Below are 122,295 nucleotides of genomic sequence, written 5' to 3'. Positions count from 1 at the left end.
GGCTCGTTACCTAGCCTTACTAGGAAGCCTAATGTGGCATATTTCTTCTTTAGTTTGAAGTGGGTGATTCTTAGAGCATCTTCAATGCTAGTTCTTAGTTCTTAGCACTATTTATGTGGGCACGTACTGTCACATGTGCTTGAGCAACTCTTTGTAGATTTTGCTCCAACCAAGAGTTATTAGTTCTTACTTCTTAGTTTTTAGCACTATTCATCCGGCCACACAATACTATTATGGCTTAATTACACTTTTGGTCCCCCAACTATTACCTTCCTGCAAAAATCGTACCCAAACTTTAAAATTAGCAAAAAACGTCCTCCAACTATACATGTCGTTGCACTTTTAGTCTGTCGTTTGCCTTTCGTGAGAAGCTGATGTGGCTCCCTCACACGTGTCTCATGTGACTTTCTTCAGGGAGCTTGATGACTGGACAAGTCACATGCTTCTCACGTGACTCTAAAAGGGGGTAATGGTGAAGAAGACGATGGAGGAGGGAGATGACCGTTGGAGCATTTTAGAGTCACGTGAGAAGCATGTGACTTGTCCAGTCATCAAGTTCTCTGAAGGAAGTCACGTGAGACACGCGTGAGGGAGCCACATCAGCTTCTCATGTTAGTTTTCTCACGGAAGGCTAACGGCAGACCAAAAGTGCAACGACATGTATTGTTGGAGGACTTTTTTTGCTAATTTTGAAGTTTGGGGACGATTTTCGTAGGAAGGCAATAGTTGGGGGACCAAAAGTGCAATTAAGCCTACTATTATATTAATATTTTGAGTAAAATACACTCACCCCCCTCAAGTTTTGTCAGAATGACACTCCACCCCATTCTTCTTTTAAATCTACACTCCACCCCACTTACATCTAACAAGTTAACACCATCTAAAAAGATGCTAACGGAATATTCTTTTCCTCATAATAATAATTAAAAACTAATAAGTAAAATAATGAAATCATTTTTTTATTTTTTATTTAGAGTAACAAAACTTTTCAACAAAGGAACTTCAAATTAACTTATAGTTCATTCGTTAAAAAAGTGAAAAAAAATTATTTTTGTTATAGTTTAAATTAAGGGTGAAAGTATGGAATAGTCCTAAACTTTTCAGATTTTGAGAATAAATATGACTAACTATAAATTAATCTTCAAATTATGAATATTGTCATTATTATATTAGACTCTTTTGTTAATCAGAGTTAACTCAAGAATCGTTAATGATCTTCATAAACTATAATTCATGTATGGGAGAATGTTCAAACAAAAAAATAGTAACCTTTGGGAGAATGAAAAAAAAAATACTCTAGTGTCTAATAGGGTCAGTAAATTTTTTTTTTCTTCGGGATATCTTCTTTATTATAGTAACAAAAAAATACTCTAGTGTCTTCCTCCGCTGGTACTGGTTTGGACACGGGGCAGTGGAAAAAATTCTGGAAAACGGCTTCGCTACCTCGCGTGAAGGAAGTGGCGTGGAGGGTCTGTGTGGGAGCTATTCCTCCGCGCTCATGCCTTTGTCGTCGGGGGATGGATGTGGACGCAAGCTGTTCAGTTTGTGGGCATGATGAGGAGTCAATTGATCATCTATTTCTCCACTGTCCAGTTGCTAGGGGATGCTGGTTCATCAAGTTGGGTTTTCGGGTGGAGCAAGGAATGACTTTTATGGATTTCATGAGATTGGTGCTGCAACGTAATGAATCTTGGTTAGTGGCTGATGTTCAAACTATTTTATATTGCTTGTGGGAGGCACGTAAAAAGATGCTTTATGAGAATATTATTTCTGGGTGTGCTTCCATTCTAGGTCGGGTTTGCATGTTGGATGCTAAGCCTACACGTGATGTTCATGATAACGTGAGGGAGAACAATGAAGCTAGGGGATGGTCACGGCCTGCTGCTGGGATAATAAAGGTAAATATTGATGCTTCTTTGGGAAGGGAAAAGCTAGCTGGCTTTGGGATGGTGGCAAGGGATGAGGTGGGTGAAATTTTGGCTGCTGCTTCTTTGTATCCGACGGTTGCCATGACGGCAACGGTGGCTGAAGCGCTTTGTTTGAGGTGGGCTTTGGAGCTATCTTCTCAGTTGGGATGACGGGTACAGGTGGAGACAGATTGCTTGCAATTGTACTACGCTTGGAAGAAAGGGGTGGGAAGGTCCATTTTATTTTCTATTATTCATGATTGTATGAGTCTTTTGGGATCTTTTGATTTTGTTGATTTATCTTTTGTCCGTAGACAGGGTAATAGTTGTGCTGATTTTATGGCCCGGAATGCCTCTACCCTCTCCAATGTTGTTTGGATTGAGGAGGGTCATCTAGGTTTGTTTAGCCTGCTTCAGGCGGATGTTTTGGCTTCTATGTCAGTTATGACTTAATAATATTTGGTGCCACGTTCAAAAAAAAAAACTTTGAGATTCAGTGCATCCATTGCTGTAAAATATAACTTATTTAGAGCAAGATACTACAAAATCATATATTCATAAAATAGTACAAAAGTATTTTCATTATAAATTAATTTGAAATTTCTTTATATTTATTGATAATTTTTTTACAGTATTTAAATTCTCTAAATAAACACATAAAAATAATTTTTATTTTAATTATTATTAAATTTTTAAAATAATTAGTTGAGTTAAAAAGAGAATAATTTTTTTTCTAAATAAGTTAAATTTTTTAACGAATGAAGTTTACCATTTTATAAATATTTTTACTATAAGTTAATTTGAAGTTCTTTATATTTATTGCTGAAAAGTTTTGTTACTCTAAATAAAAAATTAAAAAATAATTTTGTTATTTTACTTTTTAGTTTTTAATTATTACTCTCTCTGTTCCTATTTATAAGTCACAAAAAACTAATTCTCTTAGATTAAGAAAAGTAGTTAGTAATAATAAATTTGTAAAGGAAATGATTAGCTTTCCTAGACTACCCTTATTTGCTTTCCTATGATTTTCTCTCTCCAAGTTAATATTCCAAAAGTTCATCATCTCTTTCATATTAAATATGAGGGTGAATTTGGAAAAAAATATTTAATGCTTCCTAGATATTAGAAAGTGACTTATATTTAGGAATAATTTTTTTTCAAAAAATGTAACTTATAATAAGGAACGGAGGGAGTATTATTATTCTTATGAGGAAAACAATATTCCGCTAGCATATTTTTGATGGTGTTAACTTGTTAGAGGGAGGTGGGGTGGAGTGTAGATTTAATACAAGAATGAGGTGGAGTGTCATTCTGGCAAACCTTAAGGCGGGTGAGTGCATTTTACTCTAATATTTTTTATTTTCATATAATTTTGATTTAAATTTAAATGTTAATTCAATACTTAAATTAAATGAATGAGAGATAAAAAATTAATTTTTTATGCTAAGAACTCAAAAAGTAAAACTTCTTATATAAGAACCTAGTTCTTGTTTTTAAAAACTAAGAACTTCACGTCATCTCCTCCAGTGGTTAAGAACTCAGTTCCTTGTTCTTATCTTAAAAATAAGAACTAAGAACCTTGCATTGAAGATGCTCTTAGGGTATTGCGAAGAAGAAAGAGTGTCACCTAGATAAAAACATAGCCTAATTCACTCTTTTTCCACCCCTAGATAAAAACCTCACACATCATTAAATTCAGAATGCATTTCATTAAAAATTTTATGCAAGGACAATACCAATAATTCTCTATATACTTCAGAGACTAAAAATATATTAAAGCCCATACGAAAATCCTAATAAAATTTAGGCTTAAAAGCATTTCTTGCCTCTGATGTTTCATGTTTGTGCAACTGACACCCCCCATCTATTTTCTTCTATGTTTGTACCCTCAATGATACTAAAAAGTGTAGCGAGTACCTCTCCGTCAGTTTGCCGTTAAAAAATTAACGGAAGGGGCTGATGTGACTTTATTTTTTATTTTTTAGACTTGACATGTGGAAAATAGTTTGAAATTGGAAAAATGGGTGAGTGAGATTCGAACCCAGACCTTTTGAGTGGCAAAACCAACACTTAACCAATTGAACTACATGAGAAATTGTTATATTTAGCAACACATTGTTATTTATATCATTTACTCTCTATAAACCTATACCCAGATCATCATCAATTTCATATCTACCCAGACAACAATCAAACCCATAAATTTTTCAATTCTTCTCCTCCATTCTACAACAATTATCTTCTCATCACAACTCAAAAAGAGGGAGAACAAACCCATAAGCGCATTCAATAAAATCTACCCAGATGCAAGCAACTCCAAGGCAAATCCCTTATCCTCGTCACTGTTCTCCCACTCTCTCCACCTACTTGCACGAAGCAAGCGGCCATCATTCCCGTGAGGAAGCTAATCGATTTTTGCATCTCGTCATGCGTGTTTCAGTTTTCGCATCTCGTCGTTGTCAGTTTCTGTTTGTGCTTCTCGTCGTGCATGCTTCTGTTCTGGTAACCCTCTCGCGATAAAGGAAAGTTAAAATTGTGTTCAAGCTTCTGTTTCTGTTCATGGGAGTGGAACTCGGATCAGTTTCGAATCTGGGTCATGCTCAAATCTGAAAGGTTTGGATTTTTCTTCTTCTTCTGGGGTCTTCTAGTTTGACCTTCAACGAATTGGGGGTGTGGCAGAATTGATTTAATCATCAGATTGGGGAAATTGTTGGATAGAAATAAGGGGTTTTATTAGGGACTTTAAAAATTGCTACTGTGATCAAATTAAAAAAATTGCTCTCATCCCTTTTAGTTTTTAAAGATACTTGATTTTCAGGACAGTGGTTGATGTTCAATGTTGGTAAAATTAAACTTTAATAATTGATTTGGGTGAGAGGGGATGTGGTGGTAGGGCTTCAATGGTGTTGAGTTTTTGATTTTGAAGGTTGGGTTGGGAGGAAGAAGATGAAGGTTGAGGGAGGAGGAGAAGAAGATAAAGGTTAGGTTGTTTAATTTTGTTTTATGTTAAATTCTGTGTTCTGATGGAGAAGGAGAAGGAAGGAGAAGAGGATATGAAATTGATGATGATGAAGGAGATGATATAAATTAAATGTTTTTGCAGTATATATTAATTATGTATGTAGCTCAACTGGTTAAGTGTTGCTTTTGCCACATAAAGTTCGAATCTCACTCACCCTTTTTTTCCAATTTCAAACCTAATTTCCACGTGGCAGTTCCAAAAAATGGAGGGGGTACTCGCTGCACTTTTTTAGTATCATTGAGGGTACAAACATATACAAAAATAGATAGGGGTGTCTGTTGCACAAACGCAAAACATCAGAGCAAGAAATGCTTTTAAGCCTAAAATTTAAAAGATAACACACTGAAAAAAAAAAAAAAAGTGTAGTTAAGAAAACAATTAAACGCCTGCTTTATATGCACGCTGTGGTTTACAACTGCAGTGAAGAAGATCAAAGACTCACACACAGTCTCTCTCTTGGTTTTCCCTCGCCAATTTTAAATCATCTCAAAAGCACAACAAAAAGCTAAAGTCATTCAACAAAATCAAAAACAATTCCACTCGAGAAAAGGAAAAGCAAACCGCCACAAACAAACAAACCATGATGAACAAGTTTTTCAGCCGCGGCAGGGACAATGCCGCCGACACCTCACCGCCCTATACGGCGGCGACGTCGTCCGCTTCGTCTCCGGTCACAGGCCCCGCGAGGCCTATACGCCTTGTCTACTGCGATGAGAAGGGGAAGTTCCGGATGGATCCCGAAGCCGTCGCGACGCTGCAGCTTGTTAAGGAACCCATCGGGGTTGTTTCCGTCTGCGGTCGTGCTCGCCAGGGGAAGAGCTATATCTTGAACCAGGTCAGTGATTTTCTCGTTTTCCGTTTTGGAATTGAAATTTTATCGTTTTTTTTTCGAGTTTTAGGGTTTTGGGTTTCAGTGTCGCCTTTGGGAATTAGGGTTTTATTTTGACTTGGATGGTTCTTTAGTGGGATTACAGTAGAATGCGTTCGTTTTTATGTTAAATTTCACTCCTTGTGACTATCATGTGCTTAGTTTTGATTCATGTTGGGATAAAAATCGTTTTTTTCCTCCTCTTTGGAAGTTTTCTCGTTAAGATTTTGAGAACACAATATGAACTATTCCAGCCCTGGTTGTTATCTGGTCTGGGACCGTTAGACCACCGGGGTAGTGGCTCCGTGATTCTTAGCGTGTCTGCTGTTGTGCTTGTTCATTTAGAACCAGTGTTGTCAAATCACGATCGTGGACCATTGCGGGGAGCCAAAAATTCGCTAAATAGCGGCGAATAGCGCGCTATAGTGGGCAATAGCGGCGTCGCGATTAGCCAAAAATGCGCTACGCTCGCCGCTACAGCCGCTATTTGATAACACTGTTTAGAACAACGCGTTTCTGGATTATTATTTCCTTTTGGAACTCGTTTAAATTGGGTTGAGAAATGCTTGGCTAAATGAATTGTTTACTTGACTGGGAACATTTTTGAGGTGTAAGTTATTTTTGAATTGTTGGCACTATCCCCGCCGGTCTTATATTAAGATAACTAACTGAAATTTTGTTATTATTGCAGCTCTTAGGAAAGAGTAGTGGATTTCAAGTAGCATCAACACATCGGCCATGTACCAAAGGGCTTTGGTTGTGGAGTACACCTTTGAAGAGGACTGCTCTGGACGGAACTGAGTACAGTCTCCTGCTATTAGACAGTGAAGGAATAGATGCCTATGATCAAACGGTCAGCTTTTCAGTTTTCTAAGTTTTCAGATATATGCTTATTTTCTTGTGTTTATGTAGGTTGTCCATTTGTCAGGATTGGTTTGTTGTCTTACTCTGCAAATTTTTCTACTATACAGGGAACATACAGCACCCAGATATTCTCACTGGCTGTCCTTTTGTCTAGCATGTTCGTTTATAATCAGGTTGGCTCCTATTAGGACCTATATTTTCGTAGTCATAAATGCTTGTGTTATTACTTGAAGTTGTTCTTGACATCTTTGGTTTAACATTTCATGATCACTTTGGGGTCTGTTATACAGCATAGAAATTTATTCTCTCTTCTTCCTTCTTTTCTGTATTTCTTGCTGAAATTTGAATGCTGATGTTGTTTCACTTCCAGATGGGTGGTATTGATGAGGCTGCCCTTGATCGTCTTTCTCTTGTCACCCAAATGACAAAGCACATTCGTGTTAGAGCATCTGGAGGAAAGAGTTCTGCATCTGAACTAGGACAGTTTTCCCCAATTTTTGTTTGGCTCTTACGGGTAGGTTTTGAACCATCTCAAATGTTGGGAAATAAGAAATAAAAGTCATGATATTGGAGTTTGATGGTACCTTAGTGGCTTAGCATACTTTGTGTAGTTTGTAATGTCATTCTTATCTTTATTTATCAATCTTCATGGCTGGCAGGACTTCTATTTGGACCTAACAGAAGATAACAGAAAAATAACACCCCGTGACTATTTGGAACTTGCTTTGAGGCCTGTCCAAGGGAGTGGGAGAGATATAGCTGCTAAAAATGAGGTAACTTTCTAATTCCTATTTTAGTTCTTGAGGAAGCAGTTGAGGTATATCATAAGTCTTAGAATATTTGATTCTTATTATGTTACGACTTAGGAGTATTGTTAGGTTAGTAGTCTTATTGGGCTCGGCTTGTACTAGTTGTTTACTTGATCTTTCTTGTATGGCTTGTGCTATCTTCGCTGAATTAATTCTTTAATTCAACAGTGAAGCTCATGAACGTCCTCGATACAAACATAAAGTTCTGGCAGATGACCTAGGATGATTTGATAAATAATGCAAGGGAAAAGCCTTAGAATAAAATAACTAATATTCATATTGTTTTAGTGAAAATGCAAGTTGTGTTGTTTTTCACATAGCAGGCTCTTTTATGGGTTATAGCAAAACATGACTGACAAATGAATTAGTATCCTCTACAGTAGCACACTACTTCTACTATAGTTACCTTACAATTGCTTAAATTTACCTAGTAAAATATCTGAAAATTGTCTCTTCTCCAGTACAAAATCATAAAAAGAGTAGTTATAGTTGGTCCCCTCCTACTCTGCATCAGTTCCCCCTTATTGAAAAAAAGTTGTTCCTTAAGTTTTGGGTTGGTGTTAGGAACCCAGGGAAGAGAATTTGAAATTTATTCACACAATCGAGGGAAATTAATAATTTATTGAATACTGAGAATAAGAAAAAAAATTCTCCTCTAAAGTTTTCCCCTTTCACACAAACTATAATTTTCTGATATGAGTCCTTCTATCCTTATCCCCCCTATTTATCTGACTGATATCACCTCTAACTAACTGATAAGAACCTTGGGAGAACCACACCACAAAAGCTAGCTGTTGTAGTTGGAGAGCCCAAGGCCTTATAAACCCCACATTGGAATCCCATACTTCCAATGTGGGACCCAAGTCCCATACCTTGCAATTGGGTCCTAACGCTAACTAACTACCTTGAAAGAGGAGTGCTACTAAGTACCAACACTCACTCTAACGCTCTTTTCAATACTCTTCATTGTATTGGTTAAAATTCATGTGGGTCCTACTAAATTGGAACTGGGACCGACATTTTTAGTGGACCGTACATGAATTTCAACCAATATAAGGGAGTGTGTTAAAATGAGTGTTGCTAGCATTTTTCTTTTTGAAAATACATTACTCAAAATTTTATAGCACATTAGAAATTGGAAAATGTTAACTTTATTTTCTGTGTGGAGTTGCTAATTTTCTGGCAATATCAATATATAGATTCGGGATTCTATTCGGGCTTTATTCCCAGATAGGGAATGCTTCACCCTTGTGCGACCTTTGAACAACGAAAATGATCTGCAGCGACTGGACCAGATATCGGTGGGTAAATTATCAATTACCATATCTTTTGCAGTCAATTTGTTGTTGCTATAAGGTTTTGATATTTTGATTTAAATATGCAGATGGACAAATTAAGACCTGAATTTCGAGCTGGCCTTGATGCTTTGACCAAGTTTGTTTTTGAGAGAACAAGACCAAAGCAAGTTGGAGCGACTATGATGACAGGGCCTGTATTGGTTGGTATTACTGAATCTTATCTGGATGCTATCAACCATGGTGCTGTGCCCTCAATTTCTTCCTCATGGCAGGTTAGTGTTATGTGAGGGAGGAACTTGTTTAGCATATGATATATCTCAAGTAAATAATTCTTTAGTATTATAAACAGGTTTAAGGTTTTGGTTTGGCCACATGGCAATAAAATCCTATATATCTCAGGTTTAGAATTCTTTATTGTCTCGTTACATAATATAATTTTTAACCATTCATTGTCCTATTTTCCACTTTATCTAGACCGTAAATTGTCCTTGAATTTGATCTATCAAGGAATTAAGATGATTGATGTAGCTTTGACATGAATGGAAATATTCATGTACGGCGGTGTTTTCTAGTAGAAGATATCTTAATTTTTGATCTATAACAACTATACCTTTTCGCGCTAGGTGGGGTCGGTTTACAACTATTGGCATAATGCTCTGTCTCATACAACAATCTGTAATTAATAGAAATTTTTCCTCATCAATTGATCTTGTGAATCACATTCTACTTTGATGCCCCTTTTTATGAAGTATTACTCATTATTCTTTTCGTGTCTGTTGAAGTTGTTTATACCTACAAAAATATCATTGTTTTTCTTACCTAATTTATTTTATCTATTAATAGAAGAGACATGGTATTGTGTGGTGTTAGAGATAGTGTGGTTATCTCATACATGTAACATGGACTGCTGTTGGGATTCAGTTAGTTAGTTGTTACTTGTTACTACCTCCGGTCCTATTTATAAGTGCCAAAAAACTACCTCACAGTTTAAGAAAAGAAGTTAAAGTAGTTAAATGTAATGAATTTGTTCTAAATTAATGTTAAACTTCCAAAATTACCCTTGTCATATTATGTGTAAGTGGCATTGGGAAGTGTAATTGGTGTTGATAATTGTGATGAGAGAAAATGTAACTAATGAGTACACATTTTACTAGTTCAAAATTATTAAGGGCAATAGTGTCAAAATAATTAATGTGGCACAAGCATCAATTTGGTTCTTATAAAAAGGACTGAGATAAACACCTCATTCGGTTCTTATAAATAGGACACGGAGGTATTACAACTTATTACTTCCTAGCTTCACTCAGAAGCTTTGGCTCAATCTATACAATCCTCCCGATGTAATAACTTACATTCATAATGACAGAATCTCTGTTAACATTTCAGTTTATTTTTCTGTGTATAGCTTCATATCATTCCGAAGTTTTCCGGCCTTGAACCTTGTGTTTCATTCCGACAGATTTCATGTTTTCATTTCCACAGTTTTTCCGGTCTTACCGCTGCTGTGGTCCCTCTCTGGCAGGTTTCTTTCCTTTTTCTGGCCACCACCGCCGTTTTCCGATCACCACCGCTTCCCTCCGATGTCTTTTCTGGTCAACGAACCCGTTGTTGTAATCGTCATCCCCAGATCGGAAACCCCTCAAGTACGGCAGCAAACCGCCACCCATTTATATGTGGTCAGGTTTACGCGCCCTATGGCCACCAGAGCGTGGCGGTGCACGAGTGCTCCGCTACGGTGGCCGTTGACTACATCTAGCTCATTTCCACCTTCTCCTTCTAGATCATCTCCTGTTTGGCACTTTTAAGGTTCGAGGTGTTCTAGATCTGAGATTCAAGCTTCGGTTTTGCTGTAAGCTGTTTCTATCTTCGGCAGCCGCTCCTCGAGTTAATTATATTTGTTATTTGTTACAAGCTGTGCATATGACATATATGCTTCAGCTTGAAGGGGAGTGTTAGATATCTTGTAAACAAATAAGATATCTTTTATTTATGGTTATTAGGTAACCTAATCATGTAATTAGGGAAGTGATCATGTAAACAGGGAAATAGAATATTTATAGGATATTTTGTAATTTTGGTGCCTTTATGGTGCCTATTATAAATAATGACCCCCTTGTGTAGTTAAGACAGTCGGATTAAATCTAATATTGCCTCTCGGTTTCTCCTAATTTTACAATTATCATAACTGTAAGTCGATGTTCTTGACTTTTGTTTGCTCATTGCTGGTATTTTTGTTGTTGGCTTTCAGAGTGTTGAAGAAGCTGAGTGCCGTAGGGCATATGATTCTGCTACTGAAGTTTATATGTCTTCTTTTGACCGTTCAATTCCACCTGAGGAGGTGAGTGGTATATCTGCATGAAGTAATTGTTGATTTTATATTTCTTTTCCTTTTTTCCCTAATTGCAATGGTTGCAGGTTGCTTTGAGGGAAGCACATGAACAAGCAGTTCAAAAGTCAACGGCTGCATTTAATGCTAGTGCTGTAGGAGTTGGTTCAGCTAGGAAGAAATATGAGGGCCTTCTTCAGAAATTCTTGAAAAAGGCTTTTGAGGTATTATATAATTGAAATTGTGAGTTGGATTAACTTATGAAACCTATAGTAAATTTTATAAGCATGTTGTTGTGAATGTAATCATTTGTTGGAACAGATATCTTGTTCTTTTTTGTGGTTGGGGTGGTAGGGGTCGGTTGGTGGCAGTCTCGGTAGTCATATTACATGCAATTTAATTTTACTTTTATTTTGAGTTATGTGTTTACTTGTGATGCCATTTGCTTATGATGATTGAAAATTGACCGTCTTCAGTAGGCACTAGGCAGCAGACAAAATACTAAGGATTTTGTACAATATTTGTCTGCTGTGATTTCTACTTTTATTGATGTGTTTGATTCTCTAGTCTCTATTCTAGAACTGGGTAGCTTTTCTCATTATCGGGCTAATTATTATGTCAAAGGAGGGTTTCTGCCGGTCCATGACTTCATATTCCAAACCAAATGTGGTTGGTTGCCTCTTTATAACTTTGATGGTTGATATTGTTTTGCACTTCAAGTGGAATATGCCATATGAGATGAATGAAGTGTTATTTTGCTGTACACACCATTATTATGCGTTTTATTCTGTTCCTGGCAGATTTGGAAGTTATGAGGCCAATATTCTATCCATATTTCTATGAGTTCAATATACTTGACCAGATTTGTATAGATTTACTCTTTTTTTTTTTTTTTAATTCCAGCAAATATCTTGCAGTGCTTGCATTAACAATTCATTGTTGAATAAAATATATTTTAGAACAATCCTAATTTTGCCATGGTGCGTAAACCTGTTATTGAATTTATGTAGAGTTCTGAACCATGAACTCTTGATTTAAAAAAAAAAAAATACCAAAACGAACAATAGTCAGTTTGTGTTTATTTAAGTCAATTCAGGGTGCGTTTGAGTAAGCATCTTAAAATTATCATATAGGAACTTGTATCATAAACATATTCAACAGAAGTTGATTTTTATTAGTTTATCAAAAAAGCTTATTTGCTTAACCTCATAAAAGCTCAGAGGTGATTCATAAGCTATTTTTATATGTTTAATCAAACACCTATTAAATGCTTATGTCTTAAGATCAGCTAATATGAGCTCCAGAAAAGTTATTTCAAATGCCACCTTGGTCATTAGACTCAAGTAGTTTTTATCTTCCTCAGTAAAGTTTTTTGTGTATGCCTTTTTTGGTTTGGTGGTATGGGGCAATGCAGTGTATGTCATGTTATTGTTTATTGGTCTACAGGATTATAAGAAGAATGCATTCATGGAGGCAGATCTGCAGTGCTCAAAGGCCATACAGTCTATGGAAAAGAGGCTGAGGGCAGCGTGTAATGCCTCTGATGCAAAGATTGATAATGTTGCAAAGGTGATTGTTGAACACCAATAAAGCCTCTACTTCCTCTCTTTCCTTTTTTTTTGGTTTGGGGGAATATCATTAGAAGATAACTTGGCTGAAGTAATTTCCACTCAAAATTACTGTTGAATCTGATAAAATATTTCTTGTGTCTTATTCATTGATAAACTTGTACAATATATATAGATGTTAAAAGATATCAAAACTATATCTATCTAAATCTAAAAGATATAATCTAAAAGATACTAATCTATAATAGAAACTTATATTTGAACCATATCTCTATTTCTAAACTAAATCTTAATAATAATATTCAACACTCCCCCTCAAGCTGGAGCATAAATATCTAATGCATCCAGCTTGTTACATATGTATTGTATCCTAGGACCTCGTAAAGACTTAGTTAACATATCTGCAAGTTGATCCCTAGATTGAACATAGGAAGTCTTGATGACACCTGAGAGGATCTTCTCTCTGATAAAATGGCAGTCAACCTCTATATGTTTGGTCCTCTCATGAAAAATTGGATTCGAGGAAAGATACAAAGCTGATTGGTTATCACAAGCAAGCTCCATAGGACCTAACTCACAAAACTTTAACTCCTGAAGCAAGTGCTTTAACCAGAGCAATTCGCACGTAGCGTTAGCCATAGCACGATACTCTGCTTCTGTACTAGACCTTGCTACTACTGTTTGTTTCTTGCTTTTCCAGGAAATTAGATTTCCTCCAATAAGAACACAATAACCTGTAGTGGATCTTCTATCACTAACATCCCCTGCCCAGTCTGCATCAGCATATGCAAGGACATCAGTATGACCCTTGTCTGTATAGACAAGCCCCTTTCCAGGTGATCCTTTAATGTATTTTAGGATCCGAATGACTGCATTCCAATGACTATCACATGGTGAATTAAGAAACTGACTCACAACGCTAACTGGGAAGGCAATGTCAGGTCTAGTCATTGTAAGATAATTCAACTTCCCAACTAACCTATATCTCCCTGGATCAGGATATGGCTCCCCCTAATTAGGAAGAAGCTTCACATTGGGTTCCATAGGTGTGTCAACAGGTTTACAATCAAGCATTCCAGTTTCCTCTAGAATATCAAGAACATATTTCCTTTGAGAAATAGCAATACCTACCTTTGATTGTGCCACCTCAATCCCAAGAAAGTATCGTAACTGACCAAGATCTTTAGTTTGAAAGTTCTTGAACAAGTGTTGTTTCAGCTCCTCAATACCCTTTTGATCATCACCTGTAATGACAATATCGTCCACATACACCACAAGATAAATTGATTGATTGGATGATGAGCGTTTAAGAAACACAGAATGATCGGCTTCACAACGAATCATGCCAAACTCTTGAATGACTTTGCTAAACTTCCCAAACCAAGCTCGAGGTGACTGCTTCAAACCATATAGAGATTTCTTCAACCGGCAAACCTTACCTAACTCCCCCTGAGCAACAAACCCAGGTGGTTGCTCCATATAAATCTCCTCCTCCAAATCACCATGTAAGAAAGCATTTCTAATATCAAGTTGATACAACGGCCAATGGCGAATGGCAGCAATTGCTATAAATAAACGAACAGATGCCATCTTAGCAACGGGAGAGAAAGTATCACCATAATCCAGACCATAGATCTGAGTGTACCCTTTAGCAACAAGTCGGGCCTTTAAGCGGTCCACTTGTCCATCAGGGCCAACCTTAATGGTAAAGACCCATCGACATCCAACTGTAGATTTACCATGAGGAAGTGGAAGAAGTGTCCACGTATGATTGGCCTCCAAGGCAGTCATCTCATCAATCATAGCTTGTCTCCATCCAGGATGAGAAAGTGCTTCTTGAACAGTTTTAGGTACAGTAACAGAAGACAAGGCAGACACAAAGGAACAATAGGAAGGTGATATTCTGTGATAACTGAGAAAGTTATAAATAGGATGAGGATTAAGGGTGGAACGATTACCTTTACGAAGAGCAATAGGTTGATCATCAAGAGAATCAGGGAGGACCGCAGCAGGAGGAGATGTTGGAGTTGGAGCTGAATCACAAGTCTCAACTGTAGAAGAAGGCCCTGATGTGTTTGATCGTCGTCGCTCTTAAGTAATACCAAAACGTCGTGAGTCAATGAGTGGCACAAGTAATACCGGGGAATGAATAACAGGGTCAATAAAGTCCGGCGAAGCCACGTCGGATGCTGAGTCAAAGAATGGTTTATCCTCAAAGAATGTAACATCCGCACTCACATAGAAGCGGTGTGTAGTGGGTGAGTAACACCGGTATCCTTTCTGACAGCGAGAGTACCCAAGAAATATACATTTAATAGCTCGTGCAGTCATCTTGTCACATCCAGGGGAAAGATTATGAACAAAGCAGGTAGAGCCAAACACCCGGGGAGGAACAGCATAAAGAGTGGCTTGAGGATGCAAAATACTGTGAGGGGCCTTATTACCAAAAACAACAGATGGCATGCGATTGATTAAATAACATGCTGTAAGAATAGCATCACTCCAAAACTTCAATGGTACTTTAGCAGTTATTAATAAAGTTCGAGCTGTGTCTACCAAATGACGATGCTTACGTTCAGCCACACCATTTTGTTGTGGTGTATGAGGGCAACTGGACTGATGAATGATGCCATGAGATGCCATGAATGAAGTAAACTGCGCAGAAAAATATTCTTTTGCATTATCGCTGCGTAAAGCTCGAAGAGTCTTGCCAAATTGATTCTTAATCTCAAAACAAAAGGTCTTAAAAACTTCAAATAACTCAGAACGATCTTTCATTAAAAATAACCAAGTACATCTTGAAAAGTCATCAATAAAGGTAACATAATACTTAAATCCTAAAACTGACGTAACACGACTTGGACCCCATACATCAGAATGAACGAGGTCAAACGGTGATACTGCAGGACGACTAATACTAGATGGAAAGGATGCCCTAACATGTTTTCCAAGTTGACATGACTCACACTCCAATGTCTTCAAATGAGAAAGTTTCGGAACCATTTGCTTCAACCTTTCAAGACTTGGGTGACCCAACCGACGATGTAAAAGATCAGGAGACTCAAAGACTGCGCATAGTGTTGATAGATGAGGCTGCATGTAATAGAGACCACGTGATTCATATCCAACTCCAATCGTCTTCCCTGTACTCCGGTCCTGTATAAGAAAAGAATCAGAAACAAAGGTTATCGAACAATTCAAACTACGAGTAAGTCGACTTATGGAAATTAAATTAAAAGGGGAACCGGGTACAAATAAGACTGAATCTAAGGACAAAGAGGAAAGGGGTGAAGCTTGACCAATGCTCATGACTTGTGCTTTAGATCCATCAGCAAGAGTAACACTATGAGGTGCTTTAGGAGGTGTCAAATTATTGAAAAGGGAAGGATTACCAGCCGTATGATCAGAAGCACCGGAATCTAAAATCCACGATCCTGCAGATTGAGAGAAACAAAGGGTAGAATTACTAGCATGCGCTACGGTGGCTGAGGAAGAGGATTGTTGAGCTGCCTTAAGTTGAAGAAATTCCTTGTATTCACTAGGAGAAAGACGATGTTCCTCAGATTCGAGCTTTTGTTCAGTAGCATGTACCGAAGATTGAGCAACAGTGGCAGTTTTGTTAGGAAACCCAACTATGTGGTAGCAACGATCCTGAGTGTGGCCGTCCCTATCGCAATAGGAACAATGAAGATTGCCTCTTCCTCTACCACGACCTCCATCTCTACCTCCATCTCTGCCTCCACGACCTCGACCTCGACCCCGACCTCGACCAAAGGAGTTAGAGGCCAAAACAGATGACTCAGAAGCTGTGTGAGAATCAATCTCTGGTGGCGGAACCCTAATCAAACGACCAATAAGCTCGGCAACAGTAGGGATACCAGGATTTGTCAAAGTTTGATTCCGAATAGATTCATAGTCTTTATGGAGGCCATGGAGAACAAGTACCATGAGCAGATTATCAATTTTCTTTTTCATTTCCTTTACATCATCCTTTTCCAACATCAGTTTGACTTCATCACAAAGAGATTGAGCCTTCTTCAGATAGGATGGCAGATCAGTATCTGTCATATGAAGAGATGATATACCTTGAGCTGTCTCATAAAGCCTCTGAACATCATTAGCATAAAAGGTTTCAGCTGTCTTCCAGATGTCGTAACAAGTTTTGTAAGTGCGAAAGTGAAGCATCAAACTCGGTTCAATCGACTGCCATAACAAGGATACAAGCTGAGCATCAACTTTCTTCCAATCGTCTCTTTTAGTAGCATCAATGTCAGAAACCTTGGAAGAAAGATGGTCAGATAATCCCTGACCAACAAACCAAATGTCAACAGCATCACGCCAACTCAAATAGTTCTTCCCATCAAGCTTTTCCGAGGTAATTTTAGGAGATCCGGAAAAAGCGTAAGACACCAAACTCTTCTTCTCTTCAGCCATGAGGAAAAGAGGAATAAAATACCAAAAAGACAAAGCACCAATAAACAAAATTGGGCAAACGATGAGAGACGTCAAAGAGGACGTCTAAACAGGGTCAAAACAGAGCACCTAAACCAAACCAAACCAAACAGGTGCAAAATAGAGCACCTAAAAGAAACCAAACCTGACTAACGATGAGAGACGGCACAAAGAACGTCCAAACAGGGTCAAAACAGAAGACCCACAAACCAAAAGTGGCCAAAACGGAAAGAAAAAGGCCGGCCAGTCACAACCGTGGCAGAACGGCGCCGGAAAACTGGCTGTAAGGCCGCGCGTGGATCCCACGCGCCGGTGAACCTGCGGAAGTGTGGCGGCGTGTGAAGGCGCGTGGAGGTCTGTTTGGCGGCGGTACTCCGGCAGATGGTGGATCGGCGGCCTCTGGCTTGATTCCGGGTGGCTGTGTCGTCACTTGACAAGCTTGAAAAATATGGGTCAGCAGCACTTGCGGCTGTAACCCAGAACCAGAAAAAAAAGAACGCTCAAGGGAAAACTAGGGCTCTAGATACCATGTTGAATCTGATAAAATATTTCTTGTGTCTTATTCATTGATAAACTTGTACAATATATATAGATGTTAAAAGATATCAAAACTATATCTATCTAAATCTAAAAGATATAATCTAAAAGATACTAATCTATAATAGAAACTTATATTTGAACCATATCTCTATTTCTAAACTAAATCTTAATAATAATATTCAACAATTACTTCCCTCAAACCCATTATGAAAAACAAATCCTTCTTCTCCTTGCCTCTCTTTTATCCTGTTATCATAGGAATGATACATCTCAAGATTTGCTCAGAAGATGCCCGCCCAAACATCAATTAGGAACTCTTTTGCAGGCTGCTGGATACCATTTCTCCTTTGTTTGGAATCCTCAGTAATTTATAATAATTATTTTCCAGTCATCATTAACAAGCTGAAATGAAATAGCTTTAGCGTGCAATAAATCTTGTTTGGATCGTCAAGCAGACACTCTATGTCTAAAATGGGCTAGCTTTGCTAAAATTTCATCTTGTCAGACATGCTAGAAATAAGTTTGTTCAACATGATAGTGGTAGCCAGTAGAAATTTGCCACGTTAAGCGTTGCTCTCTTCTTAATATCTCATTATGGATAATTCATAATTTGAAATAATTCTACATTTTGTGAAAATCAAGGTTGCCTTATTGAAATGACAATCTGGTTGCATAATTTATCTTTGATGCAGGTTCTTGATGCTCTTTTATCCGAATATGAAAAATCAATTCAAGGTCCAGGGAAGTGGCAAAGAGTTGCTGTCTTCTTGCAACAAAGGTTCGTTGACTGTTCTTGTGTTTCTTTGGGGGTTCTTTTTGTGATTATTTTTTCTTAAAAAAACATGTTGCTGTCAATAGTTTTGAAGGCCCTGTGCTCGACCTTACCAAGAGGCTATTGCAAAAAGTTGAATCAGAAAAGAGTTCTCTTGCTTTACAATATCGGTTGATTGAAGATAGGATTGCCCTACTGAACAAGCGGCTTGAAGCCAGTGAAGGCGAAAAATCCGAATACATTAAAAGATTTGAGGATGCCATGAATGATAAGAAAAAACTAACTGACGAATATATGAATCGCATTACTGAGTTGCAAGGCAATCGTCGCTCACTGGATGAGAGGTATTCTAGTTTATTAAAAACATTGGACTCTACCAAGCAAGACTCCATGGATTGGAAGAGGAAATATGAACAGGTTTTATCGAGGCAGAAAGCTGAGGAAGATCAAGCAAGTTCCGAAATAGCAGCCCTAAGGTCCCGGAGTGGTGCTGCTGAAGCAAGGTTGGCTGCAGCAAAGGAACAAGCTCAGTCGGCCCAAGAGGAGGCTGAGGAGTGGAAGCGAAAGTATGATATTGCCATGAGAGAGGCAAAAATTGCTCTTGAGAAGGCAGCTAATTCGCAGGAGCGTAAAATTATGGAGAATCAATTGAGAGAAGATGCTTTAAGAGAAGAATTTTCTGGAACTTTGGCTGAAAAAGTGAGCTCTCCCACCTGATATTTCTGTCTATTTCTTTCGCAGATCTTTACCTTAGTATGCTATTACATAAGTATTCATCATATGGACTGTGAACTTGGAATCTGATTTACTGCTCCTTGTTAACTTTGCAGGATGACGAAATTAAAGAGAAAACCGCCAAAATTGAGCATGCTGAGAAGTGTTTAACAACTCTGAAATTAGAGTTGAAGGTGGGTTCTTGTCTCTTGACTAGTCTTTGTCTCGTAGAGCAATATTTATCCAGGGCTCTCAATAAGGCAATATTTATGCGTGTATAATTAATTCTGTTATTTATCTTGCCTATATCTTCTTATTTTATTCATATTTTAATAATCATGGTCATGCAAGAGGAGAGAGGCCAGAGCTAATGCAGTACACAGTTTCTTGCTTTGTGTTCTTTTCTTTTCATGATTTCTTGTCTTATTGCACCTTAGCTTATCTGGAAGTTGTAGATGGTTCTTAAGAATTCTCCACTCAATTATTTGTAGTGCTTGGAGGGTCTATTCCTCGTTGAGGGAATAATTTACCACCTTAAGATGGATTTTTTTTTCTTACATGTCTTGCCAATTTAAATTCTCCAACTTTTTTTTTTGTGAATGTGTCTATCTGCCCTTTTGGGACTAAATGTGGTGTCTAACCGTGCAGGCTGCTGAGTCAAAGATAAGGAGCTATGATACAGAAATATCGTCACTGAGGATTGAAATTAAAGAGTTGACTGACAAGTTAAAGTCTGAAAATGCTAAGGCCCAGTCATATGAGAGGGAAGCAATGGTATTTCAGCAGGAGAAGAGCCATCTGGAGCAGAAGTACCAATCTGACTTCAAAAGATTTGGGGAGGTCCAGGAAAGGTGTACAACTGCTGAAAAAGAAGCTGCAAGAGCTACTGAAATGGCTGATAGAGCACGGGCTGAAGCAGTCATTTCTCAGAAGGAGAAGAGCGAGATGCAGAGACTGGCAATGGAAAGACTGACACAGATTGAGAGGGCTGAGAGGAGAATTGAAAGTTTGGGTAGGGAGAAAGATAACCTAGAAGGTGAGTTGCAGAGAGCAAAGGATTCAGAGAAGGATGCACTTGACCGAGCTATGAAACTAGAGGAAAAGGTGAAACAGAGGGAGAAGGATTTAGAATCACTTTTGGATAAGGATAAAACACACCGACGAAATAATGCACAGATTCTTGAACAACTTCTGGAAACAGAACGTGAAGCACATACACAGGCAAATAACCGGGCTGAGGCTCTCTCGCTGCAGCTACAGTCTGCACAAGCCAACATTGACTCTCTCCATCAAGAGTTGACTAAATATCGTCTGAATGATAGTAAGCTAAAAACTGCTTCTGGTGTTGGTAAGCGTATGAGGGTAGATGACGACCTTGGTGCAGAATCTGTACAAGACATGGATATGAGCCCCAGAATTTTAAGGGGAACTAAAAGAGCTAGGAGTACATCCTCTCCTCTTAAACACTCGCAGCCAGAAGATGGTGGTTCCATCTTTGAGGGTGCAAATGATGATCATAGTCAGCAAACAAATGAGGAGGATTATAAGAAGTTCACTGTACAGAAGCTTAAGCAAGAGCTGACAAAGCATAACTACGGTGATCAGCTGCTTCGATTGAAGAATCCTAACAAGAAGGATATCATTGCTCTGTATGAGAAATGTGTTCTTCAGAAGTCATAATGTGTTCTTCATGGATTCACTCCCTCTTGGTCTTGTCTAATTCTCATTTGTGCCTTGGGTGCTGACTTATAGACTAGACATATTGTGTGAATTTAACTTTTCTTTGAGTGAGTGATTTTACGTATTGGGTGTGTTTACTTGGTTTGCTAGCTATGATTATCGGCCATAGAGAATTTTAAAGGCCTTATCATTATTAATTGATTGCTTGAGTTGAGTAGGGTGGGTGTATTTAATATTTCTGTATAGTTTTTCTTGTGTCCTACTTCTTTGTTTTGGTTCAGATTTAAAATAACTTAGTGAATTTCGCTTCTTTTCACAGATATCGTTACAGTTTCGGGGCTCGTATAGGAATTTTCTCTTTCTTATCTCAGCAGTTTACCTTACATGAGCTACACACTCTCCATTCATTGGAGTTTTGTTGCCTTACCTACATTGAAGTTATTGGCACAAACAAGTTCCAATTGTCCAGGAAGCTGTTGTTGTCCCTTCTAACAAATTTACTTTCTTGGCAATCAATTTTGTGTTCCGAACCTTCCAAAAATCTAGTTTGCTTACGAGTTAGGCCAACACCACCTAGTTGGTGTGCACTATGTATTTAGTAACACTTGGATATCTAATGTTAATAATAAATTAGAATTGAGTTGCACTTTGATTTTATCATCTCTAACTTACCACTTAAACCGACTCCAATTGTATTTACATCTAGAAGAGCTATATGTTAAACTTAATACCAGAATAGCAAACTTTTTAGTTTCGTACATCCATCTGCATAGAAGTCTCACCATTCTGCATGAAACATAGTCTTCATATTACTACTAGCAATATTTATTCCAAAAATGTATCTAGCTTAATGAAATTCAAGAAGTTGGATGTGAATCTTATTCTCTGTATGACATCACCCAAAAACATCCTCATACAATTGTATAACCCTATTTTAACCCCAATGCTACCATTTCTAAAATTAGGACCTTTTGGGGCTAGCTCTTCCACACAAAACTCAAACCCGAAAGATTGATGAAGCGAAATCCAACAAGTATCATTTAAATCAACTACTCATTATTGGAACAAAAGAAATATATAAAACAATGTTGAGAACCAAGAGAGGAAATATCCACACTTGTGGAAACACAACCATAAGTAGAAAAATAAATATATGATAGATAAATAAATATCTCACAAATTTAACATGGTTCGATACACCTTACCTAATTCACATCTCAACAAAATATTTTATTACTTAATGCAATTTAGGAAAAGAATTGGAAATCCTCACAAGGTCAGAATTGCAAACTTTCACAAAGCCACACAACTACTGAGCCCAAGATACCCAAATAATGGCGTTGTTGTGGTGAATAAAACTCAACTAACTCTCCATATTTATAACAACTCTCCACCTTTTTTTCTTCTTCAGACTACTCTGATGTGTTGTGGGATTTGGATGAGTATACATTTTCTCTACTTTTTTCTTGACACGATGTGAGAGTTGGATGATACTCATAATATACAGTAAATTGGTAGTAGAGAATATTATGCACTTCTTAATAGATTACAAAACGTCAAAAGAATCATCGTAGCCAAGATAACACGCATAGCCACCACCTGTGAAATTCGTCCCTTGTCCTGCCTTATCACTACCCCTTCAATAATAGGGTAGTTGATAGTGATGATAAAAACTGCAAGGAAAATCTGAATGAACATTTTGTCCCAATCACCCACCAAAACCACTCTGTAAACTCCTCCAACAAAGCAAATTATGTTGACAGTGAGAATGGCAAGCATTGGAACCATGAAGATATTTGATGCTCGGAAATCATATTTATCCATTTGGTATAGTAGAGTTTGTTCATCATCCTCTACTTTATTTGTAGGCAAGAAACTAGCTTCTCTCACACCAACTTTCTTTAGTATAGCATCCAAACATCCATATAGATGGCATGTAACTGATTTCATCATCCAGATCCTCTGCTCATTTAACCACTTCTGGAGAGTTCCCCCAGTTAAGAAGACTTCTTGTAAGTGTTTTAAAAGAGATGATAGAAAAATGAACAAATATATCATGAAAAATGGGTCTGAAACCTGTTGAAAGAAATGTGAAAAGAAAAGAGGGTTTTAGTATATCAAGCAAATATATATAAATATAAGAATATGAGTGCAACTGTAAAGTTTCTGCCAAGAAGCAGCCTCTTATGCTAAAAAACAAGGTAAGACTGCACATAATAGACCATGCGGTCGGACCCATCCCCAGACCCCGCACATAGCAGGAGCTTTATTGTACTGGGCTGCCTTTTCTCTTTTTTTTATATATATATATAAGAATCTGAGAATGAAGGGAAATAGCTGATCTCATTGTTGTTGATAGTTGATACCTTAGGGTACAAGGGCACTCCATTTAGCAGACAGAGCTGAGGGATGGTAGCAAAACACCAAAGAGGCAAGCAATAAAGAGGGAAATATGTGAGTTCAGCATAACATAGGCTCTGAAGAAGTGGCATCCTTTGAGAGCCATATATAAGGGGGCAAAACCTATTTATACCATTTTCAAACAAACCACAGTACCATCTTGTGCCTTGGATTAGCACATCATTCAAATTTGTTGTAGCTGTACCTAGGAACTGTGGTCTAGATGGTTCACAGAAAACTGAAGTCCATCCATTACAATGCAAGAAAAATCCTGTAAGGAAGTCTTCCACTACACTATCATATGAGAAACCAACCTGCAATAGTTCAAAGAATACACATATACATTTTGTCTCCGTGTGCAGTAATTGAGTTATTGAAAGATAAAGTCCACTTACCTCTTGTCCCCATTTGGTGCCAGTTTCATACTTGCAAGAAGCCAACAAGTGAAGTTCTTGAATAAATGCATTCCGACCAGACGCCAAATCACTAGTGTAGTTTTGAGTAAATGATTTGATAAATTCATGGGATGAACCAAAATATTCTTTAAGTTGAAGCAGATCAGTCTCTCCTAACATCCAAAACTCAGAACAGTAAAGAGTATGGTAACCTTATAAGGCAAATGCTCATATGTTAATGAAGTGAAAATTTTGTGTTCTTTGAATACCTCTGTGTGCGCAATTTCCATACAGTGATACCCTTTTTATATAAAACCCTGTACCTGACATCACTGGTCCCTTAAGCCCATCCATTCCTTGCCATTGTAGCTGAATTTGTTCAAAAAAAATTAGTTAAACAAAGCAAATATTGCCCCATGATTAATAGGGGAACATAAAAAGAAGGTATTATAAAGGTAAGTTTGGGTGTACTCACTGTAAATAGTGATCTCAGCTGACTATCATAGATGTCATTCTTACTGATGTTGTGAAATTTCTGAGGAAATTGAACCAAAGCTAAGGAAGAAGATATCTTTGGATCAAGGTGGAAACACATAGCACTTCGAGCTGAAGTTGGATCATTGCAGAACATGTCACAATCTAGAACTAGGATGTAGGGAGAATCGCTCATCAAAGCAGATACGCGAAGCTGAAAGATCATAAAGCAAGACATGGAATGGAAGCATGACATTTTCTGTGTTTATACATTGGAAGATAAGAAAAAGGGTATAGTCATACCAGAACATTGAGGGATCCAGCCTTGAAATGGTGGGGATGAGAAGGCTTCTTCTCTCGAGAAACATAGACAAGGAGAGGCAATTTGACATTATCTACATCAATATTGTTTTCTTGCATCACCTGCCAATGCCAGGATAATGAAACAAATTGTGTTAAATTTATATTTGCTCATGGCGGCGAATCACCACCTAAGCTGAAAATCCACATGACTATGCTGATTGCTGCATAACCCTGGTTTAGAGACTAAGGTCACCTTTTTTTTGACCCCTTCTCTGATTCTTAAATCAAAAGATAGTTGAAAATTTAACAACTAAGAGATAGAATGTAATTCTAAGGAGAAAAGAAAAAGGTTTTTAGCTGAGATATTATGTTTTCATTGGAGAGAGAAAAGTAAGGGGTGAAAATGATTTCAGGGTTCATTTGGGTAAATAACCTAATGCTTATTTTAAAGCTAATTTGAAAAGTTTATTGAAATAATTAAGCTCAAAATAGGTTATAGTAGGTATAAGCAGCTTAGGAAAGTAAACTCAAAACAATTTCTAGGTATAAGTTTCCCTAACACTTGCAGAAGCACCTCAAATAAGTTCTTCTACAGGGAGCCTCAATCATGGATTTGGCTTAGTTCAGTGGTATAATCCAAAATTAAAGTCAAACAGACTAATGCCAACTAAACATGTAATAGTGAATAATGAAAATGCTACTATACCTCGATGCAGGATGAGTGATCTCCATCAGTTATACCAGAACTATCTCTGGAGAAAGCCCCATCTTTTCTGAATGTCTGTATCTCCTCTTTAAAAGCCTCATACTAATGCCAACTAAACATGTAATAGTGAATAATGAAAATGCTACTATACCTCGATGCAGGATGAGTGATCTCCATCAGTTATACCAGAACTATCTCTGGAGAAAGCCCCATCTTTTCTGAATGTCTGTATCTCCTCTTTAAAAGCCTCATACTTTTCCTGCAAATTGTTGACTTTCATCATCATAAATCCATGCCGCTCTAATTTCAGAAACACACAGAAATTTCAATGAAACCAAGTGTCATCAATAGTACACCTTCATCTTTTGCTTATCTGCCAAATACACACTACTCCTGGCAAAATCACTACCATCATCCTCAAAATCAGAAAAGTAAACCTTGGGGCACCTGTTCTTGATTCTGTACCTCTTGCAGAATGGAAGCCACCACCTTGCAAATTCCCAAGCCTTCCTCACACCATGAAGAGTCATGGGGGAACCCCCATCATCTGAAAGATACACATGAACCTTCTCTTGAGGATAATCCAGTGCCATGGCTGACAAAACAGTGTTCATCACCTCCAAAGTGGGTTCCTTAATTGGATCAGCAGTGCATATGAACACATCAATATCAGGAAGCTTATCATCCTCTGGCAATCTTTCTGGGAAGACAGACCGCGAAACGGGACGCCAACGAAACGCTTGGCCAAGGATCCAAATGAAGGAAAGAACAATTTCTGAAGCAAAAACAAGAAGCCATGGTAGCAAGTGGCTTCCTCTGGTTTCTGTGTCTTGGAAAAGAAAGCAAAGCCTGTAATAGAACAAGAAGCATAAAGCAGTGGAATGGAGGAGCATGTGTAGCCTGTTGATGATAACCAACAGGTTTTGGACATGGCAGATATTGAGAGGATGGGTCCCTTGACTAGTCTCCATTTTTCTTCCTCCTGGATGATAAACATGTAATTGGTGCGTCTCTCTGGACTTTACTCAGTTTATAAAAACAAATGTCAAAAAATTCTCTGTTGATGATAACTCTTTGTCTCATGCTGACATTATCATAAAAAATTGTTGGTGTTAATTCAATATTCTTGTTCATGTCAAATTTGATACGTCTCTTATGAGTATTTACAAAATGGCATCGAGACTGCTGCATGAATCCAAATTGCAAAGGAAAGATTTCCGGTAGCCATAATCCGGAAGTAAATAGCTCAATTTGGAAGCTATAATCAGTTTATCACTTATTGGGCTAAAGCCTTCAATTTTCAATGATAAACAACATAGAATGCATTTGTCACATATAATTTGTTTATTTGAAAGTGAACAATTCTGATTTTTAAACAGTGTTCGCCTCTCACACACCTAATTTTTCTCTCATTCATATCTTATAAATTTTTCCCTATTCACATATTTCACTTTCATTTTTCTTTTCCATTCTCACCCTTCTTCTTTATGGTGTCTACACCCCATTTAGGTGGTCAGTACAGCAAAGTAAAGTAATTCGCGGAATAGCAATTGGAGCTCTTTGGTCAGAGCTCTTGAGGTGGGGTTTGGACTGTGAAGCCATGGCCAGGGGTATTATCTCCCTTGTGCTTGAGACCAGTTAATAAGGAAAAATTTGACTGAGGAAGAAATCTAAGTTAAATAACAATCTAGAATAACAGAAAAAGAAATCTAAGTTAAATTTATGCGATAATTTATCAATTAGAGGAGGGAAGTGTACTGTGGATGAAAGCGGAATTTACTCAAAGAGAAAAGGTAAGCCATTATCTCTAATTCCAGTTATAAACTGAATATCACCGCAACCGGTGCTCAAATCAAAAGTAAGCACCTCATACCTTAAAAATGATAAATTCTTATCTGAGAGATGAAACTCCTCTCCCCAACCCAAATCACACTAAAGAGAAACAATTTGAGATATGATACAGACTGCACACATCTAAAAAGAAACTTAAACAGGGTGTGCAACGGAGTATACCCATTCAACAAGGGAACATAAATCAAAGTCCACGTTATGGTATACCTATATATAATAGTAGGGTACTCAAGCATTTCTATTAGAGTTTCAAGGTATAAATACAAGTTGCATATCGCTCTTAGTATAGTACACATGACTGCTGAATACATAATGAACAATGGAATCTTACTTATGCCCAAGAGTTCAACCTAAACATACTCTGGATAGAAGGTAGTTCTAGAAAAGCTAGATAGTAAAAGGATTTGGATCCTCTCCATCCAGCTTCTCTCCATCCTCTCTCCATCCAAATCTGAGCCATTGATTTAGAAATTTAAAGGCTTGGATCAATTTAAGAAGAGAGAGAAAAAATGAATTATATTTAAAAGCTTGAATCAATTTAAGAAGAGAGAGAAAACATGAACTAATCCTCACCTTTAAAATTCAAAATCAATGGCTCAGATTTTGGATGGAGAGGGGATGGAGAGAAGTTGGATGGAGAGGATCCAAATCCTAAAATTCTACAAAACTGAAACATCATTCATGAATAGCAAAAAAAACTTACCCAGCTCAAATAACAAATAAATTGTATAATTTGTAAAGCTTTCAGCGATAGGAGTAAAATTTATCAAGACCATGCTATATACTTACAACTACGTGAACCGAACTCTAAGAACCAATATGGAACTAATATTGTTCAAAAAGGATGAACAAGAGAAAAGACAACAAAATGTTAGTCTATACCGCAGGCACTTCAACTTGGTGATTCTTTTGCATCATGATGTACTCGCGGAGTCTTTCAGCTTTTTGTCTCATAGAATCAAACATCTCTTCAGTTGCATCAATAATCTGTTTTGGCAAGTGAACTTCCAAGAAATCAAACCACTCACCCAGACTCAACTTCTCCAAATCAGGCAAATTCTCATCCCCATTCAATTTCTCCTTCTCTGTCCCATCACCATTCTCTTTACCGTTGCATTCTTCCTGCAATTCCCCACTCTTGGCACCACCCCTTGTTTTCTTTTTCTCAACATTCTCCACCCTAGGCTCCAAGCTTGAATTTTGTGGACTCTCCTCAATCACACTCTCCTCATTGTTTGAATTTCCGGTCACCCACTTATTCTCCGGTTCTTCCACCTTCTCTTCAACAGCATCCAAATTCCCAATTCTCGAATCAGAAGGCTCAACCTCGCTTCGCTTATTCTTCACACTCCGAGTCACCCGTTTGATCTTAGGTCCTTCCACCTTCTCTTCAACAGCATCCAAATTCCCAATTCTCGAATCAGAAGTCTCAATCTCATTTCGTTTATTCTTCGAATTCCGGGTTACCCTTCTGATCTTAGGTTCTTCCACCTTCTCTTCCAATGCTTCCAAATTCCCAATTCTCGAATCAGAAATTCCGATCACATTTCTCTTATTCTTCGAGTTCCGGGTAACCCTAGTGTTCTTCGGTTCCTCCACCTTCTCTTCCGGTGCAACGGAATCAGAAATCTCAATCACATTCCTCTTACTCTTCGTGTTCCGGGTAACCCTAGTGATCTTGGGTTCTCCCACCCTCTCTTCCAGATCACCCAAATCAGAAATCTCCTCAATCACATTCCTCTTATTCTTCGAATTCCGAGTCACTCGCGTGTTCACAGCTTCAGCAGCACCCAAATTCCCAACAACAACACTCGAATCAGAAACCCTAACCTCATTCTTCGAATTCCGGGTAACCCTAGTTCTGGCGGGTCGACCCGGTTTAGCAGCAGCAGCAGGTGCACCCTCCTCAGTCTCTGGGTCCGGTTCGGCTCCGGTTGGACCGGACAGGGTCGGAGGGTGGAGGAAGGTGACGAGGATGGAGGTGAGTTCACCGATCTTGATGGTGGAGCCGTCGTTGACGTCAACGGGGGTATGCGGCGGTGCGACCTTGGTGCCGTCCAAAACGGTGCCGTTTGAGGAGTCGAGATCTCGGAGCACCCATTTACCCGATTCGGTGAGAATGGAGAGGTGTTTGGAGGAGATGCCGGAGTCCTTGATAGGGAGGGTGTTGCCGCGGATGACCCGCCCGATTCTGATGGCGGATCCGGGTCGGAAATCGAGGGTTTCACCTTCGCGTGGGCCTTGGAGAATCACCAATCTCAGAGAGGGAGGTTCCATTTTAGTTGAGATAGCAAGAGTGATGAGAGTTACGTTGTTTGGTGGTGGAGGAGGAGTGGCTTTCACATTTTTGAATTCCCAATTTCCCCGCTCACGTGAAAAACTATTTTTTTATTTTAAGTAGAGAACATTAGAACAAATGAACAATCATTATATTAGAGGAATAATTAAAAAAAAGTCAAGATTCATTTTGTTGTTTAAAACTTTTAAAGATAATTCTTATAGTTTGTTTTTTGTGATTGGGAAAATTAACAATAAGACTACAAAGCTAAAACAACACACTGCGAGCTAAACAATCATGATAATCAGCTGGTTCGGTGGCATCCCTTGGAATATGACGGAGGTGAATATCCTAGTTCCACAAAAGTAGGAGATGATGCCCAAAAAGAGGCTTGCAAGCATGATACTGAAGCCTCCTTTGCTTTTATGTTTCCACAACTTCTAGGCAATCAAATTTATAGTAAGCTTTCCTGACATTAAGCTGCCAAAACAACTTAAGACTCATCCTCATATCGTGGATTTCAGCTAGAAATGGGTGGCCATCTTGGAACCCCGAATGACCCATCCCATCCTCATACGATTGTGAGCAAGGCTGAAAGCTCCATCGACGGCGAGCGAAAGAAAGCCCTCTGATCGTAGAAACCAAGAAGCACGCAAAGAGGAGGCTGGGCCATGCTCAATATGAATATCCAAGCACAAATGGTAACCTTGTTCCTCCCGCTTCATCCATGAGCTAACATCTAATTATCTAAGAAAGAAAAATAACTTTTAAGTTATAAGTATGAACTTCCCTAATGGGGATGTAAGTTATAAATAGGGATGGCAACAGTCGGGTATCTACACCTGTACCTGCCCTGCTACCCGCGAACAATCTACCTGTGCTTGTGCCCTTTTCGTGCCAAACAGGGATCCATTTAACAGATATTAAACGGGTAAGGATACCGCAGGTGCACGCGGATATCCATATCCGTACTTGTTTTTTTTAATGTAACTGCAAATTATTTTTCCAACGAGGTTCAATATCTAATTTGTAACTTTTTTTTTATCATAATTCAAAAATATCAGCCTCTTAAAACATCAAAAAATAAACCAAGGAACATATTCCCTTAACGTTGCTCCTCCACACACAAGGCAGTGTAAAGGCCTAGCAATTGCCTTAGGCCCCTCAATTGTCTTTGGCCCCACAAAGAATAATATTCATATAATATATTATATTAGGACTTGAGAGAGATAGTGAAACAATGAAAAATTATGTCATATTAATCGCAATATAGGAACTGAGAAGTGTAGCTTTAGCAGTTATTTGTAGTAGTGTTTTGCATTAGCAAATTTACATTTTCTAAAATCCTAATAAATATAAATTTTGTTATTTTTACATTCTCAATTTGAATTTGTGTAAACTCATAAATGTTAGTTTAAATTATATCTGAGGTCAACGATATTACAAGATAGATTGAATGAATTAGTTATCTTATCTATTGAAAGTGAAATGTTAGAATTGCTTGATTGTAAGTAAATGATTTTGCAGCTTAAAAAAACTAGAATATTAATATAAAATAATTTATAATTTACATTATATATTAAGGTTTTAAAATAGTGTCAAAATAAAATCACTTTATCGTTTCTGCCTTAGGCCTCAAAACATTTATACACAGCCCTGTCCACACACCCTCCTCCGCTGCCATGACTCGTCCCTGTCCCTTGTCATCATCTCTTTCGCCTCCCTTCATCGCCCTGTTCTGATCGTGTCCATCCTCCTTCACCACCCTTACCCTCTCGCTTGGCCACCAAAACCTACTTTCTCGGCCTCTCCCTCTTTGGTGGCCTCACCCCCACCATACCATTGTTGCGTTCCCGCCTCACCCCATTACCGTACTGTTACTGTATGCACTGCATTGTACCGGATTTGATCTTACTTGTTATCTATCTTATTTTTGTGTTTTAATTTCCTAACCATTTTTAATTATATTTTGCTAGGTTGTGTCTCTCTCTAATAGATCTATCTATTAGGGTTTGCCAAAGTAAAATTCAGGATAAGGGTGATTTGGTACAAGCACGTTTATAAATGTTTAATTTATTTGTTTTGTGGATTGTAAATTGCTTATGAACTTTCTATATTGTAGATTGTAAACTGATTTATTTTGTGAGATTGTAAAACAATTTTGATACATTATGAATACCAATTTATTTGAGTTTTATTTTGCTAGGTATTGGCGGGATTATGAATTTGTATGTTTAAGTATAATCAAAGAACTCCCAAAGAGAAATGTACTCGCACTACATAGAAAGGGACATTCCGTTGAATGGCGTCACACAATATATGGCAAGAGACAGTCTCAATGTTATGACAGTTAGCATTGTGTTGCTCAGGGCCGGCCCTGAGCTTGTGCAAGCAGACCCACAACCCAGGGCCTCCAAAAAGAAGGGGCCCCAAAAAAAATTTACATTAAACTTTCCCCTAAAATAAAATTTAGTTATAATAATTAATGTTCAAGATGTTATTAATGACTTGAGCTGGTCTAGTGGTTAGTAACTGTGTATGTTAATTATGAAATTTCGAACGTTAAAATTATTAGGGGTCCATTTTTATTATTTGCCCAGGGCCTCCAAAATGTCGGGACCAGCCCTGGTGTTGCTCCTTTACTGTGTTTGACTGATTATACGCAAAAGTGGGAAGCACTATATAGAAATTATAGTATTCTCTTGTTTGGATGTATTGTATGTAAATTATAAAAACTCTAAAATATTCTCCGGTATGTAAAAGTGAGAAGCAGTATATAAAAATTATGTAAAAGTTGGTATTGATGTATAAACCCTATTGTAAAAATATGAATGAATTATTTAAAAAGATGAAATAACATCATTATATAATGTTAACATAACATTATATGCTTCGATTATTTTATTTTAGAGTAAAATACACTCACCCCCTTCAAGGTTTGTCAGAATGACACTCCACCCCATTCTTCTTTTAAATCTACACTCCACCCCACCTCCATCTAACATGTTAACACCATCTAAAAATATGCTAACGGAATATTCTTTTCCTCATAATAATAATTAAAAACTAATAAGTAAAATAAAAAAAAAATCACTTTTTTATTTTTTTATTTAGAGTCACAAAACTTTTCAACAAAGGAACTTCAAATTAACTTATAGTTCATTCGTTAAAAAAGTGAAAAAATTTTATTTTTGTTATAGTTTAAATTAAGGGTGAAATGTATGGAATAGTCCCAAACTTTTCAGATTTTGAGAATAAATATGACTAGCCATAAATTAATCTTAATTAATCTTCAAATTATAAATATTGCCATTATTATATTAGACTCTTTTGTTAATCATAGTTAACTCAACAATCGGTAATGATCTTCATAAACTATAATCCATGTATGGGAGAATGTTCAAACAAAAAAATAGTAACATTTGGGATAATGAAAAAAAATTCTCTAGTGTCTAATAGGGTCTGCAAACTTTTTTTTTTCTTCGGGATATTTTCTTTATTATAGTAACTTCGAAATCCAGTGCATCTATTGCTGTAAAACATAACTTATTTAGAGCAAAATAATACAAAAATATATATTCATAAAATAGTACAAAAATATTTTCAATATAAATTAATTTGAAATTTCTATATATTTATTGATAATTTTTTTATAGTATTTAAATTCTCTAAATAAACAAATAAAAATGATTTTTATTTTAATTTTTATTAAATATGTAAAATAATTAATTGAGTTAAAAAGAGAATAATATTTTGGTTCTAAATAAGTTATATTTTTTAACTAATGAATTTTACCATTTTAAAAATATTTTTACTAGTTAATTTGAAGTTCTTTATATTTATTGCTGAAAATTTTTGTTACTCTAAATAAAAAATTATATGTATTGCTGAAAAGTTTTGTTACTCTAAATAAAAAATAAAAAAATGATTTTGTTATTTTACTTATTAGTTTTTAATTATTATTATTATTCTTACCAGGAAAAGAATATTCCGTTAGCATCTTTTTAGATGGTGTTAAGTTGTTAGAGAGAGGTGGGGTGAAGTATAGATTTAAAACAAGAATGAGGTGGAGTGTCATTCTTGCAAACCTTGAGGGGGGTGAGTGCATTTTACTCTTTATTTTATTAAATTTCATCAGAGTCGGCTATCGGCAACGTTAATTCGTAAAAAAATAAAGTCGACCTATACAATTGACGCTAACTTCGGCAGAGTAGCGTCAGTCACTTTAGCGCACACATTGCCAGGCTAATTCTAAATGTTAAAGTCAGCTTCGGAGCCGACCATACAAGTTGGTTTCGACCCTTAACATCTGCTCCGACATCGATACTCCATCGACGCTAGCTCAGCCATTGTGCCGGTTGTTGCCCTTTCTTATCGGCTTTTGACCAACACTATTCAACTTTTTTTTAGCGTTTCAATTCCTAAATTCCTACAATATGCTTGCATTTTAATTTACTGGCTACTTACACGTTTCTAATTACCATATTAAGAATAACTTAGCTAGCATAAATATTGTTTGGTTCACGAGTCTGAGTTAATGGCAAATTTTTACCCCATCAAGCATTAAAAAAATAACGGATCGGCAATTTCTTTCCACAAGTTACCAATTAATTAAAGAGGGTTGTTTGAATGACCATGAAAAATTTGGTTTAAACAAAAATAAAATTGAAAAAGTTAGACCCTATATTTTTTGTCAACGTGAAAAAGATTTGGATATTGAAATTTTATTCCGTGGAGACCACCACGTGGGCAATAATTATTTATTCACACCTCAAAATGAGGTGGAATGAGGTGGAGGAAGAGAGAGATAGGAAGAAAAGAAAAAGTAAGAGTGAAAAAGTATAAGATGTGATAGATGATAAGAGGAGAGAGATAGAAATAAAAATAGGTGGAAATGAAATGTATAAAAAAAGAGGTGTGTATATATCATTACCCCACGTGGGTATGCCCATGGGAAGGTGGAGAGACAGCGAGAGATGTGTCCCTTCAGCCTTCACTACTTAATAATTGTATTTTGCTTTTGTCATTTTTAAATTTAATATTAAAAAAGGGTCCACCTAATATGCACCACTTTTTAGTGGTGTAACCTTGCACCACTATGTTAATTGTCCATTTTATCCCTGTTCAAAAAATTAATCCATCAAAATCCACCCGGTAATACCAATATTTTTTTCTTTTTATAAAATAATTTTTTTAACAGGGGTAAAATGGACAATTGGTATAGTGGTGCAAGGTTGCACCACTAAAAAGGGGTGCATAATGTATAACCTGGAGTATTGACCTGTTCTTGGAATGAACATTGAAGAGAGGTATAGTACCTAGGGGTAGAGAGATTGTGCTAGAGAGAGAATGAGAGAGAAGAGAGATTACTGAATTTCATGTATGATTTCATAAATGAGCCAAAAGTCCCTTACACTTGATAACTACCTCCTATTTATAGAGCTTGGGTACTACCTATTGGGCCAATTGGGCCTCCGAGGTCAAGGCCCATCTGAAGGCCAGGGCCCCGCCTCAGGGCGGGATACATGCTGGGCGTTGCCCCTCTAGGGGCTCGCCCAGTCCACTAGTCCACAAGACACCGAGCTCGAGGTACGAGAGCTAAGGGTGTCTTTTAAATGCTTTTACATATGTCTTACAGTACACCGGAATCTGCACTGCCAACATGGCTTGAGAAAAGAGAAGTAAACTATATCGCCAACATGGCGTGAGCAAAAGGAAACTTGCATTTTCAGTTACCCAGTCCACTGACTTGACGAGCAACCCGAGCTGGCAAGTCCACTAGTCCACAAGCGGCGAGAACGATTACTTCGTATTGGCGATAAGTTGGAGCAGGTGTATGATCGTTCGCTGGCGGGAAAGGTGGCAGGCATAGGTCATGTGCTGATCATTCAATCATTGACTGGCGGTAACCCCGGCGAGCGACTGAACTTTGTTGTTGGTGTCACCCGTCAGGCGATAATGTTTGATCTTTATAGTGGCGAGGCTTTTCGCGCTTTCCCTTATTTTAAAACCCTTTCAAATCTCTATCCGCCTCACGTGGCTGCCCCACGTGATGTGTCGGTTACATCAATTTCCCTCTTTCTCCGGAACCGTCACTTCACCTTTCATAACCGTCCCATCGTGCGCAGTAACTCCCCATTGCACGCGACCCACCTCCCCAAAACCATCATGACTTCCAACCTTCCACACGCGTCCAACACGCGTCACCCTTCCAGCTTCTCCCCTTCCCCTATAAAAACCCTTCTTCCCCACAGTCATCCCTTTCCGAGACCCCTCTTTACTTCCCTAATCGCACCAAACTCCCTCTGCCCACTTCCGCTCCGGAGCCGTCGCTTATCACCCTTTCCGCTACCCACTCTTCACATCCTACTCCGGTGAGTCCCACTGTCCTTATCTTTGCATCACACACATACTCATCTTTTCCTTTCTTTCACCTCACTGTCTTCTAAAAATGGCTTCAAGCCCTACCTCCCCTAACCACTCCTCTTCTTCCTCCGGAAGCGACCCTGATGCCACCGCCGCCGGCGGCCTCCGTTTAGAGGCCCCGGAGATCCCACCTTACCGACTAAAAACCTACGCCACTCTGCCCCTTCCAGTCCAAATAGCCCCCACTCATGAGGCTATAGACCAACCTTCTATTTTCCAGAACAGCGATCTCATCGTGCAGTTCGTGAACTCCCTGGGTGGTTTGTCGAATGACGATGAGTTTAGCGCGAAACTCAGGATCTGGATTTGCAGTCCTGGGGACCGCCCCTGGCTTCATAAGCCAGACGGCGACGTAAAGAGATCCCATTTTTTCTTTGCGTATGAATACATGTTTAGCGAGCTTGGAATCAGGCTTCCTTTCTCGCCCTTTGTCCAAACCGTCCTCCGCGACATCAACGCGGCTCCCTGCCAACTCCACCCTAACGCCTGGGCCTTCATTCGATGTTTTGAAATCTTAAGCGCCGCTGTCGGCATCGCCCCATCCCCCACCAGTTTCTTCTACCTCTACGACGTCGACCCCAAGTCCATCAAAAACAAAGGATGGATTTCCTTGAAGGCCCGAGCCGGCCGGAAGTGCTTGCATCCCCACAAAAGTAACGCGAAGTCCTCCTTCGCACGGAAGTACTTCCGTGTGGCGGTTCATCCCGCCTACCCAGAGGCATTCACCCTTAGAGACGGGACCGCCCTTTTTCCTCTTTACTGGACGGAGAAGCCCAATGGGATCACCGATCCTTCAGAGGAATCTTTGTCCGCCAACGACAAAGCCTTTCTTAATCTCCTTGCCCCACTTCCCATCCTTGACTGCACAACAGTCCTTGAGGGCGCTGACCTCTCAAGAACTCCCAAATACTTAGGTTGCCCATAGCTCACTTTTATTATTGACATTTCCTTTCTCGTCTCCTATGTTGTCACTGACCGTATTTTTTATTGTTACAGAAGACATGAATTTCACGAACGCCGAGCTCCTGAAGGCCCGCGAGAGGAGAATGGCTCGCTTTTCCCCAAAATTCAACACTGAGGGCGACGCGAAAAAACGGGGCGGTGCTGAGAACCAAGCCGAGAGCACCAAAGCTCCCAAGAGGAGAAGATTGGTCAAAGCCTCCTCCGGCGCCGGCACATCCAACCCTGGCGCTCAGCCCACCACTGCTGCTGCGCCTAAAGGCAAAAATGTCACTGAAGCCTCCGTCGTCGCGGCTATCGAGCCAACCACCGTACCAGCTTCTACTCCTGCCACCGCCGGTGCGACCGCTGCTGTTGCCGCTGAGTCCTCTGTTGGCGCCACAGCCGCCTCCGCCGGCGTCAACGCCACAAAAGCTGCTGCGTCTTCCGACACTCCTATTGGAGAGAAGGAAAAAGAAAATGAAACCCCGAAGTCTCCCCCTCGCCAAGATGCGCCTCCTAGCCCGCCCTCAACACATGATGCGGGCTCCATGCCTTCCCCGCCTCATCAAGGGGAAAAATCTTGTCCTGGCGCTGCCACTACCTCTGAAGCGGCTCAAATTGAACAAGCCCCTGCTCCCGAGGTCAGTTCTTCAAGCTATTATAATATGCTCCCCAATGCCATTGAACCCTCAGAATTCTTACTTGCTGGTCTTAACCGTGACGTCATAGAAAAAGAAGTTTTGAGTCGGGGCCTTAATGACACCAAGGAGGAGACTCTTGCTTGCCTCTTACGCGCTGGGTGCATCTTTGCTCACGCATTTGAGAAGTTCAATGCCGCCACCGTTGAAGCTGAGCGGTTGAAGGCCGAAAGTGCTAAGCATCAAGAAGCCGCCGCTGCTTGGGAAAAGCGTTTCGACAAACTGGTGACGCAGGCAGGAAAAGACAAAGTCTATGCCGACAAGATGATTGGCACGGCGGGGATTAAAATCGGCGAGCTGGAGGATCAGCTGGCGCTGATGAAGGAAGAAGCAGATGAGCTTGATGCAAGCCTTCAAGCTTGCAAAAAGGAAAAAGAGCAAGCTGAGAAGGACTTGATCGCCCGAGGCGAGGCGCTGATTGCTAAGGAGTCAGAGCTTGCCATACTGCGCGCTGAGCTGGAGTTAGTGAAGAAGGCGTTGGCGGAGCAAGAGAAAAAGTCTGCGGAGTCCTTGGCCTTGGCGAAGTCTGACATGGAGGCGGTGATGCAGGCTACGTCCGAGGAGATCAAGAAAGCGACCGAAACTCATGCCGAGGCCCTCGCCACGAAAGATGCTGAGATTGCTTCCCAACTGGCAAAGATCAAAAGACTAGAGGACGAGCTGGCGACGGAGAAGGCCAAAGCCACTGAGGCGAGGGAACAAGCCGCTGACATCGCCCTTGACAACCGCGAGCGCGGTTTCTACCTCGCCAAAGATCAGGCCCAACATTTGTACCCGAACTTTGACTTTAGCGCCATGGGAGTAATGAAAGAAATAACCGCCGAAGGACTGGTTGGTCCCGACGATCCTCCCCTGATTGACCAACACCTCTGGACAGCGACTGAAGAAGAAGAGGAAGAAGAAGAACATGAGAAAGAAAACAATGAATAATGTAATTTTAACATTACTTTAGCTTTTACTATCACCTTGTAGTGTACTTTTCCGCCATTCGTCTATGTTTAAGCAACCCTTCGCCATAGCTTTTTATATCGCCGTTGGATATTTTGTAAATCATGTTGGAATGCTTCCGCCGTACATTTTTTAGTCGCCGCCTTCTTATGGCTTAAAAAATTCAAGAATAAGTTTCATAGTTTAACCCCTCAACACGCCAGAGTAGTAAAATACTCAACATCCTGAGTGACCAAGCACTCGCCTTCCACCTTATTCATTCGCCGACCTTATATCTTGCGCTATTTTTCACGCGTCATATGATTGAATTACGCCTAACGATTTCGTGCCTTAATTTTAACTAGGACTTGTTGCTTGGTATTCCACCACCAAGACTTTAGACGTTTTCCCCAATAGGAAGAAACGGCCTCCATTCTCGAGGACTTCGCCCGGGGCTTTGCCCGCTCGGGGCTTACAATGCTTGGATCCCAATGGCCATTTGGGGGTCCCAAGACTTTTGCCTAGCTAACGGCGCTCGTCGTATTCTGGCGAGACTTACCCAGCACATCGTTTACGGGACCGGCGATCACGTCAGACTTTCCGGTGGGTGATTCCCAGGCGTCAAAGGCCATTTGTGGAATCGCCACAACCTTCAGGGTTCCAGCAAGCCCCTTTGGGGATCAAGCTTGTCCCACTTAGTGATCGCCGTAATTCTTTATGTCGATCGGCAATTCCGATCGTCAGGGAATCCCTGGAATTTTTGGACACGAATTTCGTGAATTTTCGTTTTATTTTATTGATGGAGCGCCTCATTAAAAAACTCCTTTCGGAGAAAAAGAGCACGCCTTGTTATTGCAATACATTGGAGAATTTGAAAACACTTCGGAAAATCTTAAAGATATCTGGCTCCGGCGATTCCGCCTTGTTCACTTTCTCGCCTGCGATCAACTATAAAAGTAGCGCAAGCTCAAACCATTGAACGATCGAGGTAACCGCCTTCCATCCAGCTCTTCTAAGTGATAGGCCCCATTACCAAGAACTTTAATAATGCGGTAGGGCCCTTCCCAGTTGGGAGTAAGCTTGTTCCCCGGGGCTCCCGATCGCCACTTGAGGACAAGGTCGCCGACCTGCATATCCCGGATGCGAACCCTGCTGTTGAACTTTGCCGCCACGCGCTGCTTCATCGCTGTTTCCCGAATGTGCGCCTCGTCGCGCGTTTCCGACAAAAGGTCCAGCTCCATCGCCATGTTGGCCTGATTTTCCCCTTCAAAACCTGGTTGAGTCCGCCATGTAAAGTTGTCAATCTCCACCGGCAACATGGCGTCTACCCCATAGGTCATTCTAAAGGGGGTTTCCCTTGTAGTAGATTGCTCGGTGGTGTTGTACGACCACAGCACCACCGGAAGTTCATCCAACCAAGCTCCCTTAGCCTCCGCAAGCCGTCGTCTTAGTCCTCGCAGGATTACCCTGTTTGCAGATTCCACCTGCCCGTTCGTCTGCGGATGCTCAACAGAGGCGAACCTCATCTGTATGCCCATTTCCCTGCAGAACTCCCTTGTTTGGCTGCTTGAAAACTGGGTCCCGTTGTCAGATACGATCGCCCTTGGGATCCCGAACCTGCAAACAATACGCTTCCAGTAGAAATTGACTATCTTTGCAGAAGTAATCTTGGCCAGGGGTTCAGCCTCAATCCACTTAGTGAAGTAGTCCACCGCCACTAATATAAACTTTATTTGTGCCCTGGCGGTCGGAAAAGGTCCGACTAAGTCCACACCCCACATGGCAAAAGGCCACGGGGCGCTCATCGTTACCAACTCTTTTGGCGGTGCCTTAGACAAATCCGCGAACACTTGACATTTCTTGCACTGCTTCACGAAGTCCATACAATATTTCCTGAGGGTGGGGCAGTAAAAACCCGCCCTCAACACCTTGCCAGCCAAAGACCTTCCCCCGATGTGGCTCGCGCACACTCCTTCATGTACCTCAGACATTATCGCTTCGTACTTCTCTGGCGGTACGCATTTCAACAATGGCGTTGAGAAACCACGGCGATACAAGTGTCCGTCAATGAGAGTATAGTGACTCGCCTCCCGCCGTTGTTCCTTCGTGCATTGCTCCACTTCTGTCGGGTCCCCCGCCAAGATAGATATTATGGGATCCATCCATGTTCCCCCTCTGTTCACGCAGGCCATGAGCTCGCCTTCGATGCTTGGGTACGCCAGCGTTTCCTGAATCACACTTTTGTTATTGCCGGGCTTCCGCGTGCTCGCCAATTTGGCCAGCGCGTCCGCCCGCTGATTTTCTGCCCGAGGAACGTACTCCACCACGACCTCTTGAAAAAGTGTCATCAAATACCGTACCCGCTCAAGGTACTTGATCAGATTAGGATCTTTGACCTGGAAAGTTCCCTTCACTTGATTCTCCACCAATTGTGAGTCCGTTCTTATCAACAAACTCCCGATCTTCACTTCCCGCGCCAACTTCAATCCGGCGATGAGAGCTTCATATTCTGCTTGGTTGTTCGTTGCTTTGAACTCGAATTTCAGGGATTGCTCCAACACTAGTTCCCCCGGCCCTTCTAACGTTACTCCCGCGCCGCTGCCACTACTATTGGAGGATCCATCCACGAAGAGAGTCCACTGAGTGTCCACTCTTTCAAACCGATCTGGAGTCAACTCGACCACAAAGTCAGCTAGCGACTGCGCACCAACCGCGCCCCGCTTATCATATTGCAAACCATACTCTGACAATTCAACCGACCAGGCGACCAATCTACCTGATAAATCCGGTTTTTGTAATACTTGTCTCAAAGGCAAATCCGTCCGCACCTTCACGGGAAAACTCTGAAAATAAGGTCTCAACCGCCGGGCGGTGACGAGGACCGCCAGCGCCGCCTTCTCAATTTTCTGATATCTGACCTCCGCGCCCTGGAGTGTGTGACTAACAAAATAAACAATTCGATGCTCGCCATCTATCTCCTGCAACATCACAGAACTCAGAGCACTATCGCTCACAGCAAAATACAAATGCAGCGGGTGTCCCTGTATTGGTTTCGACAAGATTGGCGGTGACGATAGGAGTTCCTTGAGGCGAACAAAAGCTTCCTCACACTCCGCCGTCCACTCAAATGCGACATTCTTGCGAAGACACTTGAAAAAAGGGAAAGATCTGTCACCAGACTTGGGAAGAAACCGAGATAATGCTGCTATTCGCCCCGTCAAACGTTGGACCTCTTTCACATTAGAAGGGCTTTTCATCTGCTGAATCGCCTTGCATTTTTCTGAGTTTATCTCGATTCCTCTGGATGTGATCATGAATCCCAAAAACTTGCCCCCCTGAACACCAAAAGAGCATTTCTCCGGGTTGAGGCGCATGTTGTGCTTCCTTATTTCGCCAAATGCTTCCTCCAGATCTTGATGATGGTCTAAACCACGTACTGATTTAACAATCATGTCATCAACGTAAACCTCCATGTTTCTTCCCACCTGCCCAGCAAAAACCCTATCCATCAATCTTTGGTGGGTCGCCCCAGCGTTCTTTAGTCCAAACGGCATGGTGCGATAGCAATAATTGACTCTGGCGGTCATAAAAGCCGTTTTGTCCTCGTCTGCCGGGTGCATGCGGATTTGATGATAGCCAGAATAAGCATCCATCAAGCTAAGCAGTTCGTTGCCCGAGGCACCATCAACAAGGCTATCGATGCTGGGAAGGGGATACGAATCTTTTGGACATGCTTTGTTTAAGTCTGTGTAATCTACACACATTCGCCATTTCCCGTTCGCCTTCTTCACCATTACGACGTTCGCCAACCACGTCGGATACTTCACTTCCCTGATGAACTCTGCCGCCAGCAACTTGTCGACTTCCTGTTGCACCGCCTTCCCTTTGTCGCCACCCAAGCGCCTCCTGAGTTGTGAAACTGGCTTGACACTTGGATTCAATGCTAACCGATGGCATATGAAGTTTGGATCAATTCCAGGCATGTCTTTGCAGCTCCAAGCAAACAAGTCTAAGTTCTCCCCAAGCAGTTTTGTCAGGCGCGTCTCCTGCTCTTCCGTCAGTCTGGTCCCAATCTTCAAAGTGCGATCGCCAAACTTTAGCGCCTTCGTTTCCTCAATTGGCGTGGGCCTATTTACTCGCCCCTCGCCCCGGGGATCAAGATTTTCATCCGAAGCTTCGATTTCATAACATCTATGACCAACCAACGCACTCTTCTTGCCATACAAGTTAAGGCAATTATTGTAACACTCCCTCGCCATCTTCTGGTCCACCTTCAGCTTTCCCACCTTTCCACTGCTTAGCGGATACTTGACCGCCAAGTGGGCTGTTGAAATTACAGCACAAAGGCGATTCAATGTATTTCGCCCAATGATGACATTGTAAGATGCCACCACCTGGAGAACCAGATACCTTACCTTCAAAACCCTGGCACACTCATCTTCCCCAAATATTGTGTCTAGATCAATGTATCCCCGCACCATTACTTGCTCCCCCGCGAAACCTACCAAGGTTCCCGCATATGGAGTCAGATCATTGTCAGTTAGTCCCAACTTGTCAAATGCATCACCATAGATAATATCAGCCGAACTACCCTGATCCAGGAGTACCCTTCTGACGTTGAAACTGTTCATCCTTAACTGTACCACAATCGGGTCGTCCTTATGAGGCTTTATCCCCTCAAAGTCCGCCATCGAGATTGTTATGTCAGGGTGTACGAACATGGCGCTTACGCGCCGCATGGGTGTCGCCACCGCCGCCAAATCCCCCGGCGATGGTGTTGATGGTCCCGACGGGCGGGCCTGAGTGTTGAGCGAACGTGTCATCAGCCCCTTTTGTGGCGATAGCCGCTGATTCTTGCTTTTTCTTGCCCTTAGTGTCCGCTCGCTCCTCCTCCCGCTTGTGCGCTTTGTTTTGATCGCCACCGTTGCGCCACAGACCTTGACGATTTCCTTGATATCCCGCCCGAATCAACTTATCAATCTCCCGCTGCAAAGTCCAACAGTCATCCGTATCATGCCCGGCGGACCGGTGGAACTCACACCACTTCTTGGGATTGGCGTCTCGTGGCTGATACTTTGGGGCCTCCGGTTCATCAACTAGATTTGCGTCCCTCGCCCCTTGGAGCATATCCGATAAATCTGTGTTCATCACCATATCAGTTTCCTCCCGCTGGCGATGAGACTTAGATTGCCAAGGCCGACGTTGTTCATAATCATCGCGCCGTGGATACAACTGTTCCTTGGTCGGTTTGAATACCGACTTCCCCTTACCTGGTCTCTGCTGCTTGCCATCCCCCTTATCTTCGCCGCTCCTATCTTTTTTCGCACGCTTGGGCGACGAGTCACCCTTTTCCAACTTCGCGCGCTTTCTTTTGAAAGCGTCGTCCTCCTCGTCGAGAATATAAGTGCTGGCACGAGCACGCATCTCTTCCATCGAGCGCGCCGGCTTACGTGTCAATTTGCTGTTCAACCCTCCCGGCAGCAAACTGTTTTTAAATGCTAAAGCACAAGCTCGAGGCTCCTCGTCCTCTACCTTTACCGACGCCGCGCTGTACCTTGCCATGTACTCTTTCAGTGACTCCCCTTCTTGCTGGCGAATATTGTATAGGTCATTGATCGTCACCGGCTGATTCTTATTTGCCGAGAATTGCACTAGAAACTTGGATGAGAAGTCTCTGAAATTTGAAATCGATCCTCGCGGCAAAGTTGTGAACCACGCCATCGCCGTCGATTTGAACGTCGATGGAAACATCCTGCACTTCACCGCATCTGACGCCGCAATTATCACCATCTTCGTATTAAAATACAGAAGATGATCTTTCGGATCGGAATCTCCGCTGTAAGAATCCAGAACTAACGTTTTCATGTTATCCGGAATCGCCACACTCTCAACATCTTCCGAGAACGGACGGAACTCAGCCACGGAATCTGCTTCTCTGCTTCCATCATCTCGCTGCTCGCGACGGTAGAAATCTAACTGAGCCTGTAGATGCTCATTCCGCTGCTGGATGTTGCCAATGCTGCGCATCAAATGGCGCCATTGCTCCTGTGTCACCGCCGGCTGTTGTTCCGGAGCAGGTGAATTCTCTGGTGAGCGCTCCAGAGATCCCACCTGTGAAGGCGATGGAGGAGGTGGTGGTGATGGAAGAGGAGAAGGCGACTGTACTCCTGTCGTTCGTACCGGAGAATCCAGGTCCACACGATGAGGCCGCCGAGGCGGCGAAATCCGCTGTCGCATTGGTGAATGATGCTGCCTCCTGCGTCGAGTCTCCATCCAAACCAGAAACGATGCAAACTCGATCGGAAAACCAACACTAGTCACAGAATCAAAATCAGAAAACCAGAGAATTGCCTAATCACAATCAGAGGTAACTTCATGCACAATCAATCCACGTGAATGGGAGTAGAAAGTTTACAGTCCCCACAGACGGCGCCAAATGTTCTTGGAATGAACATTGAAGAGAGGTATAGTACCTAGGGGTAGAGAGATTGTGCTAGAGAGAGAATGAGAGAGAAGAGAGATTACTGAATTTCATGTATGATTTCATAAATGAGCCAAAAGTCCCTTACACTTGATAACTACCTCCTATTTATAGAGTTTGGGTACTACCTATTGGGCCAATTGGGCCTCCGAGGTCAAGGCCCATCTGAAGGCCAGGGCCCCGCCTCAGGACGGGATACATGCTGGGCGTTGCCCCTCTAGGGGCTCGCCCAGTCCATGACCCAAGCTATATTAAAAAATACATACACCGTTTTTTTCCACTTGTTACGAAAAAACAATAAATACACCGTTGAAATTGGAAGAGTATAAGTGGCTGCTGAGAAGCCATACTGACACACGCTATACAATTATTCAACGCCTGATTTCGACCACATAAAAGTAAAACCCACATTTAAAAAAAAAAAACTAAGAAATTATGATTCGTATACACCTTTATTTTTTTTACCTTCATTTTCTATTTATTTATTTCTTTTCTATCAGTCAAATTATCGCATTTTTATTTTTTTCTCATTTCTTCATATCTTTTCTTTCACCTCTTCACACATTAAAAATAAGGTGATATGAAAATATAATTATTTAAACAAGTTAGTCAGATATGGGTGGCTCCGAATTTCATGCACGGCCCTAGTTTGACCATAATCTCTTTGTCCCTTGTCCTAAATTTAGTTTTTGTTAGGCTTTGGTCTTTCTTTTCAACTAGCCATTTTTTGACTAATTGCTATATATATAGTAGAATCTTGTAGGGGTTAGAGCAACCAAGAGTGAGAGAGAAGGAGAGAAAGTACTAATGGGTAGTGAAAGTGAAGAAAATATCCCATGCCTGGTTTTTTCCCGGGACCAGTTAGAGGAAGGGAGTGAGGAATGGAAAAAAATGAGCAAGAAAGTGAGAGAAGTATGTGAGAACCATGGCTGCTTCCTCTTCAAGTTTGATGAGATCCCTAAGGTTCTAACGGAAGATATGTTTAAGTGCTTACAAACCTTGTTTAACCTACCTGAAGAAACTAAGAGGAAGTACATAAGCCCAACGCTTTTTAGTAGCTACGCTAGTGAGAACCCTAGGAAACAACCCTTCTCTCAAACCTTTGGGGTCGATGAAGCTCACCTTGAGGATTCTGCTCAGGCCTTCACTAACCTCATGTGGCCTCAGGGAAACCAAGCTTTCTGGTACTTCTTTTGCAATTATTTATTAGTTAATTTTATTTATTAAATGGTTATTGATTTAGTGTTATGAATTTGCAAACAAAAAGAGTCCTCTATTACTCCCTCTCAAGTGTATTTATCATTTTAAGTTAAGATTAACAATTCAGAGTTGATTTTTTAAGTAAGGGACTAAAGGGAGTTTGATAAGAGTAAGTAATAAACTTAATTAACTGGACATAGCAAATTAAATTAAATAATGAGATCAATTTTGTAGCTGATGTTGGTACAAAATTATCACATGTTTATACTCCAATTTGTTTTACAATTCATTTCCATTCAGTTTTTTCTCTATTACTTTTATCATATCATTTATTATATCACTTTATCTGGTTGGTTAATTTTTTTTTAAAACTTATAACACAAATTTTAAGAAGGGAGAGAAATATGTTGACTTTTTAATATTTTTTTTTTGAAAGAGACCTTTTAATAAACTTACCTATCAAATGAATTGTGTTGAAGAAAGTATTTAAAAATAGTGTGTTGGTAGTATGAAACTCTAAAATAATATAAAAGTACGATCATTTTGTTTTTTGAAAGATAAACTACACTCACTTAAACCATCTTAAATGATAAAAAATGGGGACAACACATACATACATATGATTCACGGATACCAAATCTTATCCCATCTCCATTTCATTTATTTCATTCCAACATAAAATCTTCCATTGTGGATAAGAAAAATACACATTATTAATTCAATGGGGTTGTCTAGAGCACACGAGTTGGGGTAATGTACATGTACTCTGCTTATTACTTGTAATTATAAGATTTATAACTATGTGAAGTAAAGTTTGTAATTAAAAATATGATAGTAAAATTATGAACAGTAAATTAGGTACCGAATAACTAAGAATTTACTATGATCACAATTAACTCATAGCTATTTGGTAGCTATTCAAATTTGGCTTATAAAAAAATAGGTACTAATTACCTTTTAGAGAGAAACAAAGTTATTTATGTATTTTTTTTTCAAATGATGAAAAATAATGTTGATAAAAAAAATGATAAAAAATAATAAAATATAATTGACGAAGACTTTAAACAAATATAGTATAAACTAACTTTTTTGAAGCTTAAACATATGTGCTAATTAATTTTTTTTTTAATGTTCTTAGACGACCTTGAGTGAATTCTAGAGGAGTGGTGTAGTAGTCAAATAACGGATTTAATTAACTTGCTGCATATGTGCTTTTAGTTTCTCTCTTTTCTTAAATTCATGAATTTTGTTTTTTCAAATGGGGATGTTATATAGTGAGACAATGAAATCCATGAGCTCCAAGATGCTTGAACTGAGTATCCTGATCCAGAAGATGATTCTAGAGGATTATGGCCTTCCAAAGCAATACACTTCAGATTTTAAAGACATGAGCACTAGTAATTTGCGGTTGATTAAATATAAAGTTCCTAAGAGTGATGACAAAGGTGTTGAAAATGCCTTGGGGCCCCACACCGACAAAAGTAACTTAACTATTATATGTTCAAACGAAGTTCAGGGTCTTCAAGCGCTAACCAAGACCAACAAATGGATTCCATTGAACATACCCAAGGACTGCTTCGCGGTTTTTGTTGGGGACCTACTCAAGGTACGTACATATATATATGAGAGTACAACATATTGCACTTCCTTTGTTCCTCACATATATAGCCATATATAGTTTTGACTTTTGAGTGAATGATTAACTTCAGTTGATTTTGCCTCTACGGTCGTTGATCAAGTTAGTCCTTGTAAGGAGCAACTTGACCAACATTTGATGTTATCAGGGACCAGTGGCGGAGCCAAGAATTTTGTGGAGCCTGGGCAAGTTTGTACACCAATGAAAACAGAGATTTTATTGATTGAAACACATAACCACATGGGAATAGTTCATAATTAACGTATGAACAACTCAAACAGATGAAAGAAAATTATATATATTTGAATTAGAAACTAAGAAGTGTAATGAAGGATTAACCATTATACTGTTGATCCCTGAAGCTATATCTCTGATTCACTCTCAATGGCTTTAATTCCTTTAATGTGAAATCAACTCCAAATATATAAATGAGCATAATTATTTTATCAGATTAAATTCTTTCAACAAGAACCAAGTTTGTTTAGATGCCAAAAGGGACTATGAAAAAAAGCAAAAACTTGAAATACAAGCTAACCATCAAAGATACATTCACAAGAACATGAAAAATGAGATACATTTCAAGCTTATGCACTTATGTCAAGCAGTAGACAGTAGCAATCAGATTAACCTCCTAACAAATTTTAAAAAGGAAATTTGCAAGGATGCTTAACATTAGTTGGAGACTAATTCACATCCTTCTCCATTCCCTCATTGTCAATGTTCCCATTCTCCCTGTCAAAGTCACAACCCAACAAACTAGCATGCTACACAACCATATATTAATTAGCACCTTGTCACCCTAATAATCATAATCAATTAACAAAGAAATTGTAAACATCAATAAAAAAAAAGGGAAATGATTCAAAGGAAAGAAAGAACAGCACCCTTCCAGCAAGCAACTATTTTCATCCATAATAAATTGATTTGATAAATCCAAAGTCAGAACAGAAAGAGCAAGAATAACAAGTAAGAACACAAAGCAAAGAACCTTTCTCTGTTTCTCTAGTTCAGTACCAAACCACCATGGAAAGGTTGGTGAAACCAGAAGCAAACGAAGTGGAAATCATGTTCCAGAAGTGCAGAATCACAAACCTCATGCACACCATGACGGCGCGGTGGTATCCCTAACCACCACAAACCCATCAATTTTCTCCATCAACAAGCCCTTCTCCCGGCCAGGCCCCACGTCTTCGGTGAACGATAGAGAAAGAGAACAAGAATGAGAGTTTTTTTTTTGCCCAAGCTACCCCTTTTTTTTTTTCCAAAACAGGCCCCTACGGCCCAAACAAAAAAGGTTTTTTTGGTCATGGAGCCTGGGCACGTGCCCAGGTATGCCGGGCGGTAAATCCGCCTATGTCAGGGACCGTAAGAGTATTTCCTATTTCTAGATACTAACTTGCTCCACACTTACACTTTTAGAGGTTAAATTGAGTTTTCATTTATTCACACGACATGCGCTCTTCAATCCAATTTAAATTCATTGTCCCATGGTGCATAAATATAACATTGGTGTATGATGCATAAATGATTAATTAGAAAATAGCTACCGACTACATATTATTTTAAAAATTAAATAAAATTAATGCATGTTTTCTTTAATTTTTAACTAATGAGTAGGTATTGTTTTTAGCTAATTATTTTGTGTATGATTAGTCAACTATTTTATGGATGTATGCTAGAATTTTTGGAAGTTTTTTATTATAATTCAAGTCATTAAAATGAGTTGCTTATTAAGGATAATTGATTTATAGGCATGGACCAATGGGAGAATTCATGCAGCTACCCATAGAGTTACAATGAGTGAAGATAAAGAGAGGTACTCATTTGGTCTATTTTCATTGCCAAAGGATGGTATCAAGATTGAGGTGCCACCAGAGTTGGTGGACGACAAAATACATCCTCTACGTTATCGACCATTCACTTATGGGGATTACATTCAATACTTTCTTTCAATTGATCGCAAGGAAAATACACATGCACTTGATTTATTTGCAGGCGTTTGATCGCTATGTATATATTATAGTACTATATAAGGGCACATATATCTTATAAATAAGAGCATTGTGTTGTTCTCAAGAATTATAGTCGTGCCCTTTTCTGCAACTATATGTACCAAAGAAACGCACACCTCAATCTTCATTGCCTTGCTTTAATTAGCTCCCTCGGATTTCATTGATGTGGGATTGGACTGGTTTGCTTAGCCTCTTCTGTGGGATTTCAGATTCGATGTTCCCTTGACGGGTGAGAGACTGAGAGGGGTTGCTCACTCCTTGTCTTGGACACTGGCTCTGGTATTTGTTGGCAGATTAGGCTCTGTTTTGTTCCCCTGTTTCATGTTCTTTCCCTGTTCTTTGTCTGTCTGTGCTTGTACTTTCTTTCTCTTTTTCCCCTTTGTAATTTAACTCAGGGTTGAAGTACCCTTCTACTTTATTTATACAATTTGTCTTACCTAAAGACTATGTTATTATTATAAAAATCAAATCCTAAGACACAACATAATGCAAAACTATGAGTCCCGAGAATTGCTTTCTTGTGAGTATTACATGTATAATCTTTGATGGCGTATTAAAATATTACTCTCACAATTTCGATTCGTTGGTGTGAAGATCATAAATCTCCTTAAAAGTGTGTATCCTAGAAATCAAACTTTTAACCTAAATGTTCAAACAATCATTTTTAACCACGGTGTCTGCCACTCATTAAATTGTGTTGTTTACACAAATTTTTGGTAAATAAATAAGAATCCCAAAATAAGTAAGGATTAACCTCTTTGCGAGTTTTAATAAAAACGTTTTAAGTATCAATTCCAGATTTCAGATGAAAATCAGTATGTGTTTTTCAAGAAAAATTAAAGAACTGAGAAGAAAAGATGCCAAAAGGTAGAATATTAAAAGGAAACATGAAAATTAAAAGGAAAAAAGAAATCAAAATGACAACGTAAATAGTATTATATTGAATATAAAAAGTGAGAATTGAATCACAACATACTCAAATTCTCTTTATAGTCATTTGTCGTCACTCATGGCCGGCGCGTTAACATTTTTGGAAAGTTTCTTAAAGAAAGTGTGAATATGATTTTTACTAACATAACTAATATTTTGGGTGTCTGACAGGGTTGATATTGGATCCTACGTATCTTTCAAAGAAATCAATGTTATACGTAGTTCTTTCGTTTTTAAATGTGTGATTAATTAATGGGTATTTTTTTAATTTTTGAATATATTTTCTATCCTTTTAAAAAAGGGATAGATTTTTCTAGATTTTTAATGTAATATTCCTTGAATATTTTGTTCGTTATTTTTAATTTTTTATATGCAAATATTATTTGTTAGTAAATTAATACAAATAATCTCTTCTCAGAATTCGAACCCTGATCCTTCACCTATAATTACTTTTAACTCAATCGTGTGAGTCAGTGGCGGAGCCTCGTTGAGACAGGGGAGGGCTGCAGCCCCTCAAAGGTCACGCATTTCTTGTTATATATATGCAACAATGTATATATTTTTTATTTGAGTGTATTGTCCCAGTGGTTGGTTCACTGTGAGGTACCGTGTTCAAATGCTCTTCAAGTCATTTCATTTTGACAAACTTATTTTTTCTACTATTTCACTTATTATTACTTAATAACTTTTAATTTATACAATTAATTATTATAATTTTATTGCAAGAGGAAAGCTAATAGTCTTTTTTTTGTTAAAAAAAGCTAATAGTCTTAGAGCATAACATTAATATATAAATGTCTCTAAAAAACTAATAACTAAAAGAATTATATTTTTTCAAGAGAAACATTTGAAAAAAATGAATTAAACTTCAACATTATTAATATAACTTATAATAAATCTTTAATGAGTATATAATTTAATAATTATTTTTTTGTGTATATATGAGTCCATTCCAAATAAAAAACTTTAATTTATATTTAATACTTTATTTTAGCCCCTCATATTATTTTTTCTAGTTCCGCCACTGGTGTGAGCTATCCACCCGCTGTTCATTATTTACTTATTTTTAATAAGTTATATCTTTTTTATGTAAATGGGAGGTAGCTGGTCGTAAGAGACACATGCTAGATGAGTAGATGCTACCATCTAGAATGCTTGTGGATCTTTACAATATCTTAATCTTAATTACTATTAAAAAATATTGCTCATAAGAAATACGTGCTACCATCTGCAATCTCATGAATCCTTCAATTTCTAATTTCTAATTTCTAATCTATTATTCAAAAAGATTGTTTGTAAGAGACGTGTCCATCTAGAATGTCGTAAATCCTTACTATTTCTTAATTATTTTCAAGCTTGTACGAGCTTTTTTACTTTTCACAGATTGCACATATGTAATTTTTGGGCTTAATTGCACTTTTGGTCCCCCACTTATCATTTTTGTGCGGAATACATCCCTAAACTAAAAAAATAGCATTATGAGTCCCCCACTTATTAAAACGACACTAATATTTGTCCATCCTCTCTATTCTGTCAAATTTTTGATGCCATTAGCCTACGTGGCATTTTGTAATACTTTTTTATTCACAAAATTAAGTAAGAAATTAAAACTCATGAACTTTGCATTATCTTCAAACTCAACAAACGCAAGCATCACAATTTCCCCAAACCTCATCAACACAACCCTTGGCTTCTTCATTTCCAGAAATTATTTGGAACAAATTCATTTCCAGAACTTTTATCTTCTTCACAAACCCAAACCTGAAATTTATTTCACCCTCTTTTTCCTCTCCCACATCCAGACCTGAAATTTCACAAACTCATCAACTCAAATCAAAATCCCTAACCCTGAAACCATATTCTTGGATGTAACTCTACATCTCTCTGTCCTTCATCATCCCTAACTTGAACTTTGTTCTTCATTTTCTGATTTTCTGATTTTGTTTTCTAGGCAAAAACTGGTGGGGCTTATGAGAGAAAGGGAGGTCGACGCCGATAAGAGAGAATGGAGATCGTCGGCGGCGAGAAGTAAAGGGAGGAAGAGAATCCTGGCTGGTGTGGTAAAGACGGCGGCGAGCAGCAAAGGAAAGAAAGAGAACCTGGCTGCAGAGTCGTTCACGGAGGCAATGGCACGTGAAGGGAGGGGGAAAAAGAACCTGGTTATGGAGGCGTTCGCGGTGGCAAGGAACGGTGACCGCAGCCGTGAAGGGCGTAGACGGAGGAGGCCGTCTTGAAGGGCGATGGTGAGCCCATGGTAGCGGTGTGGTCGCATGAATTTGGAGGTAAGAGGCTGAAACGATGACTCACGCCGGCTCCGGTTGGGGTGGATCTCGGGTGGTGGCTGGGTTGGTTCTGGAATGGTTTTGCAGATGATGAAGATGGTGATAAATATGATGATGAAAATGGATATGAGGAAGATGAAGATGTAGTTTTTTTTTTTTTGAAATCAAAGATGAAGATGTAGTTAATTTGAAGTATTGTTTTTTTAATTAATTATGCCAATTAAAAAATGCCACATAGGCAAAAAAACATTATTTTTTGACAGAAAACGGTAGTTTTGACAGAATAGAGAAGGAGGGACCAATATCAATGACGTTTCAATTAGTAGGGGACTTGAAATGCTATTGTTTTAGTTTAGGGACGTATTCCGCACAAAAGTGATAAGTGGGGGACCAAAAGTGCAATTAAGCCTAATTTTTGACAATTTTTTAAGATTCAAAAGAACAACATTCATTGTATCGGTGACAATGACATTGAATTCAAAAATAACAAAGTACATGTTTTATTTGCGTCCTCTAGTGTGCTCCATTTTTTTCATGCCCTCATACTCAGGCACAAAATAGTTGGGTTGAACGAAAACACATACATGTTCTTAAGCTTGACATTGCTATGTTGTATCACTCGCATGTACCTATTACCTATTAGCTTGATGCCTTCAGTTCTACGATACATATACATTATTAATCGTTTCCCTTTCTAAGATGCGCTCTGATACCATGTAGATTGAATCAGATACTCTCACCACAAATTGTGTGTGAGGTAGACAATGTTATTTATAATAATAAAAATACAGAATATGCTAAGAAATATGATGAGACGTATTACAAAATATATCAAATAATAAATAAATAAATAAATATCTTGTAGGATATTAGGCCTATTTATCTCTAACAATCATACATATATATGAAGAATAACTTAGCTAGCCTAAATATTGTTTGGTTCACCAGTCTGAGTTAAAGGCAAATTCTTATCATAAAAATTAAAAACCTATCGGATTGGCAAATTCTTACCAGAAGTTGCCCATTAATTTTATGCGTGAACTATATTTTGACATTTAATTTGATGTATGCCGATACTCTATTAAATATCTCTTTGTCCCTTTTCCTAAATGTAGCTTTTCTGTAGGCATTGGTCTTTCTTTCAGCTAGCCAATTTTGTGACTAACTGGCTATATCTACTACTTCTTATTCTTCAGTTACTATTCCTAAAAGACCTCCAATTGCCTTTCGACACGTGGTTTTCTCATTTTCTTTCAATTTTTTTTCTAAGCCGTTCTTGAATCACTCTCAGCTTTCTCCTCCTCAATTACTAACCCTAGAATGGTAGCCCCTCTCACAGCCCCCTTTACCCACCTCGCCGTACTGCCGTCATCACTCTCAGCTTTCTTTATTTCTCTTTCATAAATTCAATTTCTGTACTTGAATCTTGAACACCAGCTGTGATTCAGTGTATTCGATCATGTTTCTACCCACGCCTCAACAACTCATCCCATTCGTCTTTTCCGATTGATCTGAATAGGTGTTACTTTCGGCGCCGGCGGTAGGGTTGGCGGAAGATCAGTTGACAGCGGTGTAGCTTCGAACCACTCACGATTTTACACCTCAAACCTTTCACTGTCATGTCGTCCTTCTTACTCCTTCAAAACCGGGTACGAATCGTTTAATAATCTTTCCTCAGTTGTCAATCTTTTCATCTGTAAATCTGTAAAGAAAGCTTTCAAAATTCAAAAATTGATTGTTCAAATCCTGGCTATAAATACCCCATTGCCTGAACTGCCACTCATCTCATTTCTGTTTCCCAATTTCTACATCTTGAAATTACTTGTCTTTGCAATTTGCAATTCCACTTCTCTCACTGATTTCACTGACCTTTTTCATTTATCCTTTTCCATGACTGGATACATGAGTTCAATTCGGAGCTTATGCCCCGGTAGAGAATCATGGAAGATCAGAGCAAGGGTCATAAGGAAGTGGGAGATAGCTCCTACCTCTGATCCTGCCAAACCATATGCTCTGCAACTTGTGCTTATTGATTCTGAGGTAATAAACTCTTTTGTGCTTTTTTTTACCTGTATCAGTAACAATTGCATTATTACATTATTTATGCATAATGATACAAAATTTCTTGCATAATGATACAGAATTTCATTATTATCATTTATGGGTTGAAACCAATAAGAGAGTGAGGTTTGTCATCATGTACTGGAGCAAGAACAGGATGGGGATTTGGTGTTTGGAATGCTTTAAGAATTGTCTGCGGTTCATAATTTGTTCTTTTTGGGTTAATTTGCATGGTTTGTGCATTTGATATTTGGTTGTTCTATTTGTAATTTAAAGTAGTGGATTGAACTAAAAAATGATCCTTCCAGTACATTATTTGATCAGAGAAAATATATCACTCAGTTTTTTTCTTTTATTTCCAGTCATAGGGAGTTAAAGGAAGAGAGCATGAAATAGGAGAAGGAATTAAATAAGTGTACAAGATTATTCTAGAGACAGGTGTTGTGGTTGATTAAAATTTAAAGACATGTACACGTAGTTGGTGGCATTAGTAATACAGAGTATGAGTTATAGTTATAGCAGGCCTCGTGTATGTGTATTTAATGGTTACTACTATTGTGATTTGTGACAAGTTTCTGTCTTTGACCGAATACAGGTGTAGAGGAATAGGAATTGGAGAGCAATAAAGAGTCAAATTAGTTCCTGATATGTGAAATGATGATATGTATGTTTTTGTGTGTGCACCTATCATTAACAATATTCCTCCATGGGAAATTTTTGACCCATGCTCTGTAGGTGGTCCTGCATATGTGATTTTTTATGTGCTATTGGATTTGTCGTAACTCTTCAGAATGAAAACATGACAAAACCTTTAATTCAGTAAAAGCCGAAGAAGTTAATTAATTTTCTCTTCTACTTCTCATTATATGATATAATATATACTTTATAAAATGTTAAATTTGTTTGCTTTAATTATGTACATATTACCAAGGAGCATAGTCATTAACTCAAACTTTGTGATCGTAGATGATGGAATGTTGGTACCAGTCTGTTGAGGAGAGAATATCAGCTTCAACAGTATGTCCTCCTTCACCAAAGGTAACGAGAGATTTTTTTTAGAACTAAATTATGATTTCAATTTTGATTGCAAAAGCTCACTTTTCGTTATGGAGTATAGATATTACCTAAAACTATGATTGGTGCATTACCTAGGGGATCTGTGATTCTAATATGGGCTGTGTGTGTTGGCGGTTAATTGCGTGGGAATGAAGGGCCAACCTGTATGCGTCTTCTTAAGTTTTGATTGTACCACCCTTTTCCCCCTGTTTTCATTGTTCTGTTTCTGATCCGTTACTCCCCCCCCCCCCTCTTTCTTTTCTCCATAGTGATTTTGTGTGTTTGAGAGATATTCTACCTTTTTTCGTATGTCAATGCTTTTTTCTTCAACTGTTTTGGCCATTTCCAGTGGCATAGGAATGTCAGCAATTAATCCCTTACAGTAGCAGTTCAGAATTAATGTCAGCAACACCCGGTTGTTTCTGCCATTTAATGTAGAAAACTTGAACCCAAGGCAGTGAAATATAGATGTTTTAATTGAATTTTGATAGAGGGAAGTGAGATAGACATCACTACAGTATAGGATAATACACATAGGGAGTAAGAGATTTAATTGGCTTCTTTCAAGTTATTTTTCTATATCATTGGTTGGCTACTTTCATATATTGGTTGGCTCTTTCATATTTAGTTTTGTTCTACCATTTTTTAAAATCTTATTGAGGTTATAAATTGTTACTGTTCCTCATATATTCCAAAGGCCTTCATGAGCAATTCCTTCTTCAATGCTGGGTTTGGAGGCTTTTACAGGAAGTCTTGATGACTATGGCTTTGAAGATTACCTAAGTGGTAATGATATGAATTTGAGTTAATAATGCAGTTGCTGATTTTTTCTTTAAATTCACTACCAAGTTGTTGTACCTTCTCTTTTCCATGTTGCACTACCAAATGTGTGTGTTTGTGTGTGAGAGAGAGAGAGAGATAGACAGAGTTCAGTGACTGTGCTAAAGAGTTAGTGAATTAATTTCGATCCATTAAATTGGCATGTGTATTAGGGCTAAGTTTATGATGCAGATGAAGTTAAGCAGCAGCTTTTGTGTTCCCACATTTTATTCTCATCCCTATCCTTTCAGGTTGTGCATGATAGGTGTAGCTGATGATTCTTGTGATTGATTTCACAGATGATGAGTATGATTTAGAAAATGCTCTCAAGAAAATGCTTTCAAGAGAGTTGTGTCATGACTTGAAGATGGCTTTGGCATGAAGGATGCATCAAGTTCAGTCTTATATGTTTTGAGTTTGTTGTAAGTTGGTTAATAGTGTTTCTCTTTTAACTTGCTTACTTTGAATTCTTAAGCATGCATTTTTCTTTATTGCAAGTTGGTTAATAGCTTTCTTTTATTTCTGTAGAATCATTTGGATTTTATATCATTAACTAAAGATATGCTACTTATTTTTGCAGCTTGCCGAGTTACTGTGGTGTTTTGGTTGAATGACTACAGATAATTATCTTAGCCAGTTTCGTTCAAGCATACAAGTGCCGGAGTTTCACATAATATGGCTTCATTTGAATTAGCTGAAGTTACAGACCTTTGGACATTCTCTTCAATAATATTGATGACATTCATTGTTTGGTGTTGCTTTTTATTGCAATTCCTTGCTATGCATATATTTTTTGTGTCTAAAGTAACACATACTGATGATTGTTGTAGTTCTTTCTTAGCCGATTGTAACACACATCTCTATATGTTTTAAATTTGAGTCTTCACTTCGGACAATGAAACTATATTTATATACCCTCATTCTCATTTATCTATGTAACTTATCTCTTTAAAATACATATTCTCTCTATTTTCCTTGAAGCTTGGCTCTCACTTAACATTATTGTAAAAAAAAACTTCAATTCAACTCTATGACAACGAAAACTTTATCCAACTAAGGCTGGCTATATGAATCACTCGATCCATTTGTTACTAATTGTCTTTAACTTAATTTTTTTTGCCATTGAAATCACTTAGTGGTTCTTATAATGGGTTCAATTGAAAATCACGTAAGGGAGTTTTTAATTTGTAAAAGAAAAGCTTTCAGATTACTCTTTTGCTTGCTCAATTTATCAAGTTGCTACTATCTTCAAATTAAAATGTTTGCTTGCTAATTTTTTTATTTAATTTTTCATTTCTTGAATTTCTTTTTATCAGTGATGGGTCTCTCCCCGCATCACATTAATCATCTTCGTTGTTCAATATTGATTTTAAATGATAAAAATATTAAGAAGATATTATACAGTGTGATGTGAGATGCAAGATTGTGCCCAACAACACACATTAAAAAGATTGACATTTACATGCAAAATTGTGCCAAACAACACAGCGTGAACCACAAATGATGTTGGAAAGCTATCCAATTAGTGTCCACATAGAAGATAATATGTAAAAATATCAATAGAAAATAGTAACGATCAATAAATACATAATTGTATGGTTCCATATATATCAATGCTCATATATACTCAATGATAATAATTAGTAGTTGATTTGAATTAAAATTCCCCGTGCATCGCACGGGTCAACGGGCTAAATACTAGTATAGGAGAACCTTGTACGTGCATGTAAGAGCAACAGCAACCAAGAGTGAGAGAGAGAGAGAGAAAAAAAGAGAAACTAATGGGTAGTGATCAGAGTGAAGAAAATATCCCATGCCTGGTTTTTTCCCGGGACTAGTTAGAGAAAGGGAGTGAGGAATGGGAAAAAAATGAGCAAGAAAGTGAAAGAACCATGTGAGAACCATGGCTGCTTCCTCTTCATGTATGATGAGATCCCTAAGGTTCTAATGGAAGATATGTTAATTATGTGCTTACAAACCTTGTTTGACTTACCTGAAGAAACTAAGAGGAAGTACATAAGCCCAACGCTTTTCAGTAGCTACACTAATGAGAACCCTAAATTACATCACCTCTCTCAAAGCTTTGGGATCGATGATGCTCCCCTTGGGGATTCTGCTCAGGCCTTCACTAACCTCATGTGGCCTCAGGGAAATCAAGCTTTCTGATATTTTATTGCAATTAGTTTTTTTTGTTAATTTTATCTATTAATTAGTTATTGATTTTGTGTTCTGGCCTAAGACAATTCAAGTGATGAACAAGTTAAAATGGTTTATCTATGAATTAATTTTAGTACGTAAAAAACATATTGTAAATAAGATATACTACGTACTTTCTAAAAAAATAAGATATACTAAATTTTAATAGTAAAATCTTGATTAATTGCGGGTGGAGACTAAAGAGAATTTTAATCATGGTTCATAGAAAAAACCTATAGTTGTCCTTCCATAGAATACTCAATCGAAGGGCACACTAGTTCGGATGGCCTATTAGCTAGTACTCTGCTTGTATAATTTGTAAACATAAGATTTACAATCATAATGTTTATAATTATAAAAGTGATAATAATTAAAACTGAACAGTAAATTAGTATTGAAGAGCTAAGGATTTGATGTGCTCGCAGCTAATTTGCAGCAGTGTAACAATAGATTAGGCGGCAAGGTAGACAGAAGCGCGCTTTGAAGCGCTAAAGCGTGCTAAAGCGCGCTTGAGGTGGCTCTGCGCTTCAATGCGCGACTAAAGCGAAAATCAGCAGAAGCGTGGCAGAAGCGCGATTTTGAAGCTTCTACCGCTTCAGCCAGATTCGCTTGTTTCGGGTTTTTTTGACCTGTTTTGACGCATTTTGCTCAAATTAGGGGGATTTTAAACCTAATATTCAATAGTTCCTCTTCTATCTTGAGCCTCTCTCTCACCAGTTGAAGCTTCTGCCTCTCTCGCGATTCTGTGATGCTCTATCGCCGTCTGCGCATGTGCCGTCGTCGGTGACTCAAAATTTGCACGTTTGTTCCTCTTCGACCCTCTCTCTCCCCCCCCTCTCTCTCTCTCTCTCTCTCTCTCTCTCTCTGTGCTGTTCGAAACTTCTGTTGTTTATCAAATCTTCTTCTATTTCTTCCTTCGACTCTGTCTCTCTGTTCTGTTGTTCGAAACTTTAAGAGCACCTCTCTCTGTTCTCTCTTTGTGAAATGGGTTACTAAGAGCTCTCTTTGTGAAATGAGTTACTAAAAGCAATGGGTTTTGTCACTGCTCGAATGGGTTACTAAGAACATCTCTCCCAGCTGTTCTCTTTTTGTGAAATGTGTTTTGTTAATGTGTCCTGAAAATTTAATTTGTTATTCAAGTGGGTATGCTTGATGTTATGGTGTTTTGGAAGCTTATTTTATGACTTAGGTATGAATTATTAATTACGAGTTATGGTATTTTATGTTTTATGTATGATATTTTTAAGACTTTTTGTCAATTATACCATTTATTTATACGGATATAAATATTTATAAGTGTAAATATATATAATATATATAACTGCAAAAGCGACTAAAGCTTACGCTTTAGCTAGCGCTTTAGCGCTTTTGGACCACGCTTTATTGCTAAGTCTCGCTTCTGACTACCTTGTTAGACGGTGTACTATAGAGAGAGATTGGTTTTGCAGAGAAAAGTAAAAGAAAAAGAAAAAACATTACATATTATAAAAGTTATTTAAGTATTTTTTTTTCCTGATGAAAAATAATTGACGAAGACACTTTCAACAAATGAAGTAAAAATTAACTTTTTTAAGCTTAAACAAATGTGCAAATCTACTACTTCTTATTTGTGAGCTCCTCTTTTAATGTAGCTAAAAGACCTCCAATTGCGTGCTGACACGTGGCTTGCTTTGTTGACCTTGCTTTTATTTTTTTTTTCACCTCAAAACGAAAAACGATGTCGTTTTGCGTTTGGTTCATTGTTTGCCTTCACATCTGACGAGAGTTCGCGTGTTTCCCCCCTCTCTACCCACTCCGAAGTACAACTCCGCTGGTGAGCTCCATTTAGCGCCGCCACGACCTCCTCTTTTCCCATCACCACCGTACCACTTCCTCTCTTCCCCTCAAACCCACCACCACCGACCACCTCTTCACCGTCAGAATCGCGTCGCCACCTTCACTTCAACCTAAATCGAGCACCACAACCATCGCTCCCTCTTTTTACAGATCGCTCCACCGCCGCCGCCTTTCATCCTTTTACCCCAATTTCCAGCGATTTCCGACGTCACTGAGCAGAGGACTTACTTTCCACGATCTTCGGCGTGCTCTCGTGGATCCTCCGATGATGGTCATCACGTCGCCCTTACGTGGGTAAGCCTTCGTAACAGTTCTTTTTTGAACTTCAACCCACTGTAGCTTAGCACTTCTCATAAGTTTCCTCCTAATTTCATCCTATTTATGAATTTTTAATCTGGTATTGTTGATTAGATTTGCATTTTTTAGGGGATTCGGTACTTGGTTTATCACTTCTCATACGTTTCCTCCTAATATGGATTAGATGTGCATTTTGTTCATCCAAACTTTTCATCTGTCAGTTCCATTCTAATTCGAATTTGATATGTAGACACTAGATATAGGGTTATAGGTGGAAGGTTGTTGCACACAACCTTTTCTCATTTGAATGCTTCTATCCTCAGATTTGCCTATAAATGCTCACACAACCCTCACTCCACCACAATTCAGGAAGCCAGCTCTTAATTCTTCTTTACAGGTTGGTTGAATACACTCCCAATATTGCTGGATTCTCTTTATCTGTATTTTATTTTGTGCTTATAAATTGAACCATTGGGTGTCAGGATGTCCATTGGTTGGTTGTTCATTGTTCATGAGTTCCCCTTCATGCGTTCCCCTTCTCAGGTATCTCATTTGTAATCTGAAATTTTAGTTTTTCATGTTAATTATTAAGAGCATGTACATGTTTTACAATTTAATTTCTTGATAGAGAAAGTTATAAATTATTGCCTTAAAGTATATGCATCTTCTAACATGAACTATGTTTTCATGTATTGAATGTTGAATAAACAGTTTGCTTGAACTGATCTTCTTATATAGGATTGAAATATGTAGCTTGAAAGATAAGGTTTACCGTAATGGGTCGAAAGTGCTCTTCATGGACTTTAATGTATCTTTTTTCCTCACTGACTTTTCTATCTTTGTGTGATAGATAGAGCAAAAATAGGCATTTTAGGCATTGTGTGTAAGGAGTGAGAGACAACCAGAGGTTAAATTGCAGAATTCGATGGGTTGTTATTCATGGTTGCTTTGCAAAACCTTTAAGAAATATTGGTTATTGGACTTGGATTTCTTACTGATATTTTGTCTTCATATGACTAGAAATGACTACAAGTATACTACAAAATGTTGCTTCTATAACTTGGAAATTAACTTTACAGTGAATGACAAATTTTTAACTGATAAGAATAGATAACCAAAAATTAATTATTCATTAAGCTTGAATTCTAAATCTTAGAATACTGTGTGAAGAGTGTTGACCTCATCAGTTGCTTATGTTTCTACAGGAATGGGGGCATATCTTTCATTTGCTACAATTTCTTCTGAATATCTGACCTGACCATAAGCCAACAACACAAAATTGTCTCCAAGAACCACAAAAGGACAACAGGTTTGTCAATATGATCCGCTGGTAGTTTCATATATGGGATTGAATCTTCTGATTAATTCATGTTGCTGGTTTAAATACTGTTGTGGATGTTTGCTTGCTGGATCAGATGTTTGAGTAGGGGTTAAGCACTATCTGTTTTGGTTCTGCTTTTACTGCTGATGTTTTGTGCGGTTCTGGTGCAATGCCAGCAAAGAATTGGAGCTGTTTGGGATCTGGTTTTCCTTGCTCTGGCTGTACAGTTCTGGTGTGTGTTTTGACAGCAAAGAATGGGTAGCTTATGGTGGTGTTGGGGTTTTAGAAACTGCATGCTGAATTCTTTTTTTTTCCTGCTCTTTTATTGGTTTTGTAGTCCTATTTAATGAGAGGGTTGTTCTCATGTTGTGATTTCTATTATTAATAAGATTTGTGTTTACGAAAAATATATATATTGATTTGCCTTAAGATATGATTTCTCTGCATCTTTATATTGGTTTTCTGATTTATATTTTTTTTGAGATGTTTTGGTTTTCGTCATATCATTATAAGCTACAAAGAAATCATCCTTTGTTTCACTTGCTGTCTTATATTTGGCTTTAATTATCATGGATTAGTGCTATAAGAACAATACGTTTGCCTTAGGTGTGTACCATGAAAATTTTCAAGTCCATATGGCCTAGGTTAAAAGTGTTTAGTTTTGGGAAGTTCCCTTTGTTAGTTGCAATGCAAATGGACTTGAGAGCAGTCATGCACTCTTAGTCTATCACGCATCATATTTTTCCCCCTGATTTTGGTCTTAGGAGGATGGCTAATCCCCTGTATATATCCTCATCTAGGGGAAAAACTAATGTTAACTTCAATTATTGATGTAGGTATTCAATTGGTCTTAGAGCAACTATACTTGATTTTGATCACTTCCTTTTGAGTTACTTTGCTATTGAGTACAATTTGACTGTTTTCAATTTAATGTCTGTGACACTTAAATTGAAACTTTTCAATTCAATTTATACATGACATGATTAGCATGCAAAAACACATTTAATTTATATTCATTTTTCCTAATTCTGTTTGGATAACTTTTTTCTTTCCATTTTATGAAGGATTAGTTCAATGATATAGTTGACACCATTGGAACACAAGAACATCATGGAAGTTTACGTCTACTAACAACACTTAACACTTTTCGCTAAGATGTTTACCTCTAGGACTCTAAGATTGTGTAAGTTGTATCATTTTTTAATTAGTGTTTCTCCCCTTTAATGTGTTATTCATGTCATTTTAATTTCTTTTTGTTTTTGGCTTTTAATTGAGCATGCTCATATTCATTTTATGAGCAGGTACATTCTTAAACACATAAAGGTTAACATCTGTTAAGCATTAGTGCAGGCAGATTTTTGAAGGACTCATATCTCCACAGCCATTACCCTCCTGTTATCAATAGAGATCCCAACTGTGATAAAATATTCATTAATGGTAACCTAGGGTAGTCAAAATTGATGATGTTGGCCCTCTCTGATTCTCTGTAAGCCTAAAGCTGTTCATTATGTTGGTGGGTAAGTGGACATCAAAGCCTTTAATTTTAGTTCAAGCTGTGAATATAAATATGTGACATTTTTCTTCTTTATAAATAGTCTGTCTCGATTCAAATGCTTCAGTATGTACAGTGTGATTTGATTGTTGGAAACAAATTGTAGTGAGAGCTTTATAGATGGAAACATTGATAGTAAAGGAATGTAATATAAGCACAATATTATTTGATTGTTGGAAACAAATGTATGATATGTTTTGGTTTCTTTAATTATTTATATTATTTTTACTTATGGAGTTATGATCTTTTGATAAGTTTCAATAGAAATGACACCTTTATGTTACCCTTTTTTTTTATCCTCCAGAACCTCCATCCCTATCTTCTATATAAGAAGTTTGCAATTTAGTTTATGCTTTCCTGTATTATATTTGGGTGGATCTAAATCGTGCAAGGCAAGGGACAAATCAATTATGTTTGATCTTAAGTTCTTTAGTGAGTATTCAAAACCGTTAAGTTGTACTCATCATCTCTCTTTTGAGTAATAATCTAGATGGGAAGTTAAGTTATCTTGGTTGTTAGGTTGTACAAAGCTTTTTGATCGGGGGGCACTCATCCTCAATTTCTCACTCTTTCATAAATTTTGGTGCCAATATGTAATCTGCTCATTTTATTTTTCTTGCTCTTTACTTCTCAATTTGAATAAAACAATTTATTCTACGCTTCTTCTATACTAAATAATAAATAAATAAATACATATGAGATTAATTTATATGCACCGACGGTGTAAAAAGTTTTGCACCATTATTCAATCACAATCTTCTATTTTCTATTTTAGATAATATTAAATTAAAAATTAATTGTGAACTAACAAAATGGAGGGATGTGATTGAATGATGGTGTAAGTATTTACACCGTCGGTGCATAGAAATTAATCTCAATACATATACCTCTGCTTATGTACAGACAAATATCATATATATTCTATCATATCAATTTTGGTTTTCAAAATACAATAGAATCAATGTACATCTTGATAGGATCACACACTTAGATTAAAGGTAGAGAGGCTGGCTTGATCGTGATATTTGGTCGACCTCTTCTTTAATATTTTATAGAATAGAATTGGAAATTGATTCTATGCAATAAGGACAAATGATAATACATTTAGCTGTTAAGGGCGAACCAAACTTAATATTGTTGAGTTATTCAATTAGTGTCTATAAATAAGATGAAACATTAAGACATAAAGGGAAGATAATAACAAGATATAAGTGTTTCACTAATTAAAATTGAATGTTTAATAAACATATCATTGTATTATTCCATAAAGATCAAGTACTTAATGATTATAATTAACAATTAATTTATTAAAAAATTACCCGTGCATCGCACGGGCAAACGGGCTCTATCCTAGTTGTATTTAAACTGGTACGTACATATATATTTGGTTTTACTTTCTCTCTTTTCTTAATTTCATGAATTTAATTTTTTTTTTCCTAATGGTGATGGTATATATAGTGAGACATTGAAGTTCATGAGCTCCAAGATGCTTGAACTGAATATCCTGATCCAGAAGATGATTGTAGAGGGTTAGACCATCCACAATGGATGGTTTAATTGTTTGTTGAAGTGTGTTGAAGTTTGTTGAAGTGTTTTAATGGTTGTTGGATTTAGTTGAAAGAGGAGAGAGAGGGAGAAAATGTTGAAGATATTCAACAAAAAAAAGGAGCCTGCGGTGTGCCACGTGGCGCAAGGCCAGTGGCCACCGCAGGCGCGTGTACAGCACGCGCAGACAAGGCGCGTGACGCGCCTTGTCTGTAGGAGAGAGAAGACGGCTTTTTCTGCCCCTGCCACGTGGCAGCCTGTGGTTGGTCAGTCCGGATTTCGTTTTTCCTTATCTTTTGAACTCAATTATTTCATCAAAAAAAATATTTTCTGAAAAAAAAAATTATACCAAAATTCATGATTTTTTTTTCTCTATAAATAGAGACTTGGTTCGTTTGATTTGGACACAGAAAAAAAAACCAAGTTTTTTCACTCTCTTATTATCTCTCTCACCATCTTATTTATCTATCTATTAGCATTTGTATTGAAATGGATCCCAACAATCCCCATTTCAACACCCAGAATTCTTCAAACAACCCATTTTACAACCAAAACCACAACAACTATGAAGATCCAAATCAAATTTCTTACCAACATCCTCAAAATCCCACCAATTATCAAGTCCCACATCAATTGTTCAACCAACGTCCTCAAAATCCAAACTATTATCAAGTCCCCCATCAATTCTCCAACCAACGTCCTCGAAATCCAAACTATTATCCAGATCCGAATCAATATTCGTACCAACCTCCTCAAAACATACAAAATTTTAACCAGTCATCAATTGTTCCAAACTCTCATCCATCTTATGGATCTGTGAGATATTCATCTCAAACACCTCAGTCTAGTGGTTATATGCCAGTGGTTCCTGAAAATGTTCCGAGTGTTGATGTAGCGGAATTTCCGGAATTTTCAACACAAGTCAATCTTGGTGGCGGGTCAGCTGATAATGAAGTCAATGAAATCACTCCTAAGAGCAAAAAAGCCCATTTACCCGCATGGAACACTCCACAAAATCTAGTGCTAATTAGTGGGTGGATTAATTGCGGAACAAACAGTGTTGTCGGAAGAAACCAGAAAGGAGAAACATTTTGGAGAGATATCGCTGAGTATTGTAATGAGCATTGCTCATTCGATCCTCCGCGCGATTGGGTTGCCTGCCGAAACCGTTGGAATTATATGAACACAAGACTGGGTAAATGGATTGGCGCTTATGATAGCGCTAAGCGTGAGCATCGAAGCGGTTGGTCGGAGGATGATGTTATCGCAAGAGCGCAGGAATTATACGCAAGTGGGAAGATTGGTCAATTTACTTTGATGGAAGAATGGCGCGTTCTCCGTGATCAACCACGTTTTTGTAGTCAGGTAGGAGGAAATAGTGGCTCGAGAAGTAGTGGATCTAAGAGATCACACGACAGTGATGCAAGTGGCTCAAACTCTATAGGATCAATTCCTCGTCCAATGGGTAGGGAGGCAGCTAAAAAAAAGAGTAAAAAGAAAATTAGAGAAGATGCTGACGAGGTGGTGGACAAAGAGTGGGATTCTTATATCCATTTCAAGGAGAAAGAGCTTGAAAAATTGGAAAAGATAGCATCGGTGCAAGCAGAGACTAACGAATTGATGAAAGAGAAGACTAATGCGATGAAAGAGAAGACTAATGCTAAGAAAGTTAGTATGTATCTAAAGCTAACTTCGGAAGAGCATCTCAGTGACCGTAAGAAAGAGTTGTTAGAGCAGTTGTCCAAAGAGCTATTTGGAAATTAATTTCAAGCGAGTCTTTGTCTGTAATCGGTCAAACTTGTCAGTGGTGTGAAGTCTGTAGTGTTTGCTTTAATGTTTGCTTTAATGTTTGCTTTAATAATTTTCAAGTGGTGACAGCTATGTAATGTTTGCTTTAATGTATGGGTAACTGTGTTTGAATATGTACCATTCAATTCGAATCTTGTCCTTTTCCGATAACTTATTTCAAATCCACCAGTGGTGTCAAGTCTGTAGTGTCTGCTTTAATAATTTGCCCGTGGTGTTAGGTCAGTAGTGTTTGGCTTTTATGATTCTCGGGTAACTGTGTTTGAATATGTGCCACTCAATTCGAATCTTGTCCTTTTCCGATAATTAACTCTGGTTGATAACTTATTTCAAATCCACCAGTGGTGTCAAGTCTGTAGTGTTTGCTTTAATAATTTGCCCGTGGTGTTAGGTCAGTAGTGTTTGGCTTTTATGATTCTCGGGTAACTGTGTTTGAATATGTGCCACTCAATTCGAATCTTGTCCTTTTCCGATAATTAACTCTGGTTGATAACTTATTTCAAATCCACCAGTGGTGTCAAGTCTGTAGTGTTTGCTTTAATAATTTGCCCGTGGTGTTAGGTCAGTAGTGTTTGGCTTTTATGATTCTCGGGTAACTGTGTTTGAATATGTGCCACTCAATTCGAATCTTGTCCTTTTCCGATAATTAACTCTGGTTGATAACTTATTTCAAATCCGGCACTCAACCACCATTCAATGTACCTACTTATATGGACTCATAGCTCCATTGATGTACCAATATCCCAAATCTCTTCCAATCTACTTCAAATTTCACAAAAAATGGATCCATCTGAGTGTCCTTTTGATCTTGCAGCATACATTCAAAATAGTCAAATTGAAGAAGCTTATGTACTCAACCGATTTAGAGAGCGTCGAAGAAAAATTCGAGAAGATGCTGCACCTCGTAGTAGAAAATATCTCGGTAGAGATCATACAGCGGCAAACCAGATGCTAATTGGCGACTACTTTGCCAATGAGCCTACATATGACGATGCAATGTTTCGTCGTCGGTACCGGATGCAAAAGCATCTTTTCCTTCGAATCGTTGATGACCTTTCAAGTAGTGATAACTACTTCACCCAACGCGTTGATGCAGCCAATAAACAAGGTATATCACCCTTAGCAAAATGTACCACAGCAATGCGAATGTTAGCATATGGTGTGGCAGCAGATGCGGTCGATGAGTACATCAAAATTGGAGGTACTACAGCATTGGAGTGTTTACGTAGATTCTGTAAAGGAATCATACGATTGTATGAGCAACAGTACCTGAGAGCACCAACCCAAGAAGACCTGCAAAGGATATTACATGCTAATGACATGCGGGGGTTCCCAGGCATGATCGGGAGTATTGACTGCATGCACTGGGAGTGGAAAAATTGTCCTAAAGCATGGGAAGGTCAATTTACTAGAGGGGATAAGGGAACCACAACAGTTATTCTTGAAGCAGTTGCAACTTATGACCTATGGATCTGGCATGCCTTTTTTGGATGTCCTGGAACGTTGAACGACATAAACGTTCTAGATCGGTCACCAGTGTTTGATGACGTGGAACAGGGAAAGACTCCAGCTGTGAATTTCGTTGTGAATCAACGTCCCTATAATATGGCATACTATCTAGCCGATGGTATCTATCCTTCTTATCCAACTTTCATCAAAACGATTAGACTTCCTCAAAGTGAACCCGATAAGTTATTTGCAAAAGTTCAGGAGGGATGTCGGAAGGACATCGAACGTGCATTTGGAGTTCTTCAAGCTCGTTTTAAAATCATCCGTGAACCAGCTCGCTTGTGGGACATAGATGACTTGAGTATCATTATGAGGTCATGCATCATATTACATAATATGATTGTCGAGGATGAACGAGATACATATGCTCAACGTTGGACCGATTTTGAGCAATCTGGGGAAGGTGGATCTAGTACACAGCAACCATACTCGACCGAGGTTTTACCCGCTTTTGCAAATCATGTGCGTGCTAGATCCGAGTTGCGTGATTCAAATGTTCATCATGAACTGCAAGCAGATCTAGTGAAGCACATCTGGGCAAAGTTTGGAATGTCTCAGGATTGAAGATGATTTGTATCGTACTATTTACGTTATTTGTGTGTTGTGTGCTTAGTTTTTCCTTGTCTTGCATTTTAAGATATTGTGTGCTTAGTTTGTTGTCTTGCATTTTATTTTAAGAAAATAAAATAAATTCTTGTATGCTTAGTTTGTTGTCTTGCGTTTTAAGTTAAGAAAAAAAAAATTATAGTCTATATTTTAAAAAAAAAGTCTATATTTAAAAAAAATAAAATCGTTAAGTGTTTATTGTTTTAATTTAATTTAAATCGATAATTGTAATTTTATGTAATTATAAAAACAAAAATATAAAATTAAATAAAAATGTGAAATAAAAAAGTGGTGGGGTAGGGTGAGTGGTGAGTGGTGGGGTAGGGTGTTGAGAGTTAAACAAAACCATTGGAGTGGGTAATTGTTGAAAGTTTGTTGAATTGGAGAGAGAAGATGATGTGGAGTGTTGGGAAGAGAAAAAGTGGGGTAGAAAAGGGTTAAACAAAACATTTTTTGTTTAACCATTGTGGATGGTCTTATGGCCTTCCAAAGCAATACACTTCAGATATTAAAGACATGAGCAACAGTAATTTTCGGTTAATGAAATACAAAGTTCCAAGGAACCACAAAGATGGTGAACGTGGCATGGGGCCCCACAACGACAAAAATAAGTTAACCATTTTATGCCAAAACGATGCTCAGGGTCTTCAGGTGCTAACCAAGACCAACAAATGGATTCCATTGAACATACCCAAGGATGGCTTCGCAGTTTTTGTTGGGGACACACTCAAGGTACATATATATTGACCAAAAAAAAAAGGTACATATATTATATACATGCAAGTACATATTGCACTTTCTTTCTTCCTCACACAGCTAGCCATATATACTTTTGACTGAATGAATGATTAATTTTGTCCATGAAAATATACTGGTTTTGACTCTCGAGAAAAGGAAATACATAATTGCAGTTTAATTTCTAATTATATTAAATATCAGTTGATTTACACTTTACGATTAAATAAACGTCGATCAAGTTAATCTCTGTAAAAGTATCCTAATTGATATTTTAACACAATCAAGAACAACATAACCTCCTCCAGCGTTACACCTCTAGAAATGAAATTAAACTTTCATTTATTCTCACATGTGCTGTTCAATCAAATTTGCATTCATTGTCACATGGTTGCATAAATGAGCTACCGAATAAATATTATTTAAAAAATATAAATAAAAGGCTTAAAGGGTCTAAAGGTCCCTGAAATTACAAAAGGAATCAAATACAGGACCTAGAAAAATATTTCATCAAATTGAGTCTCTAATTTTTTTTCTAATTCAATTAAGGCCAAATGTTGCCACAACTCAATTTTGTCCTAGTCAACAATTCCACGTGGCTTTTTTTTATTTTTTGAATTAGAAAAATTATTAAAAATTATTTTTTAATTCCAACTCATTTATTTAAACAGAAAAAAACTTAATAAATTCCCTAATTTAAATAAAATCTCTAATCTAGTTAATCCCTAACCTAAACAAAAACCTAATCTAATAATTACAAATCCCTAAATTGAAAATGTGGTGTCAACAGCATCCACCTTCATTCTTGTGACTCTACCACTGAACTCCTTGGTATAATACCCATAGCCTTCTGCACCTTCAGTCACCAGGAGTAGCTTGAGGTTAATTTGGATGGAATAATCTATACGGGTCCTCACCCTTTGTGAGAAAAGCAATCTCTTCTTCACTTATCTTAATGATATAATGCTCATGAATCACCTTCAAAAATCAAAACCCACTTTTCAAATAAGATCTACTCTTCAAAATCTCGTAAGATCAATATCAAGCATAAGAGCAGAAGAAGAAAACTGGTACCCACCTCACCACACCCACGACCACCGCACCATACCCATCGCATCCCAGAACCGACAACCCCCATCGTACCCATCGCAACCCCCACCCCTGCCCACCGCAATCCATAAACCGCAACCCCCACCCACCATACCCATCGCCACTCTAGAGACCAAATCGACACAGAAGAGAGGCAAATGATCCATTTTTACTCAACAACCAAGCAGATTTGAGAGATTTGGGTGGTGATATTCGTAGATCTGAAAGTTGGGTTTTGAAGAAGAAGAGATGATGAACAGAGGTGAAGAGTAGATGATCGATTTGAATGGTTAAGAATGAACGAGGGATGAGGGAGAGCAGGGAAGGGAGTGGATGAGATTGACATGAAGAAGATGATGATACAGATGATGATGAAGAAGAGAAGAAGAAGAAGAAGATGAAGATGAATAGATGATGATGATGATGATGATGATGATGATGATGATGATAAGGTTTTTAATTATTTTGTTTAGATTAGGGATTTATATTTAGATTAGGGTTTTATTAAGTTTTTTTTTCTGCTTATATATCTGACTTGGAATTAAAATTTTAATTTTAATTAATTTTTCTAATTAAAAATAAATTAAAAAGCCACGTGGTAAAGGTGACTAAGACAAAATTGAGTTGTGGCAACATTTGGCCTTAATTGAATTAAAAAAACTTTTTAGGGACCCAATTTGATGAAATATTTTTCTAGGTCCTGGATTTAATTTCCTTTGTAATTTCAAGGGTCTTTGGACCCTTTAAGCCTAAATAAAATTAATGCATGTTATATTTAATTTCTAACTAATGAGTACGTAACCTATTTTATGGATGTATGCTCGAACTTGTGGTGGAAGTTTTTTTTTTCCTTAGTTCAAGTCATTAAAATGAGTTACTTACTAGGATAATTGATTTATAGGCATGGAGCAATGGGAGACTTCATGCGGCTACACATAGAGTTATGATGAGTAGAGATAAAGAGAGGTACTCATTTGATCTATTTTCATTGCCAAAGAATGATATGAAGATTGAAGTGCCACCAGAGCTGGTGGACGACAAAATACATCCTCTACGTTATGGACCATTCACTTATGGGGATTACATTCAATACTTTCTTTCAACTGATCTAAATTAAAGGGAAATGCACTGGATGTATTTGCAGGCGTTTGATCATTGAATGTGAACTATATTATATACGGTGACCATTATATACTATGCAGACTATAGTACTATATAAGGGCACATATATCTTATAAATAAGAGCATTGTGTTGATCTCAAGAATTATAGTCCTGCATTCTCTGCAACTAAGTGTACCAAAGACTGCAAATCCTAAGACACAACATAATGCAAAACTATGTGTCCCAAGAATTGCTTTCGTGTGAGTTAATACATGTGTATTCTTTGTGTGTATTAAATGATTTTCACAATTTTGATCCGGGTGCGGTGAACGTTAAAGGTGTTTGCTATGGTACCTTAACTCAAATCAAGGTATGGTACCCAAAATGAGATAATTTAATAATAAAGAAGCATGTACAAGTTATAATTTTGATGTTATTTTATCATAATGATGCAACATTTCATTCTTAGAGACATGTGATTTGTAGGTTGTGTTTTTTAGGCTTTGTTCATCCGTCAATCATGGTCATTTTGCGCGCATCTCAATCATCATCGTTCATCTCTATAACTAAACTATTTTTCATTAAAAAACAAATTTCATGAGATAAAATTAATTGAATAGTAAAATGAAATACAAAAATGTAAAATTTACCTACAAAAATATAATAATCATCTATTAAATTACTCAACGCGGGTACCATACCCAAAATATTTTATGTGTACTACCAAAGACTGCAAATCCTAAGACACAACATAATGCAAAACTATGTGTCCCAAGAATTGCTTTCGTGTGAGTTAATACATGTGTATTCTTTGTGTGTATTAAATTATTTTCACAATTTTGATCCGGGTGCGGTAAACGTTAAATATCTTCTAAAGAGTGCGACTCGAATTGAACTTTCAACTTCGAGGCTCAAACAACTATTTTTAATAACCACGTACTGATACTCATTCTCATTGGATTGTGTGCATAAAAAAGAATTCATTCCTATTATTTATTACATGAAATACATTTTCATACTATTCCTGCCAGAGTTTCCGAACAAGAATCTATTACTTTGACTTCATCTTTATAAGAGAAATCCAAGTATACAACTTTGTTACCTATAGCATCAACTACGTACGATGATTCCAGATCCAATGTTTTATATTCTTCTATATGACATGACTCTTGATTGCATTTATCATTTTGGGTGACAAAAACAAGAAGAAAGCGAAGATTGAACCAAAGAACATCTTCATAAAATATCTAACTGGGTCATGCTCACCATCTTCAGAGGCAATGGTCGGTGCATACATTGCTCTTGCTGATGGGAGCGCATCTATTACTGCATCTGCCAGATCTGTAATGAAGGAAGGGGTAAGACCAATGGCAGGGACACGTGCCCAATTCTTGACGCCAGATTCAAGAGCCAACTCGTTGTACTCCATGTCAATTTCTTCAAGGGTCTCAATGTGCCTACTCACAAAGCTGGAAATATAAGAAGAGGGACTACCTTTACTCTAAGGTTCTGGTTCGGTTGTAATGTGTGAAGTGTTTTAAAATCCATTTACTTTGTGTAGAGCTTAAATCAACAAGCACAAAAAACTACTAGTAATGTACCTCACTGGAACAGCTAAAAGACTCCTCACACCTTTCTTGCCAAGCTCAACAAGAACTTCATCTGTATATATATGGTTTCAGCCACTGTACAGGACCGACTCGACTCTGGAAATTCATCCAACAAAAGTGTAAGATAGGAAAAATACACACTAAACCAGGGAAAGCATGCAATAACTCAAGCCAGCAAATAAACATTAAGTCTCCATTCAACTCAAGATGCCACAAAAGCAAGTCAAAAGAGTTGAAGACAAACCTGATAAGCAAGAGTGTGCTCATTCCCAATTCCTCTAGCTTTTAACTCATGCATGATCAAGGAGATGCACTCCTCCATTCACAGAGTTTTTATTGAAAATAAAAGGAGGAAGCCAAAAAGGCATTCCAATCGCAAAAAAACAGGAACGGCACGCAACATATAATGATGGTAAAACCAAAACAAGAAATTAAAGGCGCAAAAGAGCATTTAGGAGCACAAAGCACAGAAATTCACCTGCCCAGAAAAAGGTCCCACAAGCATGCCATTCCTTCTATCCGTCGAGCCATGACACAAAAACAAGGAGGCTTGAGATATAGACTTGTTAGAATTGTTAGAATTGGAGTGGCAAGAGACACGAGTAAGATTTCGGATATCAGAACATGACCAGTCACCTGTGATAAAGGAAACGGTGTAATCGAGCAATTTAGTTAGCAGATACATATTCACACAAGAAAGCAATAATTAGATTTGCCTAAACCAGACCATGTATAATTTAACAAGTGTCGCTGCTATGTTCTTTGTTTTCCAACTCGAAAGGCCAAGAATGTTGAAATGGCACGCTAATCACCTAATCCAAAAGTTAAATTTGCAAGTTTTCACAGTGTTAAATTTCTCACCCACCAATATATGATTTGACTAAATGAAATAATATCATTTATGTGCTTTTAATTGTTTGAAGAAAAAAAAATTGTTTTCAAGAGCTCTCATACTCTCATGAATTTTATCTCAAACTTTATTTGAGATAAAACTTTCATTCTCCATGTGAAGACAGGATCACATTTTCAAATGATCAATACAACATTACTCACATCTCCTTACATGCTTCATTATATTATTAATTCATACTTATCAGCACCGAAGAAAGTGATGATTTAAAAGCAAGATTATTTTCAAGACATGATCACATTTTCAAATGATTATTACAAAATTATTCATATTTCCTTACATGCTTCATTATATTATTATTTTTTACATGGAGGCTAAGCCGAAAAAGAAACTACAAACGAGTCATGCGCGGGAACTGAACACCCGCTATATCACAAACAAGTAAATTCGAACATCTAGAGGGTGGTGACTCCCAAACATGAGTACTCAAATCTAGATCATGAGTTAGGTTGGCCAAGCAATCTGCCACCTAATTAGCCTCACACCAAGTGTGAACACAACGAACCTCCCAATTCTTCGACATCCATTTCCGAATATGGTTAATCACGGAAGCCTAGGGGTGAGAGGTACTGCAACCGCCATTAATAAGCAGAACAACGATCTTGGAGTCACTCTCCAGTCTCCACTATAATTCTGGAATACTCCAAGCCAAGGGTAACAAGGTGAGAATCGCCCACAATTCTGCCCAAAGAACACTAGTCGTTCCAATGTTCCTGCTAAACCCAGTCAGCCAACGATCAGAGGCATCTCGGCAAACTCCGCCACAACCCGCTGCATTACCTGGTGCCCTAACAGACTCATCAGTGCTGCACTTCAGCCAAGGATCAGGAGGAGGACGCCAACGAACCTCCATCGTTCTGTAGCTATGCACCGCCATAAGGGAGAAGCTTGGAGTGCTCTTCGACAGTAGTTGTAGTCCAATTGCAACCTCAGTGCAGCCTTGTCGATACCCTGCAGGTCGAACACAGTACCCTGGAATACCATACCAATTCTCGCTTTCCATAAGGCCCATAACAGTAACCCAAAACTCGGAGCCCCACCTCGATCAAAGCCCTGCAACGCCATATCGTCCAGATTCTGCAGAACCCAAGGGCAAAAAACAGCAGAGAAGTCTATGTTGTAATAAGGGGAGCACAAGTTTCCCTGGTCATAATAATCAAACACAGACTTCACGTTCTCTGTTGTTGTGATTTCGCCAAGTGTTGCGTCCTTCAAGGCTTCAACAGCGTACCTGAAAAAACTCACTTATCATTCCAAAAATTAATAGTGCGACCATCACCCAAACGCCACCGTAGGTGCTGATTTAACCCCTCCCAAGTGTTTCTTCATTATATTATTCATTCACACTTATCAGCACTCAATTTTATGTACCAAAATGTAATTCAGGTTCCCTCTGATACGATTGTCCTGCACGATGCTGGGACAAGAGGTTTGACAACCACTTAACAGTAAAACAGAACTTAACAACAGAAACAATAACACACAGTAATTGTTAACCCAGTTCAGTGAAAAACTTTCACCTACGTCTGGAGGGTTTGCCCCCAAAGAAAAGAAATCCACTATCTCAAGATTCAGGAATTACAGACACTCATGAACAACTCAGTTCATAGTTCACTTCCTAATCTACCCAGTGTATTTCTACTTAGAATCTCAACCTAAGTATGAGAGCCCCTCTCACTTTCTCTCAATCACTGCCACAGTGATTGGTGAACACAATGAACAATCAGAGTTTGAACGCAATCAAACACACAGAACCTCTCTTTGCTTTATAGAATCAGTGAGCAAAGACAGATTCACAACTAACAAAGGACAAAGCACAAACACAAATCCTAAAACACTTGATCTCTCTCTATTAGCTTCCGTCCACGTTATATTTTAGGTCTTCATCCTTTTATAGACTTCAGCAGCGGTAGCATGGGCTGAAGAAACAGATTGCAGTAACAACAATTCAAAACGCAATCTTGATAGATTTGGTTTCTTATTGCACAAGTAAAGATAGAAATCAATCTTTTAACAAAGATTGTTTCAACAAATAACAACCCAACAAATAAAACCCTTCTGGAATAGCTACTTGCTCCTCGAGTAACTCAAAAACGTATCTTCAGTAAATCTTCAGAGGGCCCACATCATAAACACAAGCTGAGGACTGATGCCCTAGCTTCACGGAATCAGATGCCACGACATCTGCTTCGACAATCAGTTGTTTTGACAAAATGCATGGCAACATGTTCAAACAATCTCCCCCGTTGTCAAATTTTGTCTAAAACAACTCACAACCAGAGAGGATAAAAACTAGAGAATCAATTCTCCCCCTTAAACACTGCTCCCCCTCACATGATGCATCCATACCAACAACTTAGCCTAGTTGGCAACAAAAACACAAACAGAAGTACTATCAATCCTTAGCTTATGATGACTTCACAGTTGATCAGCTTGAACTTCAACAAACCAGAAAACTAACAGAAGTTACTTGCACATAAGCTAACCTCATAAAGCTAAGCTAGCCACATAAAACCAGAAGATGCAACTTGAAACAACTTGTCTTCAGAACATAGCTAACACTAGCAAAACACACATAATCTTCACAGAAGCAAAGCAACTTCACAGTAGTAACATAGGTCTTCACAGCAGTCGCACAAAACATTACAGACCATAGCAGATAGTTACTTCAACTCAACCTCAAACTACTCCCCCTTTTTAGCACAAATTTGCAAAGAGTGCACAAATACATCCAAAAACAAAAGAAAATCGCAAAAGATCATAACAATCTAGTCTTCAGAACTAGACGCCTCTCCTGATCCTTCTGCACTCTCCTCTTTACTCTCATCAGATCCTTCCTCCTCTTCATTGCTCACATCCTGAGCAGCTGGAGCAGTAGCACTTTGCTCACCACCTTGGCGTTCTCCTTCCTGCAGCTTGAGTAACAAAGCATCAACCTTGAGCTTCCTGGCCGTGCTCACCCTGATGGTCTCCTGCAAAGCCTTGGAGACTTCCTGTAGTTCAGCAATTATGGCCTTAGTGCTAGATTCAGTCACAGGAGGGGCAGATGTCCTGCTGGTTGGCAAGGCAATGTCTAGGACATGTGGTTCCATAAACAAGCGTTGATCTAAGGTGATTGGAACTCCACGGGATACAGCCACATCATCAGCCCTGAGTATCTAGGGATGCTGCTTTAGAATGATCTCAGTAAGAAGTGAAGGAAATGAAACAGGCAGCTTCACAGCACAAGTATCAGCATGCTTCAATGTCTGCTCAAACACAAAAGTCCCAAAATCAAAAGCAATATACTTGTCAATCCTATAAATCAACTTGGAAAGCGTTGTAGAAACACCAGAGGTATGCTGAGTAGGAACCCAATTCACAGAACCAATCCTGTTAAGGATAGCATACTTCACACTCAGATTGCCAATGGACAACAACTTCTTGCTCGGCCACTTCTTCACATGACCTGCAGTAAGTTCCTTGGCAACATCATCCATGGACACTTCTTCATCAACAAATTCAATAGCACTTCTGCCAAGTGCTTGATTGATCACAAAAGGCATTAATTAAGTAAGCTCAACCTTGTCAGGGGCTTACCCGCTCTGAAGTTCTCTTCAGATGCTCTTTGTGAAGCATGTCAGAAAGGCAAATTCACAAAAGTCCCGTTTAAGGCAAAGAATGTTGTCTCAACCTCAAGGCCGTTGGAACTTCTGCATATCGACCTATTTGGACCAGTGAAAACTGAGTCTATAGGTGGCAAAAGATATGGGATGATCATTGTTGACGACTATAGCCGCTGGACATGGGTAAAATTTCTATCCCGCAAGGATGAGTCTCATTCTGTGTTCTCTACCTTCATTTCCCAAGTGCAAAACGAGAAGGCTTGTAGGATTGTGCGTGTCAGAAGTGATCATGGTGGAGAGTTTGAGAATGACAAGTTTGAGAGTCTGTTTGACTCCTATGGAATTGCACATGATTTCTCTTGTCCCAGAACTCCTCAACAAAATGGGGTTGTTGAGAGGAAGAACATAACTCTTCAGGAGATGGCTAGAACCATGCTTCAAGAAACTAGCATGGCAAAGCACTTTTAGGCAGAGGCAGTAAACACAACATGTTACATTCAGAACAGAATCTCTGTGAGACCAATTCTGAATAAGACTCCTTATGAATTGTAGAAGAATATAAAACCCAACATTTCTTATTTTCATCCTTTTGGTTGTGTTTGCTATGTTCTAAACACTAAGGATAGATTGCATAAGTTTGATGCTAAATCTTCTAAATGTCTATTACTTGGTTACTCTGATCGATCTAAAGGTTTCAGATTTTATAATACTGATGCTAAAACTATTGAAGAATCTATTCATGTTAGATTTGATGATAAGCTTGACTCTGATCAGTCAAAGCTAGTTGAAAAGTTTGCAGATTTGAGTATAAATGTTTCTGATAAAGGCAAAGCTCCAGAGGAAGCTGAGCCAGAGGAAGATGAACCAGAAGAAGCTGGTCCCTCTGATTCACAACCTCAGAAGAAGAGCAGAATCACTGCGTCTCATCCTAAGGAATTGATTTTAGGTAACAAAGATGAACCGGTCAGAACCAGATCAGCCTTCAGACCTCTGAAGAGACTCTGCTCAGTCTGAAAGGATTGGTGTCCTTAATTGAACCCAAGTCAATTGATGAAGCTCTTCAAGACAAGGACTGAATTCTGGCTATGGAAGAAGAACTGAATCAATTTTCCAAGAATGATGTTTGGAGCCTAGTGAAGAAACCTCAAAGCGTTCACGTGATTGGAACCAAATGAGTTTTCAGAAACAAGCTGAATGAGAAAGGAGATGTAGTCAGAAACAAGGCAAGGCTAGTGGCTCAAGGCTACAGTCAGCAAGAAGGAATAGACTATACTGAAACGTTTGCTCCGGTAGCAAGACTGGAAGCTATCAGACTACTGATCTCATTCTCAGTGAATCACAACATAATTCTTCATCAGATGGATGTTAAAAGTGCCTTCCTAAATGGTTACATCTCAGAGGAAGTCTATGTTCATCAACCTCCAGGTTTTGAAGATGAGAAGAACCCTGGCCATGTTTTCAAATTTAAGAAAGCTCTCTATGGTCTGAAGCAAGCTCCCAGAGCATGGTATGAGAGACTCAGCTCATTCCTTCTAGAAAATGAGTTTGTAAGGGGTAAAGTAGATACAACTCTCTTTTGCAAAACTTACAAAGATGATATCTTAATTGTGCAAATTTATGTTAATGATATTATATTTGGATCTGCTAATCTATGGCAAGGAATTTTCTGAGATGATGCGGGTTGAATTTGAAATGAGTATGATGGGAGAACTCAAGTACTTTCTAGGAATAGAAGTTGATCAAACACCAGAAGGAACGTACATCCATCAGAGCAAGTACACTAAAGAACTTCTGAAGAAGTTCAACATGACAGAATCTACAATTGCTAAGACTCCAATGCATCCTACATGCATCCTGGAGAAAGAAGATGCAAGTGGTAAAGTTTGTCAGAAGCTCTATCGTGGTATGATAGGATCACTTCTATACTTAACTGCATCTAGGCCAGATATTCTGTTTAGTGTTCATCTATACGCTCGTTTCCAATCAGATCCGAGGGAAACCCACTTAACTGCTGTTAAGAGGATCCTGAGATATCTGAAAGGTACCACTAACCTTGGCTTGATGTATAAGAAAACATCAGAGTATAAGCTTTCAGGTTACTGTGATGCTGATTATGCTGGAGATAGAACTGAAAGAAAGAGTACTTCTGGAAATTGTCAATTTCTAGGGAGTAACTTAGTCTCATGGGCAAGAAAGAGGCAGTCTACTATTGCACTATCCACTGCAGAGGCAGAATATATCTCAGCAGCTATTTGCAACACTCAGATGCTCTGGATGAAACATCAGCTAGAGGATTATCAAATCCTTGAGAGCAACATTCCAATTTATTGTGATAATACTGCTGCAATCTCACTCAGTAAGAATCCAATCTTACACTCAAGGGAAAAACACATTGAGGTAAAGTATCACTTTATTAGAGATTATATTCAGAAGGGCGTACTTATGAAGTTTATTGATACTGACCATCAATGGGCAGATATCTTTACAAAGCCCTTAGTAGAGGATATATTTAATTTTATACTGAAAAATCTGAATATGGACTTTTGTCCAGTATGAAGATGGATCAGAACCTCTGACTATGATGCTTCCTCATCAGAAGTTGTCTAGTTCATAAGGTAACTTAGTCAGATGCTGAGTACCCATTGGTGCTTACTCTGAGACAAGACAGTAAACGTGTGTCAGTTCATTCTGATGCCTCGTTCCTTGTGCCCTCCGGATAATCTGTTGTAATGAGTGTAGATGTGCTTATTCTCCACCGTGTGTTTTGTGTATTAACTGTTCATAAAGATGTCTTTAATTTTTAGCCGTTGACTTTACTTTTGTTTTACAATCAACAACGGTTACTTTCTAAAAACCACTACGCACACACGTTTTCCATCACTCGTGTTTTTCGCTTCTCTCTCCTGTTTGCAAAAACCGTCATTTTCTTCAACTCTCTCTCTCTCTCTCTCTCTCTCTCTCGTTCATCCCTCTTCTACCCAAGCCTCCAACCTTCAACTATGGTGAGATCTGAAAGAGCTGATTCCGGTGAAAGGGCTGATTCCGCCGATGGAAGAGTGTTCCCAAGGATGGTAGTGGGTCTTCCAACAGGGCAAGTAGGTCCTGTTCTTCGTCCCAGATCGACAGAGGGTGCTCAAGCACAAGTTCAAGATGCTGAGGATGTTGTTCCTTTGTCTCAAAGAAGTTGTGCAGTTACATGTGTCTTCCCTCCAGAAGAACTTCAAGTTCTTGCTGAATGGCGTTTCGACCTAGACAACATTGCCTCTAATGGGGTCGATCTGCGTCCTGAAGTTCGGGCTCAAGGATGGGAAGGATATTTCAATAGACTACATGGTCCAGTCTATGACAAACTAGTGAAGGAATTCTGGAAGCATGCTGATTGCAATGAGTATCAGGTTGTGTCCTTTGTTCTGGGAAAAAGGATCATCATATCAGAGAAGTCTTTTGTAAGACTTCTGGGTGCAGATACAAGACGTGGCTACAGATTTCAGATGCAAGATTCAAAAGTCAAGACAAGTACCAAGGAGAAGGTCAACAAGGCTTTATACTCTACATGGAGACCGGGCAAAACTGATTGCAAGACAAAGGATCTTCATCCTGACCTGAGAATCTGGCACAAGATCCTCCTGAACTGCATAAATCAAAGAAAGGGAAGCTCTCCAGATTACATCAATTTCACTCAGAAGGTGATGCTTTTCTTCATCAAGGAGCACACCAAAGTCTGTCTGCCTTACTTTCTATTCTCCTATCTGAAGGAATGCATCAGAAAGTCAAGGACTACTGCTTCACCAAAGTCTGTCATCAAATACATACCTTTTGGCAGATTACTATCTGACTTCTTCATCGAGAGCAAACTGATATCTGCTCTGACCAAAGCTGGATGCACTGAAAGACCTAACAACAATTGTTGGAGATGTCTTCACTCCTACATCATTGAAGAGAATGGGCTTGGTGGAAACAAAAGTTGAGGTTAACCCTGCTACTACAAGGTCAAGAGGAAGAAGAATCCCTCTGAAGGACTACCCTCTCTGGTCAAAGGCTGATGATCCAGAGGCTATCAGGTTCTATCTTGATGATCTGAAGCAGCAAGGCTTTGTGATTGATGTGGATGAATTCTTCAGAAATCTTCCAGAACCTCCGGACTTTGAGTCTCCCAGGAAGAAGAAGACCAAGAGAAAGCAATTGGAACCCTCTGAGACACAGGATCCCTCTGATGGTGATGATAATGATGATGATGAACCACCACCTCAGAAGAAGGCAAAGAAGGTTAGAATTGCAACGCAAGTCATTCATCTGCAACCAACTCTGGAGCCTACTAAAGCTGCAATCTCTACCAGAGTCACAAGATCTGCAGTCAGAGCTTCAAGTAAGTTTATTGCTCTTTCTGATGATGATGATTTAAATCTGTTTGATGCAATTCCTGTTGTTTCCAACCCTGAACCCACACAAATTGATCAATCCACTTCACACAATTCACTACCTAGGACTTCATTTTTTCAACCCTCCATTGAGGAAGAACCCCTCTGAAAAATGCTTCAAACTCCTAAGTCCACTACACCAACCTCACCCATTATCCTTCCATACACTCCACAAACCTCTGAACCACAGGCTTCTGAGACACAAGCTCTAGAGATACCAACCACTGAAAAGTCTAACTCTGAGCCTCAACCCTCTGATCACTCACATCAGGAACCCTCTGATAGAGAAATTCTTTCTCCTACTCCCTCTGTCTCTTATCCTACAAATGTTCCATTTTCCTCTCCTTCAAATAAATCTGAAGCCTCTCGCCAATTCTTTCAAATTGCCAGAGAAAGAATTTCAGAACTTCCTGAACATTTCTTAAATGTTCCAAGTCCAAACCGCTATTCTGGACCAAGACCAGAACCTCTAACTGCTCCCGATTTTCCAATTCATGCAGTCCCTCTGTCTTCAGTACCACCGCCTCTTCCTCCTTCTCCTCCACCTCAAAATGAAAACTTTGTCTCTGACCAATCTTCAAATCCGGAGACTGAAGTTTCTCATCCAAACCCTGAGACCAATACCTTTAAACCCCAAACTGTGCAAATTTGTTCTCCTCATGGTGTTTCTGAAGTTACAAGTAGCAATCATCCTTCTTCACCTGAAACCTATCGCTCCATTGTTCCCTATACCCAACTCAGACCAAACACCCTGCTTGATTGCATCAACTTATTAAATCATGAAGCATCTTTAAGGGTTCGTAATGTGCATGGTCGCACTGACCTCAGTGAGAAAACAGACCTGGTTGCTGAAGACCGGGATCGTCTTTGCACTTGGATGCTTGACCAAGCAGCAGTGATGCTGGGTTTCCTTACTGCTGAAAGGGATCAAAGAGTTGAAGCTGCTAGCCAGGGTCTCAGAAGAAGAGAAGCACTGAATGAACAAAAGTTGAGAAATCAACTTCATGCTGCTATTGAAGAAGCACGGAAAAAGAAAGAACAAGAAGAAGAAGCTGCAAGGATTGAAGCAGAACAGCGTGAAGCTGCAAGGTTGCAAGCTCTGGAACAAGCAGCTAAATTACAAGCTGAAGCTGAGGCTCTTAGAAATCAAGCACTTGGAATTATTCCATTTACTGATGTTGCCTCCACATCTGCTCAAGTTACTCACTCTGATCAAGTTGTCCATCTGCTCAAGCTCAGTCAGACTCAAGACTTGATCTCATTGAACAAAGACTTGATTCTCATGAAGCTCTTCTTCAGAGTCTTAAAGAGATGTGCACAGAACTTCTGAAGTGGACACCCAAGCCTTAGTCTTTAGGAACTCTCTTTTATTCTGTTTTTCTACTATGTTACTATGTTTTCGTGTTTAACTCTGGTTCTTTTATTAAATTATCGTTTTTCTTTCCTATATGCTTGCATAATTTCTTGTTCATCATTACTTAGTTTTCATTCATACGAATTAATCAACAAACAAGTATTTTTATTAATAACATAATTCATACATTGCATTAATACATTTAAAAAGGAGGATTTTTCCTCAATGCTCTACATTGCCTACGCATCGCTGCTTTCTCAAGCTCCAGACGATGTTGCCTATGTTCTAAGTGGACCAAGCTACGGCGCAGCTCCTGCCTCTCAGGACCCTCCGCCATAGTCTCCAGAGCTGCCTTTGCTGCTCTGATCTCCTCATAAAGGTCCAGCTCCTTTTGGAAGAATTCTTGCATTTCCTCCACGAATCTGAGGAAACCTCTGAGGATGTTGTCCATTTCTGGACTCAGGCTCATGCTTAGTAGCTGGTTTGTCAGACTATAGACACTCGGCTCCTCTGGATGGCGCACATTGATGAAGAGATCTTCATCAAAGGCTTTCTTCCTCAATTGCTCGATGCTTGCTATGAAGGATATCATTGCAATATTGAATTCAAGTGAAAACGAGATGTGAAGACTATTATGCGTTAACCACTATTTATAAGCTCCAAAAATTAATGCTGAAGCAGTTTCTCGAGGATTGTTTATTGGTAACAGATGTTTACCTTTAACTCCTTGGCCGGTGGTAAACGTTCCACTCTTTCATTTAATCTTCTGCATACGCATTAATTAAATATGCTTTTTTTAATTTTTTGTTTTTCTCCATCTTTTTAAACTTAGTCCTTTTCTAAAGGGGAGTACCTTGTACTTCAAGCTAAGTTTTTCACACCCCATGCTTTTTGCTTATGACAAAAAGGGGGAGTATACAACCAGTTTTTGATGTGTACTGTGTTAGTGTGATTTCTTTTGGAGAATTTAAGAGTTCAACTCTTTATGACCATAGATCTGTCCGTGGGCATTTGCAAGGAATACATTTTCACTTCTTCTGAAGTGATCATATGCTAAATCAGTTGACTCTGATACTTTTACCTTGCTCTTGACTCTGAATATTTATGTGCTCTGATATTCACATATTATCTATGTCATAAATTCTCACTCTGAACTCTTCTATTATTTAGCTCAGAATCTAGATATTACTAATGTTTTCATTAAGCCTTAGATTCAGGGGGAGCTAAGCTTAGAATCAAGCTGTGACTTGGATTCAGAATGAGCAACATAAACCATTCACCTCAGGATAAGCTTATCTCTATTCTCTAAACTCTCAGTGAATTCAGTTTATTGTTTAAGAATTGTTCATCAAAATACTTGGTTTTGTCATCATCAAAAAGGGGGAGATTGTAAGATCAAGTTTTGATCTAGTAGTACAACTCTATGTTTTGATGATTACATATTAACTATTGTGTATGAACAATTATGGTACTCTAACGTTGTTTTCTGAGTGTTCTAATGACAGACTATGACTCTGGTCTTATTTCACATAATTCAGAAGCACTTTGCTAAAAGAGTAACCTCCGCAACGCTTTCGCACTTACTATGTTCAATCTGAACAGTAGATTAAGCTTTAGAAGATTTGAAGATTATAAAGCTTTGATATGGATTCAGTTCACTAGAAGCTCTGAAGGATCAGAAGCTCTGAAGGTCCAGAAGCTGAGTAGTGAAGATTCTGAAGTCCAAGAGTAAGCTGGCTCTGAAGACCAAGTACTTCTCCTCTGAGTCCAGAAGCAGAAGGTACAAAGGTCAGAGGATCCAAGCTTCCTTCTGACTCTGATCACCAAGCTTCACAAGTTCCAATATGAAGCCTCACTCTGATCAGAAGTCAACTAGGATAAAGGTCATGTCACTATCCAAAGTACAAAAGCAATTGTACCATTCCTAACGACCTTACCTAATTTATTCAGCCACAGCAGAACCTGGAAAATCCATATCTGCCCTTCAACGGTAGCATTCCATGCAAACTTCCAAACCTAATTCCTTAGAGTATATAAAGAGGCTGAAGATGAAAGATTCCGCCTGAAGAAACGTTGTTGAAGCTCATGCGAAATTCAAATATTCTCTCAAGCAATCTTTCTTCAAATTGTACCTATTGTGCTTATTATTAGCTTTCTAAGAAGCATTTCTTTGTAAACCCAAACCTTCAAACAGTTGTTTGATTTTCCTTAAGGAGACAAAGGTTGGTCGGATCCTTGAGAAGACTAAGAGAGTGAATCTTAGTGATAGCTAAGTCAGTGTATTGTTAGTCACTTTGCAGGTAGCAAGTGCAGTTGTAACAAACTCTGATTAGTGGATTGCCTTCATTCTAAGAAGGAAGAAATCACCTTAACAGGTGGACTGGATTAGCTTGAGGGATTTATCAAGTGAACCAGGATAAAATCATTGTGTGCTTTCCTCAACTCTTATCTTAGCACTTTTATCTTTGGTGTTTGAAGAGATTTGTTAAAATCTCAAGTGAGAAAGGTTTTAGATTGAAAACGCTATTCAAACCCCCCCTTTCTATCGTTTTTCATACCTTCACCTGTCTCATCCGAATTAGATTTCTCACCCCATCATTTAGAATTGCCACCCTAGCCTTTTTAAAAAAATGTCGGGACTATCCTCCGGGACTTAAACCTCTATATGTTTGTCATATATGGACATGATTTTAACTGTATTTATTTGAAATGGTTATTTATGAATTTATGATTTTTGTCAAGTTCATTGTGGAAATGATTTAAACTGGTATTATTGATGATATAAATTGTTTATATTGAGCTGAGAGCGAAAAACTTGTGCCTAGTTTGTTTCCCCTTCCTGTTCATGGTGGTTGTTGACTGCTCACTAAGTCTTTGTGACTTACCCCATTCATTCTTTTTCCCCCACAGATTCTCAGGCCACTAAGTAGCAGGCTCATGTCAGAATCAAGTCGATCGATTATTTTATTGGTATGCCTCCTTTGGCTGGTGGCTCAATTGGTGTCTTCTATTAGATTCTAGTTATCTGCAGCTATAGGGAGTCTCAGGTGGATTGATTCTGAATCATTATTTATTATTTTACTTCAGAAATTGTACCGTAGTGATGAAATTGGAATTTGTGTTTTTATGGAATTCTGGTTATGATGAAAACCGACTGACAGGTTTATTGTTTTGGATATGTTGATTTTGTAAAGGAGGTTCTGTTGAAATATTATAAAATATAAAGAAACATGTATAATTTTGGAAAATAGTTTGGAATATGATTTTGTGAGATTGAGGCTTGCCAGACTAGGGTGTTAGTTTGTGCGCCGATCACGGCTTAGGATTTTGGGTCGTGACACATCATTCTCCCAAACTGAGGAGAGCTTGTACATATGCTCCATGGAATCGATTTACCATGCCAAATGAATATTTTGCCTTCCATTTTGCCTCTTCTCTCCATGAGCTTTACGGATTGTACTTCTAATAAAGAAATAAATCTTTTGCTATAGTGACAGAAATATTCCTATGAGCATATTTTTATTAATCTGATTCAAATATAGATTTATTGGAAATAAATCAAATCTGGCGACAGATTCAAAACAAGTATTTAACTTACCCATTTTTTCGTAATTTGCTGGTAATTGTAAACCTCATCCAAACGCTGGCAAACCAGCTTTGTCCTCCTAACATACTCACATGAGTCTTCAATTTCCTAATTTCTTCCCTTAAGATGACCAAGAAAACCCTTAATTTTGATATGTAGGTAAAATCATATTATTGCCCTCTATCATGTAGATGTCATGCTTCATTTTGTTTGGACTCCATATATTCTTGCATTGACATAGGTGATAAGATGGGCTAGATGCAGGCTATATCATTAAAAGTTTAGCATCAGAAACATGAAGGTAAACACTTTTGTCCACTTAAACATATCTAAATTAAGTGTTAAACTTAAATCAATTATCAAAAACCTCCCAACAGGAAAAAAAAATGTCAAAATATGTGAAATGGTAACAATAAAAGCTAAATTTTTGAGGTGTCATTGAAGTACATTATGACTAGCTGTATTGCACTCTTCCCACATAGAAGTCTGTGCTAATCAATGAATTTTGTAACAAGATAACAGCAACAAAAAAGCACAGGTTAGTTGAGGGAAAGATCTAAATGCTAAATAGAAGTAAAATTAGTGCAATTTCATCTCAACACTGAATCACCTATCAATTGAGAAAGATTGAGTTGTAAACAAACCAGTATACCAATTATCTTCATAGCACTTCTTTTATATCTGACAATCTACAGATCAACTAAGTAGTATGATGTAAAAAAACAACTTAAGAAATTGTGAATTTACAATCAAATAATATGACTAGGCTACAATGCAATTCACAATTACTTGACAATTAAAATATGAAGTGTAAATTCATCAAGAAAAATTATGTTGGCTAATGCCTTTACCTCTTAGTTTGTTGGCCACAGATGCAATCCAGGCTCTGTCTTTAATACTAAATGAATACTTCAAGGTTGAGGCCAGCAGAATAAATTTCCCATAAGTTTTTGCAAGCCAATACCATTATCGATAGAAGATTATTGTAACACTAGCTGCACCAGAAGACAGCTAGTTCCTTTAGCTGCACCTGAATGATTTTTGATGAATCATTCGTTATGTTCTAGGCCCCTGGCACATAAATCTCCATGAATAAAAATTAGCTGAACACATGAAAATCATTTCGAGAATAAGTTAAATGAAGAAAAGCATAAGAGCAACAAAAAAGTGCACGGGAATGAGGGAAAGAATTGTAATACTGAATTGATCAGAGTTTAATATCAATATTCTCCATGAGCAGAAACCTTTCACTACAATGTATCCATCTAAACAAACACAGCAGGCTGAGCAATGCATATACTCCACCAGAACTCACATGCATTTTACACTTCCATTACTTGACAATTTTATTTTCATCCAGACAAACACAATTCATCTCCACCGAGCAAATACTAATCTATAATTTATAATCATAAGTTTCAATATCATCTTTTCTTTTCTTTTCTTTGCTGGATCAACCTACCCTATGTTTTTTTTTAACTATAAAAGTTCAGGGCAGGAGAAGGTTGCTTCATTCCTAGGTAAGGACATTCCACAAGCCTCAATGAGAGCCTAATGTGGTACTTTTAGGTGACCAGTAACTTATATTAATAATGATAATCTATACCACATCTAGCAGTTATGGCATTCGTATTGCGCAGCAAAATGTACGACGCCCATCGGCCCATGCTAGGTCCTCCTTCAAACCGTCCACTATACCTGTTAACCTCACAAATATTTGCTGCGTTGCATCTGGTAGAGTCGTCTCATCCACTGTTTGGGAACCCTAACAATTTCCCAGACTTGGCTGAGGACCAATACCATACATGAACAATTTCATATTTGAGCTCCATAAATTTACAAATAAACGAAAACCAATTAAAAAAAAAGTTCTATTCTAAATCGAAGCATGTTTTACTGAAACCAGTAGCCTTGTTAAATTTATAGAGCTCCCAATATTCAATTCATTCAGTGGAAGCATTACTAAACATGGATAAAAGATACCTTGAGAAATTTGTGAAGGTAAGGCAGCACAATTGAGAAGGAAGCCAAAGACAGACCCAAAAACTCCATCCTCTAAATATAAAAAAATGAGGAAATAACAAAAAATGGAATTCTTTTTTCAGAAAACGTCTCTGCAAGCTGGGGTGGTGCACCCAGATTGTGCTCAAACAATTCATCTTTTTCTGGCCAACCGCCAACGTTTGTCAAATATCTTGTACTCGGGAGTTTGTATAGCACAACCAATTTTCTCTTTTGATGATATAGATAGTGATTATGACCATTTCTTATTTTTAAGAATTTGAAAAAGTCATGACCTATACAACTTATAGTGCATATACGGATCTACTTCTGATGACAACCAACTTCACACATCAGCCTACAGTCAACACTATGACTCCATAATAAATGCTAACAAAAATAAAATGAAGAAAGAGAGGATATCTACCAACAACAATGAAATCCCAGCAAACTACCCAATTTTAATTAGTTCTCCGCGGATGCACTTCATTCTTCACTCTATACAACCATTTGGGTCGGCAGCTACGCGTCACTACCCAGAATTGATTACTATGATTCGTACAGCATGCTTCTTGCCTCCACTGTCTAACCACCCCATCTCAGAAACAGCTAAAATCCCAGCAAACTACCCACTTTTAATTCTGAAATGCACACCTGAGAAAAATGTAAAACACACTTCAAACACATAGTAATATATTAAAATAGTCATTTAATCTAATTTTGACATGTTGCAACAGTTCACGTAGTTAAGTGCTGAGAATATTACTAAATTTCATTCTAAGCCCAATTTAAAAAAATATCAGGGACTAAAATAGTGAAACCTTCTGATTGCCAAAAACATTGTAGATAACCTCTTTAATGAGCTTTTTCAACAGTCAAAAGCAGATGAATATATTTATCCAAGCATCACTTGCATGTAACCGTATGGCTTAATCAAATTGATAAGCTCCTATAAACTCTTTTTGACCCATATCCAACCAACATGGAGTCTACTACATTTCCATGTGGCTTAATTTCATTATCAGTATCACCATAATATCATAGCTTGAGCTTAATCTAAACAAAATATGGGACGGAATTTATGTATATAGATGAACTAGAAACTCACCACAAATTACATATCTCCTCTCAACACCACTCTAACTAACTGACTAATAACTAAGTTCATTTTCCACACTTTTTTATAACATTTAGAAGAGGAGCACTGTGATAGAAACCAGCCAAATGAGAAGATAGAAACTCTGATATTATTGAAGGTGACCTATTTTGTTCGAGAGAACCTGGACTCTCCTAAATTCCCAATTACACAATAATCCCAAAAGATGCCGATCCCTCTTAGCTCTCCATTATTCATAGTATCCCCTCCCCTACCCTCTAACTAACTCACTCCCCTACTCTCTAACGAACTCACTTAACTAAAAGAACTGAACTAACAGAACTGCCATCAACTAACTACTGAAGTGTTAACTAACCACCTATGGGATGCGGGTACCTATCATCGTGCCCCTAAAGCAACGGTAGGAGTGGCTGCCATGTGAGTATAGGTCACAAGTTTGGTTTATGAAATCAACCTTTTACAAATGCAAGGTAAGACTATCTAAAATAGGTCCAGAATTGGTCAGACCCTTCCAAGCTTCATAGCAGGAAGCTTCGTTTTTCTTCTGGTATGAGTGGCTGCCATGTGAGTATAGGTCACAAGTTTGGTTTATGAAATCAACCTCTTACAAATGCAAGGTAAGACTATCTAAAATAGGTCCAGAATTGGTCAGACCCTTCCAAGCTTCATAGCAGGAAGCTTCGTTTTTCTTCTTGTATACCATCAAGAAAAATGGAATATATACTAATACAATTCAAACATTATTGAAGAACTGGGTTTCAAGAAAAACTTACAAAAGTACCACTTAAGTCAATTGTCCAAGATTCACTTAAGTTGAGAGGTTGGCCTCTTCCCCGTTACCTAAAACAGTGAAAGATGCACACTGTTTGCTACTATGAGATTGAGTATCATGTTTGTTGCCTTCAAAGCCTGACAAAACATATTGTGTCAAGGAGGGGTAGACAGCAGGGGTTTGATAGAGAACGGCTGATTAACAAAGGATTAAGAAAGCATATCAGTATTAATTACAAATGCAAGGTTAATTACCAAAGGATTAAGAGTGTCATTCAGCTGCTATTCTTTTGGGCAACTATTTTGCATGAACCTAGTCAAACCTTCAATGGCCCATTTATATAGAGCAAATGAAAGAGTTGGAAAGGCCCTGCAGGTGTTTATTAGCTTCTGAAGTTAATATAATATGTCTATCTTTTCATATAACTATGAAACAGGAGTCCATATATATTGTTTTAGTGACAACATTGGACTAGTTATCAATGACAAAGACTCAAGAGTGGCAGTCCTTTCTATCTAGAACGAAGCTTTCAATCTGCCCAATGATAAGCTGTTTGGGAACATCAAAATCAAGAATAAAAAATTACTTGCTAACCAGCATAATAATAGTGAAAACAAGGACGCTTCAGCCTGTGATTCTGATATAATGTTATGCCTAGTGATTTAGAATGGTAAATAAAAGCACCACAATGCTAGAAAGTAACAGGGACAAAAACACACTACGCCGCAAATTATGATTCATGTACAGTTAAAACTTAAAATTACATATATATGAAATCTAATCAATTTCAAGTGGCTAAGTTTCACACTTTCACTATCACCATACTGCCATAGTTTAAGCTTAATGAAAACCTGAAATGACAAGAAAATTATGGATACAAATAAACTAGAACTTCACCCCAAACTAAATTTACAATTGAATCATGTGATTTGAATTAACATAATCTTTATGCTTCATATGAGCACACATAATAATTAATAACCATAAGAGAGCTGGAATGGCCATATAGGGAACCATATATGATGATGACAACACTCTTTGCTCCACAGTATACAATCTACTTCTTCACTAAGACAATAAATTTTGTGTTTGCTTTTTCAGTTCTCATTCTGCAAAATAAGTACAGTAAATGTACAGAAAATAACAAAACCAATGCTCTACTCTCTAACAAAATCAAGTTTTGCAACATCAACTTTAGTCAAAACTAAGGCAATAATGAGCCCATTGTGTAGTCCATCATCTTTTTCCATGTGTATCTATAAATAAATACTGAATGCTTGCTTTCAAAATTCAAAATAACTTGTAACTAGAAAGCAACTTACTTAGTTTAATTTTTCCAGTAGACCTCTAGCAATCATGTCATGAAGGAGTTTCTCAGCCTTGTCATTCTCACCTTTTTCAAAGAGTGAACGAATAATTATTTCAAAAGTTATAGCATTAGGGATACAACCCTCATTTTCCATTTTTGACAGTAAAGCCAACGCTTCATCAAAAAAGCCTTCATTACAAAGACCATTGATCATAACACTATATGTATGGACATCTATATGATGGCATTTAATCATAAGATCCTGAAAAACTTCTTGTGCATCCTTGAGTCTTCCTTCTTTACATAGTCCATCTAGAAGTATTGTGTATGTGCGCACATTCGGCTGAATACCCTGGTCTTTAATTTTCTTGATTAGTGCAATTGCCTTGTCAACATTGTGGCTTTTGCATAAAGCATCTACCAAAGAACTGTAGGTGATTATATTGGCTGGTTGACCTCTAACATGCATCTCATCAAGAAGCTTCCAAGCATGAGAGACTCTCCCCGATTTGCATAAACCATCAATAAGAGAATTGTAGGTAACTGTATTAGGAATAATCTTTTTGTAATCCATTTCTGCAAGGAGATTCAAGGCTTCATCCACCATTTTAATCTTACATAATCCATTTATCATGATATTGTAGCTCCTAACATTAGGAGTCACTCCCCTCCGAGCCATAGCATTGAATACATCTTGGGCTTTATTCACTTCATTAACCAGGCAATACCCATCCATCAAGGAATTATAAGTAACAACATTAGGTTTCACACCCTGTTTCATCATCACAGCTAACATGTTCTTAGCTTCTCTCACCTTACCTTCCTTACCTAAAGCATCGACCAATATATTATAAGTATAAACATCTGGGTCTATGTTTTTCAATACCATTTCATCTAGCAACCCAATTGCTTGTTTCAATTGACCAACAATGCAAAAGCCATATATTAAAGCACTGTACGTGACTACATTAGGAGATATTCCCTTGGCAACCATTTCAGAATATAAATCAAAAGCATGACTTACAAGCTTATCTTTACACAGGCTATCGATGATGGTGTTGTACATTACGACATTAGGTTTAATCCCTCGCCCTTCAATCTGCCTAAGCAACTCCAAAGCAGCTTCTGTTTGCCCCATTTTACATAGCCCATTGATCAATGTCCCGTAACTGACTTGGTTCAATAGAAATCCCTGAGCTAGCACGTCATCATGAAATTGCAGTGCTCGTGGAACCTTGCCGTGAAGACAGAGACCTTTGATGAGAGTAGTGAAGGTGATGGTATCAGGCTGATAACCTCTCTTGAGAATGTTGGTCAGTACAGAAAAGGCTGAAGTAATTTGACCTAGGTAGCAGTAGCAATTGATGAGGATGTTGAGAGTAACAATGTTTAGCGCAATTCCACTAGATTCCATTTGGCGAGAAAGGGATATAGCGGTGGAGTAATGCTCCGTCTTGACGAGGAAAGTTAAAACCTTGCCGAATTCGAAGATGGGTGGGGTAGAATGCATTTGAAGCATGCGATTGAAGTGTGAGATGGCATCACTAGGATTGTGAAAGGAAGAATGAAAGCGAGAGCGAGAGTGAAAGGAACGAAGGAAAGTGGGGTTGGAAAGAAAGGGAAACCTCCTAAACCTTAAACAAGCCATTGTTGTACCACTGGAGGAAAGGAAGTAGCGGCGGAAATGGAGTTCGGATGTGTTGTTCGCAGACTTAGAACAACGCTACTCTTCCGTTTTATGACCATTTGATTTATGAGTAGTTGAACCACTTGAATGAATAAATTTAGATTTTGATTATGGGATAAACTTTATTATTTTCTAAACATTTTTCTACAAGATTCAGCTTCTTTATTACTTCCAAGTTAAAAAAAAAAAAGCTTCTTTATTAGTTTAAAAAAGGCCTATTTCTTTTGGTGCCTCTATTGCTTTACGAATTTTATTTTATTTTATAATTTCGAGGGTCAGAGACCCTAAAAAACAACTAAGACAATCTAAGGGAAGATTTTCTAATTACATCATCTTGCAACAGACTAATAAGGAATTGCCGAACAGTTTGATCATTAAAAGTCACCTTTGTTACTCTATGACCAAGTATAGAAATAGCATTTGCACTACCATTTGCTTCTCTATAAATCAGGTTGAATGAGACTGGCCAATCTAGGAAAGTCAGTTCAAAAATCTCACTAATTAAAGGAGCATTCGGGTGGGCGGAGGGGCATCTGTTAGTGATTAACTCAAAAGCCTCATTGGAATCTAGTTCCACTTCTACTCAGTTGAGATTGAGATCCTTGGCCAGCTTTAAGCCTTTGATAACTCCCCCAATTTCTGCAGTGAGGGGGTTTCCCTCACAAAGTATGCTTGCAAAGCCCTTAATCACTTTACTTTCATGGTTTCGAATCAATCCACCACAAGCTGAGAACTGAGAACTGGTTTCGAATCAGTTTCCCTTTATGAAAATATTTTAGTTTGATGAGTGAGAACTGAGAAATGATGCAAAGAATGAAAAGTATTACATGTGATATATGAGTTATGTTTGTCACGTTGGTAAATTAATTAGATGAAAACTTAAAAGCTACATAAATGATAAAAAAGTTTGGTAAAAGTAGCGATTGCACAAATTTGAAAAATTGACATCAATGAACATACTTGTGCAATTCTTTTTATATTTAACATTTACTTTTTTTTTTACACATCAATACATATATGATATTAATACTAAAATAATTATCACTTCAAATATTTTAAATTAGTTCAAATTATTTATCATCTCAAAAATATAATATTCTTTTTATTTTTTGTATTCATATTTTTATTATTTTAAGCTTATATTTTAATTTATTGAATTAAGAAGAAGGATCTTGAGAGTTTAACTTCCATGGACCTAGAGTCATCTAATTTATCCGATGCTACACCTGTGGAATATAATGTTGATTGTGTGATATCGAGAGCGACAAATGTATGGAAATTAGGCAAACATTGCGGTCTTGTCTTCCCTGACACGGATGAAAAGGCAATTGGGGCATGTGTGAAACATCTTAAATCTTCTAAGTCGGAGAGATATGGAGATGGTTAAGGCTCTTTTGAGATTGTTGGTCGAGGTGTGTGATGTTTCGTTTTCCTAGTCTTGGGAGATGTCTTCATAGTAGGTTTTTGGTCGCATCATGACTTATGTCATAGCATTTTCTCATATGTTTTTCATTTTTCTTCGCTTTTCGTTTATCACTTTCTTGTTTTGTGAGTATGTTTTCGGGAGGTCCTATATCTCGACTTTGCTCTATTTTAAATAATCTTCTGTTTTAGAAAAAATTAAGCTTGTATTAATCTAAATTAACAAAATAGTTTTATAATTTTATATTAAAAATTGAAAAGTAATTATTTCAAAATAAAAATAATTAGGATAAAAATGAGAATCCTAGAAAAGATGAAATTTTAAAATGGTAATGATGAAATTTTATTAAAATGATAAGGATAAAAATGAGAATCTATATCTATCTATCTATATATATAAAGGAGCTATTTTGGCAGCCTTAAAGGCAATTCCATAATTCTATAATTCATTGCACTACAATTTATTATCTTGCATGAGTATTTTAGTAAAGTTAGATATTATTTTCTAAAGATGCAATTTCAGCCGTCTATTCATCTGCAATCACATTTTCTCTCTTTCTTTGGCTTACTTTTTGATTTCTCATGAGACAACAAGACAATGTAACACCCCGATTTCGGTGGCGTCACTTTAGTAACCAAAAGAATAACTTAAGCGGAAAAACGTGAATTTTTTTTTTTTCCGATAATAAAATGAAAGACTGAAAGCAAATAAACTCCTCAACAAAAGATAAAAGAAAACTAATATACATCTACATATATATACATGCCAAGCTAGTACCAACCACATCGCGAGTAACCTCAAGCGACGAGTGACAGAAGAAAGTAACGCCCGAAGGCAATATGTACAAACCAAGGTAAACCTGTGTCCGCAACACCATACCTCAAAACTGAGAACAAATTGGCCCAGTGGCCTAAGGAAAGACCTCCTAAGTCCAACCAGCTCTCTGTGATCTTCATAAGAAAACCACACAAAAAGCTACCGGCAGGAAACTACCCTGTCCCAAAACTGAAAGCATGACGGTCAGAGCATCGACACTACTCCTACACTAATCCTAACTCGAGGAGCCCACACTAACACTCTATCCTCCATGGACGACTAGGTCGACATACACAACACTACCCTCTCTGTCCACCCTGATGCGCTCCTGCACTGGCCTCTCGGGCTCGGGGCCCGGAACAAGATCCTCGATGACAGCAGCAGCAGACGGAATGGACTCCGTCGAAGTCCCACCCACTGGCACCTCCTCAGAGGGGTCCTTATCATCCGAAGATGATGGTGGTGGTGGTCCTCCCAAGCCGGGTCCACAGTGCACACCAGGCGGCAAGTTGAAGCTCACTATGTGTCTCCTCATCACCCCCTCCGTCAAGCGTCCGAATCGGTCAACACGGTCCTCCATGATCCGACCGGTGTAGGTCGCACGGTGGCCTATGGGGTCGACCACCCATGCACCTGGGTCGTCCTGATCAAGCATCTCGTACCTGGTCCCCCCCGAGGGGCTGACCATCGTAAACCAATCCGCCATACTCATCTGACAAATGGCGTAGTCCGCCCAAACACACACAGCAGACGCGAGGGTCAACTCCAAAGAATTATATAAATAATAAAACCAGATATATATAGGATAATAATTATTAGCCTCTCAGGCCTAGAAGTTTAGGGATAACATCCTAGGGTTGCATATATCACAAAGAATATGAAAGAATCATAATAACAATTAGCATGCCTCAAATAGGATTAACAAGTACCAATCACACTCAGCAACTAAGTCAGTATGTATGTTGCATGAAATGCAATGCTGGGTAACAAAATGCATTCCGGAAGAAGGATGGACATCAACGAGACGGCCCTAACACCAGCCACGGTGGGTACCTTCCTGCTCGCGTGTCTCTTACACCACACAAAAGTAGTCAGATCAGCAGTGAACCCGTAGGTCTGCCATTCCGTCTGCTACTAAGGACCACCGTAGTGTCCTAAATATGGAAATCCGGGTCTTATGACCATTTTGGAATCCACCGAGGTCCGGTATCACGCCGTGTATTAACCTCAAAATGAGTGCATGAATGCAAGTGATTAGCCAAACAACGTCTCCGACCTCACCCGACACGTCGCCACGTGTTCTAAATATCTTAATGTCTCTAAAAGAATACCCTAAGGTAAATGTCGATTCTGCGACAAAACGAATTAATCAAAAGAAGAAGGAATGTACTCTGGAACTCATGGTTCCCGGCTAAACTTTAGATAGCCAATCAATAAACTGCTCATCGAGCGAAAAGGTACCGAAGTACTTGGAAACTCATAGTTTCCGGCTAAACTTTAGATAGCCAAACATTAAACTGCTCATCGAGCGAAAGAGTATGAGTGTACTTGGAAACTCATAGTTTCCGGCTAAACTTTAGATAGCCAAACATTAAACTGCTCATCGAGCGAAAAGAGTATCAACATACTCAGAAACTTATAAATTTCCTCAAAACTTGGACTCGACGACACTTCTCATATTTTCAAGACTAATATTCAGGCTCTAAGCTCTTATCTAAGGTTGTTATCATTGTTCAAGGGGTTTAGAGATTGATTAATGTCTTATGAGTTTTCCTTGAGAAAATAGGTTTCTTTTAGTCTTATAACATTCCTATGAGTTTCAGGGATCCCATAATCCCAAATAATTCCCTGAGAAGGTCTCGAACCATTAAGACATAACAAGGTCCGAACTTCGTTCGTCCTTTCAAACTCTCTCAAAAATCTCATAAAAATTCGGCATGACTTGCCCGCAATCCTCACTCCTCAGAATCACAGTTATAAGTGGAATAGCATAAATCAGCTCAATCAATAACCATAAACAGCATATTCCAACACATCCTAGATTAACCATTTAGCACATAACATGTGAATCATTTAGCACACAATATCATGGCATCAAGTACTCAACAAGATCGGCCGAAGCCTTAGAAAACATTTCAGACATTTAGCAAGTATGGGCATAACACATAAATCAAGTCGAATTCGTCGACACCTAAGACATTATCTAGTAATTCAGAGAGTAGCCCTCACCGGTGGGTCTTCCAGCTTCCTCCTCACAGTGTCCTTCACGCTCTTCTCCTTGATCTCCAGGAATCTCCTCAAAAGAACCTTAAGCAAAAATCACAGAAATCAACACCAAGAGTCAGAAACTCAGCAATCAAAGAGCCCTAGGGTTACACGGTACACTAAAAACTCCGTGGTACGACAATCTAACGCGTTAAGACAAGTTTTCGAAAAATCGGATTCTCCCCCCTTGATATAGCTCTCGGCCACATCCCTTAATTCGGAGGGTCGATTTTTCTTCGATCAAACTTGGTTCCTAGGTTAACATAAGCCGTAACTAAGACGGTTCTAAGCTCGGAAAAATTTTCGGATCGAAAACTGATATAGGGGTAGTTTGGTCATTATTTTTAGCTCAGAATTTCAAAACTGGATTTTTGAAAAACAAATTGGATGGAGACGTCCACAACGACGTTTATGACGACAAATCCTACTAGCACTAAGCCAAGTCGATAGATTTCAGCTTAAAGGTTGCGACTTTACCGAAAAATGGGTATTTAATGCAAAAATTGATCCCGGCGGCATTTCGTCGGCATCTGACAAAATCTAATCCGCAGAACACGCTCAGGAGCATGCAAGGAAGAAGTTTAGACGCTGAAATCAGCTTATTTGAACAGTTTTTCAAAAAGCTCAAAACTTTGAGCACAGAAAGACATAGAAGAAGTCGACAGAAACGACGATCAGAAGAGAGATGTAGTTTACCTACCTCAAGGTCTTCGATTAGCAACGATCGGTGAAGAAAACGGGCAAGAAACGACGAAGATCCGGATCCTCTCTCTCTCTCTTGGTGCTCGCGGGTTTGGGGAGGGAAATGGGTAGTTTTTGCAAAAAATCTAATTTTTCAAGCTATTTATAGGTTTTGGAAAATGCAGAAAAATGATTTTTTCGCGATTCCGATTTTTCCTGCGCGTTCCTCTGCGAATTCTAAGATAGGTTCTGGCGACAGAATTCCAGAACTCAAAACAGGATTCTTGGAATTAAATCAAACGATACAAAGTCGGTGTGAGTCGGTTTATCCCGAAAAACTACTTTTTGCAGTGATCGTCGGATGAGAAAACTTCCTTCTGAAGAAAGATTAGGAATAACGAGAGAAATAGGAGAACGCGGGTGGAATCTTCATTTGAAGCTCCGAATAAAAAAAGTCTTCATCGTCTGTCGATCTTAGGTTTCTCGAACTATCAGGGATTCCGTTTCGGCAAACTTCCGAGAATTGGAATTTGACGTTCATACTTTCCAGGTTTCCGCGTCGAACCACTTGTTTAAGGACGAAAAAGAGAAATTCTAACATTTCTCTGAAGATTTTTGGAATTAGTTTCCATCGTGTCCTAAAGTGTAAATTAACTATTCACTAATACCTTTGACCTAGGATTAGGCGTAGGTTAATCGTGCGATAACTCTTATCGGTTTTTCGATAAATTCCTGGACTTTTCCTGAACCTTTTTCCTTCCCAAATTTATCTTAATCAAATAATCTCTTTTATTTTATTCACTTATCCAAAGCTTTAAAACTTGGGCCTTACAGACAACCTTCGTATTTTCAATCAATCGCACAGAGTGAATCACCAAATTGGTCCTTGAAATTGTAGTCATCGTTCAAATTGGTCCCTGAACTACAAAAATGGCTCGAAAAGCCCTCCAAATTGCAAGCACCTTTCACGTTCGTCCTTTTCCTCCTTTCCTGTTGGTCCATAGGATGGAATCGACGGTGACACATAGGCTCACACATGTGGCTTCCAATATTTTTACCCCAAAAACCTTTCTTTCAAACAAGTCCCTAATGACGTGGCAAGTTCCTATTGGACCATTAATCAGGCAAATTAGTCCTTGCCACCTTTATGATCATAAGACGTTGGTTAGGTGAGGTTAAACGCCAGTCTTCTTCTTCTTTACCTCATACGCTTCTAGGACATCACTCTTTGCATGAGATTGGTCGCATTCGCCATGATATTGTAATAAGTGATAGCATCTTGATCACCTTGGTATGACTGTTATAACTAAGTTTTTAGCTCATGAGACTAATGAGTATCATTCTCAGACAGCTTCCTAAACACCCTTGGTTGGGGACATAACATGTATGGTTTGCCAATTATCTACTGCATGGAATTGATTAACCATGCCATGATGAGAGAACTTTTTGCCTTTCATTTTGCCCGAGAAGGAAGGGCTATCCTTCTCTAGTTTTATAGCTTCTCCAATCAAGTATCTCATCGTGCATCTTCCCTCCATCATGAGTTTTACGAATTAGGCATACGAGAAATAATATTTTCCATTTACTCTTTATTCACAATTATAAGACCCTTTAGAGACATATTTGTTGTTCCTTTATATACAACCCCCCTACTAAATTTTAAAAATGTTAATTATCATTTTCCTTATATGCCCCTTGAATCTATTGAACTTTTGTAATTTCAAGAATTTAATTATCACTACTAATTAATTCTCTTCAATATTACCCAATACATTAACAATGAGTACTTATGAAAGAGTATATAAACTTTTCTAAAATCAATACACTAATTAACTTCATTGCATATTTTTTTAATTACCATAATTGTCTGAACTGAGTTTTATAATTAGGAAAGGAGGCAATAGTTTGTATACAAAGAGTAAGAGGTTTAGGTTCTAATGGGCGATCAATGCAATGGAAGCTCCTGATACCATATTAGTTTGGAAGAGTGAATAATAATTCCACTTTGATTCACCAATTCATACAAGCACCAATTTAAACACACAATGTCCTTCTATAAAGAAATAAATCTTCTGCTATAGATCTAATTCAAATATAGATTTATTACATAATAGGAAATGACTCATTTAGAAAATAAATCAAATCTTGTGATAGATTCAAATGAGTATTCAACTCACCCACTTTTCCAAAATTTGCTAGAAAGAAATTTTAAGCCTCATCCAAATGCTTGCAAACCAGTTTTGTCCTAACATACTCCACAAGAGTATTCAATTTCCTAATTGCTTCCCTTAAGATGACCAATAAAACCCTAATTTTGATATGTAAAATCATATGCCTTCAGTTGCCGCTTATCAAAAAAATAATATGCCTTCCGTTGCCCTCTATCATGTAGATGCCATGCTTCATTTTGTTTGGACTTCATATATTCTTGAATTGACATAGGTGAGTAGATGGCTAGACACATGCTGTATCATAAAAAAATTAGCATCAGAATTGTGTATAATGTATAGTTCAGTTTTCTAAATTAAGTGGTAAAATTAAATCAAATATAAGGTAACAAAAATCTCAAAACAGGAAAAAAAATGTCAAAATATGTGAAATGGTAAAAAAAGTGTCAAAATACAATTTTTTTTAGAGAACAAAAGAATTTATTAAAAATCAAGAGAAAAGAACAACCCCACAACAATTACAAACAAACCACTTTCTCCTCATAAGTTTTTTAGTTGCAATTAAGTATATTTGGTTAGCTCTATTGCACTCTTCCACAAATAGCAGCCTGTCCTAATCAATAAACTCTGTCACAAGATTGAATTGTAAACAAACCTGTATAGCAGAGAATTTTAATTGTACTTCCTTAATCTTACAATCTACATATCAATTAAATAATATGATATAAAAATACATCTCAAAAAATCTCACAAGCCTTGCACAATATTCATGCTATAGGTTAATTCTTTGAAACATCAGAATGAAAAACTAGTATCGATTCCAACAATAAAGCTGCTGACAGACACATTACAAGTAGGAAGAAAAAGGGTTACAATGGAAATAATTACTTGACAATTTATATATGAAGTGTAAATTCATCAAAAAATTATGTAAACAAGCTAATGCCTTTACCTCTTAGTTTGTTGGCCACAGCTGCAATCCAGGCTCTGTCTTTAATACTAAATGCATACCTCAAGGTTGAGGACAGCAGAATAAATCCCACAGGTTTTTGCAAGCCAGTAGCATTATCGATAGAAGCTTGTAACACTGGTTGCACCAGTAGAGAGCTAGTTCCTTTAGGTACCAGATCCTGAAAGTCAGAATCTGAAAAAAGTTCATCAAACTTTCAATTTATTTGAACAAAAGTACAAAACCTTACAATATTCAAAGTGAAGGGCAAGTCATGTCAGTAAGGATTAGATTTAATCATCAGTTTAATAAATAAGGCCTTTATTCCTAATATTAATTGAAGCATTATTAGGGAAGGAGCAATATCCTTGAAAAATCTTCTTTTAGACTCAGTTCCGTCAGCTAATATATCCTCCACCTAACTCGAGGCATTAGAAATATATATAGCAGATCTTCAGCTCACAATCGATCTCGATCTCGCGTAACCACGCTTCTCTCTTCAACTCTCAATCGATCTTGATCTCGAACCATGGATTCTTGCTTCAGCTCTCGATATCACGTTTGCGGCCATGGTTCTCTCCCGCTCTCGCTCGCATCCTAGGGTTCCTCCCTCGTACTTCTCTCGGTCTTCTTCTTGCTCGCACTTGCAACCCTAAGCCGTTGATTCGGATTTGAGAAGATTTCAGGAAGCTTGGGCTTTTGTTTAGTCTCCAAATCTGGGGAGTTTTTTTAGGGCCAAGTCTATTGCTATATTCTTCTGCTGAAGAGAAGTAAGGGAGAGGATAGTCCTTTTCATCTACCTTGAGCACTGAAAAAGGACATTGTAGCAAAGCTATTGTCATTTTCACAATAGAGACCAAGGGCTTTATGCATCTAGTTAGGATCTGGGACAATTTCTTTAGTCACTCTGCGCCATCTAGCTTCAATTAATGTTGGTGTTACTTATGAGGTGAGCCAAGGCCAATTAATCAGAGAGAGAACTAGCACTGGTATCTGCTATCTAAAGGTTATAATTGATTCACAGCCTTTGACAGTGGCTGAACTTACAGCTTTGTTATTTGGTTCGGGCAGGTTTATGAAAATGTGAATTCCCTCAGTATTGTTGTGACTCTCAAAGATGATTTCTCAAAAGGATGGCGAGGCGAAGGTTTAAAATATACAATATCAAATATCTTTGTAAATTCCCTCAGTATTGTGAGTTGCAAGGATGGCCAGGTATATGCTGCATACACATCTCTATCTCAAATGACCGCAACATTTGATTTCAGCGGTAATTACTCACGAACGGGAACACCTGAAATAGAAGAATAAGCCTATATCACTTTTGTGGCGAATACTAGGGTGGTCCCTCCGGTGCTCCTTGTAATTTACCGGTTACTTTAGGTCAGTTTCGGTCACTTTGTGGTCTTTTGCAGAAATATTAAATATATATATATATAAACATATATATGAAATTGCAATATGACTAGGAGGTTCAAGCGATGGAATCAGCATCTTGTAAATGTAAGGTGAGGCTGCCTATAATAGACCCACAATGGGTTTGACACTTCCCCCATCCATAGCACACAAATAGACTCACAATGGGTTTGACCCTTCCCTTAAATCAACCATGGCTGGAGCTTACGACAAGCATCTTAGCAGAACCATACAACAAAAGCTAGCCGTTGTAGTTGGAGAGACAACGTCTTATAAACCCCACACTAGAATCCAATACTTCAAATGTGAGAGTCAAGTCCCATACCTAGCATATGGACCCTAAAACTTTATAGCAGCAGATTGCCTTTTTTTCATACCATCACGGTGTATTTGAAAATGAGATGTCCTTTCTAGTGAGCAAACTAGGGTTGGATGGGCTCCGACTTTATAAAGGAAAAGAAACACTTCATAAAACAAAATGTTAGTTCCGCACCCAGTCGTAGTGACCCAGTCTCAAGTTTAAAAACTTTCTCAACCATATATTTTAGTCTGAAGTATAGGAGGGACATCTATTCTAGACAATTAATATAGTTAAACTAAAATACAAGGATGTTTTTCATGCTTGTAGCATACCTAACCAAAAGACAGCTACTTTCATAATTCAGTTTCCATGTGCATACTTAACCAATAGTATAAAAAATTGTTATTACCTGCATCTTGAGGAAAATATAGGGTGTCTTTCAAATCATAGAGGCGAGCATTTTCAACTTTTTTCTTGAAAAAACCAAGTAGAATTTCTGTTGATGAATCGTCTGTTGTGTTCCAGTAGCCCCTTGCACATATATCTCCTTGAATAAAAATTAGCTGAAGATATGGAAATCATTTCAAGATTAAGTTAAACGAAGAACAGCATAAGAGCAACAAAAAAGTGCACGGGATTGAGGGAAAGAATTGTAATACTGAATCGAACAGAGTTCAATATTTAAATTCTCCATGAGCAGTAACCTTTCACTACAATGTAACCATCGAAATATATTGGTAACTACTAACTATTCTGACCAATCATAACAGCCTCTACCAGCTCAGCAGGCTAAGCAATGCATATACTCCACCAGAACTCACATGCATTTTACACTTCGATTACTTGACAATTTTATTTTCTGAGCTAGCAGTTTCAAACATAGACAAATATAATTCACCAAAACACAGCAAATAGCCAAATACTATATATAATTTATAATCACAAGTATCCATATCATTTTCTCTTTTTTTTTTTGGATCAACCTACCATATGTTTTTTCTTAGTTTTTTACAGTAAAAGTTCAGGGCACGAGGAGGTTGCTCCAATCCAAGGATAGAGCATTCCACGAGCCTCAATGAGAGCCTAATGTGGTACTTACAGGTGACCTATAACTAATAATGATAAATCTATGCCACATACCGCAGCAATGGCATTCGAATTGCGCAGCAAAATGTACGACGCCCAAGCCAGGTCCTCCTTCAATCCATCCACTATATCTGTTGACATGACAAATATTTGCTGCGTTCCATCTGGTAGAGTCGTCCGATCCACTGGTTGGGCACCCTAACAATTTCCCAGACTTGGCTGAGAACCAATATAATACATGAAAAACTTCATATTTGAGCTCCATATATTTTCAAACAAAAGAAGATCAATTAAAACAAATGTTCTCCTCTAATGTAAGCATGTTTTACCGAAACCGGAAGCCTTGTTAAATTTATGGAGCTCCCTATGTATCTTTACAAGTCTTATTAAATGTATTAAATTCATTCAGGCTGGATGGAAGCAATTACTAAACATAGATAAAAGATACCTTGAGGAATTTGCCAAGGTAAGGCAGCACAATAGAGAATGAAGCCAATGACATACCCAAAACCTCTGTACTCTACATGACAAAGAAAAACATAACAATTAAATCCCACACCCAGAAAGATAAATAAATTTAACTGAATAAAAAAAAGGAAAATCACATTCAATATCTTTTGAAGAAAACGTCTCTTACAAGCTGTGCTGGTGTAACAGTGGCTGAGTCAGAACCAAGAAAGTGATTTAAGAGCAAAAGCGAACCAAAGCCATAACCAATCCATCTGGGCAAGTAGGATTCATCAAACCCAGGTATCCCTGAAGCAAAAACACCCCAAATATCAATGAGAAAACAATGTCACAAATGCACCCTTAGACCATGTGTGTGCGTAGAGAGAGAGAGAGAGACCCAGTGTGAAGCGAAGAACGGAGAGGTTGAGCTGTTGTTGCTGGCTAGTGTTGGGTGGTTGAGGATCTTGAAGACTGGCACGAACCATGGTTGTGAATTTTGTGGAGCTGGTTCTGGGATAAAGCACCTTGGAAGGAACACAAGGTTTGAAACAGATTGAGCTCAAGCAATTCATCGTTTTCTTTTCTGGCTAACGTTTGTCAAATATCTTGTACTGTCTCAGAGAGTTTGTATAGGACAAGACAAGACCAATTCATCCTTATTTTTTATTTTAGTCCTTAAAAAAATTCAATTTTTCATCCCTTCAAAATTATGATTTCCGTCATTAGTTATTAGTTATAACTTTTTCATCCAAACTAGACGGAAACCCTAGTTAGCATAGCACATATATTATTTTAAATTATTTTGTTCCACTTAAACATGACACATCACACTTCACGTTCGCCCTTTCAGTATCGTCGCAAAGAGTGACGATTGCGGCGACGTTCATGGTGGAGGTAAGGGTTGAGGAGATGGTGTCGCGGTGGTTGAAGGGAGGATAAAATTGGTTTGGGGTTTTATGGGTAGGTTGCAATGGGGTTGTGGTGGTTTGGTTGCGCGATTTTCTAGTGAGAGTGGTGGCCAGAGGTTGGGTTTCTGGCCAACAATGATGAAGAAGGTGAAGAAGTTGATGTGAGGAGGGTGAAAATGTTGATTTGAGGATGATGGCGGTGTAAAGATGTTGAGATTAAGGTTAGTATTTTAATTTTTTATTTACTTAATTAGTATTTTTTATTTAATTATATTTTATTTTATTTATTTAATGAAGTGGCATCCCAGTGGCAAAAACGTCGGTCCACATTGTAAATGAGAGTCACATAGACTAACAGTGTGAAGGATTTAACAGAGATATGACGAATGGACCCAATTGCAATAAATTGATCTATGATGGACCTAAATCGCGTAATTAAGCCAATAAATTATGATGTTTTCAACATAATGTATACTTTACTCGTGCATGCGATGCACGAAGATGTTACTTGTACTCTTAACCGGTGGAGGATAAGGTGCAATATGGTGTGGGTCTTGCACCGGTGCAAGATAGGGATGGTCCAATTATCATCATCTGATCTTTTGGGATCTTTTGTTTCATTGCTGGATGTATGTATTTCCTATTTTGTAGGTTAAAACTCGATACTTGCATAATTAATCTACTTCAGCTGCTCCTTTTGGACCTTGTTTTATAGTATTACACATCCAGCCCATACAGATGTATTGGAAAAACTGGGTGACCATGTATGTCTGTAGTGGTGAATAAATTCTATCATGTATGAAAAGCCTCAGTCACAATATTGCCTCTAATCAGTCAGAAATTATCATGGTAGAATATTTCATCTATCGGTTAATCTCAAGATATCTTTTTATTTTATGTTAATAGTTATATAATTTATACATGTTCTGCATAATTGTTAGAAGTCCTATGTTGTAACATTGTTAGGTGAAAGATTATTACATGTTTTGCATAATTGTTAGAAGTCCTATGTTGTAACATTGTTAGGTGAAATATTTTTACATGTTCTGCATAATTGTTAGAAGTCCTATGTTGTAACATTGTTAGGTGAAAGCATAATTGTTAGAAGTCCTATGTTTTCATTGTGCTGAATGTTTGATTCTGATTGTATATGCAGGTTTATATTCCTTATGTTTGTAAGCTGCTATTCCAAGAGATGTTGGCCATTGCCATTGCTCCAAGAATGTTTACCAAGGAGGTGAAATCTATGAAAGACCAAAAGAAGAAAGGAGCCTGATAAATATGTTAGAGTAAAGCCACTTGGATTGTTCCATCCTGTCTTACACCTCTTGGGAATATGGAACACGCATGGGATCTGAGCTTATTATGCCTCAAAAAATTAAGGAGATCTGAAAACTGTTTTGTCAAAGCTGATTATGAGATTGGATGGTGTTGTTTCCACATGCATCGAGATCGATGCGGCATTTGTTTTAACTTTTCTCTATTCAATTCAATGGGTACTCCTTCCTACTCTCTGGATAATCAGACAGAGAGCTTGTTACTTATCTGCTAAGCAGAGATGGATTAGTGGATGTTGTAGTTAGATATTGAGAATATTTGTTATAGGTGCTGCCTTCTTGAATTTAGTTAGATATTTGAAAAAAATGAAGCTAGGAATTGAGAATATTTGTTATAGGTGCTGCCTTCTTGAATTTGTCTTGGCAATATGCCATTAGCTTTTTAGCTCTTATCTCAGACTCTGAATGTTGTGTAAGTTTATATAAAAAATTAAAAAGTTCATATTAGTTGGATTCATTGATTGACTTTATTCGTAGTTTGAATGCCTCTCAACACCAGTATGTATCTGATTGACTTAATTTCATAAACAATCATAGAATAAGCCACTCATTTTATGCATTAATTAAAATGACGACTTCACATAGCACACTTGGTATTGCTATTTTCATAAATGACTACTTCACAAATGACTACTTCACATAGCACACTTCCTATTGGTACCATGTATCATGCAGTTGTACTTGAAAATCACGATCCCTAAACTTCTAAAATGCATCATGCGGTCCCTAAATGTGGCAAAAGACATTCAAGTTAATCCCTGACATTAAATAATGTGACGGACGTTGACGAAATACTGATATGGATTTTTTTGTGTGAAAGCTGAAGCTTATGTGACATTTGAACTAAAAAATTAATAAAATAAAATAGTTAAACAAATAAGAAAATAACTCAGTAAATAAAAAAACTCTAACCCTAAATTAATCTTCATCATCTAGGTTGCACATGGGTTGGGTTAGATGGATTTTAGTCAAAATAAAATCCGAACCGATCAAAATTGTATGGGTTGGGTTGGGTTGGATTTCACGAATTTCTTCTCCGGACCCGATCCGAACCAACCCGACGAAGTTTGGATTGGCTTGTATGGATTTATTGGGTCCATATATTAAAATAATAATATATCTGAAATATTAAAAAATCTTGCAAAAATTATTATAAATTCAGAAAAAGTTATAAAAAATACTAAATATGTTATTATACTAAATAGCATGAAAAAGACACAAAAAGTTATAGAAATAATACCACATAAATGACATATAGCCAAATATCATGAAAACATAAAACTTCATTACTAAATGACATGAAACAATCTAATATAAATAGTATCTAAAAAGTCAAAAACAACACTATATGTCATGCCATGACACTTAGAACTTAGATGTCTCCAACATGCCAAATAACTATATATAAACATGTAACAAATAACTACGAACAAATACTCTAAGTTCAAATATGGCAAATAACTACAAATACTTAAGTTTCAAAGTTTCAAAAAGTCATCACTCCGACACTAGCACTCCAAGTATGAGTAAAATTATAAAAATTTTTTTTTTTTGAGAGCAAAGTGAATTTATTCATAGGAAAGTAAAATTCATGAGAACATTCCTCTCATGTAGAATTGAAAGATGATATTAAAAAGCCTTGTACAACTCCATCCTATGTAGGTGTTAAAGGTACTCATGAGGGAGCCTCATTAAAACCTCCCTAGGAAAAACCCAATGGGAAAAACCCTAAAGCAGGAAAAAGAGTGCTCAAACAAGAGCCAACACCACCTCTAGATCTCAAAAACACTGGAAAAGCAACCCTCTACAAAGTATTGACAACGCACAAAGAAAAAGATAAAAAAACTGACTTCAAAAGGTACAAATACAAGCTATTTGTGCAATCAAACACCTATAGCACCAAGTAGATCATGGCCTTCCCAAGAAAAAACGTGGCTTTGCTGCCATCTATATATATTAGAAAAGAACAACTTCTAGCATGACGTGTCGCTCTCACAGGCCAAGTTAGTGACGTGTCGCTCCCAGATTAATTCTCACATAATATTTTACATGTAAGCTCTTTCTCCTTGGCCCCACTTGCCACATGTGCCCTGATTTTTACTTACCTTATTTCTCCTTAATAAAAAAATACATTTTTAAATTTTAGATTTGATTAGGATTTAGGTTTTTTATTTCTTGATTTTATCTTAATTTATTTTTGATTTATTTTTAGAGTATTAATTAATTTTTATGGTATTTTTATTGAATTTTCGTATTTTTAATTAATTCCGAATTTTATGAGTTTTTATTGTGATTTGCTAGATTTTGATAGTTTTTATCTATTTTTATTTAGTACATTTTTACATTTTAGATTTGATTAGGGTTTATGTTGTTTATTTTTGTATTTTATCAATATTTGAAGTTGTTATTTAAATTTGAATAAGTCCTAATTCTGTTAGGATGATTAGTTAGACTATCATTGAATTTGTTTAGAGTATCTTCTGTTAGTATTTCAAATTTTGCAGATTTCTAGTCAGTTTGTTAGTTACTCTTTACCTTTAAAAGAGCAAGTTCTGATTAATAAAAAATTAGCCTTCCATCAGAAATATTTCTCTTCTCTTTCACGTTAAAAAAAACCAACAAGTCTGCTATTGATGTGGAGTCAGATGATGAAGATGAAGTTTTTAGGGATGAGAAACTTGAAGGGCTTCAATTCGTGGTGGAGGTGGAGGATCAACAACCTGAGGCTCCGGTTTTGCCAGAAGAAGGGACCTCTGCAGGTGGCGGTGAGTCACTGGCAAACCAGAGCATGGCCACCAAACCAGTGGTGGCGCCAGACCTAGGGGCTGAGCGGCTGGAGGAGCCTTTACCAGGGGAGCCGTTTTCAAATTTGAACTTGGTAACAATCAAGGCCGTTAATGATGGAGTCAATTTTGGGGAGCAGTTACGTGTTTTGCAGGAAACGGGATACACGGCTGATGAGATTGAGGAATGGAGGAGATATATAACTGCTGAAGGAATTCAAAATCAAATCAGCAATTATGTTTTTCAAAATTCTGATTTAATTTATAATAAAAAAACTTCTGTTACAGGTTACTCATTTAACACACAGGATTTGGCTCAGAAATACAGTTGGCCACTCTATTCTACTTATTGGGACCCACATCATGTTCTCCAACAACAATTGCTAAGGCCATGTTTGCCTAAGTGTTTTTATGATAAAAACGACTTATTGAGGTTCGCGACATCTTTGATACCTTCCCTGGCTTCTGCAGTTCACGTAAACAACACAGCATCACGTGAATCATATTATCGGACCTCGCCTTACCAAATTGTTCGACAAAGTACACCAGCGGCCTCTGTTCTCCCTCAGGTGAATCACGTCATCTCCCCCCAGGAGCCAGAGACGCCTTTGCAAGAGCTTCAACTGGTGCCCGCTGATTTCGCCACACCAACTCCTTATAATTCACCAAACACAAATTCTTCCAAGAAACACTCTCAGCGGGGTCGTCCTAAGGGGAGCAAAAATAAGCCTATACCTCTGCCTCATGATTTTCTTGAACCAGTGACAGGTGAAGATGGGGTGTCAACACGCGCGCAACGTGCTTGGTTGATTGGAAAGCAACTTGGACTTAAACCACGCGGATCAGAAGCTTTGATGTTGAGAGGATTGGAAGCTCAAATCCGTGAGAACCATCCTCATCTTAATTGACAAGCCGGGTCGTTGGCTCACATGGAATGTGCGTGGGCTAGGAGGTTCTACGAAAAGGGAGGCAGTGAAAAAAGCAACTCAGCACCTTAAACCTGAATTAATTTTACTTCAAGAAACAAAGTTTAATGTTCAACGGTTAATAACAGATGTGTAGTGGACGCAAAGCTTGCAAATGCGTTTGGTTGAGGTTCAGTTGGTAGGTACTGCGGGTGGTCTTCTGTGCTTGTGGGGGGAAACCAGTTTTCAAGCTTTGACAGTGGTGGTTGAGATTCAGAATGCTTGTCAGGTGGAGTACTAGATGCAGGTTGTTGTGTCCTTTTATGCTTGAGGCATAGCTGAGGGGTGATTGTTGATGCGTATAGCTGCTGCTGGTACTGTTGTGGAGTTTTTATCCTGCTGAGACAGATGCTTGCTGTTGCTGTCTAAAGAAATATGCTGTTTGCTGTCATAAACCAGATGTTGTTGCTGTCAATTTAAAACTGCTGTTGTTGTTGCTGCTGGAATATGTTGTTGCTGCTGTTATAAAACAAATGCTGTTGCTGTCAAATTAAAACTGCTGTTGCTGTTGCTGCTGAAATATGCTGTGTTTGCTGTTATAAAACAAATGATGGTGCTGTCAAATTAGAACTGCTGTTGCTTGTTGCTGTTGGTGAGATATTGGACGGTCTTTTACACATGCTGTTGCTGGTTTCGTTGATTAATAAGGTTGTGGTCGTAATGGATACTTGGGGATGAACCTGTTGGTGCTTCGATTTCTAGTGGACGCCTTAGTTCTTGAGTATTTGTTTTAGTACATTCAGCTAACGGATGTAATATCATTGAACTCAGGTACAGAATGGCTATCTCAAGGTTGTAGTACTCTTTTTCCTTGCTAGGCTTTTTCCCACTGGGTTTTGTCTAGCAAGGTTTTAATGAGGCTCTATCTTGGGATTTCGTTTATGCCATTTTGTGGGATGGTGGTGGGTTTATTTTGTTCGGTGTTCATAGGTCGTTCGAGTTCAGTTCAGATTGTACTTGGTTCTCGCTTGGTTTGCTATTGGCTCAAGCGCTTCTATTAATAATATACATTTCATTTTCAATTTTTTTTTTGTATTTTATCTTAATTTATATTATTATTTATTTTTAGAGTATTAATTATTTTTTATGGTATTTTTATTGAATTTTTGGATTTTTAATTAATTTCGGATTTTATGAGTTTTTATTGTGATTTGCTAGATTTTGATAGTTTTTATCTATATTTATTTAGAACATTTTTAAATTTTATATATATTAGAAAAGAACAACTTCTAGCATGACGTGTCGCTCTCACATGCCAAGTTAGTGACGTGTCGCTCCCAGATTAATTCTCACCTAATATTTTACATGTAAGCTCTTTCTCCTTGGCCCCACTTGCCACATGTGCCCTGATTTTTACTTACCTTATTTCTCCTTAATAAAAAAATACATTTTTAAATTTTAGATTTGATTAGGATTTAGGTTTTTTATTTCTTGATTTTATCTTAATTTATTTTTGATTTATTTTTAGAGTATTAATTAATTTTTATGGTATTTTTATTGAATTTTAGGATTTTTAATTAATTCCGGATTTTATGAGTTTTTATTGTGATTTGCTAGATTTTGATAGTTTTTATCTATTTTTATTTAGTACATTTTTAAATTTTATATTTGATTAGGGTTTATATTTTTTATTTTTGTATTTTATCTTAATTTATATTATTATTTATTTTTAGAGTATTAATTATTTTTTATGGTATTTTTATTGAATTTTCGGATTTTTAATTAATTTTCGGTTTTTATGAGTTTTTATTGTGATTTGCTAGATTTTGATAGTTTTTATCTATATTTATTTAGAACATTTTTAAATTTTATATATATTAGAAAAGAACAACTTCTAGCATGATGTGTCGCTCTCACATGCCAAGTTAATGACGTGTCTTTGTGGGTCCAATGTATTTTTTCAATCTTCTCATTTTGAGTAGACATAGAACAAAGTTTGATCAATTTTTTTAGCTTTTCAATTGTAATCTTTTTAATTTTTTTGGTTATTGGGAGGGAGTAATCTTATTAATTTATTAAGCCTATCATTGTTTTTATATTTTGATATTTTTATTTTTATTTAAATGTCGATTCATGGCAAACTAATTCCCTCTCTTATTCTCTATTTAACCCAACGATGAGAGAGAATCTACGTCATTCTTTCTCTACTATCACAGCTCTCATACAAACAACTTATATAATTTACTCTATACCACACGTATTTCTCTATACTCATCACATTTTGTTATATTTTTTATTAATGTCAACTCCAACAATCAATTTTCCGTGCAACGCACGGGTAAAAAACACTAGGGGATAAACAAGGGGTAGTTTCAAACTCCAAGCGCAATGTTGTCTACCAAGAAGTTTTTGAGAACATATGAGTGGTTAGTTTAATTTTTTATCTTAATAGTTTTTTTAATACAAACTGACTTCTAAGTGACCTAACTTTATTTCATTGTTAACATGATGTCTATGACATCTTATAAGTTGATGAACATCTGATGCAAAAATATTATTGTCGGTTTAAGGTTCGTTCTATTTTCCCTTACAATGAAATAATTCTTTATTGATTAAAACAAGTATGTACAAAGTCTGATATATATATCTTAAATTTTGTAGGCACCCTGCAATATTGGCTCAAACATGGATGACTTGAAATAAAAAAAATGAGGTCATACTTTATGATTTATCTTTCACAATTCAGATTTGTGCTACTATCACGTTCTTTTTTTTTCCATGATTAATATGTATTTATCATCTACTTTATTGGTGATTCTTTTTTGTCCACTTTCCTTAGCATTTCAGACTCTTCTATTTCATCTATTGTTTAATAATCACCTTTTTTTCAAAATTAAATATGTAACCGAATCACAGTTGTTATCTAATGTATTGACACGTTGAATTTTTTGAAAAAGAATCACGTGCTATTTCTTCCATTTTCAAAAAAATAATAATTTTTTAATGAATGTACTAAGGGTGGAATCACATTGTGGTAATAGGACAGTCGTCACCCTTAGACACAAAATTGTTACTTGATATACTATAAAAGATCATAAACTCCCTATATATTTCGGTTCTTCTCCTTTAGAAGACAAATTTCAAGTAGACGAATCAATATATATTTCTTACACATTTTATTATTATATGCAACTAAAGTAGTGTTGACAAACAAACTTTTTTTTGAAAGAATATATATATATATATATATATATAAAATATCAAAAGGCTTGACAACAAACTCTTAAGCAGGAAATACAAACCAACCAATACCGGCGGAAAAAACCCGAAAGTACACCCAAATATCGAGCTAGACAAAAACCAAACAGAAGAAACCCAAAGACAGAAAGATAGGAAAACCTAGAAAGTGCCGGAAAGAAAACATGACAGAGCAAACAAACCAAAAAAAAAAAAATTCCGATATATTTCATAAATTTTGTAGGTACCTTGCAATATTAACTCAAACTTGGATGACTTGGTATAAACACAAAATGATGTCATACTTTATGATTTATCTTTTACAATCCTGATTAGTGTTACTATCACATCCTTTTTTTCCATAATATGTGTTTATCGTTTGCTTTATTGGTGATTCCTTATATCTATTATTTGTGGGGTTAATCGTCTACTTGGTCCCTGTCTTTGTTTCGCCGTCTGAAATTAGTCCCTCCCCGAAAAATTTGCAAATCTGGGTCCTCTCGTTTGCAATAAGTCTGGAGCAGGTCCTCGCCGGAGCCCGGAGCTCCGGCGAGTGATGAATAGGCATGCTGACTGGGATAAAAACGCTGACGTGGATTTTAAAAATAAATAAAAAATAAAAAAATAAAATAGAATTCAGATTTATTAATCCAATTAACTAAAAAAATCTAATTAACTATCTAACCCTAGTCTAATTCACAAAATCAATTTACCAAAATCAAAAAAAAAAATTGGTGAAGTTAAACACATCCGTGTTCCTGCTCCTCATCTCCATGTTCATCATCTTCATCTTCTCCATCACATCATCTTCTTCCTCATCACCTCCTTCAACAGATCTGTGTTCCTGCTCCAGCTTCTTCACCCGCAACCCTCCCTCACCCGCAACCCACCCTCACTTCTTCCAAAACAGAGCTACTGAACCCATCCCTCCCTCACCCGCGACCCACCCATGAAACCCACCCCCACCCAGAACCCATCGCAACCCACCCCACCACATGCAATCCAACTCAACAACAACCTTCTTGCGGAGCCACCTTGGACGCTGTCGCCTTTGATTTCTTCTGAGGCTTCTCTGACTTCTTCTCTATTTTCCCCTGTTTCTGCATCTCAGCCAAGCCTTCACAAATGGCCTGAAGCTTTGCATCAACAGAGGAATGCAGAGGCTTGTACTCGCCGAAATCTCCGTCGACGGAGGATCCCTGGTGGCGGAGGTTGGGAATCGGAGTGAAGAGAGGTAGATCGAAGTGGTGCCCTCACGGCCTCACCCACCCTCACCCTCATCCACATGCAACCTCAACCCAACACTAACCCACATGCAACCCTAACCTGCAAAAGAGGAAGAGATCGACCCACATCAATTCTCACCCACCGCAACCCTAACCTTCAAACCCAGGTGCGAATCGGAGTGAAGAGGGGGTAGATCGAAGTGGTGGGTCGCGGTACCACCACCGTAGCAGCACCACGAACCAAGCTGACCTCGCCATAACCGACACCACATCCTCTTCATCTTCCTCTTCCCAGTAAACAAGTTGAAGAACAGAGTGGCAATTGAGGGGTTCTGGGTTTCTAGGTTGGATGAAGTTGGGGGGGGGGGAGGAGAAATCGATGGTGGGGTTATGGGTTCTGGGAATTTTGTGGTTCATAGTGATGGGGTTTTGAGTTTGAAAGATTGTAGGGTTTTGGGTGGAGAGCGTGAGGGTGAAGATTGTAGGGTTGTGTCTGTTGTTCCTGCTGTATTTTTGCACCCTGTTTGTTGTTTCTGAAACTCTGTAATTCGGTTTCCTTTGATGATGAAGAAGAAGATGAAAGAGTAGTAGATGATGAGATGAATTTCTGGGTCCTTTGGAGATGATGATTTTGTGAAGATGAAGATGATTTTGGGTTAATTTGGGGGAGGGGGGACTTTTAATTGAATAAAACTAATTTGTATTTTATTTTAATTTTTAATTTTTTTTCCCTTGACACGTCAGCGTTTTTATCCCAGTCAGCATGCCTATTCATCACTCGCCGGAGCTCCGGGCTCCGGCGAGGACCTGCTCCAGACTTATTGCAAACGAGAGGACCCAGATTTGTAAATTTTCCGGGGAGGGACTAATTTCAGACGACGAGACAAAGACAGGGACCAAGTAGAGGATTAACCCTAAATTCTAAACTAACAAGCATATTTTGATATTGAATTTAATTAAAAAATGTTATCGACAATTTATTTGTATCATGTCAATTGTAAATACTATATGAATCTAAAAAAAATGGGAATAATTATCCCTAACCTTATTGTTGGGCCAAACAAAGGACATGATTTAAACTGGGGGATAAAACTTCACATTAGGCTTTAAAGAGCAAATCATAAGCGGATCAGACACCACATATTTCACCCAAAACCTTAAGACAATGGGTATATGAGTCCTCACACTTATAAGCCAGTCAAACGTATCCTTAACTTTCAATGTGGGACTTACTCACACTTAATTCCCAACACTCTTATACTTGTGTGTTAAGGAAATGATTGGGAGATGAAATTGTATCTTATCTTGAATGGTCCGATTGGGAAATGATAGCACATCATGTGAAAACCTTTTTTCTTTGGTACTACCACTACAAAATTGTAAAATATTACTCCAAATAACGATTCACAGAAAAAAAATAGTGTATTTTAAAAATTAACGATATTAATTATGTTTCTTAAACTTTTTTACACAATTATTTTTAAACGGAGGGGTTATTAACCAAACTAGTTAATTTTAAATTGATGGTCAAATTCCAATCCACAATTGGTGGTATATTTAATGTCCAATGCCAAATCTATTAATTCTAATTAATGTTACCTTAAAAGTTTTTTTTGTTACAAAGGAAAAAGAAAACAATGATAGCACCCTTTAGAAAACGTTTTTCTTCACATCACCCTCAAAATTAAATTCTCTCATTTATTATTTTTCCAAGACCAAATTTCAGCAATCTATTTCACTACCATTCTCACCAACCATCCCTTAACAGGTTCCTTAATAAGGTATATCTCATTAATGTTCACTATTAATTTTCTCTTGACCAAAAAATATTTACTAATTTTCTGATTATTACATATCCATAATAATTATTTGGGTTAACTATCAGATTGGTCCCTGTCTTTGTCTTGCCGTCTGAGATAAGTCCCTCCTCGGAAAATTTATTGTCTTTGGTCCTCGTGTTTGAAATTTTTTTGGAGCGGATCCTCGCCGGAGCCCGGAGCTCTGGCGAGTAATGAAATGGCACGCTGAGTGGGACAAGTGAGCTGACATGGATTTTTTTATAAAAAAATACTTTTACACATAGGAAAATAAATTAATTAAAAAACCCCAATTTTTTTTCTAATTCCCGAATGACCCTTACCCCAACTTTCCCCATTTTCCTAATCCCTAAAGTCAGAAAATCAACATAAACCAATATACTTCCAGCATCCCATCACAAGCAGCCCATCACCAGACACAAAAATCCAATCCCACACAAACGCTGCTGTCAAGGGACATCAGATTAGAAACCAAGTTTAGCACAGCAAGAATTATGCATCATGAGTCAATCCAAATTATGCATAAACCGATAATTATGCAGCAATGCAGTAAGACACCTATGCAGCAATGGGCCACATTATCAAGCCCCTCACCATGTTCTTCATGTCCCTCAAACTTAAAAAAAGAACCCAAACCCAGAAATAACAAAACCCCAGAAAATCAAACCCCCAAAAACCATTTCCTACCCCTTCACCCACATCATTCACCGTACAAGATCTGGGTAAAAATTATAACTTGGGCAACATCTGGGTAAAAATAGAACTAATAATCTGGGCAAAAATTGAATTAATAAAAGGGGGCACAAACCCAGTTACATCTCAGAGAAAGAAAAAGAAACAAAAACACTAGCAAAAGAAGAGCAAGAAACAAAAACGCTTCCCACAGCTCCCAGCCGGAAGAGCACCAACAGCACAATACAGAGGTCACAGATCGTCGAACCTGAAACACAACCCCAAACCACAATTCCAACAGGGAGGAGATGAAGAAAACCTTCGACCTTCAGTCTTCCCTCCCGTGAACCCATTACAACGACGTCGTTTCGCCACAACATGGTGCCTCTCGCGTCCTGGCGTCTCAGACCGTCGCCGCCGACGGCGACGAAGATGACGGTGATGATGAACAGCATGAACGAAGGCGACGAAGATCTGGTTCAGCGCTTCTCCTCCCGCGCGCTCTTTCCTCTTTCTCGACTTCTTCCTCTTCTGTCAAACTCGATCTCGTCGCTCTTGAGTGAGTGGTGGGAGAGTGGAGGTGGTGGGAGAGTGGAGGTGGTGGGAGAGTGGGGAATCGGTGGTGGGAGAGTGGGAAATCGGTGCAAACTGGAAAGAGTGGTGTAGTGTTGCTGGGTTTGATTTGTTAGGTTTCTGTTGGTGCTATGAGAAATCTGAATTTGGTTTTAATAGAAATTTTGGGATTTTAGGTTTAGTGTTACTGGGTTTGAATCTTCTGATTTAGGGATTTAGGGTTTCTTTGATTTGGGGGTTAACTTGTGAGTTATGAAAAGTTTTGGGCTTTAATTTTTTGGCTTAAATATGTTGGGGGCCCCTATAAAATAGAGGTTCTTTGGTTTAAGCCCCTACAAAAAAATTTCTTTGGCATACACCCTTATGTGCAAAATAATATGTAGCTTTATGCCCCTGCAGTCAATGATCCGTTAAAAAACGTTAAATCACTTACTAAAAGCTTATGTGGCATTTTAAATACATATTTTAATTAAAATTTAATATCCACATGTGTAATACTGTAATGGTACAAAATAAAAAAAAAACTAAATCACATGACTGTTCTTCAACCTCGACCAGAAATTTCCAACCCAAGAATTCATACCCACCTCAGCAACCTTATCTCATCTCATGAATTTCCAGCAACTAAACTAGAAGATGCAAGGATCAAAGAAAGATATGAATAAAACGTATAGAAAGAACTAATACATAAATATGAAAATCAATCCATCTTGAAATTCTCTCTCTTAACACAAACACAATTCTCTTAAAACCCAGAAATTTCACCAATCTTACCTTCATGTTCTTAATTCAACACAAACACAAAATTGAAAGAGAGATCCAGAGATCCAGATCGGAGCTCCTCCGTCATCATCCTCGCGCATCACCACGATGTCTCCAGCCCGCATCACAGTCATGCGCTCCAAAATTATCAGGAGAAAGAAGGCCTCAACCCAGACGAAGGAAGGATCCTTCAATGATGGTGAAGAAGAGGAGGGAGGAGGGGGCGATGGATGATGAAGGAGACAGTTGGTGCCTGGTGGCCATGGTGAAGAAGATGAGGGGTCGTGGACGATGAGCACAAGAGGGAGGGAGAAGAAGAATAACATGATTTATTTTTTCTGAAATTTTATTTAATAATTAAAATGAAATGGAAAATAATATATGAGATGGGATATGATGTGGAGAGTTAGGTATGAGAGAGAAGTGACCATTTGTTGCCAGCTCAGCACTTAACGTTTTTTTTTTAACAGATGTTGACGGCAGGGGCTTAAAGCTCACTATTATTTTCCACATAAGGGCGTATGCCAAAGAAATTTTTTTGTAGGAGCTTAAACCAAAGGACCCCCATTTTATAGGGGCCCCCAACATATTTAAGCCTAATTTTTTTTAATTTTCTGATGTGTTTATTATTTTAATTTTTTTTATTCCACATAAGCACCGTTAATCCACTCAGCATGCCATTTCATTACTCGCCGGAGCTCCGGGCTCCGGCGAGGATCCGCTCCAAAAGTTTTTCAAACATGAGGACCAAAGACAATAAATTTTTCGGGGAGGGACTTACCTCAGACGGCAAAACAAAGACAGGGACCAATCTGATAGTTAACCCTATTATTTGTGTCATTGTTTTCATGTTCATGAAGAATGTGAAACGATTTAATCTTGATCTCAATCAGGCTTAGATGACAAGTCTTTTGATCCACTTTGCTTAGCATTTGAGACCCTTCTATTTCATATGTTGTTTAATATATTTTAAATAATCAAATAATTGATTGATGTATCAAATACGATAGACATATTCCCCGTGCAACGCGCGGGTAAAAAAACACTAGAATTTCCCCTTCTATATTGATTTATGAAATTTATAAGATTTTGTTTCTCTGATAAATGAGAATCCATTGAGTAAGATGATTTGCATTTAAGTCTGCTCTGAAACCTAAAAGTGGTTGTTGTTTGTATTTGCACTTTTGCTCCCTGATCTTTCACCTTTGTGCGATTTACCTCCCTCATCTTTAAAATGAGCGAATTCCCTCCCTCTTCTATTAATATGTGCGATTTAGGCCCTTCCGTTAGTTAGCCGTCCAATTACTAACGGCGGTTGCTATTTTCACCCTCCCTTTTACTAACCACACCCCCATATCAGAAATAAAAATAAAAATAAAAATAAAAAAGGAGGTAAATTGCACAAAGGTGAAAGATCAGGGGGCAAAAGTGCAATTAAGCTAAAAAATAAAAAAATAAATGAAATAAATGAAATAAATTAAATACAATTAATAGAAAATAAAAAATAAACTGAAAAAAAATATTTTTATAAAAATCAAAGAAAAAATAATAAAATAAATGAAATAAGTTAAATACAAATAATAGAAAATGAAAAAACATTTTTATAAAATAAAAAAAAAGAGCTGAAAAAAATATTTTTATAAAAATCAAAGAAAAAATGTTTTTATAAATTCAAAGAAAATAAAATATTTTTTTTAATTGAAGATAGAAATTTAAAAATAAAATAAAAGAATAATTATTTTTAATTTAGTGTAGGTGGTGCAAATAGAAACAAATTCTTCTTTTATTTTATTTTTAAATTTCTATCTTCAATTAAAAAAAATATGTTATTTTCTTTGACTTTATAAAAACATTTTTTTC

General features: G+C 37.9%; 8 protein-coding genes, 2 long non-coding RNA genes and 1 pseudogene across 15 annotated transcripts; 5 read left to right on the top strand and 6 right to left on the bottom strand.

Moving 5' to 3' along the window:
* The first annotated feature begins 5,346 nt into the window (after positions 1 to 5,346).
* On the top strand, positions 5,347 to 21,140 carry LOC130710968 (uncharacterized). The gene is made up of 14 exons (XM_057560378.1): positions 5,347 to 5,764; positions 6,489 to 6,650; positions 6,769 to 6,834; positions 7,032 to 7,175; positions 7,321 to 7,434; positions 8,670 to 8,771; positions 8,855 to 9,040; positions 11,017 to 11,106; positions 11,184 to 11,318; positions 12,541 to 12,663; positions 18,347 to 18,432; positions 18,513 to 19,125; positions 19,257 to 19,334; positions 19,789 to 21,140. Exons 1-14 carry the CDS (start codon positions 5,510 to 5,512, stop codon positions 20,818 to 20,820), a joined length of 3,186 nt encoding a protein of 1,061 aa, XP_057416361.1. The 5' UTR covers positions 5,347 to 5,509; the 3' UTR covers positions 20,821 to 21,140.
* Positions 21,141 to 22,029: 889 nt separating this feature from the next.
* Positions 22,030 to 26,202, bottom strand: LOC130710969 (cellulose synthase-like protein G2). The gene is made up of 9 exons (XM_057560379.1): positions 25,455 to 26,202; positions 25,250 to 25,357; positions 25,099 to 25,173; positions 24,393 to 24,512; positions 24,091 to 24,303; positions 23,885 to 23,984; positions 23,616 to 23,788; positions 23,187 to 23,534; positions 22,030 to 22,896 (listed from the first exon to the last, which is right to left on the bottom strand). Exons 1-9 carry the CDS (start codon positions 26,067 to 26,069, stop codon positions 22,348 to 22,350), a joined length of 2,301 nt encoding a protein of 766 aa, XP_057416362.1. The 5' UTR covers positions 26,070 to 26,202; the 3' UTR covers positions 22,030 to 22,347.
* A 1,424-nt stretch (positions 26,203 to 27,626) lies between these two features.
* Positions 27,627 to 29,324, bottom strand: LOC130710970 (FHA domain-containing protein At4g14490-like). The gene has a single exon (XM_057560380.1). The coding sequence runs from the start codon at positions 29,224 to 29,226 to the stop codon at positions 27,826 to 27,828; it is 1,401 nt and encodes a 466-aa protein (XP_057416363.1). The 5' UTR covers positions 29,227 to 29,324; the 3' UTR covers positions 27,627 to 27,825.
* Positions 29,325 to 45,459: 16,135 nt separating this feature from the next.
* On the top strand, positions 45,460 to 49,991 carry LOC130710961 (probable 2-oxoglutarate-dependent dioxygenase AOP1). The gene is made up of 3 exons (XM_057560369.1): positions 45,460 to 45,885; positions 47,177 to 47,507; positions 49,289 to 49,991. Exons 1-3 carry the CDS (start codon positions 45,509 to 45,511, stop codon positions 49,538 to 49,540), a joined length of 960 nt encoding a protein of 319 aa, XP_057416352.1. The 5' UTR covers positions 45,460 to 45,508; the 3' UTR covers positions 49,541 to 49,991.
* Positions 49,992 to 54,030: 4,039 nt separating this feature from the next.
* Positions 54,031 to 57,653, top strand: LOC130711720 (uncharacterized). Of its 2 annotated transcripts, none has more exons than XM_057561439.1 (4): positions 54,031 to 54,801; positions 55,789 to 55,860; positions 56,949 to 57,119; positions 57,278 to 57,653. In XM_057561439.1, the coding sequence occupies exons 1-3, from the start codon at positions 54,652 to 54,654 to the stop codon at positions 56,970 to 56,972; spliced, it is 246 nt and encodes an 81-aa protein (XP_057417422.1). In that variant the 5' UTR covers positions 54,031 to 54,651; the 3' UTR covers positions 56,973 to 57,119; positions 57,278 to 57,653. The 2 variants fall into 2 exon arrangements, 1 of the variants encoding a protein (XP_057417422.1); XR_009010750.1 differs by having other exon boundaries at positions 54,732 to 54,801; positions 56,997 to 57,119.
* An 865-nt stretch (positions 57,654 to 58,518) lies between these two features.
* LOC130711694 (probable 2-oxoglutarate-dependent dioxygenase AOP1) lies at positions 58,519 to 72,306 on the top strand. Its single transcript, XM_057561410.1, has 4 exons — positions 58,519 to 58,861; positions 65,357 to 65,426; positions 69,839 to 70,097; positions 72,091 to 72,306. The coding sequence occupies exons 1-4, from the start codon at positions 58,567 to 58,569 to the stop codon at positions 72,304 to 72,306; spliced, it is 840 nt and encodes a 279-aa protein (XP_057417393.1). The 5' UTR covers positions 58,519 to 58,566.
* LOC130711695 (uncharacterized) lies at positions 60,618 to 64,109 on the top strand. Of its 3 annotated transcripts, XR_009010740.1 has the most exons (7): positions 60,618 to 61,023; positions 61,350 to 61,423; positions 61,509 to 61,569; positions 62,232 to 62,335; positions 62,442 to 62,579; positions 63,412 to 63,530; positions 63,649 to 64,109. It is a non-coding gene; the product is annotated as an uncharacterized LOC130711695 (long non-coding RNA). The 3 variants fall into 3 exon arrangements; XR_009010739.1 differs by having other exon boundaries at positions 62,232 to 62,579; XR_009010738.1 differs by lacking the exon at positions 62,442 to 62,579 and having other exon boundaries at positions 60,621 to 61,023.
* Positions 72,307 to 73,444: 1,138 nt separating the features above from the next.
* Positions 73,445 to 74,223, bottom strand: LOC130712210 (ferrochelatase-1, chloroplastic/mitochondrial-like; annotated as a pseudogene).
* Positions 74,224 to 92,986: 18,763 nt separating this feature from the next.
* LOC130712209 (pentatricopeptide repeat-containing protein At1g12300, mitochondrial-like) lies at positions 92,987 to 94,621 on the bottom strand. The gene has a single exon (XM_057562046.1). The coding sequence runs from the start codon at positions 94,619 to 94,621 to the stop codon at positions 92,987 to 92,989; it is 1,635 nt and encodes a 544-aa protein (XP_057418029.1).
* Positions 94,622 to 101,794: 7,173 nt separating this feature from the next.
* On the bottom strand, positions 101,795 to 106,842 carry LOC130715367 (protein COFACTOR ASSEMBLY OF COMPLEX C SUBUNIT B CCB2, chloroplastic-like). Of its 3 annotated transcripts, XM_057565455.1 has the most exons (7): positions 106,613 to 106,842; positions 106,403 to 106,521; positions 106,214 to 106,285; positions 105,820 to 105,963; positions 105,089 to 105,242; positions 102,966 to 103,157; positions 101,795 to 102,310 (listed from the first exon to the last, which is right to left on the bottom strand). In XM_057565455.1, exons 1-7 carry the CDS (start codon positions 106,785 to 106,787, stop codon positions 102,300 to 102,302), a joined length of 867 nt encoding a protein of 288 aa, XP_057421438.1. In that variant the 5' UTR covers positions 106,788 to 106,842; the 3' UTR covers positions 101,795 to 102,299. The 3 variants fall into 3 exon arrangements, with proteins under 3 accessions (XP_057421438.1, XP_057421440.1, XP_057421439.1); XM_057565457.1 differs by lacking the exon at positions 101,795 to 102,310 and having other exon boundaries at positions 102,993 to 103,143; positions 106,613 to 106,832; XM_057565456.1 differs by lacking the exons at positions 101,795 to 102,310; positions 102,966 to 103,157 and adding an exon at positions 103,167 to 104,256 and having other exon boundaries at positions 106,613 to 106,832.
* Positions 106,843 to 119,180: 12,338 nt separating this feature from the next.
* LOC130710054 (uncharacterized) lies at positions 119,181 to 121,342 on the bottom strand. The gene is made up of 2 exons (XR_009010274.1): positions 120,448 to 121,342; positions 119,181 to 120,066 (listed from the first exon to the last, which is right to left on the bottom strand). It is a non-coding gene; the product is annotated as an uncharacterized LOC130710054 (long non-coding RNA).
* Positions 121,343 to 122,295: the final 953 nt, after the last annotated feature.

This window comes from Lotus japonicus, chromosome 4 (assembly GCF_012489685.1).
Source record: "Lotus japonicus ecotype B-129 chromosome 4, LjGifu_v1.2".
Lineage (NCBI taxonomy): Eukaryota > Viridiplantae > Streptophyta > Magnoliopsida > Fabales > Fabaceae > Lotus > Lotus japonicus.
Note: the sequence above shows the minus strand (reverse complement) of the source record. Positions and strands in the feature narration are given on the sequence as shown.

Bases quoted from the DNA above. Each gene is read 5' to 3' on its own strand.
- LOC130710968 (XM_057560378.1), top strand. From the start codon at position 5,510: ATGATGAACAAGTTTTTCAGCCGCGGCAGGGACAATGCCGCCGACACC. The intron at 7,435-8,669 runs GTAACTTTCTAA...ATCAATATATAG, and splicing joins ATATAGCTGCTAAAAATGAG to ATTCGGGATTCTATTCGGGC. The intron at 18,433-18,512 runs GTTCGTTGACTG...TGCTGTCAATAG, and splicing joins GCTGTCTTCTTGCAACAAAG to TTTTGAAGGCCCTGTGCTCG.
- LOC130710969 (XM_057560379.1), bottom strand. From the start codon at position 26,069: ATGGAGACTAGTCAAGGGACCCATCCTCTCAATATCTGCCATGTCCAA. The intron at 24,304-24,392 runs GTATGACTATAC...ATGATCTTTCAG, and splicing joins CTGGATCCCTCAATGTTCTG to CTTCGCGTATCTGCTTTGAT. The intron at 22,897-23,186 runs GTATCAACTATC...TTCTTTCAACAG, and splicing joins GAGTGCCCTTGTACCCTAAG to GTTTCAGACCCATTTTTCAT.
- LOC130710970 (XM_057560380.1), bottom strand. From the start codon at position 29,226: ATGGAACCTCCCTCTCTGAGATTGGTGATTCTCCAAGGCCCACGCGAA.
- LOC130710961 (XM_057560369.1), top strand. From the start codon at position 45,509: ATGGGTAGTGAAAGTGAAGAAAATATCCCATGCCTGGTTTTTTCCCGG. The intron at 45,886-47,176 runs GTACTTCTTTTG...GATGTTATATAG, and splicing joins CAGGGAAACCAAGCTTTCTG to TGAGACAATGAAATCCATGA. The intron at 47,508-49,288 runs GTACGTACATAT...ATTGATTTATAG, and splicing joins TTGTTGGGGACCTACTCAAG to GCATGGACCAATGGGAGAAT.
- LOC130711720 (XM_057561439.1), top strand. From the start codon at position 54,652: ATGACTGGATACATGAGTTCAATTCGGAGCTTATGCCCCGGTAGAGAA. The intron at 54,802-55,788 runs GTAATAAACTCT...TTGTGATCGTAG, and splicing joins TTGTGCTTATTGATTCTGAG to ATGATGGAATGTTGGTACCA. The intron at 55,861-56,948 runs GTAACGAGAGAT...CTATCCTTTCAG, and splicing joins TATGTCCTCCTTCACCAAAG to GTTGTGCATGATAGGTGTAG.
- LOC130711694 (XM_057561410.1), top strand. From the start codon at position 58,567: ATGAGCAAGAAAGTGAAAGAACCATGTGAGAACCATGGCTGCTTCCTC. The intron at 65,427-69,838 runs GGGTTAGACCAT...CCATTGTGGATG, and splicing joins ATCCAGAAGATGATTGTAGA to GTCTTATGGCCTTCCAAAGC. The intron at 70,098-72,090 runs GTACATATATAT...ATTGATTTATAG, and splicing joins TTGTTGGGGACACACTCAAG to GCATGGAGCAATGGGAGACT.
- LOC130712209 (XM_057562046.1), bottom strand. From the start codon at position 94,621: ATGGCTTGTTTAAGGTTTAGGAGGTTTCCCTTTCTTTCCAACCCCACT.
- LOC130715367 (XM_057565455.1), bottom strand. From the start codon at position 106,787: ATGAATTGCTTGAGCTCAATCTGTTTCAAACCTTGTGTTCCTTCCAAG. The intron at 106,286-106,402 runs GTAAGAGACGTT...TTTGTCATGTAG, and splicing joins CTGTTACACCAGCACAGCTT to AGTACAGAGGTTTTGGGTAT. The intron at 105,243-105,819 runs GTATGTGGCATA...CCATATCTTCAG, and splicing joins ATTCGAATGCCATTGCTGCG to CTAATTTTTATTCAAGGAGA.